Here is a 101,408-nt window from a genome sequence, read left to right on the forward strand (position 1 = left end):
AAATTACATCCCCTTAAGTGGTCTGTGATGATTTAACATCTCATCTCCAAGAATACACGTTTCTGCAGCACTTGATCAGTGTTCCTCTGGAGCTTCCCGTTTGATTACTGTGTTCTCTAGATTCTGAGGCAAGCGTGCTATCAACTGCGCCACAACTAATGTAGACTCTTGCAGAGATTACGAATACCTTTACTTGATGTCTGCTTTTACATAGATTGTCAAATTTATGGAACAGTTACACATGGGGTCTAATTACATATTTTCTTCTGCAGGGAAGATTGTAGGACATTCCATCTGTACTTTCATATGCATCCTTTTTTATTGGGCCAGATCATTCTGGATATGGTTTGCTGGCTGGAATCACAGGCTATGGACTTCACTGGGCAATACTGAAAGGGTCTGCTGAATACTTACAGAATTTTCCGTTTTATTTAAGGAGCTTTTTTTCTCATTTAGGATGCTTGCTAGCATATCATGGCAGCCAAGTTGGCATTGTGGTTACGTCTGTGAGGATTTTGAAAGGGAACAGAAGGGAGTTACAATACTACTGTACTGACCGAAAAATGGAACATTTATTCAGTGAGACATTCAGAGAATTCAATAATATATATTCACATTACACAGGCATTAGAAAAGTCATGTTAAAAAGATATTCATTAAAGCTACTGGTACATTTCTTTTGTTTATTTCAGAGTTTCTCCCAATTTATAATGCCAGTTCTGTATTCTGTAGATGATGTGGATGGACCAAATGAAGTAAATATTCAGGCATGAATGGACAAAGTACAGGAAGTGATAGGTCTGCTTCTTTCCTGTTGCTGATCTTCATTGCTGATCTTGCTAAAGGCACTTAAATATTTCCTTCAAAGATTTTGAAACCTAGAGTGAGAAAATGCCAGGCTAATAAAGAAAAATGAACATGGTACAATTTTCAAGTATCAGTGGCTGGACTATTAACAACATGCTAAACATGATATTTTGCTGAAGTTCAAATACAAGATAAAATCCCAGCATCTGCGTGATTTCTTCAAAAGTCTTGTAAAAAAAAAAAGTGACTTAATATTGATTCTATAGGGTATCACTGGAAAGGGTCATCCACATTTTCCGGTTAGGTAGGAAACTGGCAGCTGCCTTACAGAAGCCCTTTCAAATGCAGACCTCTACAGAGAGAAAAAAACAAATCTGCAAATTCATGCTTGTATATGTATATGGAGATCAGATTCCATCCTGATTGGATTGTAATGAGATAAACTCTGCAATTAGTATTAAGGGTCTACAAATAGCTGATTCATTATGCCTGTGCTATGATTTGCAAAGTAGTAACTAGGATATGCAGCTTGTAATAACAGATGCAGTAAGTTGTGTACAAGCCTGTCAGTCTGTAGCACTCAATGAAACTGTTGAAGACATAGGACTTACAAATGCTAAAGACTGAGAACCTCCAACATGAAGAAGCTTTACTAACTGCAATGTAACCACTCAGTATTTACTGTTACAACACACACAAAATGCTCGAGGAGCTCAGTGCGTCAGGCAGCACCAATGGAGAGGAATAAACAGTTGACATTTCTGGTTGAGAGCCATCATCAAGACTCATGAGTTCTTCCTACATTTTGTGTGTGCTGATTATGATTTTCAGTATGTGCAGAATAGTGCATTTATAGACAATAGACAATAGGTGCAGAAGTAGACCATTCGGCCCTTCGAGCCTGCACCGCCATTTTGAGATCATGGCTGATCAATTCCTATCAATACCCGGTTCCTGCCTTGTCCCCATATCCCTTGATTCCCCTATCCATAAGATACCTATCTAGCTCCTTCTTGAAAGCATCCAGAGAATTGGCCTCCACTACCTTCCGAGGCAGTGCATTCCAGACCCCCACAACTCTCTGGGAGAAGAAGTTTTTCCTTAACTCCGTCCTAAATGACCTACCCCTTATTCTCAAACCATGCCCTCTGGTACTGGAGTCTCCCAGCATCTGGAACATATTTCCTGCCTCTATCTTGTCCAATCCCTTAATAATCTTATATGTTTCAATCAGATCCCCTCTCAATCTCCTTAATTCCAGTGTGTACAAGCCTAGTCTCTCTAACCTCTCTGCGTAAGACAGTCCAGACATCCCAGGAATTAACCTCGTGAATCTACGCTGCACTTCCTCTACAGCCAGGATGTCCTTCCTTAACACTGGAGACCAAAACTGTACACAATACTTTAGGTGTGGTCTCACCAGGGCTCTGTACAAATGCAAGAGGATTTCCTTGCTCTTGTACTCAATTCCCTTTGTAATAAAGGCCAACATTCCATTAGCCTTCTTCACTGCCTGCTGCACTTGCTCATTCACCTTCAGTGTCTGATGAACAAGGACTCCGAGATCTCTTTGTATTTCTCCCTTACCCAACTCTGCACCGTTCAGATAATAATCTGCCTTCCTGTTCTTACTCCCAAAGTGGATAACCTCACACTTATTCACATTAAACACCATCTGCCAAGTATCTGCCCACTCACCCAGCCTATCCAAGTCACCCTGAATTCTCCTAACATCCTCATCACATGTCACACTGCCACCCAGCTTAGTATCATCAGCAAATTTGCTGATGTTATTTTCTATGCCTTCATCCAAATCGTTAACGTAAATGGTTATCAGCTGTGGTCCCAATACCGAGCCCTGTGGCACCCCACTAGTCACCACCTGCCATTCCGAGAAACACCCATTCACCGCTACCCTTTGCTTTCTATCTGCCAACCAGTTTTCTATCCATGTCAATGCCTTCCTTTAGTGCTGCTGGGGCACAGCACTGGTGACCTGGATTGGATCCCAGCTTCAGGTGGTGTCAGGGTGGAATTTTCCCATTCTCCAATTGAGTGAACAGGTTACTCAGCCTTCCTCCTATATCCCAAAGATGTGAAGGAATTTTCACTAGCTGAGAAAATCCTTCTTTAATATAGTTGGGTGGCAGGATAATCAGTAGGGTATGTGAGGGAGAATAAATTACAGCAAGGTATTTGTGAGAATGGGACGCATGGGGATGTTCTGAGACCCTTTGAAAGGAAATGTAAAAAATTACTGTCTGCTTTTGATTTCAACATTACCAACAAGATATGATGGAGCAGATATGACCTACACCTACATCTGCTTCTTACACACACTGGGCTACATAAGATAAAAAAGCAGGTGGAGGTGATATCTGCTCCACCAGTCAATAAGATCGTGGCTGATCTTTACCCTCAGTGCCACATTCCTGCAGTAACCCACTATCCCCTGATTCATGTAATATATGTGCTATCAATACCTTGCGGGAGATCTTCACTGAAGAGGTTGAGCAAGCTATAAACTTTGGCTACAAGAATTGGGGAGAACCTGGTTGCCTAGTGACACAAAATGCTGAGTGTCTGGACTGGAAAACCAAAGTTTCTATTTTAGATCAGGGAGGTGGTGCTAAGTTGTGTAACAGCTGAAAAGCATTTTCACCATTTTCCGTACCACATCATAAATGTACTGTGCCAGCTATTATTAGATGTTTAACTCGAATGGCAGATTTTGTAACCCAGTCAAGGTTTACATATATACAGATATAAGTATGCAGAGATTATAACAGGGCAACCTCACATCTTTCCTATTGTGTTGGCTCTATTTACATGTTTCTTTCTTCTGTTGTAATTGGAAATGAAAATTGGAAAGTCAGGAACAAGAGAAAATCTGCAGGTGCTGGAAATCCAAGCAACACACACCAAATGCTGGAGGAAATGGTTGCCACAAGAGGACACAGGTTTAAGGTGCTGGGGAGTAGGTACAGAGGAGATGTCAGTGGTAAGTTTTTTATGCAGAGAGTGGTGAGTGCGTGGAATGGGCTGCCGGCAACGGTGGTGGAGGTGGATACGATAGGGTCTTTTAAGAGACTTTTGGATAGGTACATAGAGCTTAGAAAAATAGAGGGCTATGGGTAAGCCTAGTAATTTCTAAGGTAGGGACATGTTCGGCACAACTTTTTGGGCCGAAGGGCCTGTATTGTGCTGTCGGTTTTCTATGTTCTGTGTTCAATGTTTCTATGTTCTATATCTGACTGCCCAAAGAATTTCATCTCCATCTTATATTAGCCTCACCGTGTTGGCTTGGAAACTATATTCCAAACTGGTGTGTGTACAAACTCGGTGAAGACCACGGCAACAAAGCAGCATCACTGCCCTGCCTCCTTTCAATCTCTCTCACCACAATTCTGCACTTTTCCTCCAGTAAACTTTAAGAAGGAGTGAAGCTAATCTTTAGAGCAATCAATTTGCACTCCAGAACCAAAGTTGCTCAAAGCTTAATGTTCAAGCTGCAGGGGCTGGAGTGGATCCTGGGCAAGGATGGCACTGTTTTAACTTGATGTAAATTTTGATGTAGATTTCCACCATCTGCCAATCTGTGTAACTTCGCTCTCCAACAAAATGTATTCTCAGCAATACCCTGGAATGAGTTGAATGCTGGCTCTCTGTGAAGCCAAGTTTCATCATTGTCTTCAATATGCCAGCACAGCCACTGGTTTACTGAGAAAAAGCATGTCTGAAGTTAAGACCTCAGATCTGGCACAGAAGTCATAACGTATCAGGCAGCAATAATCCTGCTGTGCTTCTGAGACTTGATCTGCTGATATCGGTGTCCTACAAGGCAATGGAAAGATGCAATCAAAGTTTTCTGCAAAATCTTTGAACTTTCACTCAAAGAATACGAGGGCTGATTGATAAGTTCATGGCCCAAGGTAGAAGGAGTCCATTTTAGAAAACCTAGCACATTTATTTTTCCTATATTTACACACTTAGTCCAGTGGTCATGGAGCATACAGATTCCTTCTCTGAAGAAGTCGGCATCTTGGACCTCCAGAAGTGGTCCATAGCATGGGGTGATTGATAAGTTCGTGGCCTAAAGTAGAAGGAGATGTGTTATTAACTTCAAACTTCCTGCATTTTCACGCAAAGCGTGGAACTGCACGTGCATGTAACGAGAGCTGTATAACTCACCTCCTTCTATCTTAGGCCATGAACTTATCAATCATCCCTCGCAAGTGAAACAACATCCATGATCTCTCCTAGGCCGGCTTCCCCAGAACAGAGGACCTTATTATATTTGGTCAGCAAGATTGGGCAGGTTATTCACATGGCTGACCTCAGTCCCCCCAACACTCTATTCTTAGTTCTGTCACATGAGATTACCAGGTAGACAAGAGATTCAAGAATGTGTTGAAAGCATCCTCAAAATAGTGTAACATTTCCACTGTTACTTAGAAATCTTTGGCCCATGATCATGTACAGTAGAGATGGAGCATTTTGATAGTACTGGGAACCTCAAGGGCATGGCCTGGGGCCACACACAAGCCCTGTGTGAATGGCAGAAGAAGAACGTCATCCATGAACCAGCCACCCATAAATTAGGGGGGTTGCTGGGTGGCATGTCCTGAAGGGCTGGAAAGGTCTGTTCTGCACAGTGTCTCAATGAAAAAATAAATAAGGGACTGAGAAATAAAACTATCATTTGTAATGCGGACATACTACTGGTACAGTTATTCAAACAGTTTGGCCATTGTAAATTTGCACAGTTATGCAGTATGGGAAAGTGAAGTTAACACCAGAAATTAACATTACAAATTAACATCATATACAAGAGTATTGGTAAGTACAGGGCAGATGTTAAGCTGAGTGGAGTTGACAAAAAGTGTGGGAGATGCAAAGGGCATCTCCTTTCCTACAAACGTCAGGATATCACAGACACACAGGCCATATTCTAATGTCCAATTAAATTTAGGATGAAGTATTTCCCAACATCATTCGGTATTGCAGTCTACACGTTTTTGAATATTTGTTATTCTGGTGCTTCTGTGAACCTGTTTTACAGTTTTATTTTACAGGTAAAGAAGAACATTTTTTTTGTCCATGTAGATTCATCGGCATTTTTCTGATTGTAATTTCCTGTTTCCATTTAATCATGCTATTGTACCTCCTAACTTCGTATTTTCTGTGAACGTGTGTATACAATTCTAGAGAATTTTAGGACCTGCGATGCCTTTAAGAAATGATGAATAATAGTGATTAATCCCCATGTTACGCAGGACCTCAGTATAATCGGAACCACCCCGGTAAACATACAAGAAACTTTGGGCATAAGATGCCCAGAAGTCTTTGACAAAATTCCATGTTTCCATTTCATCATGTCATTATGCCTCCTAACCTTGTACTTTCTGTAAACGTGAGTATACAATTCTCTACATTTTTGGACTATGCGTTGCCTTTAAGAAATCATGAATAACAGTGGTTAATCCCCATGTTACGCAGGACCTCAGCATAATCAGGGAACCACCCCTGTAAACATACAAGAAACTTCGGGCACGAGATGCCCAGAAGTTTTTGACGAAATTCCAAAGGTTAATTTTCTCATGTCTGATCTCAGCCTGTATATTTGCAATCATGGCACTGAGTGGATATAAAATAAAACACACCATCATTCCATTGAAGCTTCCAGAGACAAATGCAGAAATCCCACTGGGAACGTCTTTATCCAAGAGCAAATTCTTAATTGGATCTTTGAAAGAGAAATAAAGTGTGCAGCCTATGCCATTCCTCAATACAATGGGGATGAAGCCTTGGTAGTACCCAAGTTGTAACTTATCCTTAAAAATATAGGAATTAAACAACTTTAGGATACTTTGGATATTAGGAAGTTTTGCATCTTTCCTGTGGTCTTGAAGAATATTTTGGACACGTTCAAATGGAGTCAACACTAGGGCTTCCATAGTTCCAGATAATGATCCTGCAATGAAGTGATGGTACATAGTTACATTCTTAGGATTCATGCTCCCAATGATGCTGTCGTAGGTGCCAAACAACAATGAGCCTTGGATTGTTTTAGCTAGAAGAGGTGGGAGAATTCCTCTGTAAAATCTGAGGAAACCTTCTTGACGGAGTTGAGCAAAAGCTTTTCGGATAATGAAACCATGAATTTGCTGCCGAAAAATTGTCTTGTGGATTGGGAATGTCAGAACAGTAGCAAGACAGCTAGAGGTTGCTCCAATTCCACAGTTCCTTAGTGAGGTTAGCACTGAACTGGTGGCTGAAGCATCAGGGTTCTCTTGCATTTTTACTTCTGTAACAAACAAACAAATTTTTTGATGCACAAATGTTTACAACATACCAGCTTTACTTCATACATATTGTACTCTAGAATATAAAAACTAAACAATATATTAATAGAAACATAGAAAACCTACAGCACAATACAGGACCTTTGGCTCACAAAGTTGTGCTGAACATGACCTTACCTTAGAAATTACCTAGGGTTACCCTTAGCCCTCTATTTTTCTGAGCTCCATGCACCTGTCCAGGAGTCTCTCAAATGACCCTATCGTATCCGCCTCCACCACTGTTGCCGGTAGCCCATAGCCACTCTCTGCGTAAAAATACTTAGCCCCAACATCTCCTCTGTACCTACTTCAAGCACCTTAGAACTGTGCCCTCTCGTGCTAGCCATTGTAGCCCTGGGGAAAAGCCTCTGACTATCCACACAATCAATGCCTCTCATCATCTTATACACCTCTATCAGGTCACCTCTCATCCTTCGTTGCTCCAAGGAGAAAAGGCTGTGTTCACTCAACCTATTCTCATAAGGCATGCTCCCCAATCCAGGCAACATCCTTGTAAATCTCCTCTGCACCCTTTCTATGTTTTCCACATCCTTCCTATAGTGAGGTGACCAGAAGTGAGCCCAATACTCCATGTGGGGTCTGACCAGGGTCCTATAAAGCTGCAAACATTACCTCTTAGCTCCTAAACTCAATCCCACCATTGATAAAGGCCAATGCACAGTATGATTTCTTAACCACAGAGTCAACCTATGCAACAGCTTTGAGTGTCCTATGGACTCGGACCCCAAGATCCCTCTGATCTTCCACACTTCCAAGAGTCTTACCATTAATACTATATTCTGTCATCATATTTGACCTACCAAAATGAACCACTTCACACTTATCTGGGTTGAACTCCATCTGCCACTTCTCAGTCCAGTTTTGCATCCTATCAATGTCTCGCTGTAACTTCTGACAGCCCTCCACACAATCCACAACACCTCTAACCTTTGTGTCATCAGCAAATTTACTAACCCATCCCTCCACTTCCTCATCCAGGTCATTTATAAAAATCATGAAGAGTAGGGGTCTCAAAACAGATCCCTGAGGCACACCAGTGGTGACCGACCTCCATGCTGAAAATGACCTGTCGACAACCACTCTTTGCCTTCTCTGAGCAAGCCAGTTCTGGATCTACAAAGCAATGTCCCCTTGGATCCCATGCCTCCTTACTTTCTTGATAAGCCTTGCATAAATCTTGTCAAATGCCTTGCTGAAATCCATATACATTTGTAAATGTTTTACTTGTTTTACATTTCTTATCAAGTCACATTTTCTGCTAATTAGCATCTTCCTATAGAAATTTGTTTACATAACCAAATTTCTTGCAGTTTGACTTGATATAAAAAGAATGAAATTTGCTCTAAACAAATTTAATTTTAAAAAAAAGTTAATTCATAAATGCATTGACCTAGTGGCAAAATTCACCAATTTACAGCAAACACTGGATATCACTTGAGCCACATTTTTAGTTCTTAGCGCAGTTTAGACCAGATGTCTGCTTCCCATAGCAACTATATAAAAACAGGTCTTTTCCTTCTTCCGAGCAATCCATTGGGATTTAAGATGATTTACTCCTCCTCTGGTCTTGTGGGCTCTCAGAGCATTGCTAATGGGAGCAGCAGACAACTAGATCAATCCCCTCTCTGGGATCTTATACGCTATTTTAATTTAACTCTCCTTGGTGTTTCCTTGGCATTTCTCTAGTGTTAAAGAAACACACTTTAGTCAGCCACTGTAGTCTCAGCTTTAGTTCTTCAGCTTCATTCCAAGCAACAGCCCAGGCACCATTGTCACATATATTTCTGATTAAGGTCCAGTAAACTGGTTTTCACTATTGCATGCCTTTAACTGATATAAAATTAATTGTGATATATTTTTAAATTAGGTTGACATGTGAATTGTAAACTGTAGATGGCAGTCTTCCCATGCAGTGGATGGATTGTGCTTTGACACTTGTTACATGAATGAACACTGGAGACCCAGAGTGCAATGGTAGTAGAAATTAATGAACATAACAAAAGAAACGAGTAAGAATACAAATTTACATTGAGATCAAACCTGGATGATCCATCACTTCTCGCTCTCCTCCCTATCTCTTGACTTGCTTATTGAAAGGAATAAAGAGTTGATGATTTGTGCCGAGACCTTTCATCATGGCTGATGATAGGTCTCAGCCCAAACATCGACTCTTTATTCTGCCTGAATCATCGAGTTTCTCCAGCAAATTTTGTGTGTTACTTTGGATTTCCAACATCTGCAAAATCTCTTGTGCCTTGATTCCCTTGAGGTGCTCATGTCTAGCAATCTCTATCTTGATTACCATAAGTCCATTAAGCATCGGAGCAGAATTAGGCCATTCGGCCCATCAATTTGCTTGCCATTCCAGTGTGGCTGACTACTATCCTTAACAATCTCATTCTCCTGCTTTCTCCTCATAATGTTTGACCCCTGACTAATTAAGAACCTAATTACATTTCAATAACGCCACCTCCACAGGTCTCTGAGATAGAGAATCTCAATGATTCACAAAGCTCTGAGAAATTTGCTGTCATCATTGTCTCTTATGGGTTGTCTGTTCCAAAGTTATGCTTCTTAGTTCTACATACCCCCAACAGGGGAAACATCTTCACAACATCTGCCCTGTTGATTCTCCTCAGAATATTACGTCTCTCATTCTTCAAAACTTCATTGAATGCAAACTCCAACCTTTCTTCAGATGTAAAAATAAGAACATAAGAAATAGGAACAGGAGTAGGCCATCTGTCACAGCAAGCCTGCTCTGCCATTCAATAAGATCATGGCTGATCTATCCGTAAACTCAGCTCCATTTACCTCCCTTTTCTCCATAACCCTCAATTCCCCTACTATGTAAAAATCTATCTAACTGTACCTTAAATATATTAGGTGAAGAAGCCTCAACTGCTTCCCTGGGCAGAGAATTCCAGATTCACCACTCTCTGGGAAAAACAGTTTCTCCTCATCTCCATCCTAAATCTTCTCCCCTGAATCTTGAGGCAATGTCCCCTAGTTCTAGTCTCACCTACCAATGGAAACAACTTTCCTACTTCTATCTTATCTATTCCTTTCAAAATTTTGTATGTTTCTATAAGATCCCCTCTCATTCTTCTGAACTCCAGAGAGTATAGTCCCAGGTGACTCAATCTCTCCTCATAGGTTAATCCCTTCATCTCTGGAATCAATCTGGTGAACGTCCTCTGCACTGCCTCCAAAGCCAGCATATCCTTCCTCAAGTATGGAGACCAGAACTGCACACAGTTCTCCACAGTACACAGTACATCATTGCTGATGACACCACAATTGTAGGCCGTATCTTGGGTAATGATGAGTCTGAGTACAGAGAGGAAATTAAGAACCTGGTGGCATGGTGCGAAGACAATAACCTATCCCTCAATGTCAGCAAGACGACGGAATTGGTTGTTGACTTCAGAAGGGAAAGCGGACCGCACGACCCCATCTACATCAGTGGTGCGCAGGTGGAACAGGTCAAAAGCTTTAAGTTCCTCGGGGTGAATATCACAAATGACCTGACTTGGTCTAACCAAGCAGAGTCCACTGCCAAGAAGGCCCACCAGCGCCTTTACTTCCTGAGAAAACTGAAGAAATTTGGCCCGTCCCCTAAAACCCTCACTAACTTTTATAAATGCACCATCGAAAGCATTCTTCTCGGGTGCATCACAACCTGGTATGGAAGTTGTCCTGTCCAAGACCGGAAGAAGCTGCAGAAGATCATGAACATAGCCCAGCACATCACACAAACCAATCTTCATCGGACTCACATTACACTGCACGCTGTCGGAGTAGTGCTGTCAGGATAATCAAGGACACAACCCACCCAGCTAACAAACTTTTTGTCCCTCTTCCCTCCGGGAGAAGGTTCAGGAGCTTGAAGATTCGTATGGCCAGATTTGGGAACAGCTTCTTTCCAACTGTGATAAGACTACTGAACAGATCCCGACTCGGATCTGGGCCGTACCTTCCAAATATCCGGACCTGACTTGCACTACCTTACTTTCCCTTTTCTATTTTCTAATTATGATTTATAATTTAAATTTTTATTATATTTACTTCGATTTGTACTTCAGGGAGCGTGAAGCGCAGAATCAAATATCGCTGTGATGATTGTATGCTCTAGTATCAATTGTTTGGTGACAATAAAAGTAAAGATGTGGCCTCACCAGTACCCTGTATAGTTACAGCTTGACCTCCCTGCTCTTGAATTCAATCCCTCTAGCAATGAAGGCCAACATTCCGTTTGCCTTCTTAATAACCTGTTGTACCTGCAAGCCAACTTTTTGCAATTCATACACAAGCACTCCCAAGCCCCTCTGCACAACAGCATGTTGCAATCTTTCACCATTTAAATAATAATCTGTTCTTCTATTATTCCTTCCAAAGTGAATGATCTCGCATTTACCAATGTTGTATTCCATCTGCCAGTCCTTGGCCCACTCACTTAACCTATCTATATCCCTCTGCAGACTCTTCACATCCATTGTACAATCTGCTTTTCCACTCAGTTTAGTGTCATCAGCAAATTTTGCTATGCTACACTCAGCCCCCTCTTCCAAATCATCAATATAAATTGTAAATAGCTGCGGGCCCAGCACCGACCCCTGCGGCACCCCACTCACCACTGACTGCCAATCTGAGAAACACCCATTTATACCAATTCTCTGCCTTCTATTAATTAACCAATCCACTATCCAAGCCAATACACTTCCTCTGACTCCATGCATCTGTATCTTATTTATAAGTCTCTTGTGCCGCACCTTATCGAATGCCTTCTGGAAATCCAAGTATACGACATCCACCTGTTCCCCTCTTTCCACTGTACTCATTATGTCAAACAGGACCTGCTCTTTCTGAATCCATGCTGCGTCTGTCTAATGGAACCACTGCTTTCTAAGTGTTTTGCTATTTCTTCCTTAATGACAGCTTCAAGCATTTTCCCACCTACAGATGTTAAGCTAACTGGCCTAAAGTTGCCTGTTTTTTGCCTACGTCCTTTTTAAAAAAGTGGTGTGACATTTGCTGTCTTCCAATCTGCCAGGACCTGCCCAGAGTCTAGAGAGTTTTGGTAAATGATTACCAATGTGTCTACTATAACCTCCGCCAATTCTCTCAGCACCCTGAGATACATCCCATCAGGATCAGAGGACTTATCTACCTTCAGGCCCTCTAGTTTGCTCATCACTATCTCTTTAGTGGCAGTGATTTTAATCGAGGTCCTCACCCCCCATTTCGTCCATCATTCTTTGGCATATTAGACATGTCCTCCACCGAGAAGACCGACAAAATAGAGTCGTTCAATGCCTCAGCCATTTCCTTATCACCCAAAATCAATTTCCCCTTCTCGTCTTCCAAGGGACCTACATTGACTTTAGCCACCCTCTTCCACTTCACTTATTTATAAAAACTTTTGCTATCTGTTTTTATGCTATTTTGTGCTAATTTACTTTCATACTCTATCTTCCCTTTCCTTATTTCTTGTTTAGCTGTTCTTTGTTGTTTTTTAAAGTTTTCCCAATCCTCCAGTCTCCCACTACTCTTTGTAACTTTTACACATGAGCTTTTAATTTGATACTATCTTTTATTTCTTTAGGCTGGCTCTCCCCACACTTGCTGTCCTTACTTTTGACTGGAATATACTTTTGTTGAGCACTATGAAAAATCTCTTTGAAAGTATTCCACTTTTCCTCAACTGTCCTACCAAATAGCCTGTGCTCCCAATCCACATTAGCCAACTCCTCCCTCATCCCGTTGTAGTCTCCCTTGTTCAAGCATAATACACTAGTTTTAGATTTAACTATTTTATCCTCCATCTGTATGTGAAATTCAATCACACTATGATCACTCTTTCCAAGAGGATCCCTGACTACAAGATCTTTAATCTTACCTGTCTCATTGCACAGGACTAGATCTAAGATAGCATTTTCCCTTGTAGGCTCACGAACATGCTACTCAAGAAAACCATCATGGACGCATTCTATGAAGTCCTCCTCAAGACCAACCTGATTCACCCAATCCATGTGGAAGTTAAAATCCCCCATGAGAACTGCCGTTCTGTTCTTACAAGCCTCAGTTACTTCTTGGTTAATCGCCTCTGCTACTGCAATATTTTTATTAGGTGGCCTATGGACAACTCCCACCAGTGATTTTTTTTCCCTTTACTATTCTTAATCTCTACCCAGATGGATTCAACATTCTGCTCCATAGATGTTATATCGTCTCTCACAATTGCCCTTATCTCATCCTTAATTAAGATCACCACCCCACCTCCTCTGTCTTCCTAAACAACTTCATTCCATGAACAAACCCGGTGAAACTTCACAGCACTACCTCCAAAGTGGCAAATGGCACTCGATTTTGTGTACATCATCATTAACCTGTTGTAAGGTGGTCTATGGATTAGTTTGTATGTGTATAGTTGAGGTAAAATATTAACTGCGTAATGTAATAGTAGTACATCCCTTACATAGATGCTAAGGCAGAGGAACTTTGGATGACCCAAGAGGTCTTAAGTCAGACAGAAAAAGGAAGCAGATGTACAATTTAGGAAGCTAAATCAAATGTTGTGGACTGTAAAGACAGAACGAAAGTGCTGAAGCAGGTGATTAGGAAGAGAAAAAAGAGCCCTGAATGTCTTTAGTGTGCATGGTCAAGGATAGTCAATGCATTTTTAATTTATTATTAAGAAGAAGAGTATAACTCAGGAGAAGATAGATCCACTCAAGGATAAAAGAGTGAATATTTGCTTGGAGTCACAGCAAGTAGCTGAAGTACTAAATGAGTATTTTGTATCGCTACTTACTGAGGAGAATTAATTTAAGAATAGTGAAAAAAAAAGAATGGGGCATACTAATGTGTTGGAACACTTTGCGATTAAGGAAAAATACTGCTGGGTCTTCTGACAAGCATTCAGGTGGATAAATCTCTAGAGTCTGATGGCAAATATCCCAAAATATTGGAAGAAGCAAGTGAGGAAATTACTAGAATTTTGCCAAGAATCTTTGAGTCCTCTCTAGCTACAGGTGAGGTCCCAGAGGAATGAAGTGTAGCAGATGTTGGTCCTTTGTTCAATAACCCTGGTAATTATAGACCAGTGCACCTCATGTAATTGGTAGGGAAGCTATTGGGGAGGATGCAGAGGGATAGAATTTATGCACATTTGATACAGTATGGTCCACTTGCGTACAGTCAAAATAATTTTGTGTGGGTCAGGTAATGCTTTACAAACTTTTTTGCTTTTTTTAGGAGGTGACAAATGTGTTTAAAGAGGGCAAAGCAGTGGACTTCAGTAAAGCATTTGGTAGGTTTCCTTATGGTGGGTTGATTCAGAAGATATATGGAATCCCAGGTGAACTGAAAGTTTGGATTTGGAACCGGTTTGCCAGTAGAAGACAGAATAGGAGTGAAAGGCTATTAATCTGGCTGGAGGTCTGTGACTAGTGATGTTCCACAAGGTTTGGTTCTGGGACCTCTGTAGTTTGTAATGCATATCAATGATTGGGATGAAAAGGTAGATGGGTGGCTTCACAGGTTTGTGGTTAATACCAAGATGGAGTTGTGGATGGTGAAAGGAGTATCAAAGAATATAGTGAGATGTAGATCAAATACAGATATGGGCAAAGAAATAGCAGACCGAGTTTAAAAAGTTAATTCAGCTATTTAAAAAAACTTTAGTTAGACCACATTTGGAGTATTGTGTGCAGTTCTGGTTGCCCCATTATAGGAAAGATGTGTAGAAGGGGGTAAGCAGCAGAAGAGTTTTACTGAGATGCTGCCTGAATTAGTGGGTATGAGCTATAGGAAAAGGTTGCACAAATATGGACCTAGAGTATCAGAGGCTGAGGGGAGACATGATAGTGGTCTATATTGATTATGAGAGGCATAGGTAGGTAGACAGTCAGAATCTTTTCCCCAGGGTAGAATGTCAAACAACAGAAGGCATGTTTTTAAGGTTAGAGGGAGAGAGTATAAAGGTGACATGAGGGTAAGTATTTTTTAATGCAGAAAGTGATGGGTGCCTGGAAAGAGTTGCCAGGGATAAAAGTAGAAGCAAGCAGTTTGGTGGAACTTGAATAGACAAATGAATATGAAGGAAATGGCCAGATATGGTTGATAGAGAGGAAGAGGTCATTTAGTATAAAGTGGCATCAAGATCAGCACAAATTCATGGCTGAATGGGCTGTTCAGTGCTACTCTGTTCTGTCAAGCTATGGAAATAAAGAAGAAAATCATTAAAAAAAACAGAAGGATGTTGAAGCAACTTCTAAAAGGTACGGCTTTTTGTCTTAGTGCTACATCTTCTCAAGAGAAATAAATTAAACACACCATGGTGACTAGTATAAGGATAAGGGAAAAGGAAACCTTGTTATCTGATCCGGTGCCTTCAGTGAGGCTTAGCAGAAAGCATTGTTTAACAGAACACACACCAAGACTACCAAAGTAGAGCCTTAAAAGGGAAGATTCATGCCGCTATATTTAGTCAAGGAGCTATCAGTTGGGATCCTTGTTCATTTGTGATTGGTTTTGGATGATGATGTAAAAAGATGATTTTTGATTTCTTGATTTCTTGATTTTTGATACCTGGAATGAAGGATACAATCCAGGCAGCTAATTGAGAGCTCTTTGAGATGGATACTTCATGCCATAACTTAAGCAGAAGACCAAAAAGATGATTGTCCACATATGATACTGAGACATCCTGTGGACTACTGTTTGAAATACTGATGTATCATGAGGGAATTGACATATCTGTTACAGGTGCAAGAATAGGTCTGTCAGCCCCTCGAGTCTGCTTCTCCATTCATAAAGTCACTGCTGATCCAACATCAGTCAACACCACCTTCCCACTCCCCACCCATACTCCTTGACATCTTTGTAGTTTCATACTCTGCACTTCTACATCTGTCTAGGGTGCAGAGTTCCAATGATCTGTGACTCTTTGAGAGAAAAAAAATCCTCATCTTTCTGAATTGGGGAAGTTATTCTGAATCGTCTCATCAACCATTTGTCAATCCCCACCCCCAACCCCAAACCTTACACGTTTCATTAAGATCACCTCTCATTCTTCTAAACTCAAAAGAGTATAGGCCAAACCTACCTAATCTTGTACATGTACCCCTTCTTCAAGAATTAAACTAGAGGATTCTACTCTGCTCCATTTCCAATGGAAGGACACCTTAAAATGTAGATCAAGAGTATTCTGTTTTGTTTCTCATTTAGTACCTTATAAAGTTGCATTAAAACTCATTGAAATTAAGACCACTATGCCATTAATCTTCCTAATTACTTGCTGTACCACAATATTTTGTAGTTTCACTCCTTTTAAATATAATTTTATTTTCATTCTTCCTTCCAAAACTGATAACCTCATATTTCTCTGCATTGCACTCCATCTATCAATCCCTTGTCAACACACATGGTCTATCTTATACCCTGGAGTCTTTGCATTCTCCTCATTGATTTCTACCCAAATTATCATCATTTTCCACAGCTATATAACTAGTTCTTTGTGAAGTAGTTAAACTGTTCTATTCCTAAACACTTTTGATCATCTTTGGGAAAGTTAACATCTTACAGTGGCATACTAGTCAAGTGGGCTTTGTATCCTGGATTGTATGAAGCTTTGGGTATTTTAAAAGCTGCTCTCATCCAAGGATGGGGAACATATTCCATATCATACACAAGCCTGATAATTAATGAAGTGGTTTTACAAGGAATCAAGCGGTGAATTTTTCACCAAAGGGTACTTGATCTTGTACCCACAATACGTATGAGGGCATTCCAATTATTTTTCTTGTCAGATGAAAAGAGAAGTAATTTCATCATCCAAAGGGTATTGAATCTCAGGAATTCTTTGCTCACATTCTCAGTATCTGTATATATTTAAGATAGAAGTAGATTTTGAGATATTTAAGGAGTCATGGCATACAAGGTTGATGGAAAAATGTTTTACCAAGATAAGAGATCAGAACGGCAGTAGATATGTGGATCTAAAGGAGATAATCCTCCTATTTCTTATCTTTTTGTAAACTAAGGTGTCAGCAGGAATACAAGAGGGGAAATGAAGTGACAAAGATTAGAAGTTTGTGGTAACCCTCACAGTTTGAACATGAGTATTCATTAAAGCAGTCATCCAATCAGCGTATCCCCACTGTAGAGGAAACCACATCACGAACAGCAAATGCAGCATACTCTTATCCGACTTCTTGATTTTCATTTCATGGAAATATGATAACAACCAGTATCAAGTACGAGCCCACCGTAGACTCCCTTGTTATATTTCCTCCTTTCCTGCTTCCTGTAGGATATCGCATTCTTCCAGTTTCTCCATCTCCGTCTTTTATTTACTCTTGACAGTGGCATTCTTTTCACTCGTGTTTCTGATACCTATTTTTCTCAACCGCGGTTTCCTCTCTATCATAGCTTAACAAGGACAGGTTATCAACAATATACGTTACATTTCCTATGTCTCTGCTTCCTCTCTTTCCTCTGATTCAGAATATGGTGAGATTTCCTTTACACTCTTCTTTCACCTCACCAGCTTCCACAACCAACCAACCGTTTATCAAGTCTTCAATATGGTGCTACGACCAGATATATCCTTTTCTCCCCTTCCTTTTCAACATTTATTCAAGATCTGTTATAGCTCTAGGGTACCCCAGATCACTCTTCCATCACCATCAGAACTCATTACTCTTTCCATGGAACCACAGATTAAAAACCTGCCTTTTAGGACCTCGCCTTCCAGCTATCAAGAGTCCCAAGCGGTCTTGCCAGTAGAAACAGCAATTTGCTTGTACTTCTTTCAGTATATTATATGCTCAGTCTTCACTGACTGATAATTTGTTATACAAGAATGACACTAAGATTCAGAATCAGAATCAGAATCAGGTTTATTATCACTGGCATGTGTCATGAAATTTGTTAACTTAGTAGCAGCAGCTCAATACAATACATGGTAATATACAGAAGAAAAAAAACAAATAAATAAGTAAATCAATTACAGTATATGTATATTGAATAGATTAAAAATCATGCAAAAACAGAAATAATATATACTTAAAAAGTGAGGTAGTGTTCACAGGTTCAATGTCCATTCAGGAATTGGATGGCAGAGGGGAAGAAGCTGTTCCTGAATCGCTGAGTGTGTGCCTTCAGGCTTCTGTACCTCCTACCTGATGGTAACAGTGAGAAAAGGGCATGCCCTGGGTGCTGGAGGTCCTTAATAATGGATGCTGCCATTCTGAGACACCACTCCTTGAAGATCTCCTGGGTACTTTGTTGGCTAGTACCCAAGATGGAGTTGACTAAATTTACGACCCTCTGCAGCTTCTTTTGGTCCTGTGCAGTAGCCCCTCCATACCAGACAGTGAGCATATTTCTGCTTGTACACCCAATCCTGAATTCAGCAATTCTAGTCTCGCCCCTCTCCTTTTCGTCATTCAGTTCTTCCACCCCAATTCTACTGGTAATTTCAAATTTGATTAATTTGCTCCTTTTCTTGGGCTAGGAAAGGAAAGTTTAGTAGAGCGAACTAAAATCCCAATTAACAAAATGGTTTTCCAGAGGGTTTTAAACAGACAACATTACAAAGAGGGAATTGCAGAAGATGCAGCTTAGATATTTAAGGTACCACAGTCAATAGAGGGACAAACTCTGTGCAAGCGGGGTGTGGAGTGGTGATGCGGGAGGGAGTGGTATACAAACTGTAGCAAAGGCCGCAGAGAAACATTGTGCTTTGAGAAAAATCAGAGAGAGGTTCGAAGAGGGAATGGAATTTGACATTGCATGAAATGTTAGAGAAACAGGGAACTAATATACATGTTTGTAGGAACTTGAGTGTGTCATGGTCCGGTCCGTGAAATCCGCATTCCGATTCATGGTCTGGTCCATGTTCCTTATTCCAGGTTTTCCGGGTTTCCCCAGTTTCTGTTGAGGCAGCTGATTCTCCTTTGGGCGGGCTTCATAAATAGCTTCAGGATTCAGCATCTGGTGGCTGGATTGTTCCTGTCCAAACCCCCTGTTTGTATCCCTTCCCTTCACCTTCCTCCTGGAGCCTTGCCTCGCCTCGGCCTCTGCCTGGAGCCTCGCCTTCGCCTTTGCCTGTGTCTGGAGCCTCGCCCTATTTGGAACTGTCTGTCCATGTCCACGCCTTTGCTGCTACCTAGCGTTGGGAACTGCCTCTCCATGTCCACGTCTTTGCTAGGTAGGTCCAGCCATTTTGCCGCTACCTAGCGTTGGGAAATATCTTGTCATGTTTGGTGTTCTGTGTAATGAGTCCTGGCCCTATGTCCTGTACCCAAGGAGGGGTTCCGGCTCGGTGTTCAATGTCCCTGTCACTCCATAGGCTCTGTGTCCTCATCGTGTCCATGTGCCTCGCCCAGCACAGGAGTACCTTGCCCAGCCCGGGTGCTGGGATTCCCTCGTCCTGTGCTGGGGTTCCCTTGTCCAGGAGTCTCACGCCCAGTCCTGTTGTCCCTCCCTTGACCAAGGGTCTGGGTTCTCGTCACGTCCATGTGCCTCGCCCAGCACAGGAGTACCTTGCCCAGCCTGGTGCTATGATTTCCTTGCCTGGTTCTGGACTTTGAGCCCAAGTCAAGACCCAGATTCTGGGTCCTTGTCCAGTCTGTGGCTTGAAGTCGAAGCCCAGGCTCCTAGTTCCCAGTTCCATGTCCTGGTTCCCTATCCTAGTCAGGTCCTAGCCCAGGTCCAGAGTCCTTGTCTCGTCTGGAGCCTGTGTCAGGTCCAGTGTCCTTTCTTCCCCACTTTCCTTGATTCCTTCTCACGGCTAGTCCTGTTCCTGGTAGGTCAGTGTCTGTATCTTGCTTTTGGGTCCCTTATGACAGAATGATTGGAGGGGGTATTCAAATGCTGTTGAGATCTAGTTCAAAACAACATGTTTAACAGCTTTAGAGGAGCAATGTTACACTCTATTCTGGAGTGAAAGCATCCAAGCATTATAAAACTGAGATCAGCAAACAAATGCAATCCAAACACAGTCTGAATAGAAAGGTTTCAAAATGGCATTTTAAAATCTTGATAATGAAGGAAAATTTGGAATGGCATTGAAACTCCTGTGTGTTGAGCCATTGTTGCACAGGGAGCCCATTACATAGGGCAGCAGGTGCACTCCTTCAGGTGCCTTGCCCACCAGTGTCTGCTGATCCCATATTGGTCCCATCAGCTACCTTAGGACACACGCAAATCATTCTTAATCCAGAAGGACCAGCTAAGATATGGATTCATATTTAGATAGGTCAAAAAAATTGTAGAATACGAAGTTGTCCATTTAATAACAACTCATTAGCAACAAGGAAAAAATAACTTCTTTTGCTCCAATTTCAATGAAAAGTGCAAACGGACATTATATTCTTTCAGTTAATTAATATGTTAAGTACAAAGCAGGCCCAGAAACCATATGCATTAATGAACTATTACTGACTAGCGGCTGCATCTGTCTCCGACGAGGCCGTTGCAGGCAACAGGAGACAAAGGCGGGATGCGTTTTTGTTACGGGCAATATCTTACATTATTTGGAAATTCACTAAATTCGCAGCAACGTTAAACTGTACCTCGGGAAGCCACAAGAGAATCGTCTCACCTCTGATTTTCGAAGTAGTTAAAGCAATTACTTTACCCGGGAATTTCAGCGGTTGTCGTTCTTAATCGATGTATTTTTCGTTATTGTTAGCTATCAAGGATGTAAGATATTGCTGAGCGATGATGGTATTTTTCCGTTTCCCTCAACTTTACACGGTTCTGATCGGAGAGTAATATCCGTTCAATTGATTCGGCGAAATGGCAGCTGCGGCTGTAATTGGCTGGAGCAGCTTTAGCCCCGAAGTGACAGGGAGACAAATGAAACGAGAAGTGGAGACCGCAGATGCGCGGGGTCTCGGAAACGAGCCTCCCTCTCTGTGTCTGACCCGTCAGTGTACCAAGCACTTTCTGTTTTAACTCTCGAATGAACTGAGCTGCTGATACACCATTATTCAATATTTCTGACTCGTATCATTTAAAAAATTAGGTTCAAGATTATTGATTTCTGTGATTGGTTTCACTTCCGCGATACTTGATTTCAGTTACAGATAATCGTTAATAAAACAGTGTCAGTATCAACGGTACAGTATTAGGGTGGGCATTAATATCACTTCGAAGTGGCAGTTCCGCCGCAAAGCCTGGGAAACACCACACAAGGACATCCTGAATTGCACAACCTCCTTAACAATGCACTACTACTTTTCGTGCTGAACAGACCTGATGGACAATGGGGTGCAGAGTTAACCATTCCCAACCCCCCTTCTTAGAAACTATTGCTGTTATTATGCTGCTCATGAGAGAGAGATAAAGCCCAGGCAAGAACATTTGCTACAGATAAGAGGGGGAAAGAGACTGTGGATTAACTGTATTATGACTCTTCCTGGATTATTTACTTTCTATTACAAGGACTGTACCTTGTTCGTTAACATTCCTCAGGAGATAGCAGGAGTGGCCTGATTTGATGGACACAGTCATTCAGAGTTGATGGATAGCTGAGACCGCTATCCAGCTATCCAGTGGGGATAAAAAGACAGGTCTGGAGAGACACCCTTCAGACACATCAGTGGACACTGATTGAGTGTTGAGAACCCACAGAAAGGTGGGGGCTTCGGAGACTGAACCAGGAGATCGGTCAGTAAAACTCAGTGTTACAGCAGGGCCGGTGGGGACTTGTGTGTGTGTCCACTCATGCCAGAGTGACGAGTCCACCACAGAAGAATGGCCTAGCTGAAGACCAGAGGGGTCATAACTGAATGACCACAACGATACAACGGATTAAGAAAGCAAAGGAAGGTTTGGCTGCTGTAGCTGTTACCTCTTGCTCGCTCTCTCTCTCTCTCTCTCCAACGATTTCAACGCAACAACCATAACTACTTCAGCATTTATGAACTGAACTTTATACTTTCCTATGACAATTCATTTACCCCTAGACATCGATAGAGCTTGTTTATTATCAATTATTATTATTCCTACACTTTTAGGTTTATTACTGCTAACTTGTGTTATATGTATATTTGCATTTTTGATATTGTATTGTGTAGTTTACTAATAAACACCTTTAGTTTGGTACCACCAGACTCCAACGGATACTTCTATCTTTGCTGGTCTGACACCCAGTAACGGGGTACATAACAGTGCAAATAAAAACCGTAACTCATAAATCTTTTAATTTTCCCCTTCTCACCTTAACACTATGCCCACTAGTATTTGAAATTTCCACTCCGGGGAAATGACATCAGCTACTTCATATATGCTTCTCATAATTTTGTACACTTCTTTTGTCACAACCCCTCCCCCCCCCAGCCTATAAAATTCCAGAGAACACAATCCTAGTTTATTCAATCTCTCCTTAAAACTCAAATCCCGGCAACACCCTGTTGAACCTTTCCTGCACCCTCTCCAAATCATCCACATCTTTCCTGTAATGCAGTGACCAGAAATGGAATTGGAATTGGTTTATGGAGGTTCAGTGAAAAATTTAGTGTTGTGTTCAATCCACACAAATCATTTCAAAATGTACTAGTAGTACAGCGAGGGGTGGGGGACAGTATCAAGGCAGAATATAGTGTTACAGTTATAATTATAGTGAAAGAGTTAGACTATAATGTGCAAGGGGCAACACGAGTTGGATTGTGAGGTCGAATTCACCTATAAAGTACGAGGTCATTTCAGGATAGAAACTGTCATAGGGAAGAACAGCATTGAAATGGGCTCTTTGAGCCATCTAGTCCATGCTGAAAGCATTTAAACTGCCTACACCCATTGACCGGCACTGAAACCATAATCCTCCATACCCCTACTATCCCTGTACTTATCCAAACTACGCTTAACAGGTTGAAATCAAGCTGGCATGGACCACTTGTGCTTGCCACTCACTCCAAACTCTTACGACCCTCGGCATGAAGAGGTTTCTCCACATAGGAATAGACAAGTTAAGGATAGGAACAGACAAGTTAGGGAAACGTTTAATTGGAGTAAGGGGAAATATGAGGCTATCAGGCAGGAACTTGGAAGCATAAATTAGAAACAGATGTTCTCACAGAAACATACAGAAGAAATGTGGCAAATGTTCAGGGGATATTTGCGTGGGGTTCTGCATAGGTACGTTCCAAAGAGACAGCAAAAGGATGGTAGGGTACAGGAACCGTGGTATACAGAGGCTGTTGTAAATCTAGTCAAGAAGAAAAGAAGAGCTTAAGAAAGGTTCCAAAAACTAGGTAATGATAGAAATCTAGAAGATTATAAGGCTAGCAGGTGTTACGTACCCCGTAACTGGGTGTCTTACCAGCAAAGATAGAAGTGTCCGTTGGAGTCTGGTGATACTATTTTCAACAGTATTTATTTGTAAAAATATACAAAATAATATCAATGCGACTATACAGAGAATATACGTTAGCAATACTAAACCTAAAAGTGCGGGTATAATAATAATCAAAAATAAAACAAGCTCTATCGTTGTCTAGGGGATAATGAATTGTCAGATGGAAATATAAAGTTCAGTTCAGTTCATGCAGGCTGCGGTAGTTGTCAGTCGATGTGTTGCAATTGTTGTAGAGAGAGAGAGAGAGACGAGAGAAAGAGAGCGCACAAACAGTAACAGCTATGGTCTTTGCCAACCTTCCTTTACGATTTCGATCCATCGATGTGTCATTGTTGTGGCCATTCAAGTGTGACCCCTTCATCCTTTAGCTAGACCGTTCTTCTGTGGTGGACTCATCACCCAGGCAAGGGTGGACACACACACAAGCCCCCACTGGTCTCACTATAAACACTGTGAGTTAAAATTTACCGACCCTTCGTTCGGTCTCTGATGTCCCACACTGTCTCGTGGGTTTCTGCTGCTCACTAGCGTCTCTCCTGGTGCGTCCGAGGGGTGTCACCCCAGACCTCAATTTTATCCCCACTCACGGGGTCTCAGGTGTCAATCAGGTTTGAATGACTTAACCCATCAAACCAGCCCACTCTGGCTGTCCCCTGAGGGATTTCAATGAATAGAACAGTACCAAGTAAACAATCCTTCTCCAAAAGACAATAGCAGTAAATCTCCTCTTTTGTCAGTAGGAGACGTTCCACCTTGTGTACCTCTTAGCTGTGTGTCTCTCTCTCTCATTCTCTTTCATGAGCTGTTATCAATAACAACTGCCCTGGCAGATTTCCTTTTGTCTCTCTTACTTCCTTGTAAGCAGCATCGAAATAGCAGCGATTTGCAATTCTCCAAAAAAGGTGGGGAGCATGGGCCACTCTGCACCCTTCTGCCCATCACAGTTGTTCATCTTTCGTAACACCCCCATCCTTCTAGGAATTTTCACCAAAGGGGAAAATTAACTAATACAGAGTCTTACAGAATTACAGAATCTAACAAAATACAGAAGAGTTTTTTAACTACAGAGCAATACAGATATACATTCAACTTAGCATCTAGGTAAGCAGTCAGCGAGTACATTATCACTTCCTTTAATATGCTGTATCTTAATATCAAATTCTTGCAGCATCAGACTCCAACTTAATAACCTCCTGTTTTTATTTTTCATGTTAGCCAGGAATACCAACAGGTTGTGATCTGTATAAACAATTAAGGGTTTTTGCGCTGGACAAATGTACACTTCAAAATGTTGTATTGCCAAAATAAGTGCCAACAATTCCTTTTCCATGGTAGAGTAATTCCTCTGGTGCACATTGAACTTCCGAGAGAAATATGCTACCGGGTGTTCCACTCCATCCCCTGCTTTCTGCAATAGGACTGCCCCTGCAGCCTCATCACTTGCATCAGTCACCAGGGAGAAGGGATCTAACAAATCAGGGGCCTTTAACACAGGGTGATGGCACAGCATGGTTTTTAACTTTTCAAAAGCATTCTGACAAGAATTGCTCCATTCAAATTTTTCCTCCTTCCGTAGGAGTTTTGTAAGTGGGAGAGCAATATCCGCAAAATTTTAACAGAATTTTTGATCGTATGCCACCATGCCCAAAAACCTTCTCAGTGCCCTTTTATTGGTGGGTACAGGAACCTCAGAAAAAGCCTGTACTTTTGCTTGCACAGGAGCCAACTGCCCCTTTCCTACCACATACCCCAAGTACGTGATTGTGGCATGATCAAATTCACTCTTTGCAAGGTTCACTGTACGTTGGGCTGCAGACATTCTTTTAAACAGGTTTTCTACAGCCTCAATGTGCTCCTCCCAGGTGTCACTCCAAACTACCATGTCGTCAATATAAGCCTTGGTGTTGGTTAACACTTTTATCACTGTGTCGATCATCCTCTGGAATGTCCCTGGTGCATTTTTCATTCTGAACGGCAAAACATTGTACTCGTAAAACCCGGATGGGGTGACAAAGGCTGAAATTTCTCGAGCCCTGTCCGTTAAAGGAACGCACCAGTACCCCTTTAACAGGTCAATTTTAGTGATGTGACTTGCCTTCCCCATTTTATCAATGCAATCGTCCACCCTAGGGATAGGGTAAGCATCTGTCTGCGTGACAGCATTCACCTTTCTGTAATCGGTACAGAATCTTATGGTACCATCCAGTTTTGGGACGACCACGCAGGGAGAGGCCCACACAGAAGAGGATTCGCGGATTATACCAGCAGCTAGCATATGTTCAATCTCCTTTCCTACTAGCTGGCTCTTTTCCGAATCCATCCGATAAGGGGATTGTTTAATAGGCGGTGTCGAGGTAACAATCACATCATGCTCTGTTCCTCTACACCTCCTTGGAACATCTGGACATAAATCCGTATGCCGTTTAATGAGCTGTGTTACCTGCTCCCTCTGTTCAGGCTCTAAGTGATTGACTCTATCAGCAAGGCTTGTTAAAATAACAGAGTTCGATAATCTGGTGGGACCTATACTGATCTTTTCAAACCACTCTGGTTCCTCCTCAACACTCCTTTCTACCTCATCAGTTTTCGTGACCGCACCGACCACCGCGGGGGTCGATTCATGATAACCTTTCATCATGTTCACGTGAACCAACTGGTTCGGCTTTCGCCTATCAGGTGTTTCAATCACATAATTCAGTGAGTCTATTTTCTTAATCACTTTATACGGTCCTTGAAACCTTGCCTGTAGGGGGTTGGTAACTACAGGAAATAGGACCAAAACCTTATCGCCCACATGAAACTCTTGCTCTCTCGTTCGTTTGTCATACCATTGTTTCATTCTGGTCTGGGAGTCTTTTAAGATTTTCTCTTGCCAAGGTGCATACCTTATGAAGCCTTTCCCGGAATTTTAAAACATAGTCAATCACACTGACTTGAACGTTCGGACTAGACCACTTCTCTTTAAGTAGGGTTAAAGGTCCTCTGGGCCTGTGACCAAAAACGAGCTCAAACGGACTGAACCCCAGAGATCCCTGAACTGTATCCCTTGCTGCAAATAACAGAAGTGGTAATGCATCATCCCAGTCTCGAAAGTTTTCCTGACAGTAAGTTTTAATCATGGTCTTTAGTGTAGCGTGGAATCTTCCCAACGCTCCTTGGGATTCCGGATGGCATGCAGAAGCTAAAATTTGTTTGACTCCCATCTGGATCATCATTTGCTGAAATGCTTTGGATGTAAATGTACTCCCCTGATCCGACTGTATTTCCTTAGGTAGCCCCACTGTGGTAAAGAATTTAATGAGTGCCTTCACCACTGCAGGGGTCCTAATATTCCCCAGGGGCATAGCCTCTGGAAATCGTGTAGCGGCACACATCATGGTCATGACGTACTGTTGCCCACTCGCAGTTCTAGGTAAAGGACCCACAAAATCCACAATGACTCGGGAGAAAGGCTCCTCACATGTGGGGATGGGTCGGAGGGGTGCCTTAAGGATAGCTTGGTTCGGCTTTCCTACCACCTGACATGTACGGCACCTTTTACAATAATCAGCAATATCTTTTCTGATGTTTGGCCAATAGAAATCTTTCATAACCCTATCCACTGTCTTCCTTACTCCCAAATGTCCACCTAAAGGTCCCTTATGAGCTAAGTTCAAAATTTTGTCTGATACACCTTCGGAACTACTACCTGATGTACCACCGCCCAATCCTCATTGACCAGCACCGTGGTGGGCCTCCACTTCCTCATCAACACATCCTCCTTCAGGTAGTAACCCTCTGGCTCTTGCTCAATCTTTGTCTCAGAAAGAACTGACTCTCTCAATGCTACCAGCTCCTCGTCACATCCTTGCTCTTTTATAAATTCTCATCTTGCTAAGGGTAGGTCTACCTCCTCTCCTTTACTCTCTTTCACCTCCCTATTCTCCGTTTTACTATCCTCTAACCCCTCTTGGTACAGGGTCGGTAAAAACGTCTCAGCCAAATCGACACTGGACTGATTTAAACTGGTCTCTTTCTCAGCTGCCTTTCTCGACATGCTGCGAGTGATCGCGCATGCGGGATAGATCTTGGAACCTAGGGACGGGACCTCAACACTTACAGGCTTGCTCGTCAGCCTCACTGCTGAACACACCTCACCCCCTGCTAAATCATTACCAAGAAGGACGTCCACACCGTCTCTCGGTAATTCTGACCACACCCCTATTTCAACTGGTCCAGATACCAGATCACAATTTATAATGATCCCATGCAAAGGTACAGCTTCTGTCTCTTTTCCTATGCCTCTCAAAACTACCTCTCCAGTCTCAGGACCAAAATCTAGTACCTTACTTAGAATCAATGATTGATAAGCTCCAGTATCTCTCCAGATCCACACTGGAACTGGGGTTTCTCCCTCTTTCACAGACACGGTCCCTTCTGAAATAAATTTCTCACACCCCTCTCGTATTTTATCTACCTTGGCCTTTCTCATCGATTTGCTGATTGACTCAATACACCCTGTAGGGACTGCTGCTTTCCCTTTTCCTGTCTCCCCTCTCAGAGCAAAGCACTTAGATGCAATATGACCAACCTTTCCACAATTAAAACAGGTCAAGCCAGGAACTTTCCTGCCATCCTGCTTGTCCTCCTCCTTACCTTTACCACTAGCTCCCGGCTTATTTTCTACCTCAGCCGGCGGGCTTTCTCTACCGTCCCTACTGCCTTTCTGGTAACTCTTATTTGAGGAAAACTTTGTCTTGTGGGTTAGGGCATATTCATCTGCGAACCTGGCAAATTCCAATATAGACTTATTCGTCTTCTCGTTCAAATACATCCGGATATCATCCGAAACACAACCTTTAAATTCCTCAATCAGAATAAACTCTCTGAAACGCCGGAAATCCTCCTCCACCTTTTCTGCTGCACACCAGCGATCCAAGAACACACCCTTCTCATAGGCAAACTCTGCATACGTCTGATTCCACACTTTCTTTAAATCTCTGAACTTTTGTCTATATGCTTCAGGGATTAACTCATAGGTCCGAAGGATGGCCCGCTTTATTTCCTCATAATCTGCAGACACATCCATGGACAATGCCGCATATGTTCGTTGAGCCTTCCCTTTTAATACATTTTGTAACAACGCCACCCACTGATCTCTGGGCCACTTCTGATTCACTGCCACCTTTTCAAAATGCAAGAAATAACTATCAACATCTGTCTCCTCGAACAGAGGTACTAACCTAAACTCCCTACTAACATTAAACTTCTCCTCTCGGTCTGCCCCTGGGACTCTTCCCTCTTGCTTTAACTTCTCCATTTCCAGCTCATGCTGCCTCTGTTTCTCCTTCTCCTTCTCCCTTTCAGCTCTTTCCTTCTCCTTTTCAGCTCTTTCCTTCTCCCTTTCCTCTGCTTCCAGCTGTTTTAACCTAAATTCATGCTCCCTCTGTTTCTCCTTCTCCTGTAACTGGAGCTCATACTCCCTTTTCTTCTGTTCCAACCTTAATTTGTCCAACTCTAACTGAACCATCCCAATAGCTGGTACCTTTTCAGGGATAAGTTCCAATAGCTCAGCCGGAAACACATCCTTATCAATATAATACTGAGCTATGGCCCTCTGCATCTCCCACTTTTTCATTGACAATTTCACCTCTGTGAGATTTAATCCTTTCGCAATATTTACCAAGTCCGTCTTTGTGGCATCCTCTAGCGCCTTCAAAGTCGGGTTTTGTGTAAATTCGTCTATGTCCATCTTTGCTGGTTTCCTGTCTGGTTACCCACACAACGAAATCCAAGTCTGGACTTATAGCCCAATTCACTGGCCCCTCGATTTGGTATCAAATCCCAGATGAGCCACCAAATTTGTTATGTACCCCATAACTGGGTGTCTTACCAGCAAAGATAGAAGTGTCCATTGGAGTCTGGTGATGCTATTTTCAACAGTATTTATTTGTAAAAATATACAAAATAATATCAATGCGAATATACAGATAATAGACATTAGCAATACTAAACCTAAAAGTGCGGGTATAATAATAATCACTAATGAAACAAGCTCTATCGTTGTCTAGGTGATAATGAATTGTCAGATGGAAATACAATGTTCAGTTCAGTTCATGCAGGCTGCGGTAGTTGTCAGTCGATGTGTTGCAATTGTTGTAGAGAGAGAGAGACGAGAGAAAGAGAGCGCGCAAACAGTAACAGCTATGGTCTTTGCCAATCTTCCTTTACGATTTTGATCCATCGATGTGTCATTGTTGTGGCCATTCAAGTGTGACCCCTCCATCCTTTAGCTAGACTGTTCTTCCATGGTGGACTCGTCACCCAGGCAAGGGTGGACACACACACAAGCCCCCACTGGTCTTGCTATAAACACTGTGAGTTAAAATTTACCGACCCTTCGTTCAGTCTCCGATGTCCCACACTGTCTTGTGGGTTTCTGTTGCTCACTAGCATTTCTCCTGGTGTGTCCGAGGGGTGTCACCCCAGACCTCAATTTTATCCCCACTCACGGGGTCTCAAGTGTCAATCAGGTTTGAATGACTTAACCCATCAAACCAGCCCACTCTGGCTGTCCCCTGAGGGATTTCAATGAATAGAACAGTACCAAGTAAACAATCCTTCTCCAAAAGACAATAGCAGTAAATCTCCTCTTTTGTCAGTAGGAGACGTTCCACTTTGTGTACCTCTTAGCTGTGTCTCTCTCTCATTCTCTTTCATGAGCTGTTATCAATAACAACTGCCCTGGCAGATTTCCTTTTGTCTCTCTTACTTCCTTGTTAGCAGCATCGAAATAGCAGCGATTTGCAATTCTCCAAAAAAGGGGGGGGGGGCATGGGCCACTCTGCACCCTTCTGCCCATCACAGTTGTTCATCCTTCGTAACACGGGAAGGAGCTTAAGAACAAAATTAGGAGAGCCAGAAGGGGCCATGAGGAGGCCTTGGCAGACAGGATTAAGGAAAACCCCAAGGGATTTTACAGGTATGTGAAGAGCAAGAGGATAAGACGTGAGAGAATAGGACCTATCATGTATGACAGTGGAAATGTGTGTATGGAACCGGAGCAGATGGCAGAGTTACTTAATGAATGCTTTGCTTCAGTATTCACCATGGAAAAGGATCTTGGCGATTGTAAGGATGACTTGCAGAGGACTGAAAAGCTTGAGCATGTAGATATTAAGGAAAAAGATGAGTTGGAGCTTTTGCAAAGCATCGAGTCAGATAAGTCACCGGGTCCGGATGAGCTGTACCCCAGGCTACAGTGGGAGGTGAGGGAAGAGACTGCTGAGCATCTGGTGATGATCTTTGCATCAACAATGAGGACAGGAGAGGTTCCAGAGGATTGGAGGGTTGCGTATATCGTTCCCTTATTCAAGAAAGGGAGTAGAGATAGCCCAGGAAATTATAGGCCAGTGAGTCTTACTTCGGTGGTTGGTAAGTTGATGGAGAGGATCCTGAGAGGCAGGATTTATGAACATTTGGAGAGGCATAATATGATTAGGATTAGTCAGCATGGCTTTGTCAAAGGCAGGCCGTGCCTTACAAGCCTGAATGAATCTTTTGATAATGTGACTAAGCACATTGATGAAGGTAGAGCCATAGATGCAGTGTATATGGATTTTAGCAAGGCATTTGATAAGGTACCCCAAGCAAGGCTATTTGAGAAAGTAAGGAGGCATGGGATCCTAGGGGGCATTGCTTTGAGGATCCAGAACTGGCTTGCCCACAGAAGACAGAGAGTGGTTGTAGATGGGTCATGTTCTGCATGGAGGCTGGTGACCAGTGGAGTGCCTCAGGAATCTGTTCTGGGACCCCTTCTCTTTGTGAGTTTTATAAATGACCTGGATGAGGAAGTGGAGAGATAGGTTAGTAAATTGTCTGATGACACAAAGTTTGGAGGTGTTGTGGGTAGTGTGGAGGGCTGTCAAAGGTTACAGCGGGACATTGATAGGATGCAAAACTGGGCTGAGAAGTGGCAGAAGTGGTTGGAGTTCAACCCAGATAAGTGTGAGGTGCTTCAGATTGGTAGGTCAAATATAATGGCAGAATATAGTATCAATGGTAAGACTCTTGGCAATGTGGAGGATCAGAGGGTTCTTGGGGTTTGAGTCCATAGGTCACTCAAAGCTGCTGTGCAGGTTGACTCAGTGGTTAAGAGGGCATACACTGCATTGGCTTTCATTAATTGTGGGATTGATTTCAAGAGCCGAGAGGTAATGTTGCAGCTATATATGACCCTGGTCAGTTACCACTTGGAGTACTGTGCTCAATTTTGGTCACTTCACTATATGAAGGACATGGAAACCATAGAAATAGTGCAGGGGAGATTTACAAGGATGTTGCCTGGATTGGGGAGCGTGCCTTACGAGAATAGGTTGAGTAAACTCGGCCTTTTCTCCTTGAACAGACGGAGGATGAGAGGTGACCTGATAGAGGTGTACAAGATTATGAGAGGCATTGATCGTGTGGATAGTCAGAGGTTTTTTCCCAGGGCTGAAATGGCTAGCACGAGAGGGCACAGTTTTAAGGTGCTTGGAAGTAGGTATGGAGGAGATGTCAGGGGTAAGTTTTTCTACACAGAGAATGGTAAGTGTGTGGAATGGGCTGCCAGCAGTGGTGGTGGAGGTGGAAATAATAGGGTCTTTTAAGAGATTCCTGATTTGCCTCAGGATAGTGCTTCTCCCTATAGATCCTGCCTAGCCTGCTGTGTTGTAGGGCCATAAACCTGCTTTAGTGGGAGGAAAATTGAGGTGGGTTAAGGTTGTTTGGGAGATTGCAGTTGAGTGTCATGACTCTCAAGCCTCTTGATCATTTCATGAGGGTGAATGCCAGAGCTACCAAGGTATAGTCATTTCGACACATTACCTTATTTTTCTTCATACTCTAAATGTAGCTTCAAAGTTTTCTTGCAAACTTTTATACTCAACACACCAACTGATGAAGCCAACTGTGTTGCGTGGCTTCCTTGCCACCCTATCTACTTTTGTTGCCTTTTTGAGGGAGCTCTGGACATGTAGCCCAAGATTCCACTGTACGTCAATGCTCATAAGAGACCTGCCATTTGCTGTATACTTCTCTCTTATATTAAACTTTCCAAATCACAACACCTCACACTTGTTAGAATTAAACTTCGCCTCCCTTTTCCAACTGGTCCCTATCCTTCTGTATCCTTCGACAAACATCTTCACTATCTACAACTCTGCCACTTTTGTGTCAAATGCAAACTACGTTATTGTCCAAATCATTAGAATCAGAATTAGTAACAAGAAGAGGAAATGTCCCAGATGTTGAATGTCCACTTGCTGCTGCCTTCTTGAGGCACCTTAATGATGGGAAGAGTTGCCCCCTTGATGGAAGTAGCAGAGTCTATAACCTGTGGTAGCCTCCTGCAATACTGTGTACTGGAAACTCCATACAAGGCTATGATGCAGCCAGTTAGAGTACTCTCCACTGTACATCTATGAAATTTACAAGAGTCTTTGATCATGAAGTAGAGCCACTGGCATGCCTTCTTTGTATTATAATCAACTTTTATTGTTACATGTATTGAGATACAGTGAAAAGTTTGTCTTGCACATTGGTCATGCAGATCAAATGATTACACAGTACATTGAACCAGTACAAGGTAAAACAATAACAGAATGCAGAATAAAGTGCAACAGCTACAGAGAAAATGCACAGCAGGTGTACAATAAGATGCAAGATCATAACAAGCTAGATTGTAGGGCCAAGAATCCAACTTGATGTAGGGGAACCATTCAATAACCCAGGAACTTGAAGCTGCTTACTCTTTCCACTGCTGATTCCTAAAAGAGAACTGGCGTGTGTTCTCCCAATTTCCCTTTTCTGAAGGTCACAGTCAGTTTCTTAGTCTTGCTTACACTGAGCATGAGATTGTCAAAATTTGCAACACTAATTTGATCTAGATTGGCAGGACGTTGAATCAGCCTGAGTTAGAAATCAAGCAAAATTTCAGTCAAACAAATTAAGAAACTGTACTTCATCCATTTTGAACAGTTTGAAAGTACAGGGATTTGAAAATGTTTTTACCAGTGGGATATATGTGAAAACTGGCAAAGGCAACATGTTCAAAGTAAATTTATTATCAAAGTGCATATGTAAATTTCAGGAAGTTTCAGAAATACAATAGAATTTTATGAGAAACAATACATAAAGACTGACAAAAATCCAAAGGGAAAAAAAACTGTGCAAATAAATAAGTAATATTGAGAACAAGAGTCGTAAAGTGTCATCAAAAGTGGGTATTGGTTGTTGAATGAGTTTAGAATGGTGATGATTAAAGTTTTTCATGATGGTTCAGCAGTCTGATGGTAATAGTGAGAAGGCATGGCCTGGATGGTAGGGTCTTTGATGGATGATACACGTTTTCTTATGGTAGCGTATTGCCTGTGGACTGGGTAGTATCAAGACTTTCTGTAGCTTTTTCCATTCCAGGGCATTGGTGTTTCCATACCAGGTGTGATGCAACCAGTTAGCATACACTCCCCTGTGCATCTATGGAAGTCCCAACTGAAGTATTCATTTAGGATTTCAACCATTCCCTCTTTTGGCCATGAGTAGTCCTATCCTCCTAACTCCCTGTTTATAGAATGTCTTTTAATTCTCTTTAAGTCTTCCTGCCAAGGACATTTTGAGTAGTTTTTACTCCTGATTGTCTTTATTCTGACCCCTATCTATTTCTCAAAGCTTATCCAAAGTAAGTCAAAGTAATATTTATTATTGGAGTACATTCATGTGACTGCATACAACCTGGAATTCTTTTTCCTTTCGACATACTTAGCAAATCTGTAGAACAGTAACTCTAAAAAGGTTCAATGAACAACAAATTGTGCAAATGCAAATATAAATAAATAACAACAGCATGAAATAACAATATAGAGTCCTTAAAGTGAGACCATTACTTGTGGGAACACGAGAAATAGAATGAGTGTAGTTATCCCAGTTGCCTGGTAGTTGAGGGGGTAGCAACTGTTCTTGAACCTGGAGGTCCAAGTCCTGAGATATCTTTACCTTCTTCCGGATGGCAGCAGTGAGAAAAGATCATGGCCTGGGTGGTGAGGATCTTTGATCTTTGATGCCGCCTTTAATGTAGATGTGCTTAACGTGCTTAATAAGGCTTTACCCGTGATGTATTAGGCCAAATCCACTACCTTTTGTAAGATTTTCCACTCAAGGGCATTGCAGTTCCCATACCATGGCATAATGCAACCAGTCAGCACACTTTCCACCACACATCTATAGAAGTTTGTCGAGGTTTTTGATGACATGCCAAATCTCCACAGACTCCTGACAAAGTAGGGGTCCTGTCATGCTTTCTTTGAAATTATATTTTTATGAACTGTCCAGGACAGGTCCTCTGAATGGTGACACCCAGGAATTTAAAGTTACTCTCTCCACCGCTGATTCTCCAATGAGTACTGGCACATGAATCTCTCGTTTCCCTCTCCTGAAGTCTACAATCAGTTCCTTGGTCTTATTGACATTGAGGGGTTGTTAGTACTACACCCCTCAGCCAAATTTTCAATCTCCCTCCTGTATGTTGCTTCATCACCCCCTTTGAAACAGCTCACAACAGTGGTGTCATCAGCAAACTTGTATTTGCTGTTGGAGCAGTACTTAGCCAGTTATAGGTGTAAAGCGAGTAGAAAAGGGGGCTAAACACATTCCTGTGGTGCACCTGTGTTGATGGAGATTGGAGATGCTTTTGCCAATGCAAACTGACTGTTGTCTGCCAGTGAGGAAATCTAGGATCCAATTGAACAAGGGACGTATTGAAGCCCAGGTCGTGGAGTTTACTAATTAGTTTTGAGGGGTTGATAGTATTAAATGCTGAGTTGTAATCAATAAAGAGCATCCTGATGTATGCACCCTTGCCGTCCATATGTACTAGGGTTGTGTAAAGAGCAGAGAAGATGACATCTGCTGTGGACCTGTTGCTTCAGCAGGCAAATTGGAGCAGCTGTTCCCACTCTACTGACTTCACTCACCAAAACCCAATCTCTGAAGAGTTATCCTGAAAACTTTATTCTATATGGTGTTAATTGGAATTGGGGATCGTACTCCAGAACACTGAACAGCAGATAAATACAAATGAGGTAAAGCAGTTAATTTGAACATTTAGGTCATTAATACTGAAACTCATCCTCTCCCTGTACAAATCTTTTCCTGTGCTGTAATACTATTATAGCCTTTGTTTTTTCTGTCCATACTATTTCATACTCTCTCCTAAAATGGAAACCCTTTCAACAACATTGATTCTAATTTCACTGTGTTCATTGTTACACACTTCTGGTGAAGTTGCCACTTAATCTGCAAAGTATTTTCAGCATTTTGAGTTAATAATCCCTATGTTCATTGCTTTTACATTCACAATATCCAAATGTTTTCTAAGTTAATATGTAATTGCTTTGGAATGTAGACACTTGGTTAGAAATAGGGCAACTGTTCTAATTTCTAAAATACATTTGGACCTCCTTTTCAGATTCAGTTTATTGTCATTTAGAAACCACAAAAGCAATGCAGTTAAAAAATGAGACAACGTTCCTCCAGAATGATATCACAAAGCATATGACAAAACAGACTACACTAGAAAATCCACATAATGTTTGGCAATCCCCAGTCCAGAGTCCGGAGAGGCTGCTGCGTATTAATATTGCGCTACCATCTTAGCGCATTTAAGGAGCTCCAAATCCACCAGACAAACAAGACCAAAAACTAAAGCTACAAGACCTGCACAAAACCACATAGTTACAACATATAGTTACAACAGTGCAAACAATAGCATAATTGTTACAAGGGCTCCAAGCAAATCTTCAAGTTTCAATCACATCAAAAACACACCAATGGTTTCAGTCAATACCTGGAATACACTCAGGGTGGTTGTAGAATAAATCATTGTAGAGTTTATTGTAGTAGTTGTTCAGGTAAAGTTGCCTGGTAAAGGAAGCCATTGAAGTAAAACCAGAGGAAAATAATTTTAACAAAGGTCTCACTCCAAGTAAGAACTGGAATTCAATTGTAAACAAGGCTGGAGTACAGAAACCCGATCGAATGAGGACTAACCAACCAGTATTGGACAATAAATACCACCGGACTAGACATGCCCAGGCATCATCCCTGATGAAGATGGCAGAGTCTGTTATCGAAATGTCAGCCATAATCAAAACCTGAACTGGCTGGAAGCCCAGGAAGAGTTTGTTCATCATATATACTGGGAAAGAACTAGATCCTTTTTATCCCAGTTGCTCAGGTGTTTGATAGAAATAGATGGATAACACAAATTGGATGTATACTGACAATTGCACAATATATAATTTCATTAATCAAAATGAGTCAGTCTATGCCTACATAGACATGGAAGCATAGGTTTACATACACAATGCTGAAACAACTCAGCAGGTCAGGCAGCATCAGTGAGCAAAGAGTAGCCAACGTTCCGGGCTGAGACCCTTCATCAGGAATGGGGGGGGGGGGGAAGAGAGGGCCAAAGCCCAGTAATAGAGATAGGGGAGGGGGTAGGGCCTAGAGGCGCTAGGTGGAAAACCAATCGGAGGAAAGATAAGGGGGGGAGGGGATAAGCATGAAAGAACTGTAGAGATAAAGAAGCAGAAAGTTGAAAGGGGAGAGAGGCAGAGAGGGACCTGGGATAGGGGAAGGGGGAGGGGGAGGGAATTACCGGAAATTTGAGAATTCAATGTTCATACCACCAGGTTGGAGGCTACCCAGACGGTAGATGAGGTGTTGCTCCTCCAACCTGAGTTTGGCCTCATCATGACAGTAGAGGAGGCCATGTATGGACATATCTAGATGGGAATGAGAGGTAGAGTTGAAGTGGGTGGCAACCGGAAGGTCCTGTCTGTTGTGACGGACGGAGCGGAGGTGCTCAACAAAGTGGTCCCCCAGTCTGCGTCGGATCTCGCTGATGTAGAGGAGGCCGCACCGGATGCAATAGACAACTCCAGCAGACTTGCAGATGAAGTGTTGCCTCACCTGGAAGGACTGTCTGGGGCCCGGAATGGTGGTAAGGGGGGAGGTGTGGGGACAGATGTAGCATTTGCGCTTGCAGGGATAAGTGCCAGGTGGGAGTTCTGCAGGGAGGGACGTGTGGACCAGGTAGTCGCGGAGGGAATGATCCCTGCGAAAAGCTGAGAGGGGTAGGGAGGGAAAGATGTGCTTGGTGGTGGGGTCCTGTTGAAGGTGGCGGAAGTTGCGGAGGATAATATGCTGGATCCGGAGGCTGGTGGGGTGGTAGGTGAGGACAAGGGGAACCCTGTCCCTGTTGTGGTGATGGGAGGATGGGTTAAGGGCTGAAGTGCGGGAAGTGGAGGAGATGCGGGTGAGGGCACCTTTGATGACGCCAGAAGGGAAACCACGATCCTGAAAGAAAGAGGACATTTGAGAAGTCCTGGAATGGAAAGCCTCATCCTGGGAGCAGATGTGGCGGAGACAGAGGAACTGGGAATAGGGAATGGCATTTTTGCATTGGGCAGGGTGGGAAGAGGTATAGTCAAGATAGTTATGGGAGTCAGTGGGTTTGTAGAAGATGTCAGTGGATAGTCTGTCTCCAGAGATGGAGACCGAGAGATCAAGAAAGGGGAGAGAAGTGTCTGAGATGGACCAAGTGAATTTAAGGGCTGGGTTAATGTTAGAAGCAAAGATGATGAAATTGACGAGCTCAGCATGGGTGCAGGAAGCAGCACCAATGTAGTCGTCGATGTAGCAGAGGAAAAGTTGGGGAGTGGTGCCAGTATAGATTTGGAGCATAGACTGTTCCACATAACCCACAAAGAGGCAGGCTTAGCTGGGGCCCATGCGAGTGCCCATGGCTACGCCCTTGATCTGGAGAAAGTGGGAAGAACCAAAGGAGAAGTTATTGAGTGTTAGAACAAGCTCTGCCAACCGGAGGAGTGTGGTGGTGCTGGGGAACTGGTGGGGTCTGTTATCCAAAAAGTAGCAGAGGGCTTTGAGGCCTTCTTGATGGGGGATGGAGGTGTATAAGGATTGAACATCCATGGTAAAAATGAAGCGGTCAGGGCCGGGGAATTGAAAGTTATTGAAGAGGTGAAGGGCATGGAATGTATCCTGGATGTAGGTGGGGAGAGACTGAGCTATGGGGGATAAAATGGAGTCCAGGTAGGCAGACACAAGTTTGGTGGGGCAGGAGCAAGCTGAAACTATGGGTCTGCCGGGACAGTCAGGCTTGTGGATCTTGGGGAGGAGGTAAAACCGAGCTGTGCGGGGTGTGGGAATTATGAGTTTTTTGGCTGAGGGAGGAAGGCGTCCGGAGTTAATGAGGGTGGACACGGTATGGGAGCATAGGGTTGTAAGTTGCAAATAGTCATGCCACAAACATGCTAGATAGAGACAGAATGATCAAACTGTCGTTCTGTCTCCCATTAACATTATGTGGCAGGTTTACCAATAACCAGAAACTCCACTGGATCTCAGTACAGGTTGACCTTCACTAATCAGGCACCATTGGGTCCTGAGGAGTGCCTGATTAGTGAAAATGCTGAATTACAGAAAGATGTAGCTAACTGCCTCATCATACCTTTAGAATATCATGTATATCAGAACAAGTTAGATAACAATGAAACAAATATTAAATGAGTAGCAAGTGAAATTTTAATAATGTAATTTACTGTACAGGCAGAGATAAAATAAAGGGTACCAGTAAATGTACAGGAATTAACTTAATTAATCGAATTAATCGATTTACTAGGATGTTACCTGGGTTTCAGCACTTAAGTTACAGAGAAAGGTTGAACAAGTTAGGTCTCTATTCATTGGAGCGTAGAAGGTTGAGGGGGGATTTGATCGAGGTATTTAAAATGTTGAGAGGGATAGATAGAGTTGACGTGAATAGGCTGTTTCCATTGAGAGTAGGGGAGATTCAAACGAGAGGACATGATTTGAGAGTTAGGGGGCAAAAGTTTAAGGGAAACACGAGGGGGTATTTCTTTACTCAGAGAGTGATAGCTGTGTGGAATGAGCTTCCTGTAGTAGTAGAGGCCAGTTCAGTTGTGTCATTTAAGGTAAAATTGGATAGGTATATGGATAGGAAAGGAGTGGAGGGTTATGGGCTGAGTGCGGGTATGTGGGACTAGGTGAGATTAAGAGTTCGGCACGGACTAGGAGGGCCGGAATGGCCTGTTTCCGTGCTGTGATTGTTATATGGTTATATATGGTTATAACTTATACAGAAAAGTTGAGCACTTCTGCTTCTAAAGTGAGACATTTAATATACCTTCAGGCAAAGTTACATGTCTGCAAGTGTGGGTTTGTCAGAATCATCAACATCTTCATCTTGAAAAATGAGTGAAGCATCAGGAACTGGTACTGAAACTGGCACAACATTGTACACCTGCTCGGAGCTTAGATTTTCCATCGGAGACTAACTTGGCGAACTCATCAACAAAATCTGCTGCTGCTTGTCTGCCAATGTTTTTCACCACACACGGCATGAAACTGTAAGCCATGATGCTGCTTGAACCGATGCAGCCAGCCTTCATTATAATTACTCATAATCTAGTCCTAGTTCTTCATGAGGCACTTTTGCTTGTTCCTTCACCGTATCTCCAGATAGTTCAACACCTTCACTTACACGAAGATTAAACCACATTATCAGCGCTTTATCTAGTTCTGAACTTCTTCCATCTTTCACTGTTTTTCTTACGCACTTTTCTTCGAGCCACTATCACAAAAAAGATGTAAGAGTTTTTCTTTGTTTCTTTATATCGTAGACTGTGGAAGTGCCAATGTTGTAACACTCGCACAAGCTTTTCACCGATACGCCACTGTCCAGTTTTTTCAAGAGTTCAACCTTATCTTTAATGGATAATGTGCGGTGTTCTCGCTTCACAGCACGAGGTGCATTTCCTTTACTCACTGGGGCCATAATTGGGGCTAAAAAAGATCAACTGATATTAATAAATGCAGGAAATCACCTGTCTGTGCTTACAAGAGCATGCCAACACGTGAACAGATCTAGCGCTACCAAAACATCGTGCAGCAAGGTGGTAAGGTGGCCCAGGAAATTTGAAATTACAGTTGCACAGAAAATTTGAAATCAGTGCCAGATTATCGAAGGAACCAGATTACAGGTAGTCGGATTAGTGATGGTTGACTGTATAAATATTGATTCCAAGAACCAAGTTATCTCACAATGAGAAACTTGCTACCCAGCATACCAAAGCCTTTTCATCTACAAAAGGTGCAAGTCTGGAATGTGGTGAAATACCCTTCATTTGATTGCAAGAGTACACTCCAACAATGCTCAATAAGATCAACATATCCATGACAAAGTAGGCCACTTGACAAGGAGTATTGATTGAGCTACAATAATATGGCCGTGGTGAGTGAAAAAGAGGAATCAACTGTAAACAAGAGTTTGTATCTTCAAACCCAGTGGAGTAGTCAAAGAGAAATTGAAGACACTTGCACATCAAAAGTAACAGTCATCACGTTTATTATTACACATAATTGAAAATGTAAAAAGCCTTGAGCTTTCTCTATGCTATAGAAAACAATGTAAAAACCAAACATTTGCAGATTTTAATGTGTAGAAACTATCCTAACAAAACTGTATAGGATTATTTGCCATGTTCAAAATGATTTAAAACAAATTTCTAAGCACAGATGTCAGATATTTGAATTGTATGTACAAATGAGACAATTCCAATCTGAATACCAGCCAAAAACATTGCTTGTGCGAAATCAGTCTCCTGGAGCAAAATGTTCCTTTTGAACTTCACAGATGAGCAGAGATGATCTGTAGGAGACCTGAACAGCAGAAGAAAATCCAAAAAGGAAACCTGGGGCCAGTTTATGAGTGGGACCCAGAATGAACCAACACTATGCATAATATCAATAACCATGTTGCTGATACATACTTTTCTCCTTGCTTTCCACTTTAACATCTGATGACCCAAATTTGGATAAATTGGTATATTAATGTCACCCTAAATACAGAAATTGAATTACTTGTTTTCAATGTTCTTGTATAGCAACCCAATTTTCTCATCTTGTCCAGCAATGCTACTTAAAGTATAACATGACAAGAGAAATGTACTTTCAACATAGCCTAATCTGACAAGTTTAGGCACCCCCACCCAATAGGGTGCCTATGAGCTGTTCATTTGGTGTATTTATACATTTTGGAGAAGTAACAAGTATACTTTCATATCCTTGTTAACAGGATTCTAGGGGGGCGCTAGCGAGATGAGTGCAGTATGGACGTGTTTTTTCGAGCTCCTCATGGCACACCAAACACTCAGTGCTAATTGGATTTCACAAGTCTATCAGGCACCTTTCACTTCCAAAGCCAGAGGCATTGCCATTCTCTTCCATAAGACTATGCCTTTTCGTTCACTCATCCACAATTGATCCAAATGGCAGGTTTATAATTCTAACTGGGCATATCAATTCACTTCCCATTACACTGGTAAACGTTTACGGGCCAAACTGGGATGATACAGGCTTTTTCCGTAAGGTGTTTGACTTGATCCCAGATAATAATTCAAGCCACATACTGATTGGGGGTGACTTTAATTGCTACCTGGACACGTATTTAGACAGGCTCTCCTCTGCTCCCCCCCCCCCCCAACCCAATATTCTTGGTGTGCAAACTCTTAACAATTTGAAGTCCAAGAAGGTGGTGGATATATTTTTATTCTCATGCATTGATCATATACACGGATCGATCTCTCGATTAATTTCTAATATTGATTACACCAAATATCACAGCATAATATCTGACCATAGTCCTGTCAATTTCAATCTTCAATTGTCCCTCCCTAAGCAAGCCTATAAACTGGCACTTTAATCCCTTTTTGCTGAAGGATCAAGCATTTAAAGAATATATTACGATACACGTCTTGCAGTTCCTTGAGACCAATGACAACTGCGAGTTGAATGACTCAACACTTTGGGAAACACGAAGTGTATATCAGAGGACAAATTATTTATGAAGCAACACTGAAAAGGGCTAAGCAAGGTAGATTGGAAGTGATTGAGAAAGAATTACTAACGACTGAACAGGCCTACAAAAACTCTCATCAGATTATAGTAATGTTCTCAAATTAAAAAACAAATACAACTTCATTCTAGGGGACAAATACTACTTAAACAGCGACATTTTGAGTTTGGTGACAAACCACAGAAGTTATTGGCATGGCAGTTAAAAGGAGAACAAGCAAAACCAGCCATCTACAAAATAAAATCCAAATCTGGCCTGATGCTTACGGACTTAAAGGATATTAACAAACGATTTAGTGAGTTCTATTCAGAAATTTACACCTCCAAATCAACAGCCACACAGGAAGATTTTGATAAGTTTTTTGATCCACTTTACTTCCCACAATTAGATGCAGCTTTCAGGAAGAATTTGGATTTGGATTTTTTTGCTATGAGTTACAGGATGCCATCAAAGCTTTTCCCACCGGTAAGGCAGCTGGACTGGACGGTTGAGTTCTACACAGCCTTCCGAGAAGTCCTTACACCAACTTTGCTGAGAATGGTTCGGGATACCTTTAAAAACAAAAGGCTCCCACCCTCTCCCAGTGAAGCAAATATCCGTGTCTTATTAAAAAAGATAAAGACAAAACTGACCCTGGAAGCTATAGGCCCATTGCAATACTAAATTATGATCTGAAAATGATTACAAAAGTGTTAGCAAATCAGCTCGGTAAGCATATAGCAAATATTCACCCGGACCAAACAGGATTTATCCCAGGCAGGTACTCCTTTTGTAAAGTCCGCAAAATTCTCAATATTTTGTATGCCGATTATGGGAAAGATGATACAGCTGCTATACTGTCTCTAAATGCCCACAAGGCATTCGATATGATAGAGTGGCACAATCTAATTGCAACAATCAAGAAATTTGGATTCAGTGACACTTTCATAGAATGGGTTAAAATATTACATACTAATCCAAAATCCTTCATTCTCACAAATGGAGATAAATCCAATCCAATCTCTCTGCAATGTGGTGTTCACCAAGGGGACCCATTGTCCCCCCCCCCCCCCCCCCCCCCCCCCGCTGTTCAACATAGCACTGGAGCCCCTGGCAATTTACATTAGGGGCCACCCACACATTAAAGGTATTAAGTTGGGCAATATTGAGACCCGTGTGACCCTGTACGCAGTCGACCTCCTTGTTTGTCTAGCCGACCCAGCGGTCTCTATTCCTCTTCTACTAGAATATATAAATTCCTTCGGTAGTATTTCTGGCTATACCATAAATTGGGGAAAGAGCGAATGCATGCCCCTTAGTGGATCATTTTACTGAAGACTTCCTGAAAAAGTTGCCTTTTACAGTAGAGAAGGACTGTTTCACCTATTTGGGGATTAAACTGACTAAGAACCCAAAGCATCTTTTCAAATTTAACTTTACAGAATCCTTAGAAAAACTCAGAACAAATATCGAGTCCTGGAGGATACTGCCCTTATCCATGATAGGACAGGTAAATGCAATCAAAATGGTGAGCCTACCCAGGTTTCTATATCTTTTTCAAAACCTGCCTTTATACTTAAATGCATCCTTTTTTTTAAGAAACTTGACTATCATATTGTCCTTTGTGTGGGGCTAAAAATCACACAGGATATCTAAGGCTCACCTACACAACCCTCTTAAGAAGATGGTCTTGGTCTGCCAATTTTCAAACATTACTATTGGGCAGCTAACTCCAGGGCTCTTACACACTGGGAATGTGGAGGTGCTGAGACCGAAGAAAAACCTTCATGGCTACAGCTGGAAGCCTCTTGTTAAATATTCTTCACTTCCTGCTCTTCTGTTTTCCACTTATGCCTCAACAGACAAGCTAATCCAACAAAATTTTACCTTAAAGAATTCTTTACAAATATTGGGTGTGGTGCCTAACCAGATTCCTTCATTCATTCTATTTTATATTGCTTCCGTTATACCACTATTGTGTCAACTCTTTTTCTGAAAGTCTATTTTTGTAATCTTGTGAATTGTCTGGCAGCCTTTTTGTTTTTGATTTGTTTTGTCTGTGTTCCACCAGGAGCTGTATTTCCTTTGCATTGTTTTGCACGTCTCCATTATGTTTTGTCTTTGTAATAACTGAAAATTGTAATTGTAAATAAAGTATTAAAAAAACTGGATTCAGGCCCTCAAAATGTGAAACTCCAAATTTCTAACTTGCAACTGAAATATGAATAATTTAAAGTTGTTTGCCTTCAAAATTTTGGACAATCACATCTTATAAAATGCCAAAAAGATACTTTCCAGGATGGTAAGTGCACGAGTTCACAAATTCATTTCTGCAAAAGCTGCACTGTTATTGGAAAAATATATATCAGCATTATATCTTACTGTTAAACAAGGAGCAAAGTAAATTTTCCACTTCCATGGTCTAAGCAACTTGATGGATTTAATTTCTTTACATCCATTAAAAGACTTTGTTGAACAGAAATAATCATGTTGCAACACGAAGAATTTTTTTAAATACAAAGTTCAAAAACATACACAGAATAAGAATAAAGATGGCAAGTAAATAAATTGTAACAAAGGACAAGTTAGAATTGGTTTGTCCACATCTGGATTTTGCAGCAAAATATAATCCTATATTTAACACATTAAAAATAATTTTCGTCTAGCCCAAATCACATTTGCCTGGGATCCTCAGAAGCCTGTCATACTCACTAGAGTTCCAATTCACTGAAATATTTTGGAAGATAATTGAGGGAGAAAAGCTCAAGCCGATTCAGTCACATCTCAGAAGCAATGCATCAGTACCATGCAAAACCATTTAGTAACTATGAAATTATTGTATTTCTAATAAGGCACAGGGCAGCATAAAAACCAAGTTATTCCCTGCTTTCTCTGCATCATTTTGAGTGTTTGAAATGGGAAATATGTAAAATTTGCTTGAACACATTGTTTCTTTGATACAAGCACAAATGGTTTCACTTGAAAATAACATGAGGTTACATTGACACAAAAATAATTATTCCAGTTTTCTAAAACAACAATAATCTGCTCAAAGTAAAACACCAGCAGCTTCTATTGTGGCAGATGTGTTGCAATTAATGTTACAATATGGTAACAAAGGAAGGAATACACCAACATGATTTAACAAATGAAATCTCCCCCTTTTAATATCAAGAGGATATAATGTGTCCTTTCTGTTAAACCCAATCACAGCTGCTGTTTTTAGATTGTAAATATCTAATCTATTGATGGATATAAAATACTATCTTTTTCCACTGACAGATCTGATAGAAGTGTACTACAATGCGAAGTAGCAATGAAGAACCCCTTTTATCATTGATGCATGAAGGGAAGATAAAGAAAATAATTTGGTAGAATAATATAATGAAATGGCAGATATTGTAAATATTACAATGGAACATGACTGAACAGATAGGACACAGACTCTCCGTTGTGAGTTCTTCTAATTGCTTCAGCAAGTATCATGGAGATATCAATAACCTAGGAGAACAAAAGATGTTTCTAATTAAGTCTTGCTACAAATATTAACAATTAGAAATCTTTCATATATTAAAAAGTTAATACAGTTGAGCTCAACCAGCTTATGGGAACTTTACCAACCAAAATATTGTTTTAAAAACTACTCTTATGCACTTTTGAGAATGTTATCTACATCCCAAAGCTTACTAGCTGAAAACAGCATGGAACACATTAAGATATTCATCAATGCAAGAGGATTTTTTTTTTAATTTACTTGGTACACAACATACTATAGTTTTGTTAACAGAAAGAACTTCATGATTGTAAATTTAAAATATTAATATGGATTATAAGCAATTCAGAACAAACAAGCATTGGGAAAGTTGAACATCACAGCTCTACCTACTTAAAAACTGAGGCTGATCGATGATCTGACAAAATTAAGGTTTTTTTTAATAAATTGGAGAAAGTATTTTGAGCAGAATAAGACGAGATGAGATAATCAAGACAAAATTGGGTAATGTTTCTTCTGAATGCAACTGGTCAGAGCATTGAACTTGATAGCATTAGTTGAATGCACAGTATAGATGTACAAATGGAGAATAAAAATTAGCCTTCGCCAGCTCCAATGTAGCAAGTGGTGATTCATTCAAGAAAACACCTAGTAACAACTCATCTTTGCTTCCACTTGATAAGTTTGTCAATTTTCTACCGACATTGAAGTCACCTCTTATAACATTTTATAACATGTAATTCAGCAATTTTATCTGATAATCTTCATACAGCTACCAGTTCACTTTTATCTATAGCATGTTTCTCAAAAGCATCAGACATTACTTTTTCACAAAACCAAGTTGACTTTACCCAAACAACATGAATTTTCCCTCTAACATCTTTAGTAATAGTTTCTAAAACTGGTCAGTAGTTAGACCACAAGATATAGGAGCATAAGTAAGCAATTCGGCCCATCAAGTCTGCTCTGCCATTCAATCAGGGGTTGATCCAATTCTTCCAGTCATCCCCACTCCCCTGTTTTCACCCCATACCCTTTGATGCCCTGGCTAATCAAGAACCCATCTTTGCCTTAAATATACCCAATGACTTCATCTCCACAGTTGCTCGTGGCAACAACTCCCACAGATTTACCACCCTCTGACTAAAGTAATTTATCCACATCTCAGTTCTAAAAGGATGTCCTTTAATCCTGAAGTCACGCCCTGTTGTCCTAGAATCCCCTACCATGGGAAATAACTTTGCCATATCTAATCTTTTCAGGCCTTTTAACATTTGGAATGTTTCTGAGATCCCCCCTCATTCTCCTGAACTCCAGGGAATACAACCCAAGAGCTGCCAGATGTTCCTCATAAGGTAACCCTTTCATTCCTGGAATCTTTCTTGTGAATCTTCTCTGAACCCTCTCCAATGTCAGTATAACCTTTTCTAAAATAAGGAGCCTAAAACTGCCCAATCCTCCATGAGTGGTCTCATGAGTACATTATAGAGACTCAACATCACATCCCTGCTCTTATATTCTATACCTCCAGAAACAAATGCCAACATTGCATTCGCCTTCTTCACAACCAACTCAACCTGGAAGTTAACCTTCAGGGTATTTTGCACAAGGACTCTCAAGTCACTTTGCATCTCTGCATTTTGAATTCTCTCCCCATCTAAATAATGGTCTGCCCATTTATTTCTTCCATCAAAGTGCATGACCACACATTTTCCCAACACTGTATTTCATTTGCCACTTCTTTGCCCATTCCCCTAAACTATCTAAGTCTGTTTCCTCAAAACTATCCACTCCTCCACCTATCTTTGTATCAGCAGCAAATTTAGCCACAAATTCATTAATACCGTAGTCCAAATCATTGACATACATCATAAAAAGCAGCAGTCCCAACACTGACAGCTGTGGAACTTGTCTGGTAAATGGCAACCAGCCAGAATAGGATCCTTTTATTCCCACTGTTTTCTGCCGACCAGCCAATGCACCACCCATGCTAGCAACTTCCCTGTAATTCCATCTTGCTAAGCAGCCTCATGTGCGGCACCTTATCAAAGGCCTTCTGAAAATCCAAGTACACCACAGCTACTGCATCTACTTTGTCTACCCTGCTTGTAATTTCCTCAAAGAATTGCAGTAGGTTTGTCAGGCAGGATTTGCCTTTCAGGAAACCATGCTGGCTTTGCCCTATTTTGTCATGTACCTCCAGGTACTCTGTAATCTCATCCCTAACAATCGATTCCAACAACTTCCCAACCACTGATGTCAGGTTAACAGGTTTATAGTTTCCTTTCTGCTGCCTCCCACCCTTCTTAAATAGCAGAGTAACATTTGCAATTTTCCCGTCATCTAGTACAATGCCAGAGTCTATCTAGTTTCCTGCCTTGTCTCCCTCCTTTTAAGTACATTTCCTATTTTCTAACAGTAATCAGCCGAATCTGAAAATCTTTAGAAAATTAATACCAATGCATCAATCTCATTAGCCAACCTTTTCAAGACGTTAAAATGAAATCCATCGCAATGCAAGGACATGGCCTGCAGCTCCAAATTGTGAAGTACCAATTCCCTGTGCGATGGCAATTTCCCCTGGCTTCCCTTCCAATTCATCATTTTGCTCTATGGTAGTGCTTGCATCCTCTATGTGGTTAATGGAAAAATACCTGTTTAAAATCATCTTTGCATTTTCTCTCATTAACCCTCTAAACTTTCTACAGGGCCGACAATTACTCATTTTAAAATATGCGCAGAAACTAACTGTAGTTACAATTCTGGTTAGCTTAGCTTTCTCCCCTTTTAAACACATTGATTTTTTAAAGTGTTCTGTCAAATGTAATAACTTGCTTCTTCTCTTTGTAATTTATACTTTTTGTTTAAAAAGTCTCCAGCCCCTCCCCTCCTCTCCCATCCCATCCTGGGAAAACTCAAAAGACAATCTTTGCCCTGGTAACATGCTCTTCATCACCCTTATGCATATTTTATATATAAAAACTACTTAATGACTGGAACCATGCAGAATAAGTTTTTCCCTTCACAAGATGAAATGCAGAGGTTTAAGAAGGTAGCTTGAAAAATCTCTTGAAGACCACTGAGATTGGGGAATGTTAGCCTTACAAGCAATGCCAGATCTCCCAAAAATATACAAAGAATCGCTTTACTACAGCAACAGTAGATTCTTGTTAATTGGGACACATCAGGACCAATACATTTTGGCCCAATTAAACAGCTGCCCCAATTAGCTGAAGTTTCATGGGAAGTTAAAAAAGCATAAAGACAAACTACCATTTAACTGAGTAACAGGTTATGTAATTAAATGATATACAGGACAGATTAGTACTATCAGTACTATAAAACTGTATTCGTTTCTAATAGAGGAATTAATCATCTATCCTCCATCACCCTCCTCCTTCTACCAGAACCTCACCCTTGACCATTTTTCATTTAGCTCCTTCCACTTCTCAACACTCGAGGGGTAGCATGAGCACCGCAAGGATCCCAGCTATGCCAGCCTTTTCACTGCCTACCATCAATGTTCCAAGCCTTCCCTGGTAGTGTCGATAACTGAATTGGTGCTGCCTCACACACCCATGCTGAGCTTGTTGATTTCATCAACTCTGCCTCCAACTTTCATCCTGACATTAAACTCACTTGGCCCATTTCTAACACCTCCTTTCCCCCTTTCTCCATCTCTGGAGACAAACTGCTGACCAACATCATTTATAAACCTACCGATTCCCAAGGACATCTTGACTATACTTCTTCCCAGCGTCTCCTGTAAAGATGTGCTTCTCTTTACTCACTTCCTTCTCCGCCACATCTGGCCCAGAGCAAGGCTTTCCCTTTGTCTTCCTCCTTCAAAGAACTGGGCCTCCCTTTCTTCAGGATTGATGCTGCCCTCACCCACATCTCCATGAGCCTCCATCTAACACATTTTCCACAACTTCTGCCATCTCCAGAGGAATCCTACCACTAAACATGTCTTCCCCCACTCCCCCCAACTTTCTGCAGAGATCACTTGCTCTGTGATTCCCTTGTCCATTTGTCCCTCCCCACTAATATCCCTTCCAGCACTTATCCCTGCAAGCAGCCCAAGTGCTACACCTGCCCATTTACCTCCTCCCTCACTTCCATTCAGGACCCCAAACAGTTCTTCCAGGTGAGGCAACATGTCACCTGTGAATCTGCCAGGATCATCTATTGTATCCGGTGCTCCTGAAGTGGGCTTCTCTACATTGCTGAGACCTGTTGGGGGACTGCTTTGTCAAGCACCTCCGCTCTATCCACCAAAAAGCAGAACTTCCCAGTGTCCCAATGTTTCAATTCTAATATCCATTCGAGTTACGTCATGTCAGTCCGTGGCATTCCCTTATGCCACAATGAGGTTACTCTCAGAGTGGAGGAGCAACACCTTACATCCATCAGAGAAGCCTTCAAAACTTGATGATAAGAATACTGATTTCTCCTGGTTAAAAACAAAACTCTCCCTCCCCTCCTCTTCTATTCCTCATTATGGTCTCTTAACTTTCTCACCTGCCTCACACCTCCACCTGCTGCTCCTTCACCTTCCCTTTCTAGCATCTTCCACTCTCCTTCTCCTGCCCTTTACCTTTCCCACCCACCTGGCTTCACCTATCACCTTCCAGTTTTCCTCCTTTCCCTCCCACCACCTCTTCCTCCTGCCTTTCCAGTCTTGAAGAAGGGTTGTCATCCGAGACGTAGACTGTTCATTTCCAGAAGGGTCTTCAGCCGAAACGTACACTATTTGTTCATTTCCATAGATACTTCCTGACCTGTTGAGTTCTTCCTGCATTTCGTGTATGTTGCTCTGATTTACCTTACCGCTTATTTCCCCAATATTAGTGACAAAATTTACTGCTTTTTGAATACAAGCACATGCAACTGACACTATTTAAAAATGGTTCATGCTAAACATGGTGTAGTGTCTAATGGTCACACAAGTGCACACATCTAATGCTAGTTACAAACTGTTTGGCAACAGTGCCCTGTCTCAATTAGCAGCATGGTGTACCAAACAAATAAAGAGAATCTTGGCTATTTTCCCAATTAACTTTCATTCTTTATGAGTTGTTCCAAATAAGCAGCAGCCCTAATTAACCAGAATCCATTATATTTACATTTGTCTTCCATTTTTTTTTATTCAATGAGACCTCACATGTTAAAATTTGCCAATTGTGTCCTCTCTGCCAATATTTCTAATTTATTGATGGTAATCTTCTCTGCTGAATAGAGTATATCCCTCCCAATTTGGTATTAATCTGAAAATTATAAATCACATTTTGCTCACGAAGTATAAGTAATATTGCACACCCCAAGTTTTAAAAGCCAGTTGCCATCATATATTTGAGAATGCTGGGCAGTACTTCATTTCTTCTCATGCAACAGCCTGCAATTTAAAAAAGAAAACCCGGGGGAAAAAATAAACAAATTAGTGTTTGTAGCCATAGACTAGTGGTTTTAATTGATCAAGATTAAGCATCAATCAAGATCAAGCACTGTTTTCATGCAGGCAAGTAGCAAGATCTATACACTTGAACAGATATTCCCTGTAGCAAATTCTTCTTTCACCTACCTGTATTTTGGGACAGGTTTTCATTTTGTCCTCTTGAGGGATTGTATTTGTAACTACCACAGCTTCAAAGCATGCATTGTTGATGCGAGAGATAGCAGGACCAGAAAAGATTCCATGTGTGAGAATAGCATAGACTTTGGTAGCTCCAGCAGAGAGCAACCTGTGATATACAAATACATCAAATCAGAATCTAAGTTTCTATTCTTTTCATTCTGCTGCTTTTATACACTTCATTCCAATCACAGGAAAATTTTAAAAATCCATTATTACAAGTTTTAAAAACACTGGACAGTTCCATTATTTCTAAACAATTTAATTGATGCCACCACCCCCTCCCTCCAACAAATGTGAAAGCACTTCAACTAGCAGGTTTTACAGACTGCTATAGCCATTCAGAAAGGAAACAGGCCCTTTGGCTCAATTCATCCATGCCGACCAAAATGCCCATTTATTAAGTACCTCACCAATGAAAGGATCCTTTTATAAAGGCATCAACTTATAAAAGAACAAACATTTCAAAGAGACAAATACAAAACTAACTTCAGAAAATTTTTAGAACCAGATATTTTAGTAAGATTTTTTTATATATTATATAAAAACCACACAAAGACAATAATGATCCCAACCATTCATTCAAGTATGCTCCAATAAAAGTGAACTATAAGGTAGCATACCATTGATTTAAAGTAGAAAATGAGGAACTTTTTTTTTAAATTGACGTTGCTACAATGATCTGGGATGAGATTGGTATTGCTCCAATAAAGCAGCTTTCATTTTCTCTGGAGAGGAATAAATAGTTGACATTTTGGACTGAGACCCTTTATTAGAACTCAAAAGGGGAAGGAAAGAAGTAAAAGCTAGCAAGTGATAGGTGAAACCAGGTGAGGAGAAAGGTGAAAAGAAATAAGCTGCGAGGTAAGAGAAGGAACAGGTAAAGGGCTGATGAAGAAGGAATATGATAGTAGAGGACAGTAGACCATTGCAGAAGGGTAAGAAGGGAGTCAGAATGCAGAATGCAGTCGTGACAGCAGACGAGGACATGGACTGACATGTTTTTGTTTACCTCTGTGGGTGGAAATCAATGTAAAAGGTTGTTTGTTGGTAATTCTGCGCGAGGTTTGAAAAGAGCCCCGCGCACGCGGTAGGCAGCAATCAACATGTGGCCAATGAAAAGGGAGGCGTTAGCGGAATGGCCACTGTTAGTCTGTGTAGGCAAGCTCAGGCAGTGGTTCCAAGAAAGAAAGTTTCTAGTAATTTTTATCAATTCAAAGTTAGTGTTTTTAACTTGAGGTGCAGCAGTGATAGGGAATTCTATTATTAGAGGAGCAGATAGGAGACAATAGGTGCAGGAGTAGGCCATTTGGCCCTTCTAGCCAGCACCGCCATTCACTGTGATCATGGCTGATCATACACAATCAGTACCCCGTTCCTGCCCTCTCCCCATATCCCTTGACCCCGCTATCTATAAGAGCTCTAACTCTCTCTTGAATGCATCCAGAGACTTGGCCTCCACTGCCTTCTGGGGCAGAGCATTCCACATATCCACCACTCTCTGGGTGAAAAGGTTTTTCCGCATCTCAGTTCTAAATGGCCTACCCCTTATTCTTAAACTGTGGCCTCTAGTTCTGGACTCACCCATCAGCAGGAACATGCTTCCTGCCTCCAGCGTGTCCAATCCCTTAATAATCTTATATGTTTCAATCAGATCCCCTCTCATCCTTCTAAATTCCAGTGTATACAAGCCCAGTCGCTCCAATCTTTCAACATATGACAATCCTGCCATTCCGGGAATTAACCTTGTGAACCTACGCTGCACTCCCTCAATAGCAAGAATGTCCTCCCTCAAATTTGGAGACCAAAACTGCACACAATACTCCAGGTGGGGTCTCACTAGGGTCCTGTACAGCTGCAGAAGGACCTCTTTACTCCTATACTCAATTCCTCTTGTTATAAAGGCCAGCATGCCATTAGCTTTCTTCACTGCCTATTGTACCTGCATGCTTGCTTTCATTGACTGATGTACAAGAACACCTAGATCTCGTTGTACTTCCCCTTTTCCTAACGACTCCATTTAGATAGTAATCTGCCTTCCTGTTCTTGCCACCAAAGTGGATAACCTCACATTTATCCACATTAAACCGCATCTGCCATACATTTGCCCACTCACCCAACCTGTCCAAGTCACCCTGCATTCTCATAACATCTTCCTGACATTTCACACTGCCACCCAGCTTTGTGTCATCAGCAAATTTGCTAATGTTACTTTTAATCCCTTCATCTAAATCATTAATGTATATTGTAAACAGCTGCGGTCCCAGCACCGAACCTTGCTGTACCTCACTGGTCACAGCCTGCCATTCCGAAAGGGACCCGTTAATCGCTACTCTTTGTTTCCTGTCAGCCAGCCAATTTTCAATCCATGTCAGTACTCTGCCCCCAATACCATGTGCCCTAATTTTGCCCACTAATCTCCTATGTGGGACTTTATCAAAAGCTTTCCAAAAGTCCAGGTACACTACATCCACTGGCTCTCCCTTGTCCATTTTCATAGCTACATCCTCAAAAAACTCTAGAAGATTAGTCAAGCATGATTTTCCCTTCATAAATCCATGTTGACTCAGACTGATCCTTCTACTGCTATCCTGAGATTCTGAGGGTGTGAAAGAGATACCCAGATGGTATGTTACCTTCTAGGCGCCAGGGTCAAGGATGTCTCTTATTGGGTGACCGGCATATCAAGAAAGTTTCTATTAGTATACAGCCAGTGTGTTGAGAAAGGATCTGGAAGTAGTGGTATGTTCCTTGTTTAAGAAGCGAGGGAGACAGAAGAAACAAAATCATAGGCCAACTTCAGTGGTTGGAAAGATCTTGGATTTATTTTTAAGGATGAGGTTTCGGGGTACTTGGAGAAACATGATAAAATAAGCCAAAGTCAGCATGGTTTTGACAAGGTGCTGCACATACGGTTACATAACAAAATAAGAGCCCATGGTCTTACAGGAAAGGTACTAGAATAGATAGATTGGCTGACTGCCAGGAAACACAGCAGGAATGAGGGGACTTTTTCTGGTTGGCTGCCAGTGACTAGTGGTGCACCACAGGGGTCAGTGTTAGGACTGCTTCTTTTCACATTGCATGTCAATAATTTGGATGAAGGAATTGATGGCTTTGCGGCTAAACTTGCAGATGATACAAAGATAGGTGGAAGGGCAGTTAGTGCTGAGGAAGCAGCGTGTCTGCAGAAAGTCTTAAGACAGATTAGAGGAATGGGAAAAGAACTGTCAGATGGAAAATAATGTAGGGAAGTACATAGCATGCTCTTAGGCAGAAGGAATAAAGTGTGTGGACTATTTTGTCAATGGGGAGAAAACTGAAAAATCAGAGGTGCAAAGGGACTTGGGAGTCCTTGTGCATAATTCCCAAAAGGTTAACCTTCAGGTTGAGTCGGTGGCAAGGAAGGCACATGCAATTTCAGCATTCAATTTGCAATAACTAGAATACAAAAGCAAGGATGTAAAACCTCAACATTACAAGGCATTGGTCACACTGCACTGAGTACTCTGAGCAATTCTGAGCCCCTTTATCTAAGAAAGGATGTTCTGACATTGGAGAGAGTAGAGAAAGTTCATGAGAATGATCCCAGGAAAGAAAGGGACAACATATGAGCAGCATTTCATGGCTCTGAGCATTCACTTGCTGGAGTTTATTGGGGGGGGAAGAGACAGCGGGGTGGAGAAACTCACTGAATATTTAAAGGTCTGGATAACGTGGATGTGTGACAGTGAGGGAAGTTGAGGACCAGAGGACAGTCTCAGAATTGAGGGTCATCCGCTTAGAACAGAGATGAGGAAAATTTTCTTTAGCGAGAGAGGTGAGAGGGAGGAATTCTTTGCCACAAATGGCAGTGCAGGCCAAGCCATTGGGTATTTTAAGGTGGAGATTGATAGGTTCTTCTTTAATAAGGGTGTCAAAGGTTACGAGGAAAAGGCAGGAGAATAGATTTGAGAGATAATAAATCAGCTATGATGGAATGGTGAAAAAAACATGATGGCTCAAAAGGCCTAATTCTGCTCCTCGGTCTTGTGTTGGCATACTGAAATGGGTGGTCACCAGAGGATGGTCCCCTCCTCCACCCTCTTAGTCTGGCTTCTTTCCCTTTCATTTTTAGTCTTGAAGGGTTTCAGCTCAAAACGTCAACTGCTTATTCCTCTACATAGATGCTGCCTGGCCAGCTGAATTCTTGGGAGCATTCTGTTTGTTGCTCTAAACCTAGCATTTGCAGAATCTCTACGTTTTCCATTTTCTTTATTGGAAGAGTGTTTTATGGTATTTCTGTAATCCATAATTCAGCAACTCACTTGTCTGCAGCATGGCAAATTGTGCCACAGGTGTCTGCCATATCATCAACAAGAATAGCTACTCGATCCTTCACATCACCAACCAAAACCATTCTGTCAACTTCGTTGGCTTTTTTACGCTCCTTATGAATCAGTGCAAAATCAACATTCAGCCGGTCAGCAATAGATGTAACTCTAAAATTGAAAGGAAAGCAAATTTGTTAGGGATTTCCTTTTCTATGTTGAACATAAAAACATGTACAAGTGAACAACAATTATGACAATAACCTACCAAGCTTTTGTTTTGCTCTAACTCATTATTCAACTTCATGATTTTAATAATTAGCTGAAAGTCAAAGCTGATGAAATTAGGAATGATTTTAAAAAATTGCCGGTGAGCCAGGAAGCTGCCCGCTGTTCTATTCCATCACTTTAGAATGTACTGGTCTCTCTCAAACATGTAGAATTTATTATTTTTTGCTATAATCCAATGAGCTTTCAGGGCAGACATCTTGCTTTATGGGCCTTTAGCAATTGAAATGCCATTAAGTGGAGAGTTGTTTATTTGGTAACTTGATGGCAACTCACTTATAGAGAGGGGAGTAGGTGGTAAGGAATTGCAGAGTTTACTGCAGGAGAGGGAGCCACTATCAGCAAAGTGAAGAAAGCAGGTTGGAGTAAACTGGGAGAGTAACATCTTCTATGCTCCCACCTTGTGAACATCCTAAATGTATGTTTTCATAACCTCAGGTTTTGATTGATATTGTTATACAAATACATGGATTCCTGAAAATGAATAAGGTGGTGAAGGCATATGGCAGACTTCATTCGGACAGGAATTGAGTAGTTGGTAGTTTGCAGGATGTTGGTGAGACCATACCTGAAATATTATGTGCATTTCTGGTCACCACATGATAGGAAGGACGTGATTAAGTTGGGGAGGGTGCAGAAAATATTTATAAGGACAATTGCTGGTACTGGTAAGCTTGGGTCCCAAGGAGAGAATGGCTAGATTGGGACTGTGTTCCCTGGAGCAAAGGATGGCCTTGTAGAGATTATAATATCCTGATGGGCATAGATAAGGTACTTGAACAATTTTCTTCCCAGGGTAAGGGAGTCTAAAACTATTTGGATTCGGGTTTGGATTTAGGGCAACAAGGTAAAGACTTAAAGGGAACCCCAAGGGCTGAGGGAATGAGGTTGAAAGAGTATATGGAATGAGCTACCACTGTAAATGGTGTAGGCAAGGACAATAACAGTGTTTAAAAGACACTTGCACAGGTTCATGTATAGGAACTTTTTGAGTGGGATATGGGCCAAATGCAGGGAAATGGGACAAGAAAGCACATTGGTCAGCATGGATGAATTGGGCTAAAAAAGCTATTTCTGAGCTGTATAACTATGAAATGAATACTTTATTATTCAAGTACTGGCAGTGATATAATTTTAGGAGTTAGATATTTTCAATTAAAATTCTTGCACTCTGAAACACAATCAATGCTATTACTTGAAACCAAAGAGAACAGCATTTTTTGATTAGTGCAACATTTTCCAGGAATACAACTCCTACATAAGCTAAAGGATACCTATATCCAATAAAGCACATCCCAGCTTGGGAACTCTTGTGGTGAAAGAATTGGCTTGGAATCATTATGTAAAATATAAAGGGAGCCCAATCCTGGTATTTGTAACTCTTATTTAAAAAAAGAGTGAACAATGATAAGAGAATTTCATAAATGGTGGCCATAATTAAATGCAGATTTGTCAAAGCTAAAGTGAAAAGCAATGTTAATCTAGGTAGTCTTGAAAATGTACTGGCATAATCTAGAAAGGCAATGGACTTTGCATTTCTTTCATCTTTGGCCTTAAATTACACACCAAAATTGCACAGAGATCTGCAAAAATTACCATTAACAGAATTGACAACAGTAATGAAAATTATTACACAATTAAAAAAACAGAAACCTCATCCTAACCAAAAGACAGAATATGCACAAGTAAGTCCCACACAAATGGATGTATAGAAATTATTTAGATATATTATTTTAGGAAGCAAATGGGGAATAGAGAGGGAGGCCCAGAGTTGAAGTACATAGCTTGACAATGCTGATATTGGTTAGCATTGGAACAAAATGTCATTCAATTTCTGAGAAGGATACAGCAGGTTAAATCCAGAGGCTCTTTGAAAAGTGGGAATACTAGAGAATGCACCTTCATTGTCATTTCTATTGGATTGAAGATACAGTTCATGGAAAAAAAGGGGAAGTTAATGCCAGTTAATGGACAGCAGCAATGACAGTTGCAAACCAACCAATTTAAAAAGAAACACATCTGACTTAACTGGAAGCCACAGAAGGGTTTACAATATCCTCCAGTAACACAACTTTTATCAAAAACTCAGGAATTTGGAAGATACTGAAACATTGAGTATCTAGCAGAAAAAGTGTATTCCTCAAAATAATTACAAGGCAAAATTTGAAAAGGTTGTATGAATTCCTTTCTACAGGAAATAAGCTGCACAATTTAATACAAAATTCGACTCAAAACACTAATTCATAAAATGAAGCCACATCACATTGCAGAACATGATTGTAGGTAGTTTGCAGTACAATTGTAGTTGTTAAAGCAAAGATTCATTCTACTAATATACCAAATGCCAAAAAAGAATTGAAACAAGGTTGGTTTACAGTAACTCTCCTGATTTCAAATAGGAGCATTTCCACAACGGAAAGTGAATTAGGTTAGGTATTAAACTACTGATCAGAAAATATGTATATTGTAAGTTGAATCACTCACCTCTTTGCTCCACCAGCATCAGGAGATACAATGATACTGTTTTTCCACTCTAGGATGTTTTCCCTAATCCACTTAAGTACTGCTGGCTCAGCATACAAGTTATCTACTGGAATATCAAAGAAACCCTATGGGAGAACAAGAAGAATCAAGAAGAAATGAAGTAACGCACACGGACATGTAAGGGCAGACTGAACTGGCAAACAAGCAGTATTGTTTAGAGTAACTTTGCAGGTTGTGTTTCTGTGCTCTGCAGTATTAGTAATTTTAAAAACCCAATGGTAATTTTTTTTGGCTAATCATCATTTTGTCTCATAATACTACTGTAAGCATTGAAATGCTACAGATAGGTTTAGCAAGTGGAACACGAAGGGGAAGTTACAATCACCGATCAAACATAGAAAAACTACAGTACAACACATACCCTTCAGCCCACATTGCTGTGCCAAACATGTACTTACTTTAGAAATTATCTAGGGTCACCCACAGCCCTCTATTTTTCTAAGCTCCACGTACCTATCCAGGAGTCTCTTAAAAGACCCTATCTTATCAGCCTCCACCACCATAGGGGGAGTTCATTCAACCTATTCTTGTAAGGCATGCTTCCCAATCCAGGCAACATCCTTGTAAATCCCCTTTCTATAGTTTCCACATCCTTCCTGTAGTGAGGTGACTAGAACTGAGCACAGCACTCCAAGTGGGTCTGATCAGGGTCCTATATAACTGTAACATTACCTCAGCTCTTAAACTCAGTCCCACTGTAGATGAAGGACAATGCACTGTGTGCCTTCTTAACCACAGAGTCAACCTACGCAGCAGCTTTGAGTGTCCTATGGACTCAGACCAAGATCCCTCTAATCCTCCACACTGCCAAGTGTCTTACCATTAATACTATATTCCGCCATCATGTTTGATCTATCAAAATGAACCACCTCACACTTATCTGGGTTGAACTCCATCTGCCACTTCTCAGCCTAGTTTTGCATCCTATCAATGTCCCGCTGTAACCTCTGACAGCCCTCCACGCTATCCACAACACCCCCAACCTTTGTGTCATCAGCAAATTTACTAACCCATCCCTCCACTTCCTCATCCAGGTCATTTATAAAAATCACGAAGAGTAGGGGTCCCAGAACAGATCCCTGAGGCACACCACTGGTCACTGACCTTCATGCAGAACATGACCCATCTACAACCACTCTCTGCCTTCTGTGGGCAAGCCAATTCTGGATCCCCAAAGCAATGTTCCTTGGATCCCATGCCTCCTTACTTTCTCAATAAGCCTTGTATGGGTACTTTGTCAAATGCTTTGCTGAAATCCATATACACTACATTTACTACTCTTCCTTCATCAACGTGTTTAGTCACATCCTCAAAAAAATTAAATCAGGCTCATAAGGCACGACCTGCCTTTCACAAAGCCACACTGACAATTCCTAATCATATTATGCCTCTCCAAATTTTCATAAATCCTGCCTCTCAGGATCATTTCCATTAACTTACCAACCACTGAAGTAAGACTCACTGGTCTATAATTTCCTGGGCTATCTCTACTGTCTTTCTTGAATAACAGAACAACATCTGCAACCCTCCAATCCTCTGGAACATCCCCCATCCTCCTTGATGATGCAAAGATCATCACCAGAGACTCAGCAATCTCCTCCCTTGCCTCCCACAGTAGCCTGGGGTACATCTCATCCAGTCCTGGAAACTTATCCAACTTAATGCTTTCTAAAAGCTCCAGCACATCCTCTTTCTTAATATCTATATATTCAAGCTTTTCAATCCGCTGCACATCATCCCTACAATCGCCAAGATCCTTTTCCATAGTGAAAACTAACGCAAAGTACTCATTAAGTACCTCAGTTATCTCCTCCGGTTCCATACACACTTTTCCACTGTCATACTTGATTGGTCCTATTTTCTCACGTCTTATCCTCTTGCATTTCACATACTTGTATAACGCCTTGGGGTTTTCTTTAATCCTGCTCGCCAAGGCCTTCTCATGGTCCCTTCTGGCTCTCCTAATTTCATTCTTAAGCTCCTTCCTGCTAGCCTTAAAATCTTCTAGATCTCTTTCATTACCTAGTTTTTGAACCGCTTGTGAGCTTTTCTTCTTCTAGATTGTCAACAGCCTTTGTACACCATGGTTCCTGTACCCTACCATCCTTTCCCTGTCACACTGGAACATATCTATGCAAAACGCTACACAAATATCCCCTGAACATTTGCCACATTTCTGCTGCACATTTCCTTGAGAACGTCTGTTCCCAATTTATGCTTCCAAGTTCCTGCCTGATAGCTTCATATTTCCCCTTACTCCAGTTAAATACTTTCCTACCTGTCTGTTTCTATCCCTCTTTAATGCTATGCTAAAGGAGATAGAATTGTGATCACTATCTCCAAAATGCTCTTCCACTGAGAGACCTGATACCTGAACAGGTTCATTTTCCAATACCAGATCAAGTACAGCCTCTCTTCCTGAAGGCTTATCTACGTATTGTGTCAGGAAACCTTCCTGAACACACTTAACAAGATCCTCCCCATCTAAACCCCTTGTTCTAGGAAGATACCAACCAATATTTGGGAAATTAAAATCTCCCCACCACAGCAACCCTGTTGTTATTACACCTTTCCAGAATCTGTCTTCCTATCTGCTCCTCGATGTTCCTGTTATTATTCGGTGGTCTACAAAGAAAAGACCCTGTTCCTAACTTCTACCCAGAGACTCAGTAGACAATCCCTCCATGACTTCCTCCTTTTCTGCAGCCATGACATTATCGCTGATCAGTAGTGCCACACCCCCACCTCTTCTGCCTCCCTCCCTGTCCTTTTTGAAACATCTAAAGCCTGCCACTCGGAGTAACCATTTTCCCGAGCCATCCAAGTCTCTGTAATGGCCACCACATCATAGCTCTAAGTACTGATCCACGCTCAATGCTCATGAGCTTTGTTCTTGAAGCTTCTTGCATTAAAATAGACACATCTCAAAACCATGGGTCTCAATGTATCCCTTCTCTATCACCTGCCTATTCTCCCTCTCACACTATCACCAAACTTTCTCTGTATGTGAGCCAACCGCCCATTCCTCCACCTCTTCAATTCTGTTCCCAACCCCCAGCAATGCTAGTTTAAACTCTCCCCAACAGACTTAGCAAACCTCTCTACTAAGATATTGGTCCCCCTCGGTTCAAGTGTAACCCGGCCTTTTTGTACAGGTCACGCCTACCCCAAAAGAGGTCCCAATGATCCAGAAATCTGAATCCTTGCCCCTTGCTCCAATCTCTCAGCCATGCATTTATCCTCCACCTCATTCTATTCCTATACTCATTGTCGCATGGCATAGGCGGTAATCCTGAGATTACTACCTTTGAGGTCCTGCTTCTCAACTTCCTTCCTAACTCCCTGTAGTCTGTTTTCAGAACCTTCCCCCTTTTCCTATCTATGTCATTGGTACCAATATGAACCACGACTACTGGCTGTTCACCTTCCCACTTCAGGATATTGTGGACATGATCAGAAACATCCTGGACCTTGGCATCTGGGAGGCAAACTACCAGTTGTGTTTCTTTCCTGCATCCACAGAATCGCCTGTCTGACCCCCTAACTATAGAGTCCCCTATTACTGCTACCTTCATCCTTTCTCTGTCCTGTGCCAGAGGCTCAGTACTGTTGTCTACCCCAGGTAGGCTATCTCCCCATCAGTACTCTAACAGGAGTGCTTATTGACAGCTACAGCGGTACTCTCTAGCATCTGATTCCTGCCCTTCCATCTCCTGGCTGTTACCCACTTATCTGTCTCCCGAGGTCACAGTGTGACTACTTGCCTATATAGCTCCTCTCTATCACCTCCTCACTTTCCCTGACCAGACAAAGATCATTGAGCTGCATCTCCAGTTCCCTAACCCGGTCTCTAAGGGGCTGCAGCTAGACACACCTGGGGCAGATGTTGCCACATCAAGTTAACCTTGACTCCTTTTTCCCCACCAATTGGCCTAACCTAAAAAGGAACAGCATATAAATGAAAGACAAGCCCTAGCAGAGTGACCCTCTTGGAGCGACTATTTTGGGAAGAGTTGTTTTGAAGTGAAAGAGCTGTGCTTGAGGTCAAAGTGAAGAGGCTTCAGCGAGGAGACTGAGTAGTGACACGATACAATAAGGGTAAGGTCTGTCCTTTTCTTTCAGCCTGGTACTAACTTTAGTGAGATAGAAATGGCAATTATTGGTATGCTCTCTGAAATGCTGGAGATCAGAGAGAAGTCAGCTGTCCATGGTGACTACATCTGTTGAACATGTGTCCAGCTTCAGCCCCTCTCACACCACATGGATTGAATGGAACAGCAGTTATACTCATTGAGGAACACACAGGAATCAGAGTGGTCAGGGAGGTCGTGCTGCAAATTCATGTAAGGCAGATGAACTTGGAGCATGAATCCGCACGTCAGAGCTATTACAGAAACCTGGTTGAGAGATGTACAGGACTGGCAGCTCAAAGTTTCTGGGTACAATGCTTCTGGCATGGCAGAGGTGGAGACAAATGAGAGGGAGTTGCACCATTAACTAGGGTTAATGCAGTACTTAGTACTTACTACTTAGAAAGGATACGCGGAATGAGTTGCCAGAGGAGATGGAGTCAGAAAATTAACAAGATTGAAGAGATATCTGGACTGGGACCTGAATGAACACGAGTAGCAGGTGGAAATAATGCAGTCAAATGAGATTAATAAAAAACATGATGGTGGAGTTGGGTGTAGTTGGCCAAACGAGACAAGCTCAGAGAATTGTCCAAGTGCTTTATTTATTTAGTGGAACACCAAGGAGTAGGCCCATCCAGCCATGCTGTCCCAGCAACCCGATTGGTGTAATGTACATAATTCACAACCGCTGACATCGAATTGGGGATTCACTTTAAGAGGCTAGCCTGATGTGATGACAATTACATAAAGGGCTTCTACCACTCTGTGTTCAGTTTTTTGGTGTTCAATAAATGGGTTGTACAGTTCTTTTCTTAAACATAAAATGCCTCACTGTATTATTTGTGAAAACCTACAAACCCTAGCCTAATCACCGTAAATTTACAATGACCTACCCAGTACATTTTTGGATTGTGGGAGGAAGTCTGAGCACCTGGGGAAAACTCACACATACTCCTTACAGATAACACTGGAATTAAACTCAGAACTCTACTGTTCCCAAGCGTAATAATGTTGTGCTCACTGCTTTGCTATCGTGGCCTCCAGTAACTATTAAAAACTGATTAAGTTTAAAAAACTGGCTGCAATGCAACTATACCTTATAATACCAACAACTTCTCAGATAATCAGCTTTCTTCCAATCAAGCCCGGCATACCTGTATTTGAGAGGCATGAAGATCCATTGTGATGATGTGATCTGCTCCAGCCACAGACAGCATGTTGGCAACCAATTTTGCAGATATAGGCGCACGACTCTTTAAAAATAAAATAACTTAGTATTAAAAAATTAAGCACAAAATAGAAGTTTGTTTTAAGTATCCCTTTAGATTTTACTTCCCAGAGAATAATTCATTAAGCAGTAGCTTGAGATGACATGATATTCAATTGTGCCACCAAATGGTAATCCATTTACAACTGATGAGCCTTCAGCACATCCTTTGGTTGCGTTTACTGTTAGTCTGATGTATTTGTAAATATGAATATGATTAATTTTTAAACTAAAATTGCTGAAACAGAAGCCACCTACTACCCTCTCCAATTATCATGATCAACCAATCCATCTTTCTCCAATGCCTCCCCTCCCTCAGAGCCCAGTAGGTCAGGATGTTTGGATTAAATCTTATCTCATTATTGCCTTAATAATATCACATTTGACACTATTTACCGACTGGTGGCGTAGTGGCATCAATGCCAGACTTTGAAGCAAAGGCTCCCGAGTTCAAATCCAGCCGGCCCCCTTGCACGCTTTCCATCCGTGCTGGGTTGAGCGTCGAGCTAGCAACTCGACCTCGTAAAAACAAGATAGCCTGCTAAAAATATGCCGTCACGTCGGCATCCCTATGACTCCACTCAGAGTTAAGGGCTTTCCTCTTCTTGACTCTATTTGCAAAGTTAATTCAGCAGTCCCTGAAAAGGAGACATCCTTGGACTTGGCCCTTCTACACAGAGGAACAGAAGCCTTGGGTTCCACACCACCTGGTTCAGGAACAGTTATTACCCTACAACCAACAGGCTCCTGAACCTGCACAGATAACTTCATTAACTGCTACCCTGAACTGTTTCTATGATCTTTAAAAGGACTTCTTACAACATACTTTTAGGACTATTTTTATTTGCAGTTTGTCTTCTTTTGCACATTGGTTGCTTGTCAGTCTTTATAGTTTTTCCACAATTCTATTGTATTTCTTTCTTCCTTAGAAAAAAAATGCATCTCAAAATTGTAGTATATGGTAACATACGTACTTTGATAGTAAACTTTCTTTGAACATGCTGCCTTTGCCAGTTTTCCATATATATCCCACTAGCATCTACCGTCACATCAAGCACAAATTCCTGTAGTCTCAATCTGTTTGTACAACACAGATATAAATTTTCTATATTGGATGACTGAATTGTGCCTGGTTTCCACCACAAGTTGATTTTATTTTTCTCTGCCAATCTAGTGTAATTCAGTGTTGAAAATTTTGTCATCCAGTACCTCTTTACTGAGGTCTGGACCAACACCACTGGCCATGATAATAACTACACACTTCTAACTTCTAAATTGCATACTTCACCCTTTCTGCTCAAATAGCCGTACTCATTATCTCATTATTCCAATCTTTACCTTGGTATGGTCATATCTCCCCATGAACCCTGGTTCCTGCACCTTATATACATCAAGTTCTGGTTATGAATCATATCCATTCTTGCTGATCATCTTCCCCTCAATAGCTCCATTTACAATTTCATGGTCAATCCTAGACATCACATCAGACTTCCATCACACATTCTGCTCAACCAGGTCTTTAGCTTTCTCTCTAAATCTCCTCTCAAACCACCCACTCCTCTACTGTGCAGCCTAGGTTGGTCTTAGATTAGCTAATAGGGGTGTAATTAGCTGGTTTTCATTGATGAAATATTAACCATAATGTAATATAAATGGTCAAGATATTGCAGCTAATGAAGATTTTTTTTATAAATACAAAGGATGTTGAAACAGAATTTTTAACTTAAAAGCTTCAACTGATTTTTGGAACTCTTTTTGGAACCTATCTGTTTGTGCCCTGATGTCCAGGTCAGATTTCCTGAGGGAACAAATTAAACACAGCCAGCTAACAGGAATGCAACATGTTCTATAAAAGAGAAACTTTGATGTTTCTAGCTAATTGGATGACTCCATGAAATTAGTGCCATCGATCAGGCTAAAATTTTAAAATTAATAAACGGGTCATTTGGATAAAGTGAAAGGCAATGGAAGACCACAAATGTATGACCTAATAATGGAGGAATCAGATAGAGTTCATTCGTATAGAAACAAGAGACTGCAGATGCTGGAATTTGCAGCAAAAGTAATCTGCTGGAGAAACTCCTCAGGACAAGGTGAGAACTATGGAATTACGGATACTTCATGACCCTACATCAGGACTTTCTCTCCAGTTACTGATGATGTCTTTCACACCACAGTTGATGCTTGATCTACTGAGTTCCTCCAGCAGATTGATTTGTCTAACCAATTCACTGACAGGATAACATTCAGTAGTGGTGATGGACAAAGGGTATTTGTTAACCATTTAAAATATGCAATTTTGTTTGTGCATGAAGGGTACATACAAATCAGATGGACAGGTGACCACGCTCTTTGAAGTAAACTTGCACTAACACATTGAGTAGATGAAAAATCAAAAAAACTTACTACTTGACTAGAGAGTTGTGGATCTATGGAATGCTTTGCCTCAGAAGGCAGTGGAGGCCAATTCTCTAGATGCTTTCAAGAAAGAGTTAGATAGAGCTCTTAAAGATAGCGGAGTCAAGGGATATGGGGAGAAGGCAGGAGCGGGGTACTGATTGTGGATGATCAGCCGAATGGCCTACTCCTGCACCTATTGTCTATTATCTATTGACAAACCAATCAACGTACATGAGCAAATTAATTGTGGTGCAAGTTCATATTATGACAAAATCAGTAACTGCATTTTCTTTGTGAAGTAACTGAATCATTCCACCCATTATTCTTTTTGATAACTTGACCTTTGAGGTATGTTACTTAACAACCACACTCATTCCCCCACTTCCATTAAAAATCTTTTTTCCAAGCTAATCATATGAAATGGCATCCACTTTTGATTGGTATTGCCAGTGAAGCCTCATCAGACAAAGAAAATTAAAATATAGTACTGCACTCTCCATCAATTTTGTCAATATTAATGTATTTAGACGTGGATTGATAGGAACTTAAATTCAGAGAAAAACATCAAATCAATCCTACCTTGTCTTTCTTGTCCTGCCTTGCATATGGGAAGCAGGGGATTACTGCGGTGACGCGACAGGCTGAGGCAATCTTACAGGCATTGATCATGATGAGTAACTCCATGAGATTGTCATTGATTTCTCCACAACCACTTTGTACAATGTAAACATCTTCACCTCGAACACTCTCACCAATCTCCACACTTCAGAGGCAGGGAAGTGAGAAAGAGGAATGAAAAGAAAATCATAAATTTTAGCTTATGTGGAGATCAGTAATCACATAATAAGCAGTGATCTTAGTGACTCTGTACAGCACTGTTAAAATGGGGATGAAAAGGAAAGGATGGGTTGAGGAGTAATAAATAAAAATCAAGTAATACTTATTAATTTGGAAGATTTGGGTTCTCCAGTCCAAGGAAACACCCCAAAAATAAGTGAACTTGTTCTCAAGGTCACTTTTCTCTGAACTTCTGCCCTTGATACATTCCTAGCAATAACATTTCTGAAGCATACCAGCAGTACTGTAATTCCCTCTCTGCAGCCACTTTTTAAAAAAAAAATTAAAAACCTCCCTTTTTTGCTAACTGGCTAATTATCTCACAAAGAAAAAGAAGTTTTATAAAAAAAACCCTGATCTCTCCACAACCACTTTATACCCTGTAAACATCTTTACCCTCAAATTGCTCACTAATCCCCATTCAAGGGTTGTACACAAGACAATGGAAATACTGGGGAGGATTTTGAAAAATGTTGATCAGTCAATAACAAACTATTCAAAGAACAGTTTGAGAGTGATGTTACATGAAAGGGATAGGGTTGGGGTGGCTTCTAAGGTCAATCTCTCTTTTCAATCTTTTTATTAATATCAACATAGTGAGATTGATACATAATTATTGGGAGTACAAAATTAAAATGAGCATAAAAGGATACATAAACAAAAAGTACAATATAGTTAAGCCTTCCCAAATCATACATGATATGAGTATAATATGAACAAGACAAAAAAAGACAAACTAGGTATATCAATACGAAAAAACAGAAGAAGAAAAAAAATTACCCCAGAAAACAAGAACTAATCTAACAAACTAACCACTAACTAAAAAAAAACATGGACTGTTTATAGTAACTAAGAAAAGACGATCATCAGTGTCATCAACTCCGATCCTCTCTCTATATATAAAATCAGAACCAGTAAAAAAAATAGGATTGGAACAGGGTCAAATTACATCATGTGAAAATATTGAATAAATGGCCTCCAAGTCTTTTCAAATTTAATAGAAGGGTCATATATGACACTTCTAAATTTTTTCCAAATTTAAACATAACATAGTTTGAGAAAACCAATGAAATGTGGTAGGGGGATTAATCTCTTTCCAATTCAACAAAATAGATCTTTTAGCCATTAATGTAAGAAATGCAATCATCCGACAAGCAGGAGATAAATGAATTGATTCCATCATTGGTTGAGGTTAGCTGTGGAAATAATATCAAAAATGTCTTTCCAATATTTTTTCAAAGATGGACATGACCAAAACATGAGTTAGGGAGGCTATCTCAGAATGACATCTGTCACATATAGGATTTATGTGTGAATAAAAACAAGCTAATTTATCCTTGGACATATGAGCCCTGTGCACAACTTTAAACTGTATCAACAAATGTTTAAAACATATAGAGGATGAATTAACTAGTTGAAGAATTTTATCCCAATTCTCAATAGGGATAGTAAAGTTCCCTTTCCCAAACATTTTTAATCTTATAAAAAGCCTCAAAGTATTTTCATAATTATATTGTAAACATTTGATATTACACCTTTCTGAAAAGGTAAGATTAAAGAAATTGATAAGAAATATTCAATCGCTCCTAATAAGGAGCTTTATAAACAAAGAGTTGAGCTTCAAATGGAACAGTTTATTACTTACATCTTTGATTGAAAATCAATTAATGAAAACCAGAAGTGATTTTATATACATAGTGATACATCGGGCAAATTGTTAGCTAACCAACTGAAGAATGCTTCGGTTAAACGTCAAATTATTAAGATCCGTAAACAGAATGATGAATTGACAGTTAATCATGATGAGATAAACAAATCTTTTCAATATTTTTATACTTCTCTGTATCACTCTGAATTTCCTCATGATCTTAATACCATGCTTGATTTTTTTTTGGGAAATTGAATTTTCCAAAATTATCATCTAAAGAACGTTTAATATTAGAAACTCCTATTACGGATGCAGAAATTAAAGGTGTAATTTCCTCAATGAACTCCGGAATAGCACCAGGTCCAGATGGGTATATAGTGGAATTTTTCAAGTTTTTTTCTTCTACTCTTTCTCCTTGGTTATGTAGGGTTTTTGAAGAAGCAATCAGATTACGTAAACTACCACAATCTTTTTATAGAGCTTCCATTTCTTTAAATTTGAAAAAAGATAAAGACCCTACTGACTGTGCATCCTATAGACCGATAACCCCGTTGAATGTAGATTCCAAGATCTTTTCCAAGCTACTGGCGACCAGGCTAGAGAAGGTATTACCTAAGGTCAATCTCAGTATCGAATTTCTTCCAGTTTAAGGACACTTAAAATTTAGCTTATTAAAAGAATATGAATGGAGAGCAAGTATACAGCCAACTATCACTCATGCAGATTGTTCAGTTAATAATATCCTTTGAAATCACTATTTTGTTTAGAATAACTTGGTCTTAATATGATTGATCCACATTTCTTTTAATCCAAAAGTTCTGATGAAATCATACAGACATCAATAATACAAGCATTAACAAACCTCTGTAAAACAAATTTACAGAAGCCTACACTAAATAATTTTAGTACAGGCAACTATTCAATCAAATGTAGATAATTATTGACAGACACCCCATGCGATTGATTCATTTTACCTTCTAAAAGGTGCTGTTGATGTCTTGTCAAGTTGCTGTGATGCAAAGTAACTACAGTCGACCCTCCTTATCCGCGGGAGATTGGTTCCGGGACCCCTCGCGGATACCAAAATTCGCAGATGCTCAAGTCCCTTATTCAACCTGTTTCAATGTGGTGATCCTTAGGACCCAGCGGAACACCAGGCCTTATTTAACCTGTCTCAGTGTGGTGGACATTAGGACCCCGGCGCCAGAGCTCTGAATGCTCAGTGTTTCTGTTCACGAAAATCATCATGATCACGATTGAAAATAAAGTGGAAATAATAAAGCGATCGATAAGAGGTGAAACGCCATCGGTCATTGGAAAAGCATCAGGCTATGTCAGTCAACGATTGGAACAATTTTAAAGGATAAAGTGAGAAAATCTCTGCCCCAATGAAAGCTACAACTATTAGTAAGCAATGCAGTGGTTTAATTATTGGGTTTTGGGGTTTTGAATTTTTGATCCTCAACATCAACCTGGCACGGTGGAGAGCGTACTCGAGAGCAAGCTATCCCGAGTACCAAGAACGTCTGTTCTCGAGCCCAGCGCTGAAACATAAGTTCTTAAGTGTTTTATATGCATAGAAAGGTAAAATATACTATATACTAAGACAAATGTTTGACTAACTGACGCTAAATAATACTGGATGTAGCTGTTCCGACTTACTTAGTAAGAGAACTTGCGATTTTTTCCCGATCCCGATGCATGATAATCACGTACATCCTCCCGTATACTTTAAATCCTCTCTAGATTACTTACAATACCTAATACAATGCAAATGCTATGTAAAATGGTTGTTATACTGCATTGTTTAGGGAATAATTTCAAGAAGTCTGTACAAGCTCAAACAACAAGTGCTGGAAGAGCACTTCTGGGTTTTCGCAATTCGCGGTTGGTTGAATTTGTGCATGTGGAATCCGCGGATAAGGAGGGCTAAGTGTATATGACACATTGTACTGGCATGGTTAACTGTGGTGTACAGATTGTACAGTCAAGGTGAGTCCCAACCAAGTGGGATACAGGCAGTCCCCGGGTTAGGTACGAGTTCCGTTCCCAAGTCCGTCTTTAAGTCAGATTAGTACGCAAGTCGGAACAAGTACATCCGGTATTATTTAATGTCAGTTAGTCAAACATTTGTCGTAGTATATATTTTACCTTTCTATGCATATAAAACACTTAAGAATCGTATGCATACCAATAATTAAGCAAAATTAGTTGCTTAGTAATAATTTTAACTTTCATTGGGGCAGGGCCTTTCACATGCTCCATTATTCTCACTTTATCCTTTAAAATTGTTCCCATCGTTGACCAACTGTAGCCTAATGCTTTTCCAATGACCGATGGCATTTCACCTCTTTCCAAACACTTTATTATTTACACTTTATTTTCAATTGCGATCGCTCCCCATCAACGGAACATAAAAATTATGGGGCGGCAGGTCTGGTTCCCGAGGTCCGCTGGGTCCCAAGGACCACCACACTGAATTCCCTGGGTCCTAAACTCCACCGCACTGAGAGAGGTTAAATGGGACAGGTGGGGGCTGTGCTGGGTTTGGGTATTTGATCCTCCACAATATTCCATGTGGGAATTTAAACTAGAGGTGCAGTATTTTTTTTTACGAGGGTGAGTTGCGAGCTCGACATCAACCCAGCATGGGTTCAAGCCCGGCGCTGATCTCACTGTGCTACCAGTCGACCGGAATTTGGGGGGGGGGGGGGGGGGGGGGGGGGCAGAGTCAGGGTGAATCTTACTAAGAAAAATTTAAGCCAAATACAAAGTTAAACACTCAACACAGTGTCAATGGCAACGACTCAATGACTTAAAATGCCAGATGGCATCGCAATCCGACTTAAAATGGCGGACAGCATTCTCCTGCCTCGGTTCATAAGTACGAGTTGTCCGTACGTCGGATGTTCGTAACTCGGGGACTAACTGTATTTTGTTACAGATATTATGGACACTAATCAAGTTTCATTGGAGTTGGAGTTGGAGTTAGAGTTAGAAGTCCTTACTGAATTTGGAAATCAAGCAATCACATGACTTAGAATATCATGAACTTGTGAAAACATTATTAATAGCTGATCCAATTAGACTTCTAGTTGAGAAAACTGCCCTCAACCCTAGCTTTGGGCTGATGGTAGGCATGGATCTGCCGTTGAACACTAGGATTTGAATGTCAGACTCTCACTTGCCAGAAATAGTTATAGATCTGTGGTAGAATTAACATATGCATTTTCCCAAGCCTGAAACTGTTCACAGCTTTGTTCCCTGTCATTATGGATTGCTTCATTATCAACAGAGTTGCAAATTAAGTTTACAGAATGCAATCATCAACAAATATCCCAACTTCTGACCTTAAAACCAAAGGGAAGTACGGCGCCTACACTGATAAACATGTTTATTCAATTTGGTTTGCTGTGATTGCCTGATACAACTAAGTTGCTTATTGGTCATTTCTGATAGTTTTTAAATAATCAACCACACTGCCATCAGATGGGAGTAACATTTGGATAAATGCAATCAAGGAGATAAGCATGTTGGATTTTTAAAATAGTCCAGTAGTTTCGAGGCCTCTATAACTGATACTCTATTTTTATAGTATTATAGTTAGATTTCAAACTTAAAACCTGATTTTAAAATTTAAAACCTGATATTGTGCCGAGATCATTCCAATACAAAGATCTAGAATACTTAACAACCATGTAACCACTCATACTTGATTAAGTTCAAAAGTTCAAAGTTATTATCAAAGTATGTACATGTTACCATTACCTAAAGATTTATTTTTATGCGGGCATTTACAGGGAAAAATAAAATACAATAGGACCCATGAAAATTTATACATAAAGACTGATGTGCAAAGATATGCAATGAAGGCATTTTTAAGAGTCCAAGTGTAAAGAATCAGTTTGGAGTTACAGTCAGTGAAGTTACCCATGCCAGTTCAGGAACCAAAAACTCCTGTACCTCCTGCCTGATGGTAGTTGTGAGGAGATGGTGGAAGTCTTTGATGATGGATTCTGTTTTCTGGTGGCAAAGCTCCTTGCAAATTTACTCAATAGTGGGGAGGGCTTGCCTGTGATGGACTGGTCCACATCCACCACCTCTGGAGACCGTTCCGCTTCTGGGCATTGATGCTTCCATACCAGGCCGTGATGCAACCAGTTAAGATGCTCTCTACTGTGCATTGATATACAAAGTTTGCGGTGATAATGCTGAATCTATGCAAACTTCTAAGAAAGCAGAGGCACTGTCATGCCTTATGTGTTAGCTCCAGTTCAGATAGGCTGATATGTTAATGCCAAATAATTTAATGCTACTGACCCCCTGCACATCCAATCCCCGAATGAGGACCACCTCAAGGACATCCAGCTTCTTCCTCCTGTAGAGATAATCAGCTCTGATTTTTCTGATGTGGCACCATCCAACCAGATTTTCAATTTACCTCCTATATGCTGATTGTCACCATCTTTGATTAGGCCTATAGTGCTGTAGACTGCCAAGCTAAATAAATATGGCATTGGAGCTGTAGCACCCACAGAATCAGAAACATGAAGTGATTAGTCTATTGTTGTTAAGATTCTTGTTGAGTAATACAGCATGGAACAGGCATTCCAGCCCAACTCATCCATGCCAACTGCTGCCTACCAAACTAGTTCCATCTGCCTGGACTATCCCATAGCTCACTAAACCTCTCCTGCCCATGTGGTTATCTAGTTGGCTCAAATGTTGCTAATGTGCCTGCTTCAACCACACTTTCTTGCAACTCATTTGAAATATCCATCACCTTGATTTCCCTTTAAAATGTCTTTTTTTTAGAACCCACTCCCCAGAAAAAAGCCAATATGCTTTCATCCCATACAATCCATGCCCTCATGGTCTTGTACACCTCTATCAGATAACCTCACAATCTTCTATGTTCCAGGGAATAAAGTCCTAGGCTACTCAACCTGTCCTTTTAACTCAGTTCCCCGAGTCTAGGCAATTTATGCTGGTAACCAGGTCAGAGAGGCCATGGCATTTTCTCAAAGGGCAAGCAGCCAGAAGTCTTGGTGCATACAACATTGACATAGGTAGACAAGGTCCTGAAGAGAGATTTTGGGGAGCTAGATAAAAAGCTGAAAAACAGGACCTCCAGCGGAGTAATCTCTGGATTGCTGCCTGTGCCTTGCAGCAGTAAGGGCAAGAATAGAATGATTTGGTGGGTGAATGTGACTGAGGAACTGGTGCAAGGTGCAGCAGTTCAGATTTATGGATCATTGGAATCTTTTCTGAGGAGGCTATGACCTGTACAAAAGGGTTGAGTTCCACCTAAACCCAAGAGGTTCCAATATCCTTGCAGGCAGGTTTGCTAGAGCCATTTAGGAGGGTTTAGTCTAATTTGGCAGGAGGGTAGGAACCAGACAGAGTGCTGCAGATGAGGTAGTTGGTTTACAAAAGCGGTATGTAGGGAGATTCACAGAAAAGAGAGGCTGATGTTAAGGCAAAATTGCAGTCAACTGGATGAGTGGCAATTAAAAGACTGAAAATCAAAAGGGGAGAATACAAGTCTGAAGGTATTATATTTGAATTCATGCTGTACACTGAGTAAGATGAACTTGTGCAGTTACAAGTTGACATGTACGATGTTGCAGGCATCATTGAATCATGGGTGAAAGGAGGTTATAGCTGGGAATTTAACTTCAAGGATACATACTGTATCAAAAGGACAGGCAGGTAGGCGAAGGTGGTGGTATGGCTCTGTTGGTATAAAATTAAATCAAACCATTAGTGGTGATATAGGGTTGGAAGGTGTTGAATTGTTCTGGGAAGAACTAAGGAACTGCAAGGGTAAAAAAAAACTCTGATGGAATTTATATACAGACCTCCAAACAATAAGAAAGATGTGTCTACAAACTATAATGGGAGATAGAAAATGCATGCCAAAAGGATAATAGCCCTCAGGGACATCGAAATGCAGGTAGATTGGGAAAATCAGAATGGTGCTTGATCTTGAAAGGGGAAATATCTAGAATGCCTACCAGTTGGCTTTTTAGAGCGGATTGTAGTTGAATCGCTAGGGGATCAACTATTCTAGATTTGATGTTGCGCAATGAACCAAAATTGATCAGAGAGTTTAAGGTAAAAGGTGATTGCAATATGATTGAATTTGCTCTGAAATTTGAGAAGGAGAAGCTAAAGTCAGATGTATCATTATTACAGTGGAGTAAAGGGAATTACAGAAGCATTAGAGAGTTGGCCAAAACTGACTGGAAAAGAATACTGGCAGGGATGATGGCAGAACAGCAATGGCTGAAATTTCTGGAAATAATTCAGAAGGCACAGGATATGTACAGTGGCATGCAAAAGTTTGGACACCCCTGGTCAAAATTTCTGTTACTGTGAATAGTTAAGTGAGTAGAAGATGAAATAATCTCCAAAAGTCATACAGTTAAAGATGAAACATTCTTTTCAACATTTTAAGCAATATTAGTGTATTATTTTTGGTTTGTACAATTTTAGAGTGGAAAAAAAGGGGAAGGAGCACCATGCAAAAGTTTGGGCTGCCCAAGAGATTTGAGCTCTCAGATAACTTTTACCAAGGTCTCAGACCTTAATTAGCTTTATAGGGCTATTGCTTGTTCACAGTCATTGTTAGGAAAGGTCAGGTGATGCAAATTTCAAAGCTTTGTAAATACCCTGACTCCTCAAACCTTGTTCCAACAATCAGCAGCCATGGGCTCCTCTAAGCAGCTGCCTAGCACTCTGAAAATTAAAATAAATGATGCCCACAAAGCAGGAGAAGGCGATAAGAAGATGGCAAAGCATTTTCAGGTAGCCATTTCCTTAATTTGTAATGTAATTTAAAAATGGCAGTTAATAGAGGTGGAGGTCAAGTTGAGGTCTGGAAGACCAAGAAAACTTTCTGAGAGAACTGCTCGTAGCATTGCTAGAAAGGCAAATCAAAACCCCAGTTTGACTGCAAAAGACCTTCAGGAAGATTTAGCAGACTCTGGAGTGGTGGTGCACTGTTCTACTGTGCAGCAACACCTCCACAAATATGACTTTCATGGAAGTGTCATCAGAAGAAAACCTTTCCTGCATCCTGACCACAGAATTCAGCGTCAGAAGTTTGCAAAGGAATATCTAAACAAGCCTGATGCATTTGGGAAACAAGCCCTGTGGACTGATGAAGTTAAAATAGAACTTTTTGGCTGCAATGAGCAAAGGTACGTTTAGAGAAAAAAGGGTACAGAACTTCACATGAAAAGAACACCTCTCCAACTGTTAAGCATGGGGGTGGACTGATCATGCTTTGGGCTGGTGTTTCAGCCAGTGGCACGGGGAACATTTCACTGGTAGAGGGAAGAATTAATTCAATTAAATACCAGCAAATTCTGGAAGCAAACATCACATAGTCTGTAAAAAAAAAGCTGAAGATGAAAAGAGGATGGCTTCTACAACAGGATAATGATCCTAAACACACCTCAAAATCCACAATGGACTACCTCAAGTGGTGCAAGCTGAAGGTTTTGCCATGGCCCTCACAGCCGCCCCCCCCCCCCCCCCCGACCTGAACATCATCAAAAATCTGTGGATAGATCTCAAAAGGGCAGGCCCAAGAATCTCACAGAACTAGGAGCCTTTTGCAAGGTAGAATGGGTGAAAATCCCCCAAACAAGAATTGAAAGACTCTTAGCTGGCTACAGAAAGCGTTTACAAGCTGTGTTATTTGCCAAAGGGAGTGTTACTAAGTACCGACCATGCAGGATGCCCAAACTTTTGCTTCAGGCCCTTTTCCTTTTTTGTTATTTTGAAACTGTAAAAGATGGAAATAAAAAAGTAATCTTGCTTAAAACATTAAAGAAATGTGTAATCTTTAACGTTATGCCTTTTGGAAATCTGGTCATCTTTTACTCGCTTCGCTATTCACAGTAACAGAAATTTTGACCAGGGTGCCCAAACTTTTGCATGCAACTATACATCCCAAAGAGGAAGTTGTATTCTAAAGGAAAGATGACACAGTGGTTGGCTGTAGACGGGTCATATTTTGCATGGAGGCTGGTGACCAGTGGTGCGCCTCAGATCTGTTCTGGGACTGCTGCTCTTTGTGATTTTTATAAATGACCTGGATGAGGAAGTGGAGGAATGGGTTAGTAAATTTGCTGATGACACAAAGGTTGGGGGTGTCGTGAATAGTGTGGAGGGCTGTCAGAGGTTACAACAGGACATTGATAGGATGCAAAACTAGGCTGAGAAGTAGCAAATAGAGTTCAACCCAGATAGGTGTGAAGTGGTACATTTTGGTAGGTCAAATATGATGGCAGAATACAGTATTAATGGCAAGACTCTTGGTAGTGTGGAGGATGAGGGATCTAGGGGTCTGAGTCCATAGGACACTCAAAGATGCTATGCAGGTTGACTCTGTGGTTAAGGAAGCATGTGGTGCATTGGCCTTCATCAATCGTGGGATTGAGTTTAAGAGTCAAGAGGTAATGTTGCAGCTATATAGGACCCTGGTCAGACCCCATTTGGAGTACTATGCTCAGTTCTGGTCGCCTCATTACAGGAAGGATGTGGAAACCAAAGAAAAGGTGCAGAGGAGATTTACAAGGATGTTGCTTGGATTGGGGAGCATGCCTTATGAGAATAGGTTGAGTGAACTCGGCCTTTTCTCCTTGAAGCGATGGAGGATGTGAGGCGACCTGATAGAGGTATACAAGATATTGAGGCATTGATCATGTGGATAGTCAGAGGTTTTTCCCCAGGGCTGAAATGGCTAGCATGAGAGGGCATGGTTTTAAGGTGGTTGAAAGTAGATACAGAGGAGATGTCAGGGGTAAGTTGTTGTTTTTTTTAAAAAAACGCAGAGAGTGGTGAGTGCGTGGAATGGGCTGGCAGTGGAGGCAAAACAAAAGGGTCTTTTAAGAGACTCCTGAACGGCTACATGGGGCTTAGAAAATTAGAGGGCTATGGGTAAAGCCTAGGTAGTTCTAAGTTAGGGGTATGTTTGGCACAGCTTTGTGGGCTGAAGGGCCTATATTATACTACAGATTTCCCCCGCAATCCAAAGGTAGAGCGTTCCTATGAAACCATTTGTAAGCCAAAATATCATAAAGCGAAGAAACAATTACCATTAATTTATATGGAAAAAATTTTTGAGTGTTCCCAGACCCAAAAAAAACCTACCAATCAAACCAATTAACACATAAAATCTAAAATTACACAACATATAGTGAAAGCAGGAATGATATGATCAATCTACAGCCTATATAAAATAGAAATATTCTATGTACGGGCTTCAGCCCTCTCTTCCCCCCCCCCCCATTCCTGATGGAAGTGTCTCGGCCCGAAACGTTGGCTACTCTTTTCTCACAGATGCTGCCTGACCTGCTGAGTTCTTCCAGCGTTGTGTACATATTGTATGTACGGTGTAGTTTCACTTATCAAAATTGGGAAGACAGCGAGCCAAAATCGATGTGGAGAGAAAAAAACAAAATCGGCACGTACACACATGCTCACACAACTGCCCGCACAAGGCTTCACGGTTATTGTAGTCTTTCTCGGGGTAAACACATGTATAAAGCGGGCGTCTTTGTTTCATAAAAGTGAAAATCCTCTGGTTAGTGAAAACAGGTACAAATGTAGGTCTTTCGTAACAGCGAGCTGTCGTAAAGCAAACGTTCGAAAAACAGGGGCCACCTGTATAGGATTTCTGTTTCTATGTTTCTACAACCGTGGCTAACAAGTCAAAGCCAACATAAAAGCCAAAGAGGGCATATAATAAACATATAATAAAGCAAAAAATATTGGGAGCTTTTAAAAACCAACTAAAAGCAACTCAAAAAGCCACGAAGGAAAAGATAGAATACAAATGCAAGCTAGCTAATAATATTAACGAGAATGCCAAGTTTTACACAAAGTGTAAAAAAAGGTAGGGGTGGATATCGAACTGATGGAAAACAATGCTGGAAAGGTTATCATGGGGGACAAGGAAATGGCGGGTAAACTGAGTAAGTAATTTGCATTAAACTTCACTGTGGAGGACATTAACAGTACGGTGGAAGTGAAGTTCCAGTGGCAGGGGTCAGAAGTATGTGAAGTTACAATTTGTAAGGAGAAGGCTTGTGGGAAACTAAAATGTAGGTAAGTCACCAGGGCCAGATGGTACACACCCAAGGGTTAGGAGAGAGGTGGCTGAAGAGATTGTGGAGAAATTAGTAATGATCTTTCAAGAATCACTAGATTCTGGAATGGTTCTGGAAGACCAAAAAATTGCAAATGCCACTCCACTCTTCAAAGAGGAGAGAGAGGCAGAAAAAAGAAAACTATAGGCCAATTAGTCTGACCTCAGTAGTTGGGAAGACGTTGGAGTCAATTGTTAAGGATGTGGCTTCAGAATACTTGGAGACACGTGTAAAATAGACCAGTCAGCATGGCCTCCTCAAGAGAAAATCTTGCCCGACAATTCTTTGAAGAAATAACAAGCAGGATAGACAAAGGAGGATCAGTTGATGTTGTGGACTTGGACTTTTAAAAGTCTTTGATAAAGTGTCACATGTGAGGCTGCTTAACAAGAGCCATGGTATTACAGGAAAAAACGCTAGCATGGATAAAGCAGTGGGAGATTGGCAGGAGGCAAACTGGGGAAAAAAGGGATCCTTTTCTGGTTGGCTGCTGGTAACTACGAGGTGTTCCACAGGGACTTCTTTATATGTTTTAAGACTTGGACGATGAAATTGATGGCTCTGTTGCAAAGTTTGCGGATGATGGTACTTGTTTATTCTTGACATCCAGGAATCAGTGCAATTCTGAAGCCTCACGTCATTCCAATACTGCAGTGGTTCATTAGCTTGCACGATATGGTCAAATTTGCCAGGCACATACTTGAGCAGGCTAAGACATCTACATGAGCCAGAAATATTTGAGGGAAAGACTTTGTGAATTGGTGTGAGATGAACAGTTAAAGGATTGATGGAGAACCAGCGTCACTATTGACAAGTAATCTGATTTAAAATAAAAATGTAACAAAAATCCCTGCTATTTAAATGAATGTTTCAAAAAGAGACAACTGAAAAATTGAAAGGTATTATGCTAACTTGCAAAGGTCTGGACTGCACCTAAAATATACATACCGTGTGACAAATAACTACAAATCTGTTCGTGAGAATCCACGATCAAGAGGCAGGAACACCACATTCCTATAATTGCAGCTTTTTGCTGGTCACCAATGGTGTCAATCTAGGTACTTTGTTTTGTAAGTTTTACTCAGAACCTATCAATTTAAGAAAGCCATCATTTCAGGTTGTCAGTACTGCTGAAAGTTAGCAACATAATAGCTTTTACGAGTAAGGAGGAAGGTGGTTAACAAAAGGCAAAATCTTTATTTGAATGATTGTGAAAAATGTATGTGCAAAAGAGCAGCAATGAGACAAGTAAAACTGAACTGGGTGTGGGAGGGGATGCAATAGGAACAGTAAAATCCTTATCAGAAGCTGCTCCTCAGTCCTTGGAACTTGACACTGTTCTTTAATCTGGATGGCCTTAGATGGCTCATTAAAGGATTCCTTCATCTTTCTTAGAACAATATAGGGACAAAGAAGCTAGAATAGGATAGTGACGGATATTTAATGCCTTTGGCATCATTTGTGCCTTCTCTAGACCCATCTGTTTTTTTTTACATTTCATCACTAATCCATTCTGCCATTTAAATACCGTAGATTCCGGACTACAGAGCGCACCTGATTAAAAGCCGCAGGCTCTAATTTTAGAAATAAAATCAATTTTTTAATTGTAAAGGCCGCACCGGATTTTAGGCCGCACCGCTACTTTTAAATATACATACGTATCGGTAACACAAATTACGTTGCATATACTTTTTTACTGAACAGCACGAACAACATTCCAATATCTCCTAGCGACTGGTAAAAATATATATACTACAGCCTACCAGGAAAAGTTATTGATCGACTTTAACTTAAAAGCAGCGTTTTCGCTCGGGTCTAATCGGGTCTGACGCGCTTGCGCAATGCGATCGGGTCTAATCGGGTCTGACGCGCTCGGGTCTTGCTTTTCTTCGAGTATTTTCCATGTTGATGAGGGTGAGTACAAATGACTGATTTACAATAATTTAATTGTGAAAGTGCGCTTGATTTATCGTACAATTTCATTGGACCTCTGTGAACTACTCATCAATTTTATTGGTCTACTGTTACGAGGCAAAATGTTTACGAGGCGGCATGAAAAAAAACCATGTATTAGCCGCTCTGGATTATAGGCCGCAGAGTTCAAAGCTGTTCAAAATGTGGGAAAAAAGTAGCGGCTTATAATCCGGAATCTACGGTACTTCCTTTTGTTCATGAGAGCATGGTGATGAAGTATCTCAACGCCTGCCTGAAGAGCGACTTGGATTCGCCCCAATTTACCTACTGTCACAACCTATCAACATCAGATGCCAATTCAATGCCTCTCCAGTCAGCTCTGGAACATCTGAACAGTGAAAACTCATATCAGGATGCTCTTTACTGACTACAGCTCTGCATTCAATAACATCATCCTCAAAACTAATCAATAAGCTCCACAACCCAGGCCTCAATACCTTCTTGTGCAATTGGATCCTCGATTTCCTCATTTGTCGACCCATCAGCTTGGATTGGCATCTACTCCAATCTCCATTAGCATCATTGTACCACAAGGCTGTGTACTTAGCCCCCTGCTCTACTCATTTTATACAGGACTGTGAGGCTAAATATACCTCCAATGTCATTTTCAAGTTTGCGGACGATATCGCTGTTGTGGGCAGAATCTAAGATGGTGACAAATCAATACACGTATTTATTTATTTTGATCTGGCTGAATGGTACCACAATAACACCCATCTCTCTCTCTCCCTCCCTCCTTCTCTCAATACCAGCAGGAGTTGATTATAGACTACAGGAGGATGAAACCAGAGGTCCATGGAGCCAGTCCTCATCAGGGGATCAAAGGTGGAGTGCCAGCAACTTTAAATTCCTTGGCACTATAATTTTAAGAGGATCTGTCCTGGGTCCAGTACGTAACTTCCTTTACAAATGTTACGAATGAGGAGCAACTCTGATGGGCAGAAGGGTGCAAAGCCGCCCCCCCCCTTTTGAGAATCGCAAAATCGCTATTATTTCAGGTCTGATACCAAGGAAATGAGAGAGATAAACAGCTCATGTCAGTTAATGAGAGAGAGACAACGCAGAGATACACAAAAGTGGAATGTCTCCTCCTAACAAAAGCGGAACGGAACCACTGATTACTGCTATTGTCTCTTGGAGAAGGAATTGTGTATTGAGTACTGTTCTATTCATTGAAACCCCTCAGGGGGCAACCAGAACGGTCTGGTTGATGGGTTGCATCATCCCAACCTGATTTGACACCTGAGACCCCGTGAGTGGGGATAAAAGTAGGGTCTGGGGAAACACCCCTCGGACGCACCAAGAGAGACGCTATGAGACTGGTGGGGGCTTGTGTGTGTGTCCACCCTTGCCTGGGTGACGAGTCCGCCACGGAAGAATGGTCTAGCTAAAGGACGGAGGGGTCATACGTGAATGGCCACAACAATCGCGCATCGACGGATCAAGATCATAAAAGGAAAGTCGGCAAGTCAATAGCTGTTACTGCTTTCTCTCTCTCCCCCCCCCCCCAACAATTGCAACACCGCGACCCACAACTACTGCAGCCTGCATGAACTGAACTGAACTTTATATTTCCATCGGACAATTCATTATCCCCTAGACAACGATACAGCTTATTTCTTATTGATTATTATTATACCCGCACTTTTAGGTTTAGTATTGATGACATATATTATCTGTATATTTGCATTGATATTATTTTTGTGTCTTTTACTAATAAATACTGTTAAAAATAGTATCACCAGACTCCAACTGATACTTCTATCTCTGCTGGTAAGATACCCAAATACGGGGTTCGTAACACAAAGAAGATACTGCAGTGCTTATGCTTCCTTAGAAGTATGCCAAAATTTGGCACGTTATCTAAAACTTTGACAAACTTCTGTAGATTGTGAGGTGGAAAGAATATTGACCGGTTGCATCGCTGCCTGGTATGTGAACACCAATGCCTTTGACTGAAAAAACACTACAAATAGTAGTCGATGCAGCCGAGTCCATCAATGGTAAAACTCTCTCCACCATTGAGCACATCCACATGGAGCACTGTCACAATGCAGCATCCATCATCAAGGACACCCACCATCCAGGCTATGCTTTCTGGAGGTACAGGAACCTTAAACCCCACAGCACCAAGTTCAGGAACAATTACTTCCTTTCAACCAACACACACAAAATGCTGGTGGAACGCAGCAAGCCAGGCAGCATCTATAGGGAGAAGCACTGTCGACGTTTCGGGCCAAGACCCTTCGTCAGGACTCAGTCTTCGTCAAAACGTTGACAGTGCTTCTCCCTATAGATGCTGCCTGGCCTGCTGTGTTCCACCAGCATTTTGTGTGTTGCTTGAATTTCCAGCATCGGCAGATTTCCTCGTGTTTGACTTCCTTTCAACCATCAGGTTCTTGTACCAGAGGTATAACTTCATTCACCCCACACTGAACTAATTACACAACCTACTAACTCACATTTAAGAAGTCTACAACATGTGCTCATGATACTTAGTTCTCATTTATTTTCTTTTTGTATTTGCAGTTTGTCGTCTTTTGTACATTGGTTGTTTGTCTATCTCTTGTATGTGGTTTCTCATTGATTCTTTTGTTTCTACTTACTGTCAATGACCACAAGAAAATGAATCCTGGACTAGTTTATAGTCTTCAGATGCAACACTGAGTCATATCATCTGCAGAAATTCTCTGACGCAGCAATAGTTGTGTGCTTAAAGGAAGGACAGGAGGATGATACAAGCTGAATCATCTGCAGCTCAACATTAGTAAGACAAAGGAGATGGAGATGGACTTTTGGAAGACGATGCCTGCATTACTCCCTGTTCCGATTGACACTGGAGGAGCTGAACATTGTGGTGAGCAGTCATGAAGCAGCACACCCTGATGCTTTCCAGATTACCGCATGGGATTTCAACCAAGCCAGCCTGAAAAAGTCTCTGATCAATCACCGTATCACCTGTGGAACCAGCACACTTGACTACTGTTACACCATCAAAAATGCTTAACATGTCACCCCACGCCTGGACTTTTGGCAAGTCTAATCACCTGGAAGTACTTCTTCCAGTGTACAGGCAGAGAGTGAGGACACCACCACAAATGGTTAAGGGAAGTGGAGGATGTTACGTACCCCGTAACTGGGTCACTTACCAGCAAAGATAGAGAGGTCCGTTGAAGTCTGATGGCACTATTTTTAAACAGTATTTATTGATAGGAATACACAAAAATAATATCAATGCAAACACACAGATAATATACGTCGTCAATACTAAATCTAAAAGCGCGGGTATAATAATAATAATAATGTATCATTGTCTAGGGGATAATGAATTGTCCGATGGAAATATATAGTTCGTTCAGTTCATACAGGCTGCAGCCGTTGGGGACCCTGTGTGGCAATTGTTGGAGAGAGAGAGAGAGAGAGAGAGAGAGAGAGAGACGGGTTAAAACTTGCCCATTCCGTTTATGATGTCAATCCTTCAAGAGTCGTTGAGAGTTGAGTTCCCCGTTGTTAGCTAAAAACCGTTTTTCCGTGGCAAAGGTCACAGATTCCGGGCAAATGGAAGCGGACGCACGTGGCCTTCCACCGACTTTCGCTATTATGGGATCACTAGCGTTTCTTCTGGTGCGTCTGAGGGGCTGTTCCCACAGACCCTCTTTTATCCTGACTCACAGGGTCTCAGATGCCAATCAGGTTGAGATGATGCAATCCCTCCACCAACTTCCCCCTCGGTTCATTGCCTGTGGTGTCGCTGCATCGTCCAGGATGCAATACACAAGTCCGTCTTCAAGAGACAATAGCCGGCATCAATGGGTCCGCCTCTCGGAGGCCAAGGCACATTCCAACGCCTTGTGGATTCTGCATGTCTTTCTCTCATTTCCTGGGTCTCCTGAATTGACTCAATAGTGATCTTGCGATTCTCACAAAGGAGGGGGCTACCCCGCACCCTTCGGCCCCTCAGAGCTGTGGCACATTCATAACAAGGAGCACTTGCAGGACTGCTTCGAATTGGTGGACTGGACGATATTCAGGAATTCATCTTTAAGTCTGAATGAAAATGCCACAGTTGTCACTTCATAAAGATCTGTGTGCATGAGTCTGTGCAATCAAGAACATACCAGACATACCCAAACCAGAAATTGTGAATAAACCAGGAGATTCAATTTGCTGAGGGCAAGATGTGTGGCATTCAATACTGCCGATCCAGAACTCAACAAAAAGTCCAGGTATTATCTATGGAGGGATATTTTAAGAGTGAAAAGGCAATTCTGATTGAATATTGAGATGGAACTGGATGCACATCAGCTCTAGCAGTGTTTGTAGCCATTATTTCCAACAAGACCAAACCTAATATGATAAATGGCTGTGATGTTTCACTCAGATGAGCTCAATTCCACTTATGCACGCTTTGAAAGGCAGAATAAAACTACACCTGTGCGAATCCCTGCAGCTTCTAGCGACCCAGTGATCTGTCTCAAGAGCCAATGTCAGAACATCCTTCATGAGGGTGTAACTGCAAGGGCACTGAAAACCTGTGCCAATCAACCAGTGGGAGAGTTCAAGGACATCTTCAATCTCTCACTGCTGCAATTGGAAGTTCCCACCTGCTTCAAAAGGGCATCAATCATACCAGTGCCAAGAGCTGCCTCAACAGCTATCAGCCAGTTACACTCACATCTACTGTGATGATGTGCTTTGAGAGGTTGGTCATAACCTGCTGCAATTTGCCTGCTGCCACAATAGATCTACAGCAGATGTAATCTCACTGGTAACCCACTCAGTCTTGGACATCTGGACAACGGCAATACCTATTTAAGGCTGCTGTTTATTGATTACAGCTAAGCATTCAACAGCATCATCGTTAATCAATAGTCAATAAGCTTCAAAACCTAGGCCTCTGTACCTCCTTCTGCAAGTGGATTCCTGACCTCTTCATTGAGACAACAGTCAGCGCAGATTGGTAATATCTTCTTGCTGACAATCAACACTGGTGCACCTCAATGTGTGCCCGGCCCACTGCTCTGCTCTCTCTATATCCATGAATGTGCGGCTAGTACAGCTCAAACATCATCTATAAATTTGTCGATAACACAACTCTTGTTCACAGGATCTCAGATGGCAATGAGACAGATCAACTGAGTAGCGTTAAAACAACCTTACAATCATGTTGGATCCAACTGTTTGTCATTTTCTTTGCAGTTTAACAATTATCTGCTTGTATTTTAAATGGCCATAAGTATAACACTTAATGACTATACAAAGTATAATTCTGGAAGCTTCTTTGTCCTTTCATTAAGTGAATGAGTATTTTCTCATTAGTTATGTTTTACTTCAGTATAAACTTAGTGCTTTCTAACTGGGTTATTGTTATCAATTAATTTGAATGGATTGTCTATATGGGTATAAAAGTAGCTATTTTATGTTAGAACCATCTTTAGTTTCTCTCTTTCAGAAGTAAACTCCTGTCACTGTTCTGTTCATGTTCCCTTTGTTCCAACAACTCTTAAGATGATGAGGCAGTTTATGCCTCATTCCAGACTTATAAAAGAACCTTAGATTTAAGAACCAGAATCCAACATCAGTTAAGTCCAAGGAATTGACTGTGGACTTCAGGAAGGGGAAGTTGAGGGTGGAGCTTTGGATGACACTTAGGATGATGACTCCTTTGCTTGCACCTTCAGAAACAGCTCTATTTCTATCTTTAATATCTCTCTTTTTTCCTTTTCAGAGTTCTTTTGAAGACTCTGGCCTGACTTTGAAGATGCTGACTTCGGTTCTTTGCGGGAATAGGACCTGCTCTCAGGGACTTGTGACTGACCGTTTTTCGATATGCTAACAATGCGACCTGGAAGACTAGCATGCCTTCAGGGTGCCAGATTTTCATGGCTCTGGAGGTGGGCGGATTTGAGGTCAGGGTTGCCGCAGAGGGGGGAGGGGGAGAGAGGGGGGATGGGCTGATGCCGTCAATCTTCCCATTGTCTTCTGAAATCCCCTTTGTCCTCCGACTGTGACCATAACACGTATGACCATTCTTCAGTAATGGAATTATCACCCAGGCGAAGGTGGACACACAAATAATTCCTCACCGGTCTCACCTTTTCACACTGTGAGAGCCACTGATCGATTCCCTGAATTGATCCTCCAAAAACCCCACCTTCCTGTGGGTACAACAAAGCTCGTCCAGTGTCCAAAACCATGTGTCTGTCTGTGTATCAGCGGACCTGGCATTTATCTCCACATGCTGGACACCAGCTGTCCATCAACCTGCTCCATCCTCCTCTCTGTAAGCAGGCAAGTGTCCTTGTGGAAAGGTAAACAACTTGTAGAGAAACCATAACATCAATCTTTCGAGCAGTCTCTGTGTCTGTCTGTCTGTCTCTCTTTTAATAACAGGGTCTCTGCCTTAGACACCTCCCTCTCTCTCTTTGTAACAGCTCAAAGTGTCCAAAAGTCAGTCTCATTCTCCCTACATTTTAAAGTGATTGTCCACAGAAAATATGAACCCTAAGGGTACATAACACCCCCTTCCTTTAAAGAAAATTTTTATGAAGGAAATTTTTTTAGTTTAACTGTACATTACAGAATATAAAGCAATACATGTGATTATCATGTAGCACATTACAGAAGCATATACAAATACTAATCTCTATTTCACTTTTAAATTTATCTCCAAGATCTTTAGTTCCAAATGTTTCCATAATAACACCTGCTGATGGTCTCTCCAAATCACAAACTTGAACATCACCCAAGTTGCTTATCTTTAAATTCCAAAATATAGTTTAACAAATCAGCATGTACAGTCGACCCTCCTGATCCGCGGGGGATTGGTTCCAAGACCCCCCGCGGATACCAAAAAATGCGGATGCTGAAGTCCCTTATTTAACCTGAAATAGTGCAGTGGTCTTTAGGACTCAGCGGAACCCGGGACTTTATTTAACACGTTCAGTGTGGTGGTCATTAAGACCCAGTGTAGCTTTGAATTCGCAGTGTTTCTGTTCACGAAAATAATCACGATTGCAATTCAAAATAAGGTGGAAGTAATAAAGCAATCGGAAAGAGGTGAAACGCCATTGGTCATTGGAAAAGTGTTAGGCTACGGCCGGTCAACAATCGGAACAATTTTAATAGAGCATGTGAAAGGCCCGGCCCCGATGAAAGCTACAATTATTACTAAGCAACGCAGTGGTTTAATTATTGAAATACATATGTTTCTTAAGTGTTTTATATGCATAGAAAGGTAAAATATGTACTATATACTAAGAAAAACATTTGACTGATGCTAAATAATACCGGATGTACCTGTTTCAACTTCAAATCCAACTTAAAGACGGATTCAGGAATGGAACTCATTCATAACCCGGGGACTGCCTGTACTTCTAAGTCATTTCTAGATTACTTATAATACCTAATACAATGTAAATGCTATGTAAATAGTTGTTATACTGTATTGTTTAGGGAATAATGACAAGAAAAAATAGTCTGTACATGCTCAAATGACGAGTGCTGGAGAGAGAACTTCTGGGTTTTCCCGATCTGTGGTTGGTTGAATCCGCGCATGCGGAATCCGCGGATAAGGAGGGCCGACTGTACTGTCTCAGCATCTGAGAGAGCTGTTTCTCTCAGCAAAGTCAAAGGTCTTGTACATCAGTTAATGAAAGCAAGCATGCAGGTACAATAGGCAGTGAAGAAAGCTAATGGCATGCTGGCCTTTATAACAAGAGGAATTGAGTATAGGAGTAAAGAGGTCCTTCTGCAGCTGTACAGGGCCCTGGTGAGACCAAACCTGGAGTATTGTGTGCAGTTTTGGTCTCCAAATTTGAGGAAGGACATTCTTGATATTGAGGGAGTGCAGCGTAAGTTCACAAGGTTAATTCCCAGAATGGCGGGACTGTCATATGTTGAAAGATTGGAGCGACTGGGCTTGTATACACTGGAATTTAGAAGGATGAGAGGGGATCTGATTGAAACATATAAGATTATTAAGGGATTGGACACACTGGAGGCAGGAAGCATGTTCCCGCTGATGGGCGAGTCCAGAACTAGAGGCCACAGTTTAAGAATATGGGGTAGGCCATTTAGAACAGAGATGTGGAAAAACTTTTTCACCCAGAGAGTGGTGGATATGTGGAATGCTCTGCCCCAGAAGGCAGTGGAGGCCAAGTCTCTGGATGCATTCAAGAGAGAGTTAGATAGAGCTCTTATAGTTAACAGGGTCAAGGGATATGGGGAGAGGGCAGGAATGGGGTACTGATTGTGTGTGATCAGCCATGATCACAGTGAATGGCGGTGCTGGCTAGAAGGGCCAAATGGCCTACTCCTGCACCTACTATTGTCTTGAAACCAATCCAGACTTCACAGGTACTTTATTCAAAAATCCAGGAACAATACTTTTCCCAATATCTTCAATAAGATTCACCTCATCACTAACTTTTAGAACACCTTCTAACACAAGTGACTGAGAATCTTCAATTTCCGCTGGTACCAGGATTAACTCCTTACTTACTGAACCAAGTCCATCTGACACAAAAGGACTGCATTCCTTTTCCACCAAGTCAGACACCTCAGACCTTCACTGAGTTTCAGCACAAGGTTCAGTACCCTGTGAATCCACAGGTACTTCAACAACCTGAACACAGGCAAACGGGACAGCTGCCTCTTCTAGGCTTTCAATACCAGTCTCAGTTTCAAATTCCAGGTTCCCCTGATCCTCCCAGCTACTCTCCGGAGAAACTCTCATCCAGAGTAAACTCAACCTTGTGGGCTAAAACCACCTCGTCTGCCAACCCAGCAGACTCCCGCGAGGTAGCTGCATCCTTTTCATCTCGGAATCCCCTTACATTATCCGAAACACACTTCTGAAATTCTTCAATTACAACCAGCTTTCAAGCTATAAAAATCATCAGGGTCCAACACTGGACCTCTCAGCTGTCACATCTCCCTCTCGAAATGTCTCTGTCTTTCTGCTTCCTCAGCCTCGAGCTGTTTTACTCGTAACTCAAATTCGTGTTGTTGCGCTCTTCGCTTCTCCTCAGCCTCGATCCTTAATCTTTCCATCTGAAACTGGGTCTTGAACTCGCTTGGTTTCTGTCTCTACTTTTCCCCCTACCTTTTTTTGTTTCCACCCATCATCTATTAGCCTGTCTCACCCTTCCTTATCACTTCGCACTATCGCCATCTTCCCTGAACTTTCATTTTTTATGCAGTCTTGCCCCAAAATCTCTTCCATCCCTTTGCTTTCAGTGTTTCTTACTTTTACTCCAGAAATCAGCATCCGCAGTTGCTCGCGTCGCTTTGAAAAGGGGCTTGAAATCAGTCCCAGAAGTTGAAAACACCAGCATTGTGCTAAAACAACACAACTCAATAATATGTCTGATTAATAACATAATTGAATCTTAGACTTAAATTAAGCATTGTGCTGTTAACTTATTAGGTACAATCACCGCAATAACCGATAATCTGGCGTTGTTAAGGTTGCACGATTTACAATAGTATAACCAAGGTCACAATTTCAAGAGATAGAAAGTCTGCACTAGAAGGTACAATTAATACAAAAGGCAGCGTCAGGAAAGTAAAAGGTATGATTACGCAGGGAAAAATTTTAAAATAATAACAACTCCTTTTTGTTTCTCGCGTTTTCTTCCAACCAGCAGCCAGTTGCAACGTGGTTTTACCGCCGGTCGAGGCCTACTGGAAGTTGTAGTCGGAAGCGACGGATCTCCAACTCAGAACTAGGGCGCGAGGGGAGGGAAAAAACAACAAATCCCGACCTACTTTGCGAGCGACAGCGTGCCCGCGCTTTGACCACAAGGCCACAGCAACTTTAACAAACGAGTTCTCCACAGTCACGCACTAAAAATAAACAGGTCTTTTATGTCGGTTGTAAAATTATACTACCCATGCGGGCAGCAACCGCAGCCTCTTCCCTCATTGTACTCACCACGTCTCTTGATTACTGAATTTTTTCGTGACTACTTTCCCAAGCTCCAGCCCCAACCGATCGGCGATCTTCTGTGATAAATCCTGGTGAGAACTACCGCTGAAAATTTTGATATTAGGCATTTTTCTATTTTCCTTATAATATAACTTATAATAAATTAAAACAGCTTAATTTGTTAAGAGATTGTAAGTACAAATCGATGAGACTCTGATTTTAAGACGCTGACCCTACGCCACCATGTTTGGTGAGAGTGAGGGGAAGGACGGTGTGGTGGGCAGGTACTTTATGTTTTTATTAGGGTGGGACTACCGCCGTAGCTGGACTGCTGATTCGTCCGGAACCTGTCAATCTTCCTGACTGCTCAGCGGGGCTGCGTAATATGTTTTCAGGTTGAAGAGCAATATTTATATTGGCACTTAGATTAGATACAGACCGCGTTTAACTTTAACTGCACCAGGTCTACACAATGCAAAAGGGAAGTATTATACGTCTTATACGTTTTAAATTTCAAGTTGAATCAGAAAATGATGCAACTGTTCAGCAAATAACACCAGTGCAAAATTATGTTAATATTTCAGTTCTACATTGCTTCATTAAATAAAATACATACGTAAAGATATGTGCATAGTATTTTGCGTGGAACTATCAAGCATTCTTTTCTATTTAGTAATATTATGCCTAGGTTGTTTCTTTCTCCACAGATACTGTATGGCTGCTGAGTATTTGCAGCAGTTTCAGTTTTTGTTTGGCATTTTCAACATTTTTTAGTACAGTATCTCGCATTTGGCTCATTAAATTCACAATTCCTTTGTTTTTGCTTTGACAATAGATCTTAACTATTATTTCTCTTATCTCTGAATAATCAATGCTCGACCAGTTGAGTACAAAAATAATAAATAATACTCATTTTGAATTCAGAAGATATTGTGTTCTAATGATATATTATGGGCTTGAATTATTTTCTGCATTTCTTTCCCTGTCGTTTATTGCAAAAGCATTTGAGTGCAAGAATAACCTTGGTGAGCCCAGAAAATGCTCCACATAATCAGCAGGCCAGTTGTCAGGATTAAGATTAGGCCAGGAAGCAGAAAGAAGGTTATCATTTTAGGTCAATGATCTTTCATCAAAATGAGACACAGCTGAAAAACAAGCATGCTTTAAATTACAGAACGAGTGTGAGAATTGATAACAAAAGAGTACCTTTGGTAAGGTGGGAACCAAGAGAAACTTTGATGCATGTAGTGGTTCTATAGCTGGGACAGGGTGGTGAAGGTTTACTAATTACCCAGTAAATAAAAAAAGAGAAGAATGAGGAGTGAAGGAAAACTAATTAAAATGGGAAATTCTCAGTATGTCCAGCAGCACTGTGGAAAGGCAAAAACCACGTGAATTTTATAAGAATTGGCCTTTGAATTGCTGAATGAAGTTGTGATTAAATGTGGCATCTTGCGGGGTCTGGTTTGGTGGACAGTAAGCTTAAAGGGCTTAAAGTAAGCCTATGTTAGTTCTGAGAGAATGGAGGGGAGGTGGGAGCACGTATAGAGTGAAAAAATATAGACATAGCAGACAACACTGCCAATATGGTGGAGATCAAGCCGTAGTTTAGGATAAAGAAATACATCTCGAAAACATTGGTATGGAACACAGCAACATTAGAACAAAAATGTAGGAACTAGAGAAGATGGGGAATATAGTGGAGTTCTTACAGGAAAAAGCATGTATATTTTGAGTTTTGTGGAAAGCAGCATTGATATAATCATCAATACATTGGATAAAGAGTTGAGTAAGTGGGCTTGAATTTTTTTTACAAGTAGGTATACTTCCTGCATTACAGGGCACCACAGTGGTATAGCTGATAGAGCTGCTAGTAACCTGGTTCAAGTCTGATCTCAGGGTGTGGACTGAGTGGAGTATGTATGTTCTCACCTTGACCATGTGGTTTTCCTCTGGGAGCTCTGGTTTACTACCACATCCCAAGGATGCGCAGCATGGTTGGTCAATTGACTTTTATTGTGCAGGCAAATCATAGAATCTGGCTGAAGTTAAAGAGAACATGGACAGAATCTAAACAGGATAATGTGGGATTAATGTGAAATGGGCAGTGCTGGTGGATGCAGACTCATTGGGTTGAAGGGCCTCATTTCATATTGTTTGTGTCCATAACTCTATGATTTTATATACAGTAAATACAATTGGAACATATCTTGCTTTGTTTATTGTATCATCAACTCAATCTGTTTCCTTATAATGCATCAAAGCCACTCATGTTTCCTGCTTAAGTAATACACTTGAAAAGTATCAGAGAGGCTGTCACAGTGTACATTGGTGGCAGTACCAATGGACATTGAGAATGCATCTCAAATGTCATTTGGTCCCTCCCCACCCAGCCTTTGAGATGGTTGTACCGTGACTGGTTGCATCACCTTCTGGTATGGAGGCACCAATGCACAAGGTTTAAACCCAGCCAGCTCCATCATTGGCACTAGCCTACTCACCATCGAGGATATATATTCAAAAGTGTTTTCAGTCTGCTTCAATCCAGCTTGAAGTATGCCCCAGCAATAGCTGCCGTGGTGATGGCTGTACCTACATTCTTGAAAGTCCAGTTCCTTCAGGACACTGCAAAAACACCATATAGTTCAGGTGGTTCAAAAGCACACCTCCAAAAGTGCAATTGCAGGGATAATGGTCCAGAAGATGCATATTTAGTAGAATAGCTAGTAGTTTTGCGAGTTGCACATGTTACGAAGGATGAACAGCTCTGATGGGCAGAAGGGTGCAGAGTTGCCCATGTCCCACCCCCCCCCCCCCCCGGGAGAATTGCAAACCGTTACTGTTGCCATGCTGCTAATGAGAGAGAAAGAGATGGAACAAAACATGCCAGAACATCTGCTACTGATAAGAGAGGGGAGAGAGGCTTGTTGTTCCAGCATATTATGACTTCTGAAAGACTTATGGCTTCTGAGAAGGATTGTTTACCTTATACTATTCTGTTCATTAAAATTCCTCAGTGGACAGCCAGATTGGGCTGGTTTGATGGACAAAGCCATTCAAAAATGATTGACACCTGACACCCTGTGAGTAGGAATAAAAGTGAGGTCTGGGGAGACACCCCTCAGACACACCAGGAGACACACTATTGAGCACTGCTTGAGTGTTGGAACCCACGAGAAGGTGTGGGGCATCGGAGACCGAACAAAGGATCGGTCAGTTTAACTCACAGTGTTATAGCAGGGCTGGTGGGGGGCTTGTGTGTGTGTCCACCCTTGCCTGGGTGACGAGTCCACCACAGAAGAACGATCTAGCTGAAGGATAGAGGGATCACACCTGAATGGCCACAACAACACATCGATGGATCAAGAACGTAAAGGAAGGTTTGCCTGGCTGTAACTATTACTGTTTTCTCGTTTCTCTCTCTCTCTCTCTCTCTCTCTCTCTCTCTCTCTCTCTCTCTCCTCCCCCCCAACATCTACCTCAGCTCGTATGAGCTGAACTGAACTTTATATTCACATATGTCAATTCATTATCCCCTAGACGTTAATAGAGCTTGATTATTATTATACCCACACTTTTAGATTTAGTATTGCTAACGTTTATTATCTATATATTTGCATTGTTGATATTGATTTGTATATTTTACTAATAAACACTGTTTGGAAATAGTACCACCAGACTTCAACGGATACTCCTTTCTGTGCTGGTAAGACACTCAGTTACGGGATACGTAACAAATTGGGGCCTCATCTCAAGATTTGATTACCAAATTGGGGGGCCAGTGAATCGGGCTATAAGTCCATTATTTGATCTGGTTGCGTGGGTAACCAGACGGGAAACCAGCAGAGTTGGAAATAGACAAATTTATAGAAAACCCGACTTTGAAGGTGCTAGAGGATGCCAAAAAGACAGACTTGGTGAATATTGTGAAATGTTTAAATCTCCCAGAGGTGAAGTCGTCAATGAAAAAGTGGGAGATACAGAGGGCCATAGCCCAGCATTATATATCCGAGGATGTGTTTACGACCGTGGTATTGGATCTGTTCCCTGAGAAGAAACCAGTTGTTGGGGTGGTTCAGTTAGAGATGGAAAGATTAAGGTTGGGCACAGAACAGAAGAAAAGGGAGTATTAGCTCCAGCTAAGGGAGTTGGAGGCGAAAAGGGAGAAGGAAAGAGCTGAAAGGGAGATGGAGGAAAGGGAGAAGGAGAAACAGAGGCAGCATGCGCTGGAAATGGAGAGGTTGAAGCAACAGGGAAGAGACCGAGGGGAAGGCTCAGTTGAGGTTTAATGTTAGTAGGGAGTTTAGGTTAGTACCTCCGTTCGAGGAGACAGATGTTGATAGTTACTACTTGCATTTTGAAAAGGTGGCAGTGAATCAGAAGTGGCCCAGAGATCAGTGGGTGGCGTTGTTACAAAGTGCATTAAAAAGTAAGGCTCAACGGACATATGCGGCATTGTCCATGGATGAGTCTGAGGATTATGAGGAAGTAAAATAGGTTATCCTTCGGGCCTACGAGTTGGTACCTGAAGCGTATAGACAAAAGTTCAGAGATTTAAAGAAACTGTGGAATCAGACGTATGCAGAGTTTGCCTATGAAAAGGGTGTGCTCTTGGATCGCTGGTGTGCTGCAGAGAGGGTGGAGGAGGATTTCCATCGTTTCAGAGAGTTAATTCTGATTGAGGAATTTAAAGGTTGTGTTTCGGATAATATCCGGATGTATCTGAACGAGAAGACGAATAAGTCTATATCAGAATTTGCCAGGTTAGCAGATGAATATGCCCTAACCCACAAGACAAAGTTTTCCTCAAATAAGAGTTACCAGAAAGGCAGTAGGGACGGTAAAGAAAGTCCACCGGCTAAGGTAGAGAATAAGTCGGGAGCTGGTGGTAAAGGTAAGGAGGAGGACAAGCAGGATGGCAGGAAGGTTCCTGGTTTGACATGTTATAATTGTGGAAAGGTTGGGCATATTGCAGCTAAGTGCTTTGCTCCAAAGAAGGAGACAGGAAAAGGGAAAACAGCAGTCCCTACAGGGTGTATTGAGTCGATCAGCAAGTCGACGAGGAAGGCAAAGGTGGATAGAGTACGAGAGGGCCGTGAGAAATTTATTTCAGAAGGGACGGTGTCTGTGAAAGAAGGAGAAACCCCAGTTCCAGTGAGAATCTGGAGAGATACTGGGGCTGACCAGTCATTAATCCTAAGTATGGTGCTAGAGTTTGGTCCTGAAACTGGAGAGGTAGTTTTGAGAGGCATAGGAAAAGGGACAGAAGCTGTGCCTTTGCATGGGATCATTATATATTGTGACCTGGTATTATTGGAGTATAAAAGTTGAAATTTTGCTGTGTAACCAAAACTATGTAGTCAGTTTTGAAACTTGCTATTTGCTATGCATGTATCCAATTCTGTAGGAGAACGAAATCTTAAGAATGTAGAAAACAATGGTGTATTAATGAGAGGTAGCTAAGAGATGTAGATTAGAACATGATTAAGTCACGGAATCTTAAGAATGTAGAAGACAATGGTGTGTTAATGGGAGGTAGCTAAGAGATGTAGATTAGAACATGATTAAGTCAATGGGTAGAAACAATAGTGGCGGATGTACGTGTGATACGCAACTATAGACCGATTGCATATGCTAATGCAACTAAACCAGGAGATTGCTATAAAAAATGCTGTGTCCAAGGATCGGTGGGCAATCAGCGACTAGCTCAATGACTGTCTCAGCTTTGATTTGCATATTAAAGTTTAACCCTTCTTGAAGAATCTTCTGCGTCTCCTGGTCATTTGTGGGGCACGAGAAACCACGACAAAATTGGTGACTGCGGCAGGACCGGAAAGAGACCCGCGGAAAGGAAACGGCAGATTGGGGATGCTTCCCAGTCCTCTAGGGACCCCCACAAGGCTAACAGAATTAAGGGTGCACCCAAACAAAAGGAAAGCGCTTTTTGCGACAATTTGGACTAAGAATTCTGTTGGTCTTGGGGAGGTCTTGGAGTCTCAGAAGTGTGGAACCACTGCCGAAGGGTCTCTCCGGTCCAAAGAATCTGGCAGAATTGGGGGTTAACAGGAGGCTCAGAGGATTGATCAAGAAAACTGCAGTGAGGGTAAGTACAAATAAGTTAATAAGAAGTTAAGTTAAGAAAAAGTCCAAGTGGTGTTGGTAAATCCCTGTGGGTACCGCTTCGTATGAAACGAAGGGCTGAATGGGCAGGGAAAGGAAAATAGAGAAAATCCTTGTGGATACCGCCTTAAGAGATAAGGGTCTGAATAGACGAGGTGCAAAGAGCAAGTTCTGTGGGTACCGCTCTGAATAGAGGTCTGTACGGGCAGAACAGAATAGACTAGGCATAGAATTAGAGTAAATAATATTATCCAGTAAACAAACTGTGAATCTCTGAAATACCTTAAAAAGAGAGAATAACATGACAGGTAAAGGAATGGCAGAAGAGATTCTGAGCAAAAAATTCCCGTTAAATAAATATGAGATCACAAAAACTTCAGAAAAATGGGGAAAAAGAACCAAAAACCTGGTCACAAAGTGGCCAAGAGAAGGAACGTTTGATGTAAGTTTGTGCGAAGAAATGGAGGGACTAATTAAAAATTACAAACCAAAAGATAAATCTAAGAAAAGAGAACGAGAGATGGAAGTGCTAAAACTCTTCAGAACGGAGGGAGAAAGGCTGAGGAGGACAGGTAGAATATTGATTACAAGCGAGGAAGACACTAAGGTGCTGGAGAAACAGCCTGTTAGAGAGAGAGGAGGGTACGGTGAGAAGCTGGCTTCGGCTCCGTACCCGGATACGAAAGAAACAGAAAAGCCCCCTCCCTATAATGAGGAAGGAACCCCTAAGCAGTGCCCCCTGCTGACGAGAACAGTAAACATGCAGGGAGAAGTACAAGTTTGGGATAATGAGGAAAAAAAAAATACGAGAAGGAAAAAGCGGCGATATGGAAGGAGATACAGGCAGAAAGGATAAAGGTGGAACAGGCACAGAGAGAAATGGAAGAAGGGATTGAACGGATGAAATACTTGAGAGAGGAAAAGGAGTATGAGGAGTATTGGTTATACTATAGAAATAAACAGACTAGAAAAGAAAGTGGCTCATCAGGGCAGGAAGAGATGAGGCATTCAAGAGGAAGTGGAAAAAAGATAGGAGATGAGAGGCTTGGAGAAACACAAGAGAGAAGGGAATCAAGCACGAGTAAGGATCATGAGGAGTCCCTGCCACAGGTGTACAGACACGGACAGGAAGAAAGAGAAGGTGGCTCATTGGAGGAGCAAGAGTTAAGTGGAGAGAGAGAGGATGCGAGAATTTGTGGGGAAGAGGTAGGAGGCAGAAGCCTAGAAGAGCAAAAGGAGGCAGTCGGGGAGCGACTTGCGGAAGTAGAGAGAGAGCCAGATAAGTTACTGAGAGGGGATTGCCAGAGGAGATGCGAAAAATACTCCAGGGGCCAACCAAGTATTGAATCAAGACAGAAAGGAAGGACCCCACAGGGAGACTGAGGGAAGAAGAGGACCCCGGAGACATTTGTGTGGGAGGCAGTAAAGACATACCCTGAGACAGATGGGGAGTCAGGTGAGGAGGAGAGCCAGGGCAGGTGGGAAGAAGGAGGAAGAATGATGCCGTTGTTAGTTAAAGGATCAGGACAAGTGCAGTATATCCCTTGGGGATCCCAGGACCTAGAAGGGCTGAAAAACACTCTGCCCAATCTACATGAAGGAGCAGGGAAATGGATTAGAGCCTTTGAAGAAGAAACGGCGGGACAATTATTGGCTATGGGAGATTTGAAGGCACTATTGATAAGGTTGATGGGAACCTCCAAATTTAATGAACTAATGGAAATGGCTGGCATAGTAAACTCGAACGACCCAAGAACTGATGGAGACGGGTTTGACAGAGTGAGGCAGAGGGTATGGCAGGCCCTCAGAAAGCTTTATCCACCCAAAGTGGACCCCAAAGCCTTAAAAGGGGATCCACTGGGAGACACTGAAAACCCAGCAGCCTACGTAGAAAACCAGTTGAAAAGGTGGAGACTGGAGACTGAGCAAGAGGTGGAAAATAGCTTATTTATGACCTCACTGTTCCGACATAGCTTTTTGGATGCAATGCCTCCACAAGTAAAATCCAAACTGGAGGAAGTGGTTGGGCTGACGTCAATGACCCCACAAGAATTTAGAGACCTCGTAGTCCATGCGGTTGAGAAATACCGGAAAGACAAACGAAGGTTGGCTGAGCAGCAGGAAGAGGTGCAAAGAAAATTAATACAAATGCAGCTCGAAGAACTCAAAAAGAAGGAAAAAGAGAAAAACAAAAAGATGCTGCCAGCAACCACCGGTCCGAGTACAGCCATCGAACTGGACAAAGCACTGCTATATGGAGGGACTAATCATACTGTAAGACAAGGGCTGGAAAACCCCATGCCAATAATCGTCTTTGGGGGAGCATTCCCACAAGTGCCCTATCAGGTGCCGGTGCTAGTATTTAAAGGAACTCCGATTAATTTGTTAGGCAGAGATGCCTTATTGAAACTGGAATTAAAATTAGAATGCACCAGAAATGGGCTGAGTGTGGAAAGAGCAGGGGCTCAAGTGATAGTGCGAGAAGACAAGAAGGCTAATGTCTTTTGGATAGGAGACATCGCAGATCAGATTCAGGAAACCTGGGAAAAATGGAAAAAGGGCGTGCAGGCTATATTACCCAGGACTGCAATGCCCAAATCTGAGCTACATTGTACAGTGATTTTTGACGAGACTCAGAACAGGGAGTTAGAGGAGAGATGGCACCTGGAGGCATGTACCCAACAGCACCTGGAAGGGGAGGCTGTGATAATTGGAAAGCAAGGGGCAACTTTACAAGTTAAGTGGAACACCTTTTTAGAAAAATGGTACAGGATACCGGAGGCTGCGCCCCACGTAACATTGTTGGTAAACAAGGGATATCAGTCTAAAGACTTAGGACCCTTAGTTAAGAGTGCTGAAACCGTAACAGTGTGGAGGAAAATCACGCCAGAGGTGTGGATATCAGAAGACAACAATTGCATTAAAATAATGGTAAGTGTAGATATGGTAGGGACAGTGAGAGAGGTCGAAATAACTCCCCAACCACACCTGCCCTTGCTGGGAAAGGAAAGAGGCCAGCAGAAAGATAGAAGGTTAGATGAGTTGCCGTCTATTCTGTGGTCACAGCATGACACGGACGTAGGGAAAATAAAAACAGCTAGTCCGGTGGAAATAAGGCTGAAAAGGGGAGCAATTCCACCCAGGGACCACAATACCCTCTAAGACCAGAAGCAGAAGAGGGAATAGCATCGACAGTGCAGGGGTTGCTTGAAATAGGAGTGCTTAAAAGAACAAACAGTCCATGCAATACCCCGTTGCTGCCGGTCTTAAAAGCAGATAAATCTAAGTGGAGATTGGTGCATGATTTGCGAGCGGTAAATGATGTGGTAGAGGACTGGCCAGCGGTAGTCCCCAACCCACACATGCTTTTGACTAATGTTCCACCAGAAGCAAGTTACTTTGCAGTGATTGATTTGTGTTCGGCTTTCTTCAGCATTCCTCTAGCCGACCAGTGTCAGTATCTGTTTGCATTTACTTACAGAGGTGCTCAGTATACCTATACCAGAATGCCGCAAGGATTTAAACATTCACCACACGTTTTAATCAGGTGTTGAAGGCAGACCTAGAGGGCATGCCATTGGAAAGTACATTGTTACAGTATGTGGATGACCTGTTGATTTGCTCCCACAGCGAGGAACAGTGTGAGCAGGACACTATAACTCTGTTAGAGAAGCTGGCGCACGGAGGACATAAAGTATCCAAAAAGAAGCTGCAATTTTGCACGCAGCAAGTGGAATACTTAGGCAGGGTAATATCCAAGGGAGTGAAGGCGATAGCACCAGATCAGATTGAGGCAATAACTAAGGCCCCCAAACCCCAGACTGTAGGGCAGATGATGACGTTTTTGGGAATGGCAGGGTACAGCTCAGATTGGATAGGAGAATATGCTGAGATTGTGGCACCTTTGAGAAAGGTAATGAAAGAAGCAGGACATACAAATTTGAAGAACGGCTTACAGTGGAATGGAGAGGCGGAGATAGCTTTCAATACTATTAAGCAGGAATTGCAGTCAGCACCAGCATTAGCTTTGCCTGACTACGAGAAGATTTTTCATTTGTATGTATCCAACCGACAGGAGGGTTATGTCACAGCATTTCTAACACAGGAGACAGGCACAGGAAAAGCAAAGCAGCTGATAGCATACTACAGTACGAGACTAGATGAGGTGG

General features: G+C 41.6%; 2 protein-coding genes across 3 annotated transcripts; both read right to left on the reverse strand.

The window, feature by feature from the left end:
• Window positions 1-490: 490 nt before the first annotated feature.
• Window positions 491-20,942, reverse strand: LOC140734346 (solute carrier family 25 member 53-like). Of its 2 annotated transcripts, XM_073058171.1 has the most exons (3): window positions 20,785-20,942; window positions 6,471-7,114; window positions 491-878 (listed from the first exon to the last, which is right to left on the reverse strand). In XM_073058171.1, the coding sequence occupies exons 2-3, from the start codon at window positions 7,104-7,106 to the stop codon at window positions 840-842; spliced, it is 675 nt and encodes a 224-aa protein (XP_072914272.1). In that variant the 5' UTR covers window positions 7,107-7,114; window positions 20,785-20,942; the 3' UTR covers window positions 491-839. The 2 variants fall into 2 exon arrangements, with proteins under 2 accessions (XP_072914272.1, XP_072914271.1); XM_073058170.1 differs by lacking the exon at window positions 491-878 and having other exon boundaries at window positions 2,179-7,114.
• Window positions 20,943-40,994: 20,052 nt separating this feature from the next.
• LOC140734347 (ribose-phosphate pyrophosphokinase 1) lies at window positions 40,995-91,400 on the reverse strand. Its single transcript, XM_073058173.1, has 7 exons — window positions 91,126-91,400; window positions 67,146-67,329; window positions 64,054-64,152; window positions 58,707-58,831; window positions 55,932-56,105; window positions 51,574-51,733; window positions 40,995-46,000 (listed from the first exon to the last, which is right to left on the reverse strand). Exons 1-7 carry the CDS (start codon window positions 91,245-91,247, stop codon window positions 45,908-45,910), a joined length of 957 nt encoding a protein of 318 aa, XP_072914274.1. The 5' UTR covers window positions 91,248-91,400; the 3' UTR covers window positions 40,995-45,907.
• Between the last annotated feature and the right edge of the window lie 10,008 nt (window positions 91,401-101,408).

This window comes from Hemitrygon akajei, chromosome 10, assembly GCF_048418815.1.
Source record: "Hemitrygon akajei chromosome 10, sHemAka1.3, whole genome shotgun sequence".
Taxonomy (NCBI): Eukaryota; Metazoa; Chordata; class Chondrichthyes; order Myliobatiformes; family Dasyatidae; genus Hemitrygon; species Hemitrygon akajei.

Bases quoted from the DNA above. Each gene is read 5' to 3' on its own strand.
- LOC140734346 (XM_073058170.1), bottom strand. From the start codon at position 7,106: ATGCAAGAGAACCCTGATGCTTCAGCCACCAGTTCAGTGCTAACCTCA.
- LOC140734347 (XM_073058173.1), bottom strand. From the start codon at position 91,247: ATGCCTAATATCAAAATTTTCAGCGGTAGTTCTCACCAGGATTTATCA. The intron at 64,153-67,145 runs GTAGGATTGATT...TTATTTTTAAAG, and splicing joins GGCAGGACAAGAAAGACAAG to AGTCGTGCGCCTATATCTGC. The intron at 46,001-51,573 runs GTAGGTGAAAGA...TTGTTCTCCTAG, and splicing joins AAACCTGTCCCAAAATACAG to GTTATTGATATCTCCATGAT.